Genomic DNA, 144,179 nt, shown 5'->3' on the forward strand with positions numbered 1-144,179 from the left:
TATTTTATTATTTTGAACAGAATTTTTTAATAGGTTTATACTTATAATATAAAATCATTTATATTTTGTTGTAGGAAAGAACAAACAAAGCTAATCCAAGAAAGCAAGAAATAAAATCAATTATTGGCACAAAACCAATTGTGCAAAAGGCATTTGAAATGGTAACATCTTTTAATATTTTATATTAATTTTCTTATATGCTATATAATAATAACTCATTTTTTATTTTGTGATTGTTTTTATATGATATATGAAAGGTTGGTGAAATTTATAAAGGCATCATGCATTAGATTATATTGTTTTTATATTATTTAATTTGTTTTTTACTATATTTAATTTTAATAGAAAGAAGATTCAATATCTGGTGAAGGGCCAGATGCTCGGAAAGTTTGAAAGGTCACACATATGAGATCTAATGAAAGACATTGAAGGTTGGTGAAACTTCTTTGTTATTGGTGCACTACCAACTTCTTTGTGAAGATTTTAATGTAATTATGAAAATTATACATATTTTTTGAACATTGCACATGAAGCTTTGTAGAATGTGGGTGATATATATTAAGGAAATTTCAAAAGCGTTTTCACACAAACAAATTATTCAAAATCAACTTAAAAATGCACAAAATCAAGTAAATAATTTGGAGTTGGAAGTGCAAAAGTTGACAAATATTACAAAAAAGCAAGAGGATGTCATTACCCAAGTTCATATTGAAGTACAATCCCAACGAGAGTTGATTGAAACTAATCGAGAACTGTAATTTTGGGATTGAAACTTATGAAGACTCATTATCCATTTTGACAAATTAGGCATGAACTAGGGTGAGACTTTGACCCGACACTTTAACTCAAAATCTTAAGACTCAATTTATGGGTTTTCTCCTCACTTATATGATGTTTAATTTTTTAACTTTTGTCTGATGTGAGACTTCATCTCACACTTGTAACCCAATAATATATATATATATATATATATAAATTTTGTGTCCAGCCAACACACATAATAATTAGTTAACTGGATAGATTTAATATATAGATAGATAAATGACCGAACAAAAGTGGTATAGAGTAAGCATCAATAACCAATAAAATTATTATATTTCAAAATTTTACTATAGGACAATTTAATTGTTGATACTATTAACTTTTTTCAAGAAAAGAAAGTTTGAAATCAAGTATAAAGTAGGTAATTTTTTTATAAAAAAAATTGATTTATCGATAATTGTTAGCTATTAGGTTCTGTTAATATGAAAGATTTGAACCTCAAATTCATGATCTTTTTCTCTATGTTTTTTCCTTCACTCATCGAGTCAACCTTTTAATTCAAAAAAGAAAAGTGAAATGTTAATTTAAAGTATTTTTTTGATGAACACATACACTCATTTATTATTTATTATTTGTTGAAGTTTATTAAAAATATAAATTTGAATGAGTCTCATTTCTTATTTAATCATTTTTTTTCCTAATTTTATACATTTTAACCAACAAAAACGTGTTGTTACTTCTCTTAAAAAACACTAATGCAACCGTCTATATTAAGAATTCTTTACTCTGTATATAGTGTATACAGTTACAACCAATCAACCATGTTGTGTAGCAAAGATTTCCCGAGTTTGGCTTAGTGGATTTCAAAGTGGTGCACGAAGTTCTATAAGCAAAACTTCGTGGAGACATGAATAGATATAGAAATAAAAATGAATGGTCCATCCCAGTATATTGTCAAACAATGCCTGCGTGTTAGGTTAGGTGCATGTGATTTGAGTTGAAAAATTATATATATATTTAAGAAGCTAGTGTACAGTACCCTATCATGTTAAACGAGATAACAAATTGGACCTTTTTTAACCCTCTTTCTGAGTTGAGAATAACTTTAACCGCAAATTAAGCTCTAGGTATGAAAGCAGAAAAGGGATTCTGTCTCGCGCATTAACCGGAAGTAAACTTAGTTGAATGATTGAAACTAGCTATAACTACATTTTGGAGAGTTTAAGATTTGTCGGGTGTGGATGTTTTATTGTGATGAAACACTTCGGAATTAAGTTTCCCCTTTCCACATTTAATATGGGTCTTGAAAGGTTGAAGTTCAAATCAATAGGGTCAATCCATGTGCCTGTGGGCACCAAAACAAGCCAATATACACATGGTGGTTCTGATTTTATATTTGAGGAGTAAGCTAGAGAATAAGTCATTCAACGCTTGCCCTACGTCAATGATAACATCATATATGTGTAATGTTCAAAATTATTCAGTCATACACCATAGGTGGTGTTAATTTGGAGAACTTTAGCTATTGATTCGATTTTGAGTTTGGGGGATTCGATGCTGAGTTTGGGGCGTAAAGCACTTCGAATTTAGGCCACACAATAATTATTTTGTTTTATCAATTACAGTTTTTTTTTATTTCTTGAAATTACACATGATTCCTTTTTTTTTTTAATATCTATAGCAATATCACTTATAATGATACATTAAAAAAATTAGTATAAATCACCGAGCCTGTTAATTTGATAAACGTTAGCCTACACTTGCAATTCTGATTATATATATATTTTGTTATTATGCGTTGATAACTGTAACAATGTACAAATAAGTTAGTATTTTAAAGCTGTGACATAAATTATATAGTTAGTTATATCCTGCGCGCATGACGTAGGTCGTCTCTATACAAACCTTTTTCTTAGAAAAGTGCAGAATTAGTGACAAAAAGTATTTATATTACAAAAGAGACGTAAATTTTTATAATTACAAAATAAAATAAAATAAAAAGTTGTTCTTATATATATTTTCAGATGCAAGGGGAACTGAAATAATTACTTGTTTATAAAATTGGACAGTGGATTTTTTTTTTTAGTGAATGATAGATATTTTTTATTCACTTTTAGATCAATCGAGACAAATTAAGTGTTTCCAATTAATAATGTCATTTATTAATTTAGAATCGAGAAATTCAGTATATAATATTTTATTAAAAACTATTGAAACACCCTTTTTTAAGTAATTCCTAAGGTTGGCAGATTATAATAAGTTAACTATAAAAAAAAGGGTTGATTGAAGGATATATATACAAGGTAAACACATGTTGGGTCAATGAGTCATGCATTTAGACTGATGACTAAGCTGAAAATCAGCTTTATAAAAGACTCATGAATTTTTGGAGCTCCTTTTTTGTGGCAAAGTAGCCTTTTCTTATTAATTAAATCATAAAATTGTGTACTTATGTAACCACATGACCTTTCACAATAATTATGCCAATCTAAAACAAAAGTCTAGGCAACAAATTAATAGGAGTATGAAAGATTATTTAGTGTGTCTACAATTAATGTACAATAAATACAAACATGCAAATCCCACGTTTTGTCCGACATGATTCGGCGTCATGTATCTATACAGTACTTTTTATTTATATTTTTACACTAGATATAAATTAAATTTTAGTCACATATTTATAACAGTATTCCAAAATGTTATTAGTTTCTTTTAAATGATATATTTACAAAATAAATAAATTAAATTTATAAAATTGATAATAAATAAATATTTTGGAATAATAAATTATATTTCAGTTTTACAGTAAATAGTTTATATTGTGATACATAGTTATTTTTAATTATTAATAATTTATTTCAAAAATTTATTGGCATTCAATTATAAAAAGGGTGACAACAATAGATAACAGAAATAAGTGACTAGAAAAATCAAGTATACAATTAAAATTAAAAGGAAAGTTATTTGAGATAGTTTAGAAATATTTTTTTTTTGGATTAGTTGTTAAATTATTTTTGAAATCAACATTACGCAATATTTTTAAAAGGAATAAAAATTAAAAATAGAACTAATGTGTTTATTAAATAACACATACAAATATTTAATATTTTAAAACTCAGAAGGTGATCGATTAAGCAATGGCACTGAGTCATTTTAGTCATTTGGTCGGATCAGTGAATTAAGGTTGAAACTTAAAACTATATAAATTAATATAATAGAATTATAAATATATATTAAATTTGTTGTATATATCATCTAATCAACCTAGCTTACTGGTTAAATTTGTTTGAGTCTAGTGTGGAGTAGGTTTGATTCTTGCCTATTGTATTTTTTTTATTTTTTTGAAATTGTAAGTAGCAAGTAAATATAGTAAGCAAGCTTTTAGGAATTTTGTGGCCGATTTGGATCAGTTTTGATCAAATTCAAGATTAAACTCAATTAAATTGATTGATTTAGTTTGGTTCGATTCAGTTTTTACATTTTTTTTAACTTAACTCATTTATGAACAATTTGATTTGGTTTGAAAAATTGATTTACCATTGAAATTTGATTTTTTTTCTTCCTTATAACTACTATTTTAAATCATAATTCATTCAAATATTCAATACAATTAACATAATATTATCAAAAAGGAGTAAAAATGATTCATTTAATATTATTAACATAATATTTTTAAACAAACTGATACAAATTAAAACAAAAATATTTTTCCAACAAGATTTAGTGTAATAGTCTGAATCACAACTACTTTTTACAAACTAATTTTTTGCCATAAGCTTTGTTGTAATTAGATATTTTACAATCAAATTTGTTACAACCAAATCTGATGAAAAAATAAACAAAATATGATCCATTAATATTATATATGATAAAAAAAATAAATATGAAAAAAGAATAAACAAATAACAATGTACTTGAAAATAATACCTTAAAGGAGTTAACCCTAGTAGTTTTAACATTTGCTGTTCCAAAACTTGGAGTCCCAATATTAGCATTATTTAAAGTTAAGTAAAATAATTTTAAATTTTTAACACAATCTCGTGTAATATTTTATGCAAATATAAAAATGAAGAGATTATATACTTAATTCAATCTTTTTTGCTTCATTGTCAAATTATTTTTTTTAGTTTCTAATATATGTATATATAATAAAATTTATATTTTAATTACAGGTTTACGCGTCGATTCAATTTTGATCAAAATACATCAATAATCAAACTTAAATTGTTTGGATCTATTTGGATCAATTCAAATTTTTTAAGTGATCCATACCATATAAACTTTGGAATAAGTATTTTTCACTCATGTGAACTGATTTAAGTCACATCAATCCGTCGGTTCACTAGTTTAATAGTAAAATTGATTGGTTTACACCAATGTTTTGATTCAATGAGTGACTTAGTAAATTAGTTATACAACGGATTTTTCGTCCGATTAATCGATTTTAGCTGATGCCAACACTATATATGAATTTTTCTTGTAATGTTAATTAGTGTGGGTCTACATATACATATATATTTAATTCTCCCATTAAAATACCGCAGAAATTGTGATTCAACAGACATGTAATCATCAGTAAAAATAAATAAAATAGGGTAAAGTATCAGTTATTAAATAATGAAAAAGAATGCCAATATTCCTTATAAAAATGCCAAAATTCGTCGGTGACAGAGTGTAACTCAACTCAAGCCATCAATGCACATAAGTCGATAAAAGAAAAACAAAACATAAAATAAATATAATATCCCGGTGATTAGCAGAGCATTACAGAAGATTGTCGTAGTGCTCATCTCAATATTTATGTCTTAGGTGTAGCTATATAAATAGGAAACGAAAATTGCTGGCCATACATAAAGTACCTTTATTCTTTGTGTACAGAAAACAAAACGTGGAAGGAGGAATGGTAATTTGGTTAAAGAAAGACGTCAACATTTGGATATTAAATTAAATCGAATCAATTGTTTGATATATAGACGAGACAAGAGGGGTACCACCAAAGACATGGTTTAGAGTAGAAAGTGAAACATCAACGTAAATAACGAAGCACCATTATTTGCGTTGTTAATTTAACTCTTTGCTGAGCTTACATTTTATCACTCATAATCCTTTTTCGTGATTTTTATTTGTTGTCGGTTTCGGGCTTTCAGCTGAAACTTCTTATCGTGGTCGATATCAATGACAACGATACCGTTTGCTTTGCACATGCCAGTGCAATTATATTGTGAGGGTTTGCTGCATAAACTATAAACGCCCTGATAAATTTGCGTGCCCTTTTGAAAATTTATTTGCATAAAAAACATAAATTAGAAGAGAACAAATATTTGAAAAAATTAGATAAAACTTTTAATTTAGTCTTTCAAATTTCTATGTTTCACTATTAATAGTGTCTCTATCAATTATGATTTGTTCCTTCCAAATCCACTTCTTAATTCGTCTCAAGTATCCCTTCTTTTAAGATCAAAACTTTACTTTAATTAATCTTTTACTTATTTATTTATTTAAGTTGAAGTTTTCCTTTTACTATATTAATTCTTCATTCTAAATTATAATTTAACATTAAAGTGACATGCCCATTTTTTTAAAGGTACTTTTGTTAACACTACTAATGATTACTTTGTCCCTAGGTAATATTATTGACATTTAACCATATAAGATAAGATAGTAACAGAGTTAACATAAAAGAAAAAAATGTTTCATTAATTTAATAACTTAAATAATTGATTTATATAAAATTTAGCTTAAATTACACTATAAATCCTTTTATTTTTATTAAATTTTAAATAAGTCCATAAAATTTAACACAAGTTAATAACAATTAGCCAGTAGGATTCAGCAAAAAAAGGCCCGTGGGGATTTAATTTATCATTTTAAAAATAAATTATAATTAAAGACTATATTAAAAAATTATCATAGAAATTCATTTAGAAACTAATAAATTGAACTATAAGGACCTACATATTAATATAATCTAAAAATTAATTATAAATTGAATTTAAATTTAAAAATAAATAAAAAGGAATGTGTTTTTAATTTGTTCTTTTCTATATATTCTAACTTTTAAATGTTGAAATTCAATTATAAGTTGACTGTTTGACCCATAATTGATTTGATTTAGTTTAACCATTACACGTCTCTAATATTTTTAATTAAAGATGTTTAATATTTTTTTATACCATAACATTGGTATAAAATATATACAAATTTTACTAATAATTAATTTTCATCAAAAAAATTATCTAACCATCTTTAATGAAGTAGTCTCTAATATCTTTGAATATAGTATATTAATTATTCTTGTTTTCTACACGTAGATCTCTGAGATCAAACTTCTCACTGCATATTTAAGACCACGTACAAAGATATTTGCGAACTAAGTTGGTTATTAATTGTGCTTTATAACTATATATGTATATTTTATTATTGAAAATTGGTGTCTAAACATTGAGCCATTGGTGATTCACATTAGGTTGACCCGTGCCGTGGTGAGAGGTTTCTTAATTATTCTTCTTCACCATGATTTGTGGTACATACAGGAGTTATTATCATGATAAGAATTATTATCAGCTCATGAAGATAGAACACAATAGATTTCCTATTGAGACCAAGGATGGTGATCAAGAAGCACAATTCAAATCCTCTTGTAAGACACTGGGACAAGGTGAAGCTGCACTAGTTGACATGCTTGCCATGGTGGATTCTGGTCGTTCAGGGCAGAAGGACGCATATCAAGCCTATATATAATCTTGGACTCTTTCAAGGAAAATTTCAAATAACTGCATGGACATTTAAAATTTTCAAAGAACAAAATAATAGATTAAGGATTCATTTGATTCGTTAAAAATAATGGTCTTAGACACAATAAATTTTTATTCCACACTTGATTTTAAAAAATTAGTGAATAACATACACAAAATTAATCAAGCATACGATGATAGAATAGAATCTCTAATTTTTGTTACTCGGAAAATCATGAACAATTTTTTTGTCCTAGTTACAACTTATTAAAAAGATACATATATTCCTATTTATATTTCTTTAATAACCAAAAAATAGTAACTAACTTATATAATCATTTTAAAAAGGAAAACACCAGATTTTTTCCTAATATCTTTTTTTTAACTCGTTAAATTTAATATCAATTATATTAAGATAATTAATACTAAATATTTTAATGAATTTATATTATTTTATTTGTATCTTATCATGATTCTTTTTGTCTTGTTCAGAACCATAATTTTAAGGGATCAAACCTACACTAACATAAATTGTTAAACAGTACAATGTTTTTTTTTTGGAAGGAATACATCACAATAGGGGATTGTTATTTGTTTATCAAAGTTAGCTTATACATTTACTTAAAACTAAAAAAACACATACATAGCTAAAAGTTCTTCAATTAATTATGACTTAGTTTATAAATAGAAAATATATAGTCATGAAATTATTTCCATAAATTTTATTTTTAAATAAATATGATTTTGAATTTTTGTTATTTCTTATTTGAAAAAGTAGATATTTAATTAAAAAATTGAACTAAATTAAAAATATAAAAATGAAAATTTATTATAAATTTAAATAACATAAAAATAGAAAAATGCTAGAGAGAGAAATGGATGCATACGTTTTAGATATATAGGGGTGTTCGTGACTTGTCCCATTCCACTAACATGGCTCCATTCAAAGATATTTTTGTGAAGTTCATATTTAAGAAATTAGAAGCGGTGTATTTTGAGGATGAATATGGGCTAATATATTTTGAATAGTTTCAAGCCAGTTCAATTTCATATACTACATATATTTTTTAACGTACAATTATATATTAATAATACAATTTTTTAACTCAATAAATAATATTTTTTCTAACATGATATTATATTATATTAATATATTAATCTTAAGAATATATATTGTAAAATATATCTCAAGTGTAGTTGTATATTTCTTTAATTATACGATTTAATTATGTAAAATATTAAGATTGTCTTATATTAATAAATTAGATTAACTCAATCTTATTTCATATATTGTTTTAGATTTTAAATGAGCCAAATTCGAATTAAAAAAATTAACGTTATATATCAAAATTTAAGTTAAATAGAAACACGTACATATAAATCGATCTCAGCTCATGTCTCGAACTCCTGAAAAGCTGAGGAACATTGCAGGCTTAGAGAGTGAGAAATGGAAAATGTAAAGGGAGGGTAGTTGAACCACCTCTATTCTTTATTATTTCCTTTTGAACATACTATTGAATTCTGCATTGTGGAGTGTGGCCAATCTTAATTTTAATTTCTTCCCTCTATTTTTAATTTAGGACTGTTTATATGCGACGAAAATAATATATGTATATATATATATATTATATTTTATTTAAATGATTAATATTAAAAATATATGCACAATTTTTTTAAATAATCATATGATATTGGTTAATTTTTATTTTTTATTTTGATAATATAATTATAATTTTTTTTAAAATGATGTTTTCACTATATGTATAGTTTAATTAGTTACATATTTAATTTTTCTTAAGTTAAATGCAGTAAATCCTTTTCTCTTCTTCTCTTTTGCATTAAATAACAAGAGACAATCCAATATAATATTAGAAAAAATCTTCTTAGAAAAAATTAATTCTGTGCAAAATGATGAATCATAATTGAAATCTCTGTTACCAGAGACATTTATTTTTTGTGACCGTACCTTAAACAGGGTAATTTGTTTGAAAGATAAATAAAAAAATTAGTAATTCTGTTTAATAAACATATTTTTTTAAAGTAAAATATTGCAAATGACTTTTCAACTATTTAAGAGAAAATGAATATATTAAAGGAATTAGAGAAAAAAATGTTTTTAAAAAAGATACTTCACTTTATATATTTAACAAAAATAATTTTTATACCAATCAACGTTTTCAAGGAAAAAAAAAGGAATCAATGAATATGATCAACTTTGAATTATCTGAGTTTAGTTTCGGAGTGCTTCTTTCACAAAGAGGAATTAAATTCATTACCTTCTATTTCTAACTTTGTTCTTTCCACTTTCTAACTCACCTAGCTAGCCCATCCAATTTCCCTTTTCATTCCTGATTTTCTCACTATGTTCTTTCCACTTTCTCTCTTTAGTCGAAAGTATAATGGTAGTGATTACTTAAGAGTCCAGTCAACAAACGGTTTGCTCATAAGTCAAAAGTTGTCTCATTTATTAATCAAGGCAAACTTAGTGTATATTTAGCACAAAATTGGTTTTTAATGAAATTAATTTTTTTAAATTAATGCTGGTTGTACTTAATTTTAAAGTGAAGTAATTTATATTTCAAAAAAATTATTTTAAAAATAAGTAAGTTTTAAAATATAATATTAAATTTTTATTTAAAATAAACTTACATAAAATGATTTCAATTAAAAGTTAATTTTAGACGTCAAATCAAATTTTGAATATGAAATTAAGTATATAAATATTTATTTAAAATCACATTCGCTAATATTTTAATGTCAGTTTTGATTATTCAACATGAATTCAAATACGGAATGAGATAATTTTGTACAAGTATTTTTGTTTGAATAAAAATATAGTAGAACGGAATGACACCTCTAAAACTTCAATGACATGTTTGGGAAATATTATTTCTCAAGATTTTAGTTTTTTTCTTTTTGTAAAAAAAGTTGTTTGCAAAATAAGTTGTATGTTTGGGGCAATAGTTTCAATTTGTAATAAAAAAAAATGAAAAATAAACTATTTTTATGAATATGAAATTTATAGTTTATGATTTTTTTTTTCCATTTCCACTGTTTTCATACTTTTATTATTTAAAACTTGTTTTCTTATTACATCCAAATAAAAATATATTAAATTTTTAATACCTAACTCACCTAAACGTCATCTAAAAAAATAATATACACAAATTATACTTGAAAAGACCCAAATATCTACACACATGTACTGAGTTTTGCTAGCAATATTTTCTTGTACATTTTAATGTAACTATTTTTTATTTAATATACTTTTGACTTGTATTCTCTTCTGTCTTCACATGATCGACACCTATCTTTAGTGAAAGAAATACGCGGAAAAGGAAAACTGTGTAATAAATACTATTTGACTTCCTCATTTATACATACATTTCATTCAAAAACTTTTTGTTTCTAGTATGACGACGTTTTAATGTACATGCATGCACTTAGTCTTAAACACTCACTATCATACAGAAACATTTAGGTTTCTTTTTAACGTGTAGCATCTTTTTTTCGATAAAGAACATGTAGCATCTTTTAGTCTTATAATAACGTAAAACTTCATATATACTTTACATAAGAGAGTCAATTATACAATTTTCTGTCAAATTTAAACATATATCATAATTTTCTGCATATATAAAAAAAGTTCCTACTCAATTAAGAAATGTTAATGAAAATTACATTTGACGATACAAAAATGAAACAAAAAAGTACTTTAATTTTTTTTTTTTTATCGTAGTTGTCTAGCTTTACAAGTTCCCTATCTTTCAAATTCATATAGTTACACTACAACTGTTTTTTTTTTTTTTTTTGTATACGTTCAAAAACTACATAGCATCTTATATTGTGACTTCAACGGTTGAACCCTAGTTAAGCTTGGCGGCGATGGGGAGTATTTGTTAACATTAATTTCAAAACCTTGAGGATGGGTCGTTAAACGTTACGTGACACAATCAATTAAAGCAACAAATATAACTAGTAATTGATTATTTGATTAGTCATGTGGACCATAGGATTTTAACCACCAGAAGGCCAAGGAATGGATTCGATTTAAATTTACAGACAATACTATAAAATTATGCAGAATTCGCTTTATTTGGTGCATGATCGCATAATGCTGCATATAAACAGACATGTTTATCTCTTATTCTTCTCAAAAACATTAAGAAACCCGTGGGGCCATTCAAGACTAATGCTTTGCCTTGCACATGACTAAAGGCTTATACCGCTCTCTTTAATGGGAAAGAAGCAAAGTCATTGTCACATTTTTTTTTTTTTTTTGATGTGAAAATGATCGTTGTTCACGTCAAGTGTGTGGATCAATTAGCATTAAATTATTTTAACTTAATTGATGGCTTGAGAATAAATATGTAGTTGTATTAAATATTTGAAGAAGATTTTTTATTACACATAATAATTTTATTTTACTCGATGTTATTAAAATCAAATTTAAATAAAAAAGTTTACGCTTCCACACTCATGATTAAAATAAGAACATTCACCCCAAATTAATGTCAATACTCTATCCATATGATGTATGTCTTAGCTCAAGAATCCCCATATTACAATAAGGGATGTGTAAAAATTAGTTCAATAAAAAATTTGAATTAAACTGGTTTTAATAGTTGAATTAATTTTAAACTTATTTTCGAACTATTTTTTTAAATAAAAATATGTTCAAGTAAAAATTAGTTCGAACTGGTTTTGTGAAAATAATTTGATTAATTGGTTTGTTTATATAAAACATTACATTTTTTTTCTTGAACTAATTTGAAAAAATACCAATTCAATTTAGGTTTGATTATAATCTAATTCAATTCCAATGATTTTTTTACCCACCCCTCAGCTATATGGCACCATAGCTCAATTATATATAGAACATTGGTGACACCCTTCTTGGCACAAAACAGAACACAAAAACCATGGTGTCACCAATCTCACACTTGCCACTTATAATAGTCCTCTTGTTATCATTTTCTTTAGCAAATTCAGCCTCACTACAAGAAAGTTTTGTCCAATGTCTCAACCTGAATTCGGACAGAACATTTCCATTTTACTCATCAATTTACACTCCAAGCAACCCTTCCTTCACCAGCATCCTTGACTCCTCCGCACAGAATCTAAGGCTTTTGGTGCCTTCAGCGCCAAAACCCGAGTTCATATTCACACCCTCCCGTGATTCCCATGTTCAAGCAGCAGTGATTTGCTCCAAGAAACTTGGGATTCACATTAGAGTGCGAAGTGGTGGTCATGACTATGAAGGAATATCCTACGTCTCTGAAATTGAAACCCCCTTCATAGTTGTGGATTTGGTCAAGCTCCGAGGCATCAATGTGGATGTAAAAAGCAACACTGCTTGGGTTCAAGCTGGTGCCACAACTGGTGAGGTGTACTACAGAATATATGAGAAGAGTTCAGTTCATGGTTTCCCTGCAGGCCTTTGCACAAGCTTAGGCATTGGAGGGCACATCACTGGAGGAGCATATGGAACCATGATGAGAAAATATGGCCTTGGAGTTGATAATGTCCTAGATGCTCAAATTGTTGATGCCAATGGAAGAGTTCTTGATAGGGAAGCCATGGGGGAAGACCTATTTTGGGCTATAAGAGGAGGTGGAGGTGGAAGCTTTGGTATCCTTCTTTGGTGGAAGATAAAGCTTGTTCCTGTGCCACCAACTGTGACAGTTTTTACAGTTACCAAGAGCCTTGAGCAAGGTGCAACCAAGATTCTTCACAGGTGGCAAGAAGTGGCACCTTATATTGATGAGAACCTCTTCATCAGAGTCATCATTCAGCCATCTAGTGATGGAAGAAACAAGACTCAGAGAACCATCACAACTTCTTACAATGCTCTCTTCCTTGGTGGGGCCAGAACACTCCTCCAAGTCATGAAGACAAGTTTCCCTGAATTGGGGTTGACAAGAAAGGATTGCTTGGAAACTAGCTGGATCAAATCTGTGCTCTATATTGCAGGCTTCCCGAGTGACACACCCCCAGAAGTTCTGCTCAAAGGAAAGTCAACATTCAAGAACTTCTTCAAGGCAAAATCAGATTTTGTGAGGGAACCAATACCGGAAACCGGGCTCGAGGGGTTGTGGCAAAGGTTGCTGGTTGAAGACAGCCCGTTGATGATTTGGAACCCATATGGTGGAAGGATGAGCCAATTTTCAGAATCTGAGACCCCATTTCCTCACAGAAATGGAACACTCTACAAAATTCAGTACTTGTCTTTGTGGCAAGAGGGAGACAAGAATGCTGCAAAGCACATAGATTGGATTAGGAAGCTCTACAACTACATGGGCCCTTATGTTTCTAGCTTGCCAAGGGAAGCATATGTGAATTACCGGGATCTTGACTTGGGAATAAACACCAAGAACAGCACAAGTTACATTCAAGCAAGTGCTTGGGGTTATAGGTATTACAAGAACAACTTCGACAGGTTGGTGAAGATTAAGACCAAAGTGGATCCTCAAAACGTGTTTAGGCATGAGCAAAGTATCCCACCACTTCCTCTCTGATTGCAAAAGGAAAGAAATGGGGAATAAGACACTGTGCTGCTACAATCATTAAGACTGGTATCTATAAATTTGTGAAAGGGTTAATATGCTAGTTTAGAGCAATAAGGATACAATACAAATATATTAGTTGCTTTGTTTTTTATCAAGTTAATGTTGTGAGATACAGATTATGTGGCTAATTGTTTGCTGTTTATGTGATTTGTGTATTTTACTAGACTATGTATGAGTGACTCAAGTGTTGTTTCTCAAGAAAAAAAAAGTGTGCTATATCACTAATGGTCTTATTCTTGGATCTGAATGTCTTAAACATAATTCTAAAATGTGTCGCTTGAAAGCACAAATAATAATGCTCAGCAGCCTTGTCCTATTTTCCCTGTTTGTCTATCTGTCAAATAAAGTATTGGATAGGGAAAACTTTTTTTTTTTGTTTCAATTATTATGTCGATTATATCGATCAATTGTAAAACCAATGGGATCTCAAAGTTTAGGAAGCATAATTATTTACAGGTAGCAATGAAAATTTATTTGGGTTTGATTTGTACATTAAGTAGAACATTTAAAACCAACAATTCCACTATGAAACTAAAGATAACCCGTAACTTAAAAACATCATTGAAAATAATTCTTCTTCTTCTTCTTCTTTTTTAAAAAGGACATCATTGAAAATTCTTATAAACTTGCTTATCATGATTTTGGCATAAAAAAGAAAGCTAATGATCAACTTCCAAGCCGCGAAGACTTCACAAATGAGCTCAAAGTCACGGCATTTTTAAAAAAATATTTTCTAAAACAGTTATACAGTCAGTATTTAGCAATCGATTTCTCATCTAAAACCAAAAGATAGAAACTACTAGAAGATGTTTTCCCATCCTTAATTTTCTTCTGTTTTCTTATAGTTCTTAAGAAACAAACTTTTTTAAAAGAAAAATATATTCAGGAAACAAACACCAAAGGCCATTAGTGGATAAACAAATTTTAGTAAACATAAACTGATTTCGAAAACAGTAGAAGTCAATATCCTAGTGTTTTTTTTTTCTCTTCATTTTCTGAAAGTCACATATCACCTTTTTATTATACTTGAAAAAAAAAAAAACCTTATATGCTCAAAAGTCACACAACCGGGGAACTTATGCGAAATGGCTACTTAAAATCTCATTTCATTGAAAAGATTTGGCACGAATTTAATAAGTTTAATATTCTAGTGAGAACTTATTATACATTAGAATTTCTTATAATATTTTTTCTCTCTCTTTTCATTACACTACCTAACAGTAACATCTCGCACTACTCTTTCTTATTTTCCTGTTTTTCTCACTGTTAAGAAAAAAATGTAATATTTTGTTGTATGAAAAACTCTATTTTAGAAAAATTTAGTAGTTTAAAGAAAACTTTAATTGTCATCCACTAAACTGGAAAATGAGTATATTACTATACGGTTTGTAAAAATTTACACTTAGATTTTTCACATTAATTAATCTAACCCTGGAAATAAAGACATTCTTAATTATATTAATCATGAATCTAAAAATAATTTTCATTATTTATTTTAGTAATGTATTATTGTTTTAAAATTGATTTTCAAATAAATATTTGCAAACAATCAATTATCTCAAACCTATTTTAAACCAAAACTAAATCAAGTTTCTAAACTCTCATAGAAAAAAAGTTTCCAAGCTATCATAAAAAAGAAGTTTCCAAACTCTAATACAAATACACATTCCTTCATCTTTTTCTTATACTATTTGTTACATTTATATATTGTTGGGCTCTCAAAGTAAGCTGTGGCTAACAGGCTCATCAGAGCCAGAAAAAAAATAAAAACAAAGGGAGTTACTACTATTAACCCGATTGCCATTGCTAATGGCCCCTGTTAAGGGGCTGGCACCAATTTTATTTTTCTTTTTCTGAAAATGACATTTTTCTGGGAGCACCATTCCACTATACAGCTGCACAACGGAATCTTGCTTCCGTTATGTGATGGGGGTGCGCATAAAAAATATATAATGGAAACATGATTTTGTTGTATAGTTGTATAACGAAATTGTGTTTTCGTTGTATTAAAGGGGTGAAAAAAATTAACAACGAAATATGATTCCATTGTACAACTGTACAATTGAATCATGTTTCCGTTATATTAAAGGGGTTGAATAGAAATTAACAACAAAAATATGATTCTATTGAAATAGTACAACATAATTATATTTTTGTTGTTCATTAGAAGGGGTGTTAAAAAAATAACAACGAAAATATGATTTTGTTATACAACTGTACAACAGAATCATGTTTCGATAAAAAAAAAAAATTAACCACAAAAATATGATTTCATTGAAACAGTACAATGAAATTGTATTTCCATTGTTCATTAGAAGGGGTGTTAAAAAAATAACAACAGAAATACAATTTCATTGTACTATTTCAAAAAAATTGTATTTTTGTTGTTATTTCAACAACAATAGTGTGCGGTGCAGATGGAGTTGCAAAGGTGGCTTTATGGCGAGGCAGACGAAGTTGTAGAGGTAGCTTTGTAGTGACACGATGATGACTGAACCATGGTAGAGGGGGGTGCACGCGGGGAAGAGGAAGGGGAAGGAGGCCGCACACAGGGAAAGGGAAGGGGAAGGAGGGTTGGGGGTGCAACGCAAGGGAAGGGGGAGGAGGGTTGGTGGCACAAGGGAAAAAGAAAGGTTTGCAGGGTAAGGAGGTCCTTTCCTAGAATTGTAGAGCCCAACAACAAAGAAGGTAGGGACCAATAGTAGTTCCCCAAAAACAAAAAAGCTTATGGGGTTGACTTTATCGGTGGGTCTGATTGGGCTTTTCGTTAAGCTGTGTAGTTTTCTGTCTTTTTGAGGATAAATGGATTTAAAAAAAAAGGAAAAAAATATATTTTTAATCCCTATTTTTTCCTGAAGTATTAATTTTAGTTGTTGTAGTTTCAAATTATCAAATTTAGTCATTGTACTTTATAGAAAATTTGTTTTTAGTTCCTTCTCACAAATGATGATGATATTATTTCCTACATGACAAATAAATCAAGATAAACAATGTTCAAGAAACAAGGAATTCCAAGTTCAAATAAATAAAAAATGATGGTGATGCCATTTCCAAGTTCAAATAACATTTCATGGATGCTCGGTTCGGATCGTTCCGGATGCAAATTCAAGAATCACCATTGTTGACCTTCTAAGAACTCAAGAACAGAAAAACAAAAAATATGGATGAGATGAAGAAGATGAATAGAACAACACCATGATCCACGGAGAATCGATAAGCCGAATGAGGATTCACCATAAAGGAATAGCTTCCTTGATAAGAATCAATTTGGTTTTCAATCAAAAAAACATAGAAGAGGCTAAGCTCTCTCTAAGCACAAGCTTAATTTCAATTATGTCAAAATTCCCTACAATTAAGAGTTTCTGTGTATTTATAGACTAGCCTAAAATGATAACAGCCTTAAATAAGGCCTATTTACATCAAGCTTAAGTCCATTACACAAATAAACAAAAATTAAGAATTTTCGTAAATTCACGCTGAAGGTGTACGCTAAGCCAGACAACTTGTGCTAAGCTAAATTTCTTCTTGAGTTAAAATTGGGCTAAGCCAGACAGCTCGCGCTAAGTCACTGAAGGTGTGCGCTAAGCCAGACAGCTCGCGCTAAGCCAATTGAAGGTGTGCGCTAAGCCAGATAGCTCGCGCTAAGCTCAATTTCTTCTCGGGTTGGAATTAGGCTAAGCCACCAGACAGCTCGCGCTAAGATAGACAACGCACGCTAAGCCCAAGCGTGTTGTTTAGCAATCTTCAACGTGCTCCAATTCAACTCCTTGTGATTTTCTCCTTCCATTTCTTTGATGAGTAGTCCATCCTTGATCCTCTTGGGCATCTCTTCTTGTAGAAGCTTGACTCTAGACCTTGTCATTGGCCCCTTCAACTCATGAAGTGTTTTTAGGTCCTTGTGCTTTTTAGATAACCCTCTATCAAGACCTCCCACAATTAAAAAATCTGAAAGTTTTTGGTTGTTTGTGTTTTACTAATGTACCACAGGTTAAGCGAGACAAGTTGGACAAAAGAAAGGAGCCTAACATATTTATCGGGTATAGCCTAACATCTAAAGCTTATAGAAATTTTCAACCTGACACAAGAAAAATTCTAATAAGTAGGAATGTAAGCTTCATGGAGAATGAGAGGTGGAACTGGAACGATGAAACAAATCAGCAGACTGATGATTTGAATCAAGAAGAGTTAGTTGATCATCCTCCTGTCTGCGGCACTGGATTACTTGCTGACATATATCAGAAGTGCAATGTTGTTGTGCTTGAACTAACAGGATATTAAGAAGCAGAAAAAGATCCTAAATGGAGAGATGTTATGCAGAAGACCTCGCTATGATAAAAAAATCAGACCTGGGAATTGGTTGAAAGACCTCAACATCAGAAGGTGATTGGAGTAAAGTGGGTGTTCAGAAAAAAGGAGAATGCAGATGACTCAATTAACACATATAAAACAAGGTTAGTGGTAAAAGGGTATGCTCAAGTTTTTGGAGTAGATTATTTTGATACTTTTGCTCCAATTACAAGGCTAGATACATTTAGAATGTTACTAGCTATTGCAACACAAAAGCAATGGAAGATTTATCAGCTTGATGTCAAGTCAGCCTTCTTAAATGGCTTCTTGAAGGAAGAAATTATGTTGAGCAACCTAAAGGCTTTGCTACAAAAGGAGATGAAGACAAGGTGAATCTATTAAAGAAGGCGTTGTACGGCTTGAAGCAGGCTCCAAGAGCTTGGTATAGCTGAATTGATGAATACCTGCTGAAACTAGGCTATGTTAAAAGCTTTACTGAGTCTACTTTATATGTTAAAGGTGACATTGATAATTTTTTTGTGGTATCCTTATATGTGGATGATCTCTTAGTCACTATAAAAAACATTGAGCTTATTCAACAATTCAAAGAAGACATGATGCGAGTCTTTGAGACGACTGATCTTGGAGAAATGTCTAATTTCCTTGGAATAGAAATCAAGCAAAGACAAAATGAAATATTCATCTATCAACAAAAGTATGCAAAGGAGATTCTAAAGAAGTTCTACATGGATAACTGTAAGAGTATGAGCACTCCTATGTGTCAAAAAGAGAAGTTGTGCAAGGATGATGAAATAGCTAAAGTGAATAAGTCCGAATATAGAAGCTTGGTTGGCTGCTTGATGTATCTAACAGCAACAAGGCCAGATATTATGTATGCTGTAAGTGTTCTTTCAAGATTTATGAATTGTGCTAATGAGTCTCATCCTAGAGCTGCAAAAAGAGTTCTCAGATATGTCAAGGGAGCTGTAAGCTTTGGTGTTAAGTTTTGTTTGACACCAAGCTTCGAGTTGCAAGGTTATTCTAATAGTGATTGGGTCGGGTCTTTAAATGACATGAAAAATACTTCTGGCTTCTGTTCGGATTAGGAATATTTACTTGGAGTTCAAAGAAGCAAGAAATTGTGGTTCAATCAACAGCCGAAAGAGAGTTCATGCTGCAACAGTATCTGTTTATCATGCTTTATGGCTGAGAAAAAAATTAAATGATATGCACTTGGAGCAAAAAAACGATTACCAAAGTCATGGTTGATAATCAAGCGGCTATAGTTATCTCAAACAATCTAGTTTTTCATGGCAAGACCAAGCATTTCAACATCAAACTATTTTTTGTCAGAGATGTTCAGAAAAATGGTGCAGTTAGACTGAAATATTGCAACGCTGAAGATCAATTGACACACATATTCACAAAGCCTCTTGCAAAAAGCAGGTTTGAAGATTTAAGAGAAAGACTTGGAATTCGCACCTACTAATGCAAGGAGGAGTCTTTGATTTTTTTTGATAGGTTGGTAAAGATTAAGACCAACGTGGATCCTGAAAACGTCTTTAGACATGGCCAGAGTATCCCACCACTTCCCGTGTGAACAGAAAAGAAATGGAAAATAAGGTACTGTGCTGTTACGATCATTTGACTTTGGTATCCATAAATTTTTCAAATGGTTGGTTTGCTAGTTTAGAGGAATAAGGATACACCATGGGTCTAACTCTGGAGTAACATGTGTAAGTTATAAATTTCTAGGTATTGGAGTTCAACTCCTAACAATGAATGAAAGTAAAAAAAAAATGCAATAAAGATACTATTAGATTTGTTACTTTGCTTTTTTCTTATTTAATGTTGTAAGATACAGATTGTGTACCTAATTGTAAGCTGTCGTTGGGATTTGAGTTTTTCAGTAAATTATGTATGAGTAACTGAAGTGTTGTTTCTCAAGCAAAAACTGTGGTACCACTAATTGTCTTATTCTTAGATCTGAATCTCTTAGACATGGTTCTCAAGTGTGTATCAATTGAAAGCACAAATAATAATGTACAGCAGCATTATATGGGTCCCCACTCCCCAATTGGTTTGTTTCTCACTTCCAATTTTTCCTTCATCAATGTTTTATTCTGTGTTTTAACATGTTAGTGTTCTGTTGGATTTGGTTGGGTCTGGTTATCAGTTAGCAGGTGGCCTTTCACATGTACGACTGGCCACTAAAGAAAAATGTTAGCCTTTTGCAACGAGTCTCCAGCTAAATCCATGGTTGCACTTGTACCGATGAATATATGCATTGAAAAACTTTGCTAAATCCAGGGTCATCCCAATATCATACTGTGCTCTTGAATATAAGTTCGATAAAATGGTGCTTGAAAGTAGTTACAAAACTTGTTCACAAAACCACTCCACTTGTTAGATAAAGAAAAATGTGAGCTTAAGGAGTATAAAAGAGAGCACAAAAGATTTGTCCTTCTTCACTCTCAGACCATTGAGATCTTCATGTAGTATCTGACATAAAAATAAAAAATTTCGCATTATAACCAGTTACAAAATGCAGCAAGTATACAAGTATTCTTTACACAATAATCTTCTTACTCTATTCCCCCAAGGTATTTCTCACAAGTCTTTTTGATATCTAATTAAACTAAGTGTTTTTTTTTTTTTACATAAAACTAATAGTGTTTAAGATACAAAGAAATTGAACTTTTAATACTATTTAAAAAATTTACACATAAGAACAATAATAACTAATAAAATCATTTACATAAAAAAGTAATATTAAAATAATAATGTTCTTCAAAATTGAACAAATTGTTCAAAACTATCACAATAAGCATAGAGCAGTGAATGAAGAGAGAAAAATTCTGGCAGAACTTGGTTTATTTCAACCAATAAGAATTTTTACGTAATAAGATTATGTAGAATTTTTATTGACAAATATATATTAAAGAAGTACTGTAATGTAATTTTTACGCACTGTAATCTTTTTTCCATAAAAAAAAAGCAATGTAATTTTTAATATATTCATCCTAACACAATTTTATTATTAATTAAAAAAAACTATAAAATCATGAAAGAGATTTAATATTAACCAAGTGAAACCAACGTAACTTTGTAATTTCAACAAACTTTAGTTAATAGTAAAAATATATATAAAAAAACATGTATTATAGAATGTGTCGCCAAACTATCGATTATTACATAGGAAAATATTAAAATTTCTTAATATTTATGAAAAATAAACAAAAATGTTTTACATAACTTTATTATAAAATTAATAATGGTCAATAAAATAATATATTTTCCTAATTTAATAAAACTTTGGAATCCATCATTGTGAAATACTTTTATAAAGTTGGTAGATTTTTATTTAAAATAGTGGTGGTCATATAGTGGTGATCATATGTATTGTGTAGTGTGTACATTTATTATTAACTCTACCGAACATGCTGTCTATCGCGTTGACGGCACATAAGAGCGTGGTTTCACTCATTGATTATTTTGAACTTTCTGGATAAATGATTTTTATTTGCTGGGACTGAAAAATCATGAATAATTTTAAATTTTATTTAAATATTTTTAAAAAAATGTTATGGAAAGAAGCTCGTGATTGTAACATCTAACATATTGATTGATTAATTATTAAAAAGAGTAGATGGACACCATGCTTTCTGTCAGACATTATCCACTAGCATACCCCTCCGTTTGCTTCTTTTTGTCTTCACTCCTACCAAAAAGCTGTTGCAAGATATATAAAACTCTTAAATCTTACTTGTTACACATCATTGAAGTCATATCATTTAATGATTAAAAATGGAATTTTATGGTAAATAAATTAATATGGATTAATTATACGTTTGAAAAAATTGAATAAGAAATTTTCGTGAAAATTAGTCGAAATTTTACATTTGAAAAAATATATAAAAACAATTACATTTGACAGATCGATTTGAAGGTTAACAAATTATACCTGAAAGAAGTACAAGAAAATTCTTTGGTTGTTAGAGGGCATCTTTTCTGCTTTTTGCCTTTTTTATTTTCTTAATTGTCGATTTAATAAATTCATTATAATATTTGTATATGTTACACGATCACATGGTATTAAAAAAAATCTCTCTTTCAAAAAGGTTAGGTTGAATCAATATTGAAAGGATGTGATAGATGAGAATATTTTTATGCTCCATTACTTGAATTGGTAAAATAAAGATAAAATATAATGGAAATTAGTAAAACTTATTTTATTATTTAGCTTTATTTTTCCTTTTTTTCAAGAGAAGACAATCAAATAAAAATTTTCATATATGTAAAAAATTATTTAATTGGAGAATTATGTTTAATTTTTTGTTTATGCAAAATTTTCTTAGACATATGTTAATTAATCAGGTACTACAAGTGGGGTGCGTATATAATTCAGTGGGTTGGAGTTTTATTTCATTACATTCCCACTTCATTTCATTTTATTTTAATTAATTCGTTCTACATCATTTCATCTCCTTTAGTCAATACAATCATACCCCAAGGGCTATACTGTGTCATAGAATTGCGGTACACATGGTAGTGGGAAGAAAAAATGTGCACATAGGAAAAAAGAAAAACGAGATTATGTCACATAGTAATCTCGGATGTGAAATGTATTGAGTTCAATAATGAACATTAATTCCGAGTTGTGATTGTCATGATTTTCCATTACACGAACCAAATAGAAATGAAATACCCATTCATATATAATTTCACATGACGTTTGTCTTAGCTCAAATACACGTATATTGCTACAATAAACTAGCATTACCAAGTAGCAACCACTGTATATATATACAAGCAAAACATCCCATTTATCTGAACACAAGAGAAACCTGAAACCATAGAACCATGCAGTCTGTGAGGTCCATCTTAGCAAGTTTTGTGGTTCTTCTATTATCAATTTCATTCACCGCTTCACTTCCAATTGAAGAAGCTTTCAACCATTGTCTCACACAACACTCTCAAACTCCAAACCAATTTTCCTCATCAATCTACACTTCCACCAATGGTTCCTTCACTTCTATCCTTGAGTCCACAGCTCAAAATCTAAGGTACTTGTTGCCCTCAGTGCCAAAACCTGATTTCATATTCACCCCACTTGATGACTCTCAAGTCCAAGCAGCAGTGATTTGTGCAAAAAAGCTTGGAATTCACATGAGAGTGCGCAGTGGAGGACATGACTATGAAGGGCTCTCTTATGTTTCCCTTATTGAGAAGCCATTCATGATCCTAGACTTGGCCAAACTTCGTGCAGTGAATGTTGATATTGCGCGAAACACGGCTTGGATCCAAGCCGGTGCCACTATTGGTGAAGTTTACTACAGAATTTCAGAGAAAAGTGCAGTTCATGGCTTCCCTGCAGGCCTTTGCACAACCTTGGGGATTGGAGGGCACATCACAGGAGGTGCATATGGTTCCATGATGAGAAAGTATGGCCTTGGTGCTGACAATGTTCGAGATGCTAGAATTGTTGATGCTAAAGGGAGGGTTCTTGATAGAAAAGCCATGGGAGAGGATCTATTTTGGGCTATAAGAGGAGGTGGTGGAGGCAGCTTTGGAGTTATTCTGTGGTGGAAGATCAAGCTGGTTCCTGTGCCACAAACTGTGACTGTTTTCACAGTAACCAAGACCTTAGAACAAGGAGGGAACAAGCTTCTCCAAAGATGGCAGCAAGTGGCTCCAAAAATTGATGAGAATCTCTTCATTAGAGTCATTATTCAACCAGGGAATGGCACAGTTCCTGGTAAGAGAACATTAACCACTTCCTACAATGCTCTCTTTCTTGGTGGTGCTGATAGGCTTCTCCAAGTTATGAAGCATGGTTTTCCTGAGTTAGGTTTGACAATAAAGGATTGTGTGGAGACTAGTTGGATCAAATCTGTGCTTTATATTGCCGGCTACCCTGATGGAACAGCCCCAGAAGTTTTGCTCCAAGGGAAGTCCACAACAAAGGCCTACTTCAAAGCCAAATCAGACTTTGTGAGGGAAGTAATCCCAGAAAAGTCCCTCGATGCACTATGGAAAATTTTTGTGCAGGATGATGGTCCTCTAATGATATGGAACCCTTATGGAGGCAAGATGAGTAGGATTGCAGAATCTGCCACCCCTTTCCCTCATAGAAAGGGAGTTCTCTACAAAATTCAGTATGTGACTGGATGGCTTGATGGAGAGAAGAGTATGGCAAAGCACATGAATTGGATGAGGAAATTTTATTTCTACATGGCTCCCTATGTTTCTAAGTATCCAAGAGAAACTTATGTGAATTATAGAGACTTGGATATAGGGATGAACCAGAAGAATAACACAAGTTTATTGAAGGCTTGGTCATGGGGCTACAGGTATTTCAAGGGTAACTTCAACAGGTTAGTGAAGGTGAAAACTAAAGTTGATCCATCGAATTTCTTTAGGCATGAGCAGAGTATCCCTTTATTGCCAACTGGTAAGAAAGGGTAGAAGGAAAGAACAGAAGAAGCTAAAGCAAAGGGTTACAGCATTGTATTATGGCTAGAATGCTAGATCAATATGACAACTATGGTTAAATCTTTTTACAAGTTTGATTATTAGTTGAAGAATAAAGATTCTCATACATATACTTGTGTTCTTTATTTTCAACTTCTAGAAACAATGTGAAGTATTCACAATTTAGTTCATTTGCCATTAGTTTCTTTTTTTGTGTGTACTCGTGGCACTAAGCTGGGAATAGCATGGGAAATTCTTGAGTTTGGTATTGAAGTGACTTCTGATATGATATATCATGTTACTTTTCAAAATATGTTGTGCAGATTTGAGCATTTAAGACTTTTCTAGAGTGATTCCAAATAAATATCAACATAAATGGCTAGCTAATGAGTCTTGAACAAATTACTTGTTTCTGTTAGGCAGTCTGAACTACTATAGCACACTCATGCCATAAAGGGTGATCTCAAAATATAGTCTTTGAGCATATAAAGGAACCTAGTACTTTCAACAATAATAAACACAACTTTTCATACATTATTTTCACATGGATTAATGATATAAAAGTTTGTAATTAACGTCTTATGTAATTAAAATATTAATAATTAGCTATTAACATGTTAACTAGACAAATATACTTATTAAATACTAGAAAATGTTTCTTTGACACCCTATACATCCATATACTAATATACATCCTAAGAGAGAAAGAAATAACAGATAAAATTAATAGATATAATAATATTTGAGGTGACAAGAAAAGAGAAATAAACACAAAAGAAATACATGTCTAGAATGTTGAAAAGCTCAAGTATCACTGCTCTAAATATAAAATTGTATAAAAAATTAGTACTTTATCATCCAATGTAAAATAATCTAGGATAAGGGGTGTTTGTGTACATAAGCAAATATATGTATAAAAAAATATTATATTCTTTTGCATTATTTGTATTTCAAAATAATTTATACTTCTTGAAAAAATATTAATTATACAAATATAATAATAAAGTTTTTTTTTACAAAGATACCCTTTTGTTAAAAAGGTGAAAACATGTTTGATTTGGTGAAAACATGTTTGATTTCTCATTTGATAGGTTGTAACCTACAAAATGGGAAAGCTCATGATTTCTCATGTACTTTAAGTTGGAAGCAAGTTTTTCTCTATTTAGTGCAACATGGTTTGAGAAGGTTCCAACGTTAGCATAAACAAGTACTTAGAATATAGTTGTGAAAGTGATATCATAATAAATGTGAATATTTTTAAAATAAACTAAAACACTTAAAGGGACATATAATATAAAAAATAAAAAAGTGACCTTTTTTTTTAAACCAAACTTCGATATTTTCAGTTCTCATGTAATACATATTCTTTTGCTTAAAATAATAATCCCACATTTACACAGATATTTCTTTTCCTATTTTTATATTAAAATAATAAAATATCAAATAAAAAATAATTGCAAAAAATAATATTACAATATTAAATGCTGCATTCCCATTTTTTCTTCCAATTATTAATTCTACTTTAGGGAAAGCATACATTTGACAAATTATTTCAGTTATTTTAAAATTTATTTAATTATAATTTTATTTAGTTAAAATAAAATTATTTAATATAAAAATTTATTTTACTATTTTATAGGAGTAGTATTTTTAACTTGATATTTTAATTTTTAATTTACAACCTTATCATTTTTTTATATTGTTATCCACAATATTTAATGAAATTTTTTATTAATTACTAGCTCATTTAATATTATAATATTTTTTTAATATTTTCTTCTTTCACATAAATTTATTTATTTTAATTATTAAACTCTTTAGCTGTAAATATATATATATATATATATATATATATATATATATATATATATAAACCTTTAGCTGTTCTTAACATTATAATAATCGTATCATCTTTAAATAAAAAAATAATAAGAGTTTACTGTCATTTTACTTATAAAATTCATTAACTAGTTTAACAATTTAGTTTACAAAACACTTCACTTTCAATAAATTAATTTAAAACTTCCAACTAACATTTTTTTAGTTAAAAAAAAAAATTGAACTTTCAAATTAATTTATCATTTATTTTACCAAACATAACCTTCATGTGTACTGTAATCTTAGTAGTGCGACCTATCTTAGTTTGACGTGGACATGTAATTTGAAGGATGGTAAGAGTCTAACTTTGAATTGACAGTAGTTTAATACTAAAATATTCTTCTTGACTATAATCAATCGAAAATCATTCAATCATTTTTTAACTATAATCAATCATTTCATTTTCTATTAATAGTTTACTTAATTACAGATAGACAAATTTGTTTGACTTAAAAGTCAAAATTTTAAACTCACAATTATTCTGCTTCTTTCGGTAGATATTATTTTGACATCTTTGTTTGAAGTTTTATATAACATGTTAAAGATGGCTTGAAAATGAACTATATTGTGAGAAAATTATTTAATATTGTAGTAGGAATAAAAATAATTATATTTGATAAATAAAAATATAAATAATTAAGGTAATTGAATATCTTGATTTCTTTGAAGATAGAAGTTAACCTACACGAAGGATTCCGATGCTACAAGGATTCCTGCGGAAAGCCAAGTTACAACATAAATAAAAGAACTGTGCACAGGGAGGCAAGTTTTATACTATAAATTTGATAAATGTATGAAATTTTACAGGATGTTTGACACAAGATGGTGGCACGTTAACCCTCAGAAACATCAATTGGGGAGCAAAATAATTAGACAATCAAGACATGAATAATGAATTATCAACATATCTCGTTTGAAGCTCCTGAATGAACTATGCTTAACCAATGAACAAATGCAACCTTGACAGTAACTTATCTACGTTTGGCATCCCCCTTTGATTGAGGAGGAGGAACCGTTCCAAAAACTTTATCCCACAGTGGTGATGTGATCCCAAAGCCATAGTTCTGGAGCCGATAATGATGATTCAAGTGATATTTCTGCAAAATGACGAAGTTGTTATTTTTCTTTTCCTGGCTTACAAAATTTTAGATAGTTGTCAATATACCATATACAGAAAGATGCAACACAAGAACTAAGAAGAATATGTCAATGCCATGATCAAAAACGAAAAGCAAACACCATCATCTTCGGAACAGGAGTTGTCTGTCTTTCTCTGAGAAAGAACACTCTTGTTCCAAAAGAAAATGACGCAATCGAAATCTCTAGAACAGTGGAGAGGAGAATGATATCATGTTTTATGGCCAGTGTAAGAGACTCATAAGTGTAACAAAAATGAAAAGGAAAGCATATTCACTGTATATGAAATTAATGTCCTTCAACTTCTAATTAAATCAAATGCTGAAAGACCATTTTTTTATCAACTAATGCATCTGGTAAATTACACAACTTTTATTCATTGACAAGATGATTCTGATAACACATTGGAGTGAGGAACTGTAATTTAATTATCATCCAGCTAAACAAGGGGAAGCGCTTTTACCTTGAGACTTTTGGGCACATCAGACTTTGGTTGACCATGGTGTAAGTAGTAATGGGTGCAATCATACATCACATAGCCCAACAAAATACCTCCAAACACCGCAGGAGCAACTGAAGGGGTGCATATCAGCTTCACCAAGTTCCAGATCTGAAAACAGCAGAGAAAAACACCAACATCAATTCATGGAACCTCTTATCAAGTTAAACTAGAAAAGTATGGCAATAGAATAGAGGTATCTCTAAATTTCACCAACATATTCATACTAATCAATCATTTTATAAAATGCTAAAAGGTTTTTCTGGCCGTTTTCAGAGGAAATCTGCAAACTATGTTACAGATAGTGAGGTACTTAGGTTCTCTTGTGACATCAACAAAGCCATTCCAGAAGCAGCCATTTTTGGAAGCTCCAACCATAGAATGATCACAGGTATAAAGACGTCTTTCCAGAAACTACAAACTATTTGCTTGATAAGACTCATGAGTTTTCCTTTCATGAGGGGAATAATTCTATATCCTTCCACAAAATTCTCCCACTAATTCTCCTATTTTCTTACAAAAGTAATGAATACCTTTTATGTTCTCAAGATATTAAATTTGATCCGGACATTCATTTTTCTTCTCTAACAACATTTCCTTTCATGAATAAATTTTTTTCAATAACAGACTTCAAATATAACCCATAAGCAAGTAAAATTTTTCATAATATGTAAAGTTGTAAGAGACTAAAACATTTCACAGTATTAACCAAAGACTTCAAAATCAGCATTAATGAATTGACTTGCGTTGCATCTATAACAAATTCCTACAGTTGCTCTGCGACATCCCTTCATAACCAAATCAAAGTTTTTGAAGCCATAATAATAATTCCGGAGCTATGACGAACTAAATTGGTGACTTTTTATATGAACCAAAATAGAGTTACTCATTAACAATAATTTTATCCAGATAATAGGATTTACCTCTTCTAACATGAGTAATCTTAGTTGTTAATGAAAAGAATAAACTGATAGTATTCCAATTTCCAATGCATTTGCAATTTGTTGTGCATACAATATCAACCATTAATCTTCTCATTAATGTCTGAAATTATGAGGGGTAGGGGCTATAATTCAATTCTCATATGAGGAAACACAATAACTAATAAAGGTATGGAAATGTATAATTTTTTGTTTATAAAGGTAAGAAGAGAAATACCGGGAGGGCTAATATAGCTGCTGCTACAGGGGGGAAAACAAGTCTATAGCTATCCATGGGGTGCTTGTGGTGGCAGCCATGGAGAAGATAATGCAAGGTATTTCCCCTGATGCAACATTTAAAAAACAAGTAGTCAATATCATGCATGTAAATTTGATTCATCACAAGTCCATGGTTCCAACTAATCTCTACACGACATGTATTCAAGTTGCTCAATTTACCAGTAGCTCTTGGTTTTAACATGGAAGAGGAAACGGTGCAAGGTGTATTCAGCCAAAGTCCAAACAAAGATGCCGAGAAAGACGAGCAGAGCTACATCAAGAGAAGGGAGGCCTGATTTGACAGAGTTGGAAATGAACCAACTCGCAACCGGCACCCAAACGGTTGGAATCACCCACCATGCAGTGCGTGTGAACAACTGTTTGTCCCAATCCAACCACAAATGTTAGTTAACAATTGATTCAAATCAATGTAATCTCATAATTATTACTTCCTCCATCACAAGATAATTTTTGTCTTAGGTTATTTTACACAAATCAAGAAAAATAAATAAATAGAAGAAAAAGAATAATAAATTTACAAAATTAACATTATATCATCATTAATTCATTTAGATCGTGTTTGTTTTGAAGGATGGAAATAATATAAAGAGAAGTTTTGTATTTTTTAGGTTGGGTTCACACATCTTACCCTCTACTTTAATTCAAAAAGAAATTCTTCTATTTTTATCCTCTAAACAAACACATTTAAAGATTTTGTTGTTGTGAAAAAAGTAATTATTACATTAAAAAAAATTCTTACATGATAATTATAATGCGACGGAAGAGTATAATGTACGTACCTCGAGGAAACCGCTTTGGAAAAACCGAGGACCTTCTTTGCTTACGATAGGATCGTGAACCCAATCATCGTAGGCTTCCCCAAGATGCCCAACCTGCAATGCGACCGAAACAACAAATAAACGCCAATTCAAGTAATGTAAGAGGTGCGAGCTTGGTTGAAATTGAAACAAGACAAGACGTTATTATTGGGATGGGGCATTTTACCTGGAATACAAGGGGCTTGTTCAAGTCGACAACGAATTTCTGAGCAACCATCTTGCGACTGAAGGAACAAAAAAAAAAAAAATTAGGATCGGGAAATGTGAAAAAGTGAAGCAGATCTGGAAAATGGAGGGAAAAGGAGGGTACGAAAACGAACATTCGCAGAAAGAGGGGGTGAGATTCCGAAGCGGGACTCCCTCGTCGCGTGCGAGAGGGAGATGGAGTCTCTGATATGATGTGATGTGTGTGTTAGTGAAATGGGAGGGCAAATTGAACCTCCATTTTATGTTACTGATTCCTTGGCTTCTAGCCGTTAACACCCTGTCTTATAATAGAAAACGTTACAGATTTTCCGTCCTTGGTTTCCACCACTGCCAACGCATCATCATCATTATGGATCCATGCTTCTTTTATTTACCCCCTCTTTTCATGTTTTTTTTTTTTTCTTAACCCCAATTCATCTTAACACTTTTTTTGGTATTTTTTTTTTTATTATAAAAAAATCAGGTATCCCTTGCTCCAATGCCACCGATGGGTGTTTGTAGTTCCATTTGGCTTGATTTTTAGAAGAAAAAAATTTAATTAAACATAAAATAAAATAAAGGTATGATTTGGTTTTAATATAATATTAAATTTAAATCAAATCAATTATTTATAATTTGATTCCGTTTGACTTGATGATTTTTTATATTTTAATATATTATCATAATTTAAAATATATTAATTAAATTTACATAATTATTATATAATATTATTTTAAAAATGAATTTTCATATTAAATTTTATTTAACATATTTGAAATTAAAATATGATATTATCAACTTTTATTTAAAAATAGTATTATATAATACTATTTTTTTTAACACTGTTAGTATTTTTTTTAACTTTTTTAAATTATGAAAGTAAAATATGTATCTTAATTATAAAATAAAATATAGTAATAGATTATTTAATATTTATTATTAATTATAATAATAAAAAATAATATAATTATAATATGAGGCTTGTTTGATTTGAAAGGTCGTGGTTCCTTTTATTTTGTGATTTTGTATGTTGTTTTCATTCGGGATAGAGTGAGTGGTTCATAATTAATTTGCATAGAGCTAGTGAGTGAGTGAGTTCCTGTATTGCATTTTGAATTATTAAGGACAACAAAATTTGGTTTTAAGGGAGAGTAACTAGAGAGCTCTTTCGTATCACTATTCTGTTTTTCATTTGCTTTGCTTTGTTCTTTGTTGTTTTTTCCCTTCTTTTCCCAAAGAGCTGATAACTCTTTTATATCAATATTTTCTTTTTCATTAGCAAATCATGTTTTAAAAAATTTAACTTTAGAAAATGTTGAAAACTGAAAACTATGAATGATAGGCCCTCAAATTTTCTGTTTCATACTTCTTATTCACATTGCCTTTTGAGCTGAAATAGAGATTGAACAATGACTGGAAACCATGATTGGTAATTTTTTACTTATTTTGAGCACTAATTTGGTCATTGTATTTAGTGTGAAAGTAATTTGGGAAAGATCCAGCAATAAAATTTTGTAGAAGACACTTGAACCAAACCACTTGAAGGCTAATTTTCATGCAGAAGTTAGGAAAGGAGTTGGGACAGGACCTGGACTCATATTCAGATATCATGAAGGCTAATATATACTCAGGAAGTTGAGGCCCTAGCACTGAGATGGAGCATTGAGATAATTGCTACTTTGTATTTCATTAATGTTATTTATGAGAGAGACTGTCAAGAGGTTTCACAGGCTTGGAAAAAAGGGTTGCAGATAATCTTACTTAGTTTGATGTGACTATATGTGACTTTCAATAACTAAATTATGCAGTAAAATGGCTCACTGAGGATAACAAAGATTGATGCCTTGGCTTCTTTAACCTTTTTGTCTAAAGATAATTATTGGATATAATTAAGAGGTTGTTTCTCAAGTGTCAAATATTGTCCATGTTGATATAAAAAACTATTAAGAAAGAGAATTTTTCACATAAGTCATCAGCTTATATCCCCATTGTTTAGGAGTGGTAGAACACTTCTTTATTGGTTGTTCGGTAGGAAATTAAGGATACTGAATTTTAAATATGTTTTAATTTTAATCTCTCAAGTATGATATATAATTTTTTTAGTTTCTATTTAAAATTATTATTTTTTAGTCCTTAGAAATCATTCAAGGATTAGAAAAAATAATCATGTTAATGACATATGCGACAAAGGACTAGAAAAAATAATGATAGATTTGTAAGAACTAAAAAAATTAATTTTAAATTTAAAAGATTAAAAAAATCATATATCATATTTAAATAATTAAATATATATTTAAACCTTTTTATTCTTTAACTCGTTAATTGCGGTAACATTAGTGTGTTTAATAAGGTTGAGCTTGCCTATGATAAAAAAAAATCCAATTACATAGATTATAAACTAAGACGAGTGGCTGTTGAAGCCATCCAAATTCAGTTATAATAATCCATTATCGGTACTTTTTTTTCCCACTTCGATGCACTTGGATCACATGGATTATTTTTTTAAAATAAAGAAAAAAAATTATTTAGAATACTATACCAATGAGTATGACTCACAAAATGAATCTATTTGAAGTAAACAAAAAGGATGTGTTACACAGCAAATTGTGGTAGCCACATTCCTAAAGTATTTAGTTATTTATTTATTATTTAAATATGAATCAATATTATTAATTAAATTACAAAGACAAGAAATGAACATCTTTTGCTCTCACAATTTTGCTATTAGAAATGCATTCAGATTCATTTGTTGTTTGGTGCATGCGTTGTTAACATTTAAGCATGACATTTACTTGTTGTATGAAACAAATATCAAAATTCAATAATAACGTATAATAAAACGAAAGTAATTGTATGTTACATATATTTAAGGTTTAATATTATTTCATCCATTAATTTAAATTTTTAAGTTTAATTTAATCCTTTTATTATTAAAAGGTTTAATTAGGATCTATAATTTTTAAAAGGATAATATTATTTAGTATGAAGTTGATTTCGTGTAAATAGCACAAATGCTTCTTTTTTTTTTTTTTTTAACAAACCCACTTTATATTTGTATGTTTCTTCTTCCAATAAGCGCAATACATATAAGAGAATATTTTCAAATTTTTTATGAAAATAGGTAAAAATAAAAAAGAAATTATTTACGTAAAAGGTGTAGTATTTTTTTTTACAAACTAGAGTATTTTTAGATCGAAAATTAAGAACTAATCTTCTCAAGTATTAAGATCTATTTAAGGGATTAACATATTCTAATAAATGTTTTTCTATATCCATAAATCAGGAATTAAACCCATGATTACATGCTTGAGAAATAATGTCATGGACCAACTATGTCACACGGTATAGTATGAAAATTATTCACATGGGATGTGTGATTTTGCTTTTTTATATTGGTTGCAGTCATAGCTGATATAAAAAAAAGTAACTTTTTACTCATATTATAACTATAAATTAATGTATGTAACAGAGATGAAAAAAAGTTACTTTTTATATAGGTGATTTTATATAGGTGATGACTATATTTGTTGGTTTTTCATATCGATTATAATCATGATCGATATACAAAGTCATTTTTTTATCTCGATTGAAAATATTATCAATGTAAAAAAAATAAAATCACATATATATAAGTACTTTCCATATTACATTTTTACATAAATAATTTGTACTATTTTGTACTGCATTTGTTCATATTGAATAATCATACTTTTTAAAAAAAATATTGAATTAAATCCTTTTAGTTTCAAAAGTTCCAATTAGATTCCATAGATTTTATAAATTTCTATTTTATTTTTTATTATTAATTATTATTATTATTTTATTAATTATTAAAAAAATTATTTTTTAAATCAAATTGGATCTATTTTTTTGAAATTTTCAGAACAAAGGAAATAAAAAATAGAATCGAACTAATTTAAGAAAATAATGGAACTAATGGAATCTTTTAACTAATTAAGTATTCACATGGAATTACTGTTTGCTATAATCTGCATTTGCACACGTGTTAATAAGAAAAACAAGCTTTGTGAATGCTTACAATAGTATTTATTTAGTATGAAAAAGTGGCTAAAATTTTATATATTTTCTTCTTTATAGTTGCTTCAGCCACGTTGCCAACGCTTCCATTGGTAGTTGACCCAATTCTCTCTTTCAATAATTGGACTAAACTTGGCGCCAAATGTCAGGTTCTCCTATTTGCCTTTCCCCACCCAAACCTCTGTCACATTTACTGTTTTATCATGGCATAATCCTTCATCATTCTCCAAACACAACAATCATCCACAATTAAACCAAATAATGAAGATCCAAACGAAGAAATAATGCGAATAATAACGAAAGACAATGAGATAGATTATTACAAAAATTCCTAGTATAAGCCTTTGGTAGGAAATAGTCTCATCTCTAGTCATTGGCATAATTTCAACCTTCCTACCCTATAATTTGGGTTAATTTTATTTTCTTTAATGTAACTTTCTAAGAAGCTACTGAATGTTTGGTCTGATAAATTTGGTTACTTAAGCTTTAAATCATTCATGATATCTCTTTTTTTTGTTACATCATCATTCATGTTATCTAATATGCAATCTTATTTATTTTTAAGAGAAATAATTATAAATATAAATCATCAACCAACACGATCCATGCACACACGGTTTACCGACTAGTTAATCATCAATGGCAATAACAATGACACCTCCCGCTCTGATTTTCTTCTCCGAGCGACATGCTAAATTAGAATTTAAATAATAATGGGAATCGGATGCATTCTTGTTTGATTCAATGCCGACCAAACATAATCAACATATCGACAGAAAAAGGGTAAATGGAATATAAATACGAGAACTGCCATCGTCGATGTATATATTCATCTACCTGTAGAACATTCGACGACTTAAAAATAAGCATTCTCAACAGAACCCAGGTTAAACAATGACCCTCATCAATTCATACAGCAAACACATGAACAAGTCAATGTTTTTTTACTGCTCCACATTTTAAACTCGCTGAAAGCCATCCATCCACGTTACAATTCGATACAACCTTGGCAACTCAGATGCCTTAAGCCTCCTCCTCTTCATCCTCATACTCTTCCTCATCAGCAGTAGCATCCTGATATTGCTGGTACTCTGCCACCAGATCGTTCATGTTACTCTCGGCCTCGGTGAACTCCATTTCGTCCATTCCCTCACCAGTGTACCAATGCAAGAAAGCCTTGCGCCTGAACATCGCCGTGAACTGCTCACTAACTCTCCTGAACATCTCCTGAATTGATGTTGAATTCCCAATGAAAGTGGATGACATCTTAAGACCCTTTGGTGGGATATCACACACGCTAGACTTGACATTGTTGGGAATCCACTCAACAAAGTAGGAAGAGTTCTTGTTCTGCACATTGATCATCTGCTCATCCACTTCCTTGGTGCTCATCTTACCACGGAACATCGCAGATGCGGTCAAATAACGACCGTGGCGAGGATCTGCCGCACACATCATGTTCTTAGAATCCCACATCTGCTGAGTCAGTTCTGGCACAGTCAGGTTGCGGTACTGCTGGGATCCTCTAGATGTCAATGGTGCAAATCCAACCATGAAGAAATGGAGACGAGGGAATGGGATCAGATTCACGGCAAGCTTCCTAAGATCAGAGTTCAGCTGCCCAGGGAAACGTAGACAACAAGTAACTCCACTCATGGTAGCAGAAATGAGGTGGTTAAGGTCCCCAACTGCAACAAACAAGAAAAAACAAATGAAAAATTGAACTCACAACTAAATGAGAATAAAATAAAATTTAATACAACTTATATTCCATTTAGAAAAGGGGACCAAGAACCACAATGATTGAATAAATTCAAGTATTTCAACAACCATGACCACCAGCTATATGACCACTAAAACTCACTAGAATCCTCCCACAAATATAATGATATCGGTTAAATATAATTTTTTGTCCTTGCAAATATTGCTGCTTTTGTTTTTAATCCTTGTAGTTTTTTTTTTTTTCACTTTTTATCCCAGCAATATTCGCTGTCATTTGTTTGGGTTACAGTAGGAACTAGGAACTAAAAACAAAAATAGTCATATTTGAAAGAAAATAACAACAGAGTCTAAAAACAAAAACCACTATATTTGTAGGAACTAAAAATAAAATTCCTATATTTTGTCAGGGACGAAAAATAACACGAGTGTTTTTTTTTAAGAGGGATGTAAAACATGTAGTTAACTGTTAAGTTTAAGGCAAGGACCAAAACAGGTGATGAAGAAAATTGCAGGAATCAGAAACAAAAGAGATGTCAAGTATATGTGGGGACCCTAAACATATACAGTACTATTTATTCCTAATGATATGGCAAATTGAAATGTCAACGACATCACTATACTAATCATTGCTTAACAGTTAATCTACAGAAAAATCAAGCACAGCAGCATGACCACCTACAGTAGCAGAACAACAATTATAACAACAACAATAACAGAAGAAATCCGAAACTTACAAGTTGGTGTAGCAAGCTTCAATGTACGGAAACAGATATCATAGAGAGCCTCATTGTCCAAGACCATGCACTCATCCGCGTTTTCAACAAGCTGGTGCACAGAAAGCGTGGCATTGTACGGCTCCACAACAGTGTCCGACACCTTAGGGGAAGGAAAAACGGAAAACGTCAACATCATACGATCAGGGTACTCTTCCCGAATCTTAGAGATGAGAAGCGTTCCCATGCCCGAGCCAGTTCCACCTCCCAAAGAGTGGCACACTTGAAACCCTGTAATAGCCAACACAATGAAATTCAAATGATCACAGTTGAACACAATAATCATGTACAAAATAAACACAAAATTGTTGGAGATCCCACGTAGAACAGTGATACGATGAAAATAATGTATACAAGTGAGAGCATCCCTGAAAATGAAATGAATGGAATTGTGGAGACCTTGTAAGCAATCGCAATTCTCGGCCTCCTTCCTCACGACATCCAAGACGGAATCGATGAGCTCGGCACCTTCCGTGTAGTGACCCTTGGCCCAGTTGTTGCCGGCGCCGGACTGCCCGAACACAAAATTATCGGGGCGGAATATCTGCCCGAAAGGCCCGGATCTGACCGAGTCCATCGTGCCAGGCTCCAGATCCATGAGGACGGCGCGAGGAACGTACCTTCCGCCGCTGGCCTCGTTGTAGTAGACATTGATGCGTTCCAATTGGAGTTCGGAGTCGCCGCTGTACTTTCCGGTGTGGTCGATGCCGTGCTCGTCGCAGATTACTTCCCAGAACTTGGCTCCGATCTGGTTGCCGCATTGGCCGCCCTGGATGTGGAGGATTTCTCTCATTTTCTCGCCGGGCGGAGGAAAGGGGGAAATGGAACGAGGGACTTTTGGCTTCTTTATCTTTTTTCCTTTTTTTCCTTCTGCGGAGAATTTAAAGGTGTGGTTGTGCGTGTAATTTGGGTGTCGCTTTGAGCGGGTATGTTCACTAATTCCATCTACAACCTTCTAATATTGGCATTTTCTCTCCCCTCTCCTCCCTTCCCTTTTCTTGCTATTCTTCTAAAAATATAAAAACTCAGTTTTTGGGGCCAAATGAAATATGATACATTATTGTATTCATAGGGATTTAGGGACTTTGATACTAAAATGCCACTGTGGTTAGAATTAACCTGCCTATAGTTGGCTCTACTTAGAGCTGGTTTTGGTGGATGCCAAAATGTCTTGGCTTTCAAGTTCTAAAATTTTTTGTTATGCCAGAAAAAACAAATACAGTAAAATGTAAAACTATTTTTTCCCCTCAATTTTAATTCCTAACTTCTAGTAGCTTGGTAACTAAATAATTTGAGTTATATTAGAAATGTGTAAAGTTCAATTGATTTAAACTGGCTTGATTTAACTCGATAAGCATTGATTCAATTTGAAATTTGATTTTAGTCAATTTAAATTCGTAAAGAATTTAGTTCAACTTCTTGGCTCAATTCAATTTAAAATATAATTATTTTATATATTATTTACTTCTTATAAAAAAATTAAAGTATATGAAATTATTTTTTAAAAATATTTATATAAATTTAAGAATATGAAATACATTGTTAATATATATAATTCATGAATTAATATAGTTGAACAATACATAGCTCAAATTTAGTTTCATTATTAAGCAAGTTCAATTTTTAATTCACTTGATTTATAAACTAGTTCAACCTAAGGTAAGTTAATTCATTTTGTTTTTAATAATTTTTAAATTTTCTTAACATTTTTATCAATAAATCTTAATTTGGTTAACAAAGGGATTTTGTAATCTTCTTCTCTTCTCCCTTAACCATTCAACCCACCATATTTTTTTAACATTATAGTATCCTTTATTAGTTAAAAATATTTTATATATCTAAGATATTAAATATTTTATTTTATAAGGTAGTAATGTGTTACATGATTAGTGTAATCACATTTGAGGTAGCCCGGGCGGTTTAAGGGGTGGGTGGTTATAAATTACTCTTAGCCTTCCTTTCTAAGTACTTTCCTTAAAAAATGTTTTGATAGGTTAAGAAAAAATGTGTTTATAAACTATCCCATGTGAGATATTATATGTTTTGATAATAGTTTAAATCTCATAAGTGACCCATTTATTCTTAAAAAAACATCTTAATAAATTAAGAAAGAAATGTGTTTATAAATTATTCTTCATCTTAATTTTTAAGAGGTGTGAAAGTATTTTGATATATCGAAACACGCACCATCATAATACAATTCATAATTATCACGAATTTAGATGACTTAGGGCAACAATTAATTCCCACTCCCAACGACAATAAGCTACCTATGTAGCAAATTATCTTCATGATTATGAAAAATTGATTTTGATTATCATCATCATATATTAAAATGAAACCCGGCCCTCTACATAAATTAAAAGCGTGCACACTCCTGGGATGAATTCCATATGTCATGTTCGGATTGATGTTAGTAATATATATTGATACATGCAAGCGTATAAAATATCTGGATCATAGGCAGCCGGCACGTACATATATTTATAATCTGCACTACCTGCATGAACAAAAATAACTAAAACCATCATGATGACTATTTCAAGCCTCTTTTGAGCGGCAAAAATTGTTTTCTTCTATTTAATTATGCATGTCCCCCCTATATAAATATGGCAAACAATCCCTGATTCTTGCAATGCATCATATATCAGAATTCAGAAAGAAAACATCAACGATATATCTTCGATCGAGTTCCTTCCCATTACGGTTGTCTATTAGAGAAAACCCCTAAAATCATCAATATGGTAACTCGTGTACACTTCTTTTGCCTCTTGGCTCTCACCTTCACTCTAGCCTTGGAAGCTGATCACAGTCCACTTCAGGATTTCTGTGTGGCAGACACCAAAAGTCAAGGTATAAGTTTACAATATGCATCAGACACTTGAGTGTTGGATTTTAAACACATTTTTTTACATGTGTGATTTACTAAATAATAAATGGACCTAGCTAGTTATTCGGTAAATATCACATGAACCATAGACCATGTATGATTAAGGGTATGTTTTAAAAAATATATTGCTGAAATCATAAGTATTCAAGTTCATAATTCTTACTGGTTATTTTATTTGTGTATGTCATTCAACCGTGGCAGTACTAGTAAATGGATTCTCTTGCAAAGACCCTACACTAGTAGAGGCTAATGACTTCTTCTTCAGAGGACTTGACATAGAGGGAAACACATCAAACCCAGTAGGATCCAAGGTGACTCCAGTTACAGTTTCACAGCTACCAGGACTAAACACTTTAGGCATTTCACTTGCCCGCATTGACTATGCACCGTGGGGCACAAACCCTCCTCACACTCACCCTCGTGCCACCGAAATCCTCAACGTGATCCAAGGCACACTTGAAGTTGGTTTTGTGACATCAAATCCTGGAAACCGTCATGTTACCAAAGTGCTGCAAAAGGGTGATGTGTTTGTCTTCCCTGTGGGACTTGTGCACTACCAGAGAAATGTGGGTTATGGCAATGCGGTTGCCGTTGCAGCTCTCAGCAGCCAAAACCCTGGGGTTATAACTATCGCTAATGCTATATTCGGGGCCACGCCAGACATTGCCAGTGATGTTCTTGTCAAGGCTTTTCAAGTGGACAAAGATGTTGTTGCTAATTTAAAGTCCAAGTTCTAGGATATTATATGGAACATGTTGAGTTTGTGTGTTTTCTTTTTTTGAATTGCTGCATTTGATCAATAGTTGTTGTGGTTTGTCGTTTGGATTGGTTTATTCATTTGTATTATTATAATGTTCTACGGTCAACTTTTACTTTATTTTATATTTCTCTTCATTTATTTATTGATTATGACTTATTCACGTTTCATTGTCACAATTCTTGTCCTACCATATATATAAATTGTCCCACCAATTAAAAAATTACACAGATTTCTCATTCATCTCTCGTAGTCTTTATTATTATAATCTTCCTTTCCTTTCGATGGAAGTTATTCGCTCAAAATTAGATTTTTTTTTTATGTTATCTTTTGTGTCTTCAATCAACATCTATTATTGTCATTTTACTTATACGAATCTGTCATCAAGTTAGACTTGACTCTGATATCAATTATTGGGAAATTAAGGAGAGCAAATATTAAGAAAATTTACACTAACAAGTCATGAGTAATCACATAAGAAAATTTAATATAATATTTTAATTTAAAATCTTAAGACTCAGGTTTATGAGTTTTCTCCTCATTTATATGGTGATTAACTTTTTTATTTCTACTTTACCTCATATTTATAATTCAACAATCTCTCTCTCAAATGTGAATCTCTTCCACATGATAGTCTCCTACTCGAGTGAAAGTCATTATCATTCATGAATATTTCATGGTAGTCATTAGAGTTCACATGTTCTAGGTACTTACACCGTCGTTTCACTAATGGGACACGTCACCTGGATGTACCACCCAGAAAATTTTTGATACAAGAGATCAGAGGGATTAGGATCCATTGCCACCATCTTACTCATCTAAACCAATTACCAAGTCAAATGAGACTCCAATACCATTCTCATAGGAAAAATATGTCAACACAATAACAAAACTCCATAGTAGAATAATAGGCAATAGGAAACGGAAATAAATTTCCTTAAACTTACAAAAATATGTGAGAAGTATCAATAAAATATAGAATGTAAAATAGAAATCAAGAGCACACAAGAGACACAATTTGTTTAATATAAAAAATTCTTTAATACAAGGATAAAAACCACGAATAATCCATATTAAAGAATCCGTAGGTAAAATTTGAAAAATGCTCTTTAATGAATATGTGAAAATCACAATAATTTTTTCTCTTTTCTCTCTCAATGTTTTATAAATGTTTTTTCTCACAAATGAGTCTCTCTCACCCTAATTTATCTATTTTCTACTTAAATAAGTGAGATAAATCATATTTTTTTAATTGAGTCTTTACTTCACGGAGGAAAAAAAACCAACTCTTCCCTTATGCAAGAGTTTATTAAATCATATTGGACCATTTTCCCTTTTCTAAATTGGACATTGTTGAGTCTGTGTGTTTCTTTGTTTAAATTGCTGCATTTGGTCAATAGTTTTTATGTTTCTTGGTTTGGATTTATTAAATGATTTGTATCATTTTAAGAATCTTGTTAATAAGTAGTATCTGCATTGTGTCTTTAGAATATTAATTAAAAAAATTAAAAAGAAAAAATATTTATTATATAATCATAAGAAAATGTAGAAAAATATTAAACAACATAATTTTTCACCTCTCAAAATATTTATACTACCGATTAATCCTTTTATTTTAATTTCGTTTCTAGACAAAATTATTTGTTCTTTAATATTTGCGCGTGAGTGTGAGCCCGAGGATTTATGTACGGGGCGCCTACATCATTTACCCCATCTTACAAGTCAGGAAAAGCCGAAGCAATCAAAACAAACTTTTTTTGCTTAATATAGGATCCGATGAGTGGTCACAGTCTGGATTAAATTTTGATACCTATACATATATGAATTATTCACAATTTATTAACGTTACACTTACAAAACGTGAGTTTTACTTATTTAAATAAAAACTATAACTTTTAATTTTTAACTTGGTTATTAGGTTAAAATATTTTAGTGAAATTAAACGAGTTCTACTTTTGCATCGTTAGATGTAATAAGAGGTTGAAACACATGATTTAGGCCTTATCAGAGTCTTTTAAGGTTTGTTACCGTAAATATTTCCCATTCTTTTTTTCGATAACGGAGCCACGCATATTTTCCATTCTAGACTTTGAGATAAAAATAGTGGAGAGTTACTACGATCAGCTTTTGCATTTTTTTTAAAAGACCTTTATGCATTTGACAAGCTAAAAATAGTTGTTTTCCATGCAATTTCTTTCATGTGCATTTAGATGTATTTGTAGAATTGGTTTTAAATCAAATAATTTTCATATAATGGGTTTTAAGTAAATATGAGTTGCAGTAAAAAAAGAAGTAAATATGAGTTTAAAATAGTATAATTTATGTTTGGATAATAGATATTAGAAAAATAATTTTCACAAAAATGTTATATGAAAATTTATAATTAAAATTAATTTTGGATGTGTGGTGAATAAAATAAATTATATAGTATTTTTAAATAATCATTTTATCAGAATGAAATATCTATTAATTTGTTGATAATTAATAATTTAAAATAAACAATTAAGTTTGTAATAATTTTTTACTGTAATATAAATTAAAATATTTACAAATAAACCCGTATGAACATAATAACACTTAAGATTTTTTTTTTATCACAACACAACTTAAGATTGATACTACATAATTGTCGCCCATACACAATAAACATAAAAAATCAAAAAGGACATTACATTAGTAATTGGCAGCAAAAAGTCGAATCAAACAAAACAAAAAGGACAACTGAGTTCTCAATAATTGAGCAACAAAGGAAGGGGGGAGAGAGAGAGAGAATGACATTATTAAAAAAAGAGAGAAAATAAAATTAAAGGCGTTAAAAGAAAAAGAAAAAAAAAAGGAGGAAGGAAAGTAGTAGAAATTGAAAATAAAATAATGAAAAAATCATAGTAATTAAGCCTTTACATAATAATAAGAAGAAGAAGAAAATAACAGCAACTGAATTTACCAGGGAGGAGGCCAGATATTCTATTGTTGTATTACTTGCAAGACAGAACAAATAGTTTGAACTAAAGAGAGAATAAGGAGAACAATTCCAGCAATGGTAGCAGCAGTTTGCCAAGGAGTTTTGCAATAATCACGCCTTAAAGTCGACTTCAAATTATGCCAAGGATTTCTACACAAAGCATTCAAGTCTTGGCAGATTTCAGAGTAATGGGAATTAAATCTTGAATGAATATTGTTTTTCAAAAGACCGTTAAACATGTTAGCCACAGAATCAGTATCTCCTAGCCAATTAACCAGTACTTTCTTTCGAACCAGTATATCCACATCTTTGCTCGTGTTTATCAGGAAATCCAAGATACTCACATAGTCTGTTATGTAAGCTTCGTAAGGATAGTGACACAACTCTAAAGCCATCATATTGCAAAACATGAATTCGGTGGAATCAGACACCAGCAACTGGGGGATTTCAAGATCCTGTCCTGAAAATGACAAGTCTAGTAAGCAGTTACTCGTGGTGCTTACCTTAAGCCTCACTCCTGCATCTAATAACTCAGCAGCACTAGGAAGATGTTCCACCAATCCAGCAGTCCTAGGTGGTCGTCTTTCTCGAGGATGTTGTAAGTTAAAAGTTCTAATCGGATCGGTGAAGTGATTTATGCTAATATTATCAAAACTCAAACCGCATCCATTGTAATAGCCAAAATAGCAAAACGTAAGCCTTGCAAATGGAGGGATATTAGATGAGCCAGTGAAGGACATATTGTAGAGATCCTCAAGAACGAAAAAAAGGTTTTTTCTCATATTATTGGACAACCAAGGTGTTGAAAGAAACGTGTCCTCTGGCGACCATTCAGAACAAGATCTCCAAAAGAGCTCGAGTATAAAACCGGAATCCACAAAGATGATCTTGACCAGTTCTTTCTTCCTGAACTCAAGGGTTTCTGAATAACAGCGACGAAATTTGGGCTCCACCCCTTCTATGTAGCTCATCCAGCTGTCCGAACTTGTTTTGGTTCGTTTAAGAAATGCCTTGCAGTACATGAGTTTGTGTTTTTCCATGTTTTGGAGGTGAACATGGCGGTTGTGGTTGAAAGGGCCTATAGAAACAACCTTTGGAGTGTAGGCATCTTCTCTGAGTCTGCGAATATGAAAGGGCACTTTGTAGATGCAACACTCTTTTGTTACGTGCGGCTCTGTCCCCTCCAGTATCGCCTCAATATCGATCACAACATCATCGTCGTGGTTCATGACTCTTGTTATCTAAATAACTAAAACCCAAAAAAGTTCAAGTAAAAAAGAGTCCAAAAACAGAAAATTCTGAACATGAAGATGGTGATGATGACCGTACTTAGATGGAGTGACGAAGGTGGTGAGTTGGGTAAAAGTCAAAACTATCGAAGGACACAAAACGCAATGTTTTTGGTTATATTGGGGAGATCGATACTCAACATGAGTGTTTTTATTTATGTTTATTATGCGATATTCTCTATTTCATGTATACATGTATTAATAATAAAAATATAAAAATATAAAATTTAAATAACAATATTTCAAAATAATAAAATCTTCATATTCATTTTTCTAACATTATGAATGTGTTCAAATAAATAATAAAATAATTTTGATTCAAAGCAATGTTATTCAAGACTTTGTGTAAAATTAATATATAAACTTATGTTTCAATGTCACATCTTATTATAATATTGTGTTTTAACAAACTCTTCTCTTACATAGTTTCCGTAATTCACCTAATCATTACTTTCACTAATACGAGGTTTGAGATGATCATACGATTCAAATATAAAAAACACATAAAGAGTGAATTATCACATTTCTAAAAAAATACAAATAAATAAAAACACAATCAAAATATATTAGGAAAATATTTATAACATAACTTAATACAATCCACGTCATTTCACTACTTTATAATTTAAAATTTATTTTTGTGAGCGTACTCTATGAGCATTTGGGTCGCAAAATTTCCCGCCAGAAATACAATTGAGTCCCCACACGCATTGAACGCTGGTGTGTTGATTTTAGTTTTACACGAATATTGGTATTAACAAAGTACTCATGAGTTGAAATTTGAAAAACCACAACCACTCGTAGCCAATAATGGATGTCTTAGTCATGGTATCAGTTCAGTCCACGCTCAATTGGGTATTGAATTCACATTTCCACGATAAACGCGTTCTGATTATGCTATATTTATATTATTTCCGAAAGCTAGTGGGTATAGTTTGGGTATTGGACAGCAACAGTGTAATACTCTAACTAGTAGTAATCACTTTTGAAAAGTTTAGTGAGTCTAGTCTACTACCTCTTCATTGAACTTGACTTATTGCTTGCTCCACCTCCTTATACAGTCCAAAAAGTAACTACAGTAGAAATTTTTGTTAAAGTGACAGCAACTTTCCATACAGCATGTAAACTCAGTGCTCGTCTCATTGGAAAAAATGGAGGCACTGCTTACCTCGTATGGGCTTTGTGATACCCAACATGCACTATGGAACAACGACTTAACAGGCACATGCCAACCCCTTTCTTGATTTTTTGTGGAGCACGGTATCCTCTAATGAATGTGACTGGATGAAAGACAATAATGGATGAGCTAAACTACACATAATAATTTAAGTCTAATTAACTCATTTAATTTATAAACCAAATTCAACAAATAAAATACCAAAATCTAGTTTCAAACTAATTTTAAATTGATTTGGAAAATACTCTTACTCTATACAAATTACAAATAGTGAAATACTGATGTGATTTTTCCTTCAAACATGGAAGCATGAGCTGTTAATCTGTTGTCTTGTCTTTGGATAGATTGTCATTAAAATCATTTTGAACATTAATATTTTTTTCACAAATCTAATTATGTATATTAAATTTGTAGATTTAAATACATCATTAAATACATGAATTAATTAATATAAAATTATTTTAACTTAATTAAAATGCTTTGAGTTTGAATTTTAAATATACGATTGTGTTAAATTTTTTATAGCAAAATTTTGCCAACTAGTGATACCATCCAATATATCAATTTATTTTGTATTTATAGATTAAAACTCATTTATCTTGTATAACAACTTAGAGTACAAAAACTACATAATAAAGTATTCTACGGAGTTAAAATACTAGGCATTTAAGTCCCATCAAATCTTTCTGAAAAATTCTTAATCTTGAATTTGAAATTCATTCATATATGCACTTTCCTTGAACTTGCCTTTCAACCTTTTCACACGAATTCATGTATGGATGCCGAAAATTATTGACTTGATTCTAATCAAGATTGATATAAAAGTACTCTTCCTTTAGGGCCGTTCTGAGATGCATCCAACTTCAAAACATGGAGAAGCTACTTTGCTTCAGCTTCAGGGTTTTCACATTTTCATTCCAGTGCTTAATGGCCTTAACATTAGCCCTTAGTGGAACCAACTTCACCACAGATAAACTTGCACTTCTTGCTCTCAAATCTTCAATCACTAGAGACCCTCACAATTTCCTCACTCATAATTGGTCTGCCACCACTTCTGTATGCAATTGGGTTGGTGTCACTTGTGATGCTTACCATGGAAGGGTAAGGACATTGAATCTTGGCGACATGTCTCTTAGTGGCATCATGCCCTCTCACTTGGGAAACCTTACCTTCCTTAATAAACTTGACCTTGGCGGAAACAAATTCCATGGTCAGTTGCCAGAGGAATTAGTCCAATTGCATAGGTTGAAGTTTCTCAACTTGAGCTACAATGAATTTAGTGGAAATGTTTCAGAATGGATTGGAGGATTATCTACACTCAGATATTTAAACCTTGGAAATAATGACTTTGGTGGTTTTATTCCAAAATCTATTTCCAATCTTACAATGCTAGAGATCATGGATTGGGGCAACAATTTCATTCAAGGAACCATTCCACCTGAAGTAGGCAAAATGACCCAATTGAGGGTTTTATCAATGTATTCAAACCGTCTTTCAGGGACCATTCCTAGAACTGTTTCTAACCTCTCTTCCCTCGAAGGAATAAGTTTATCCTATAACTCTCTTTCAGGTAATGTATTTAAACATTTTTTATGGGGCATCTACAAATAATGACTGTAGTTTTCACTTCATTCTTTGTCCATTCTGTATTGGTTCCTCAAACATTGCAACTTGCAACTTGCAACATGCATGCTAGGTTAGTGGATGAATTTTAGTTCCAAGATCCTCCAAAAGCCAGCAGATGACAGCTCTGTCCTTACTTAGTATATTATCTTATTGCTCTCTCAAAAATGGCTTTTTACACCAATAGCAACAAATTTTCAATCTCTAATATTATAGGTTATTTTTGCATATTATTTTTTTTCTTCTATTTCTTTTTTATTTTTTTCATTTTTGTATCATCTCATTTATCACTTTTTATTATTTGTTTATTTAAATTTTCTTTGTATTTCTAAGTTCGTTTGACCCATACACTCTAAAAAAGAAAAAAAAAATAGACACTTATGGTCATCATTAATATTTATATAACATATAAATAAGTATTATTAATTTTTTCTTATATATTAAAAAATTAAAATTCATGCTGTATAAAAATAATAAAAATTAATTGAAATCATGAACACATAATAATCATGAACTACCCAATAATTTATCCTTAAAAATGAGATGTATGTTTACCATTTTCCTATTATTTATTCATGGTGAGTCTAGCCTCCAAAATGACGGATCTTATTAATGACAGAGTTTCATAGGAGTGGAGGCAGCCCTAGCCTCCAAAAATTTTGTCTTTTGCCTTCAATATAACAACAAAACCTTATATCTTATTAGATAAAGCTAGTTACATATTAATCACACAACATCATTCATGATGGTTAAAAATTTTTTGGACAAGATCCGCCACTAATCTCGATCATGGTGCTTCCTTGCAACATGAAGTCATGGGTTCAATTTTTAAAAGAAAAAAATTATTTGATTGCGATTTGCGAAGTAACATTGCATGGTACATTCATCTACTCTGCCTAGACCCTATTAAATGGAAGGTCTTGGTCCCATAATTTGGTTTGGTTTTGTTTTCGCACGTTCTCTCTACCCTTGTTTTTTATCCAAGAGTCAATTGCTTTAACAATTTATAGTATATGGAACTTTCTCTCTACATGCATCAATGACTTTTTTTTTCTCACTCGTTTTGTTTGCGAAAATAAAGGAGGCATTCCAAGTGAGATTGGTGAACTTCCACAATTAGAAATAATGTATCTTGGAGATAATCCACTTGGTGGCTCCATACCATCAACAATCTTCAATAACTCAATGCTGCAAGATATTGAACTTGGCTCCAGCAATTTATCTGGAAGTCTTCCATCAAATTTGTGCCAAGGACTTCCAAATATCCAAATACTTTACTTAGGTTTCAACCAGTTATCGGGTAAATTGCCATATATGTGGAATGAGTGCAAAGTGTTGACAGATGTGGAATTATCACAGAACAGGTTCGGCAGAGGAAGCATACCTGCTGACATTGGAAACTTACCTGTGCTAAACTCCATTTATCTTGATGAGAACAACTTGGAAGGTATGGGGATCCTTGTATATATCTTCATTTAATTCTTTGCTTTACAATTATATATAATAGAAGACATATGCATTCAATATTATTAAGTTTCAATCCTGTTAATAAAAATCCCACATATTGAATGGTAAAAGTCTCACTCTTTATTATTAACTAAAAATTTATTAGAAATTATAAAATTGTAGAAATGTTACTTTAATTTTTCTTAATGAATCTCACTAATAGCTTTATAGTTTTAATAATTTTAGTCAATAGTGCGACAGAAATAATTAATTAAAAATGTTACTAATACTCCTCTTTTATTCAATCTAATAATTATATTTTCCCTATTTTTTCTTTGTAATTTTACATTTTCAGATAAATTAAAGAGTAGATATATTTTTTATTTTCTAAAAAATATCAAACATGTGAGCAGAGGCGAAGCTTCTTACAAAAATATTTTATATATGCATATATAATTATTAAAAAATATATAAATAATTTTAGTTGATATTAATAATATTTTTTATAATTTTTTTAAAATATTCTTTAAATTTATTTATTATTCAATTATTTATAATATTTTAAGTATTTTAAAAACATATATAAATACTAATAAAGTTGTTTATTTTTCAATTATCAATGATTTTAAGTCATTGAAAGATCATGAAGACTTTTGATTTGCAAATTTTTAGTCATTGAATGATCACACAATTTTAATTTTCAACTTAACTTTTAGTTATTGAAAGAGCATAAAGAAGATAATCTTAAGCTATTTCCTTTATTATAATTATTATTATGATCCATGTAGTCGACCCCACCTAGTGGGATAAGGCGTTGTTGTATTATTATTATCATAGATAATTTTATGTTTCTTTTACGGTTAGATAATTTTATGTTAATATTACACTTTTAAGTTTTTGTTTTTTTATAACTTCAACTCTTGTTGGTTTATTAACACATATACATTAACTATTTCACTAATTAATTGATTTTTTTATAATATTAAACTATTTTTTTCAATTTTCAAACATATTTTTCTATGACTTTTATATCCTCATGTTGGTATAATATGAACCTGAAGATTTTTCTTGTGAACTTTTATGCAATTTTTTTTTAAAAAAAAATGTGATTCTTTTAGAAAAATTTCCACAAATTTTGCTATAACCGTCCACTTTATTTGAACCAGCCAATCCTAAAAGATAATGCATTTTGAAATTTATTATGACATATAAAAATCAAGACAAATTTGTTCAATAAGACGTCAACAATTATTTAACAGAATACTATTTCTATCAAGCATTCTAATTTGATCCATATAATTTTATAGGAGAAATCCCATTATCTCTTTTTAACATATCTTCCATGAGAGTACTCAGCCTGCAAAAAAACAAGTTAAACGGTAGCCTAACAGAAGAGATGTTTAATCAGCTTCCATTCCTACAAATATTGTCTTTGGATAATAATCAATTTAAGGGAAGCATTCCAAGATCTATTGGCAATTGTACATTGCTTGAAGAATTATACTTGGGTGATAACTGCTTCACAGGTATACCATTCTTTCCATATATCTAGTAGTATATCTTAATAATTTTGTCTTTTGAATTTCATTAAAATACTTAAAGTGCTACGTAGGTTTGAAATAATATCGACCATCTCATGTTTTGTTTATTAATATGATCTATGTTATTGAAATAATGCATCTCACACACACACACATGTGTGATCTATGTTATTGTTCGTTGATGAAAATTTACGTTCTTTCAGGCTCTATACCCAAGGAGATTGGTGATCTTCCTATGCTTGCGAATTTAACTTTGGGAAGTAACCATTTAAATGGATCTATTCCCTCAAATATCTTTAACATGTCATCATTAACTTACTTGTCTTTGGAACATAATTCTCTCTCAGGATTTCTTCCATTACACATTGGCCTAGAAAACTTACAAGAACTATACTTGCTTGAAAACAAACTTTGTGGAAATATTCCAAGTAGCTTATCCAATGCTTCTAAGCTTAACTATGTGGATTTGAAGTTTAATAAGTTCGATGGAGTCATACCTTGTTCACTTGGGAATTTGAGATACCTTCAGTGTTTGGATGTGGCATTCAATAATTTAACTACTGATGCTTCCACTATTGAATTAAGCTTCCTTAGTTCTTTGAATTATCTTCAAATATCAGGGAATCCAATGCATGGAAGCCTTCCCATATCAATTGGAAACATGTCGAATTTGGAACAGTTCATGGCAGATGAGTGCAAAATTGATGGCAAAATTCCATCGGAAATTGGAAATTTAAGCAACTTGTTCGCACTAAGTTTGTACCACAATGATTTGAGCGGAACAATTCCAACTACAATAAGTAATTTGCAGTCTCTTCAATATCTGAGACTTGGAAACAACCAACTACAAGGAACCATCATTGATGAGCTTTGTGCAATCAACCGGCTGAGTGAGTTGGTCATAACTGAAAATAAGCAAATTTCAGGAATGATCCCAACATGCTTTGGTAATCTTACTTCTCTAAGAAAGCTCTACTTGAACTCAAATAGACTGAATAAAGTTTCCTCTTCTCTTTGGAGTCTCAGAGACATTTTGGAACTAAACTTATCTGACAATGCTTTAACTGGATTTCTTCCTCTTGATGTTGGGAATTTAAAGGCTGTTATATTTTTGGATCTATCAAAGAATCAGATTTCAGGAAGCATTCCACGGGCCATGACAGGATTGCAAAATTTGCAAATTCTCAACTTAGCACATAATAAATTGGAGGGGAGCATTCCTGATTCATTTGGTAGTTTGATAAGTTTGACATACTTGGACTTATCCCAAAACTATTTGGTTGACATGATTCCAAAATCCTTGGAGTCAATTCGTGATCTCAAATTTATCAATCTTTCTTATAACATGTTAGAAGGTGAGATTCCCAACGGTGGAGCTTTCAAAAATTTCACAGCTCAATCTTTCATATTCAATAAAGCACTTTGTGGAAATGCACGGTTACAAGTCCCCCCATGCAGTGAATTAATGAAGAGAAAAAGGTCAAATGCACATATGTTTTTCATCAAATGCATATTGCCTGTAATGTTGTCAACCATTTTGGTTGTTTTATGTGTGTTCCTTCTGAAAAAGAGTCGAAGAAAAAAGCATGGTGGTGGTGATCCTGCTGAAGTCAGTTCATCAACTGTATTAGCAACAAGAACAATTTCCTACAATGAACTTTCACGGGCAACCAATGGATTTGATGAGAGTAATTTGCTTGGTAAGGGTAGTTTTGGCTCTGTGTTCAAAGGTATACTTCCAAATAGGATGGTTGTTGCAGTCAAATTATTTAATTTGGACCTTGAATTGGGATCAAGGAGCTTTAGTGTAGAATGTGAAGTAATGCGGAATCTGCGACACCGAAATCTCATCAAGATCATTTGTAGTTGCTCAAATTCTGATTACAAGCTTTTAGTAATGGAATTCATGTCCAATGGCAACCTTGAAAGATGGTTGTATTCTCATAACTATTATTTAGACTTCTTGCAAAGGCTAAATATAATGATAGATGTGGCTTCTGCATTGGAATATATGCATCATGGTGCTTCGCCAACTGTGGTTCATTGTGATGTAAAGCCTAGTAATGTCTTATTGGATGAAGATATGGTTGCACATGTTAGTGACTTAGGCATTGCCAAACTTCTTGATGAAGGACAATCCCAAGAGTATACCAAGACCATGGCTACATTTGGCTACATTGCACCAGGTAATTATCCTACATCAGTACATAATTTTCTATTAACTTTCTGTCCTTTTATTAAAAGTGGTTTTTATTTAAAGTTTCATTTTCTCTAAAATACGTTTTTAATTTATCAACGTTGGATTGGCATGCAGAGTTTGGATCCAAGGGGACTATTTCTACAAAAGGAGATGTGTACAGTTTTGGGATTTTGTTGATGGAAACATTCTCAAGAAAGAAGCCAACAGATGAAATGTTTGTTGAAGGATTGAGCATAAAAGGTTGGATTAGTGAATCATTACCCCATGCCAATACTCAAGTTGTGGATTCCAATTTGTTAGAGGATGAAGAACACAGTGCTGATGACATAATATCATCTATATCATCTATTTATAGAATAGCCCTGAATTGTTGTGCAGATTTGCCTGAAGAAAGAATGAATATGACGGATGTTGCTGCATCACTAAACAAAATCAAGGTCATGTTTCAGAAAAATAACAAGTACATGCGAGCACAAGTCCATGCAACCTAAGTTTATATAGACATCAAATCAATTTATAATTTGGCATTAAAATAATGTACTTTTTGAATTGCTAAGAAAATCCTACTTGACATTATGAATGCACTATAACGATGCTTTGTGAAGACCTGGTTAATACATCCTGTTGGATTGTTTGCAGGGATCCTTCTTATGTTGAGCCTTGTATAGGAGTATGTGTTTTGGGTTTGTTTTTATAGATTACAAAGCATATATGTTGGGTCCTCTACAACATCTTTTTTATGACAAAAACTAGCCTGGATTACAAACCTTGCCGTATTTAGAGAAAAATAAATTACAGGTTCAGATTTATTAAAACAAAATCAATGAGAACTCACTCAACTGTAAGATCTTCTCATAAAAAGTTCAAATTCATGCTTCCTGTATGTAACCTTGCAAAGGTAGAAGTTCCATAAATTTTTTAGTTGTTGAATAAAGTGAAATTAAGTTTTATTATAGGAATCAAAATTTTGGAGAGAAGGGGAGGGTTAAAATCTATCCACACAAAATTTGACTTTTCCCAGAATTAGAAACTTGTATATTAATTGGACTAAATTATTCTGAAGTATACAATAAGAAATATTTTTATTTTCCCTCTTACATTCTCTTAGAAATTATTAGATAATTTGAGATCATTATGATCTCAACTAATTTCTTCATGACATGTAACATAGTGTGTTATTAATGGTTTTTGGTAATTATAAAAAAATTGATGCTTTTTGATAAATTGAAAATTTTAAATACATATCACAAAAAGATCACTAGATTAGCTAGGACCATTAACACTTGGACTTTGGACTGAGATTACCTAATAATTTTTCCTACTTTCCCCTTGTGAACTAAAGAAGTTATTTCTCCCTTTCATTAAAATTTCTTTCTATGTCTCTTTTGAATCAAACCTTACGTTCGAGTAATATATTAAATTAGTCTCTAAAATTTTAAGTACCAATTGATTTAATACCGAGTTAAAAATATCATTTTAACTCATGAAATTATCAATCATTTTAATTCTTAGTTTTTAATTTTGAAAAACATGATTGACTAAAATAACTGATAAGATATATTATTGAATTAAAAGTGCTTGACAAAATTATTTTTAAACTAGTCTATAAATATACAAATAACCTAAAAACATGTTTTTATAATTTTTTTTATATTAATCTCCATTATGTATTTATGTACTTTTGTTATAATTTTAAGATATTTTTAGTAATTTTGAACTCTTATAATTTCTGTTAAAAAAATTTATATTAAAAATAAAAAAATGTAATATTAAAAGAATAAATAAATGAAGAATTTATTAATATTAATGATAAAAATAAAATAGTAATAATAAGTAACAAACTAAAAGAGCAAATGTTACTTCAAGTAAAACCAGCATCCTTTATAGCTTAACTTAGTTTGAGTTTATTTAACCAAAATACAAGTGTTTTATAATCGAGTGTAAATCCTTTAATATCTAAGTTTGATTCCTACAGATAAAGGAAAAAAAGTTTTAGCCCGTGGGTAATTCAAGATTGATAGTAGAAAGAAGTAATGCGGGATTCAAGGCTATTTGCTAGTACGTCGGTAGTAAAGAATATTTGTTTTATCAATACAAAAAATTGAAAATTTAGTAAACAAAATCTGACAAACATAGACCAGACCAATGATATTCACCTAGGATAATTGGAAGAAAATTAGCAGTGATTCCGTTCAATCATGTCATGAGAAAGTGAAAGGCTGCTTGAGCCACAGGGTACAATCCACACAACGTATTAGCTTGAACCCGGAAGCCAGTTGATAGATACAGAGCAGGAGCAGGATTGCAACAAATGAAAGCTGATCTCTCAAGCAACACAACTCCTTCAGCACTGCAACTTTATTATTTATACCTTTCTAAGAGTGTTCATATAGGTATAACTGGACAAGGCTACAAAAAGCTTGCGGAACCTGCAGAAATGAATTTAGATGGAGAAAAAACGATGTGCTGTTGTGCAATGCCTCTTCAGATAATTTCAGTTGAAGCTTCTAAATATATATATCACATAGATGTCCCGTGTGATGGATTGCAATATTGACACAAGAAGGGCAAAGATTAAAGGAAGGAAAAACATTGAAAGAAATAAAATCCAAACTAAAAAACATTTGCAGATTTCAAGGAAAGATATTTAGTCTATAGTTTTATAATAAAAGGTAAAGCATGCATACCACACCCACTGGCTTGAATGTTGGGCCATTGCAATAACGCTCCTACGAGAATGTTCATTTACCAAGCACTGCATTGTTCCATTTGTGTGCAGCATGGCCAAAAATATGGACAACCAGATATCAACTGGACCACTATATTTGCGCAAAATATTGGTGCTAACCTAAGAATAATGAAGACAACCCAAGAGAATAGAACAATTTGGATGAGTTATAATAAAATAATTGGTCAAATACGATGAGAAAATAAAACTAAGAAAGCAAATTCATACAAGCTCCCAAACTTCAATATCCCTTTGTAAAGTATCATGTAGTAGCTTGCTGTTTACAACATGGAAAAAATTTCAATGTAAGAGACAGTAGCATAAGAATGAGAGAACATAATGCAATTAGTCTACTTAGACAAATCATGGATAGTGAGTGTCCTGAATCCTCATGCACTTAACTCCCATAATCTTTCTTTTTCTTGAATACTGTACTAGAGATCACATATATGAGGGCAAAGAGAGCTGTTAAAGAATCCACAAGGAAAATTCTAAAAATCTGAAAAGCAAAATACTACAACAAAAGTCTTATTCCACTTGGTAAGGTTGACTATATGGATCGATGACACCATTGGGCTCAGTTAAAAAATCAAATTTTCAGGGATGCAATCTGTTATAAGTGATCCATGTTTGAGATACCAACAAGTTTTGCATGGATTGTCAAGAGCCTAACAGAACCCCTATCCTTTATTTGAGATATGGACAAAGTTGTTCAAGGTTATTTGAGTATTGAAGTGTTTTTAAGCAAACAAACTAAGCTGCTCCTAACAGTAACAAGAACAAAATAACACCGCAGCTGAAAATGGCTATTGTTATTTGTAATAACAAGATAAAGGGTGGGGGACAATGGGCTTAGAGTATACAGTGTGTGCCATTATGATTCATTTATTGTTATTTCAATTTTAAAATTATATTGCATGAAATAATTCTCAAAATGTGCAAATGTTGGTGCATTTTTTGTACAACTTATTTTGAATAAATAACACTTGTTTTTCAGCTTTTTGAGAGCATTTAAAAAACGAACCATTATTTCCCTTGAACTAAGCCTATCCAATCATGCTACTATATCCCCTGATTTTTCCAGTTATAGTTCTTTGATAGATCAATACTAATGTTCAACTTACCATACTCCATAATGCACATCACGATGATTACAGTGACCTGAGACACCATGGCTGTCAAAGGTAATAATCTGTGGAGAAAGGGATAAGTGAGAAGGAGCATTACAAGACTTAATTTACACAGGAAGTAAGTACTAGTCTGCCAAAACATGCCTAAGGTAGCACAGTCTTACCATATCAATGCAACATCTGGTTATTTCTTCCTCAATAATCTTTGCCAATAAGTTATGGCTCCAAACTTTACCAAAACCATCCTAGGTATGACAAAAAGTTAAACAACGGCAATATAAGGAACTAACAGTAATATTCAGAATAGTAAATATTATAACTTCCAGAGACCTATTGGATCAAAACCTGCAGATCTGGATGATTGACAATCTTCACTTGTTGCATCGGAACCTGCGTACACAATTTTCAATGTCAAACAAACAATACCCCTCTTAAATTTTGGTCAGATACTGTCATCTTTAACTTATGTCTAGAACATTATCAAGGAAAGTCTACCTAGGTTTCTCTAGAAATTTATGTTCTAAGATTGGAAAGGTATGACCACTAAGTGATCTAAGGAAAAATAAAATAAAAAATTAAACACTTCCCCAACAGGAGCCATGTTTAATATGTATAGAGAAGCTCTGATATTATGTTTGAAACCACAACTATTTTATGCCATTTTGTAAATCACCTTGAGGGCTACACAAGCCTGAAAAAGCTCTTGTTTTCTGATATTTCCTTTGCCATCTGCATCACCTACAGAAAAATAATAAAAATTAAAAACTATCCAATGGACTGAAACACAAACTTCGAAGCTTTGGTTTTGTGACATTGAAAATCTTATAGCTAACATTCTAAGATAGATTTCTTGCCCTAAATCTCTAAAATTAAAAATAAATATTCCATTTAAAGATCGTTAAGGACTGCAATACATATATAATAATAATGCAAAATGGAGAATTGCTAAAAAGGAACTCAAAGGTAATCCTCTGAATTTATGAGAAACAAGGAATACAGAGATGTACAAGAAAACAGAAACAGAGTAATAATGGGGTCCCAGACACCAGGAAACTCCCCCCAGCCAACCCTCATAATTTTCTCTCAATTCTTAATACCAACCTCCCCCATAACAGACTCCTCACAATCTTTCGATCCCCCCTCCTTACTATTTCTCAGTCATTCTGTCTTATTCTCCCAATCACAGAATCTTCCTTCTCCTTCTCACCCATTCCCCAAAGTGATCCCTCTACTCTGCTAGGTCCATTCTTCCCCAGTCTATATTTCTTTCTTCTATATACATGAATAGAATTATAGGAAAGAAAAAGAAAATTCCTATTAAATGTAAACAATGAAAGCTGATAGCATGAAATAACCTGAGTTGTGTAGCCCAAGCTAGTGGTTTGATTATAACATTAAGTCAATTATCATCTGAGCAATAATATTGAACTTCTTTTTACATATTATCTATTTTAACTTAATAGCATTGCCAATGTGTGAATGTATATGAAGTGGCGACATTATTCAATAATAATGTAATAATCTATACACTGAAAATAGCTAAAAATTAAATTCTTTTTCAAGACAGTAACTGAACTAGCTTAATTTAGAAAGATGCCAACTTAAAAAGAAAATTCAGCTACAGAATGGGAATAAAGAAAACTACAATTAAAATTAATAAAAAAAAAATGAGACTAAACTAACATACAAAAAGCTGAAAAGATGAACATAAACACATATATACCAAAACTTCTATAATTTATAAGACAAAAACAGATTGTGCAAAGCTATTCACCAATAGATAAGCAAAGTATTTGAACATTATGCCCCTTTGAAGTCAGAAAATTTATAGTTGGAGTAAAGAACCTGCAGAAATGAAACAAAACTTCAAGATGGTATGAAATCATAATGCAGGAAATATATGCTAGAAACTTAAAAAGCCTTCACTATACCATATAGCTATAACACCCAAAAAAACACAAAAACAAAAGAACAGATAATATTTCCTGAAATGTCCTGAAGTTAACAAAGATGCACTTTTGTACAATTTAGAATAGTAACTTAGGTCTAGTTTGTTTACTTTTTTCAAAAACAGTTTTATATTTTCTAAAAAAATTTTGTCACCCAAGTGCATTTCAGTTTTCTAAAAGTTTGTCCTTCGATTGAGCACTTAAACAAAACAAAAAGAAGAGGATGAGAAAACATGTCTCAGCTGTTTCGATTTTTGGTCTTTAAAACACTTGTTTTGGTAACAATTTTCAAACTTTGATAGATTTTGTATGAGAGATTGATTTTTGAATAAAGTGAGATTGTATTGGAAAACAATTTTAAAGACAAAAAAGCGAGAAGAGAATCAAACACAAAGACCCTCTTAGTCGTGACGAAACGCAGCGTTTTGGGAGAGGATCCAAATCGTAGGAATTTAACATTAGAAATGAGAAAACTGTGGTTGGGAACTTACATGGATTCGTCATCAGGATGAGCAATAACCAACAAGGCATTTCTCTTCCGAAATGCTCTGCCTGAAAAAACGAGGGAAATGAGGAAAAGAAGAAATTGGGGCGAAACGAAGAAAGAGGCATTACCGTTGTTATGCGTAAAATGGTTGCCGAAAGGGATGCGGGGGAGAAGAAGAACTTTGCAAAGAGAAACAATCCACAGAAAAACAAGAGAAGCAATTATGAGAATGAAGGCCATCAATAATAATTGTTGAATGAATCAACTTTGACACAAAAGAAACGCAGTAAAGTCTAAGTGCTTTAAGATGCCTAAATACTCTTCTTTCCTTTTATTTAATCATGCTTTCTTGTAATATTATCATTTTTAATTAATTATAATGTCTTGGAAGGATTTTTTTCTTAATCATTCCATTCATCATGAAAAAGAAACCTAAATAATTCAAAATTTAATTAAGAGATAAATAAAACATGACCTAGAATTATTTTTATGAAAGATGGAATATTTTATTTTTAGAGTATCTTATTGTACACTTGTGTATAACCGAAAAGGTAACTAACAATGGTATGAAAAGTCATGTGATTTGTGAAACTTGAAAAGTTAGATTAGCTCAAAGTTATTACTTGACATGACATTTATATAAAAAAAAAAAAAGTTCTTACTTATAAATATAAAATAATTGAGTAATAAAAAAAATTGAAATAGATATGATATTTTTATATAAATTTTAATTTTAGTTTTTTTAATTAATTTTAAATTCTTATATTTTTATTTAAAGATTAATCATTTTAACTATGTATTTAATTTCAATTTTTTATTGTAAATTATACTGTAAATTCTATATTATATTTAAAAATATTTCAATCAAGTTTAAAACAAAATAAAAATAAAAAAAATTTAAATGATATGTTAATATCATTGTGCTTTTAAAGATTATTTCTTATTATTATTGTCATACTAATTTATTATTAATATTTTAAAATACGATATAATGTTAAAATAATAAAATAATGTAATGATAACAGGAAAAGGATGATAAAACCTACTTGAGTAGGAAAAGGGACAAAAGATAAATTCAAAAAAAAATTAAAAATATAAAAAGTTAAAAACTAAAAGCTTTACACCAGTTAAAAAAGCATTTCACAAAACACTTCGTTTGTCAAATACTATTACTGTTTTTTTGAGAGATCAGATGCTATTACTAATTACTAATGTAACCAAACAAATTTTTCACCATGCTAAAAACTATTTTAAAATACTTGCAAAACATATAGAAGTCCGAAAAAAATCACTATGCCAACAACACTTTGATAAAAAAAAAAAAAATATATATATATATATATATATATATATATATATAATGAATCATAAAAACGACTCTTGGATGCAGTAAGTGTTTGCGTTATGGACCTGAAATAATCCATAACTACGAGACAAGTCCTTGGGCGCTCCTGCGTGCATCCGGCAAAATTGTCAATACATTTAATAATTTAATAATTTTTTTATTTTGTCTTTCCATGAAAAGATATGGATGAATTAATCTGTAAGCTTTCATATAGATTAACTGATATATATGAGGCCCAATCCGAAATTCTTTTTTTTAAAAAAATATGTGTTACAAATTAATTCAAACTTATAACTTTCAGTTATTAGTACAACACTCTAATCAACTTAACTAATAGATCAATTATCTTTTAAAATAAAAGTTAAATTACTCATTTAATTCTTATAATTTCATGATTATTACTTTTTTAGTTCATATAGTTTGAAAATAATTTTTTAATCCTTATAGTTTACATTTTAATTCTCTTTTAGGTCCTGTAGTTTAAAAGTGTTCTTTTTAATTCTTATAGGTTGTATTTTAATTCTCTTTTAGTCCGTATAGTTTAAAAGTGATATTTTTAGTCCCTATGAGTTGTATTTTAATTATCTTTTAGTCCTTACTACAAATAAAATATAAAAATAATTAGCTACAAATTAGTTATAAATTATTAATTATTTTTTGTTATAAATTATCTTACGATAAATTAATTATAAATTACTTGTTAATATTTTTATAGTTAATTACAATAGATAATATTACTCTTATTTAGATGATAAGGAATAAAATAGAATTAAAATATAAAGTATAAGACTAAAAAATATCATTTTCAAACTATATGAGAATTAAAATACAAACTATAAGGACTAAAAAAAATTACTTTCAAAACTAAAGGGACTAAAATATAATTAAAATGTAAATTATAGAAACTAAAAAAATCACTTTCAAATTATAGGAATCAAATGAGTAATTTAACCTAAAACAAATAATGTTATTATACATAACACTAAAATTTCTAATAAGCTCATCTAACTCAAGGGGTAAAGGTTATATTTCTTATATATTCTAATTTGAATTTATTTTTAATGGATATGGAATTTGGGTTTTTCTGAACACATGGTTCACACACTAACAAATATGTTTTATAGTTCACCATGCTTTCATTTCTTTCTCAAAGTTTCCAAACTCTTTTGTTTGTCATATCCTCAGAACTCAACCAAGACAAAGTCATGCATCAAACAAATATGATGAAGGTACGTACCCACGCTGCTTAATATGTGTGTGACACCCCATCTAAGTTTTTTTGTTATCATTTTATTGGAAAAGGAGAACGTATGCATGTGTATATATGCCGCATGGTTACTTATTTACTAATCATGTATTAAGTGAACCGCAGTTATATATACGCTAGCGTCAAAGTGAGAATTTGGAGATGTTCCGAGCACATCGAAAAACACTTTAATGAGTGTTTGGCAACATGTTTAAAAGCCAGGAAATCGCGTCAAAGTTGTCTAAGACAAGTTGAAGCTTCTGTGTAGTCTGTAGACGTGAAAAAACCACATCAAATGATTGAAAGCAAAACTAAACATGTAACGGAGGGAAACGAAGAAGAGGAACGATTTTAATAGAAGGAAAGAGAGAAGAAAAACACTTACTTGAAAGAGAAGAAAATAATTTATTAGTATTATTTATATTTGGAAGAGAAGGAAGGGATTTTAGTTTTATCCATTCAAAATATTTGAAATTTATTTTTCAAAAAGAATCCCTTTCCTCTCCTCCATTTGTTTCCAAACAAAAATTATGTAAAGAAATTCTAGTTAGCGTAATCCAAATAAATAGTTTGTTGATATCAAGTGATGACTTTGTGCACCATCATAATTGAATATGACGCTTACATCTTGTTTTCACTCTTTAAGTATTTCGCGCTTGATATGTATTTTGGTTTTGTCTTGGGCAGGCCAATTCTAACTTGAATTAAAGAAAGTCAACCTTGATTAGTGATGGACATCCTTCTGAATTCAAGGTATTTGCATGCAACTTTTATGTGTCCAAGGGTTTGTTTGGACAGAGGATTTTGAAGCAGAAGAATATTATTCTCAAAACGGAAAATTGCTCCTCCTTACATTGCTTTCCAAATTCTTCCATCCAAACATAGCCTTAGGCTTCTCACAAAACAAACCGTGGCAATTGAATTCATATACTCGAATTTGTTTTTCTGGCTGAAGAAAACTGTCACATCTACGAACTAGATTGTATTAGTGCCATTTAGCAACATTTGTTTGTTGAGAAATGCTAGGGTCATATTCTCCAACACACTCTTTTGAATACTCTCTTTTTCATTGGTTGAAATTTATTAGAAATAAAAAAGAATTCCGTTGGTTCTGTATCTTATTTAATGACTTTTTTTTATTTTAAAATTTTCATTACATTTTAACCAATGAGTGAGAGTATGTGTTGTTAGGACTCCTCTTTGTTTGTTATAGCACCTTTATTATACTTCTGCTTGATCAGAATCGTAAAAGAACTTGAATAAATTGGTAACACATTCCTAAAATTTAGTAAGATCCAGCAGTAAATTAACACAAGACAGTGGTTGTGGTTTTCTGTCCTCTCTCTGCTGATATTATCAGCTTATATGGAATGATGTTCTAATATACTTCCTTTTATATTCAAAGAGGAGGATATCAAGTAGGGAAAGCTATGTGGACTCTCTTGAAAGAAAGGTTATTCTCTGCCATTTTTCTAAGCATTATCATTGCAATTAATGAAAGTATGATGCTAATATTACATGTTAAAGAACGGTTGTTATGTGCGTGTGTGTAGTTGAAAATAGTGCTAATATTACATGTTGAGTAACTACAACAATGGAGTGGCAGGGGTTCTTTCACTTCTTGTGAGATCTGAATCAGAATATGACATTAAAGTTACTAAAAGAATTGTTCTAAAGTCAAAGAAATAAAGCATTTTGTCTTATGACTCATCATCAGACATTCTTTCAAAAGTTTCTACCACGTTTTCAGAACATTGTCCCATATTTTGTCTCCTGTATTTGTCTCCTACCTGTCCAGTACTTGTTTGGTTGATTTCATGGAATAAATTATTATGCATATCCTTATCGCCAAAGTATTCAGTTTGATTAATTTCTTGGTAGTGCACCTTCCTCATTGTCTTAGACAGCAAATCTTTAATTTCCAGTTAACAGCAGCCAGAGGATAACTTTACTATAGAAGAGAATTATAATGAGAATAAGGATAAGAATGATGTTGGTGACAACACGGATGCAGAAAAAGCAAATGATGATGATGATGATGTAGTGGATGACCATCAAGAGGAAGCAAAGTACTTACCAGAGGATGATGGTCCAACGGCTACAGAGGTATCCTATCTTTCTCTAACGAAGTCTTGTCATTATATGCATTCTTACTAATATTCATGTACATTTTTTATGGGGGAAATAAGCCAACACAAAAATAAACTCTATAACAGAATAATAGACAGTGAAAATAAATTTTCCTATTGCAAGAACGTGTGAGAACCACCAATAAAGTATAAAGTGTAAAATAGAAATTTAAAAAAAAAAATAGACACAATCTGTTTAACATGGAAACCCCTCAATGCAAGGATAAAAATTATAGATCACCTAGACCAAAGAAATAATTCTACTATAATCAATGAAGATACAAGAAAAACCTCCAATAAGTGCACTAAAACGTGTTACAAACAGTTAAATCAAAACAGACCCCTAATTGGTACAATGGAGACTAGAAGATAAAATTCTAAAATATAGAGCAGAATGCGAAACACTTATCTTTTTCCACATATCTTTTTTCAAGATCCAACCTAACAATTTGAAATATCATGTGTTTAGAACCTACTGTTCAAAAATCATCCCGATCCAACGGTGAACGAATCTGCAGTTATAATCTGAAAAATGCTCTTGGATGGGTATGTGAAAAATACAATCAATGATTTGTAACTGTTTTTTCCTCTCAAATGATCTATGTATCTCAGTCTCTAATCTGACCATTTCCACTTAAATAAGTGAGACATACTAACCTTCTCATTTGGACATTTACTCCACAGGGAGTACAAGCCATTTACCTATGATTCTTAGTCTCTATCATTCCTTCCAGCTTCTGTTACATAAGCAAGCTATTTACCTCTTGCCCTTATACAATCAAGTATAGATTTTAGCATTGCTTTTAAGTGCAATAATTAAACAGATTATCCACATGATTTTTCTCAGTCTACGATTATGAGAAATAGCTTTGCAGCTTGACACTTCTTTCTTGATTAAATAAACATTTTAGCTTTTCATTCTCTACAAAACTTCATTTCCATGCATGTTCTAACCAAAATCAAATGATCGTCTAATAAAGGAAAGCTTGAAGTTCACAAAGTAACTTTTGCTAAACACAGGAACAACACTACAAAGGTCCAGTCACAAAAGATGCAGATGAAAAGAATAAGCCTCCTACACGACATTTCATCCATGGATATCACTTGATCCAAGGACAGATGAATCAACACAGGAATCTCGATGGTTATGACTTAGGGTTGTATGCAATATTTGAAGGTCACTCCGGTCATGAAGTTGCAAAATACTTGCAAAGTCATCTATTCGAAAATATACTGAGGTATATCCTGTAGTAACTGTTTTATTTCAGTCTACACCATTACTATTCTCACTAATATTTGATTTCTTAACTATGCATGGATAGCCTGAATTCTGGGAAAATCCAGTGCATGCTGTTAAGAAAGCATGTAAAGCCATGGATGATGAGATTTTAGAAAGCATAGCTGATTCTCGTGGAGGATCAACAGCTGTTGCAGCAATACTAATTAATGGAGTAAAGCTACTGGTAGTCAATGTTGGTGATTCTCGAGCAATATCATGCAAAAATGGTCGAGCAAAACCACATACTGTGGATCATGAACCAGAGAAGGAAAAAGATCTTATTGAGAGTAGAGGAGGTTTTGTGTCTAAGAAACCAGGTAATGAGTAATTAAAGTTGGTTGAAAGTGGGTCATTAATGAGGCTTAACCAAGTCCAGTACTGAATTTGCAAAAATATATGATTTAGTTAGGGAATGTTCCCAGAGTGGATGGCCAATTAGCAATGGCATGAGCATTTGGAGATGGAAAACTGAAGGAGCACATTACGGCAGAACCATTCGGAAGATCGATGAAGACACTGAATTCATCATTTTGGCAAGTGATGGCCTATGGAAGGTACGAGGATATTGCATGTATCTTATGATTACTGATGAGGACACTTTGGCTGAAGTAGAGCACTAATTTTAAATTTTAAAGAAAGATACAGGAAATGCAATGCAAAGCCATAAATGTAAATGCTAAGAAAATTTGAAAGGAAGAGGAATAATTTCAATTTTTTAATCAATTCCTAACTTATTGCAGAATAACTAAGAACAGTTTTGAGTGATATTTAAGCAACTATATGTCAATTTTTTAATCAATTCCTAACTTATTGCAGAATAACTTAGTCACATATTTTTTAATATCAAAAGATTTTTTATAACTTATAAAAAAAAATCTTAATAAAATACCATCAAATTTGTATATATTTATATTATTTAAAGAGTTTAGTGATGATACACAAACAAAATTTATAATTAAATAATAATATAAATTATTTTATATGATCAGTACATAATAATTTTTCTTATTTAAAAGTCCTGATGAAATATTAGAAAACTTTTTTATATTAAAAAGAGCCTTTTTATAATCCCTTCAAATCTTAATCCAATATACCTCATTATTCTTATTGTCATGTTACAGAATCAATTTAAATTATAGATTATCCATAAAATTAAAGAATCAAAATATTATTGAAAATATGATTGATAATTTGCTTGACATAATATACTCTTTGGAAGTTAATTTTAAATCATATATTCTTTATTGAACCGATAAGGTAGATGTAATATGCTAATAATATTGAGAAATGCAACGAATGGCAATATTATTATCAACTATTTCCTTTTTCTCTAATCAGTGCCCTGCCTAAACCTGTAAATTCTCTTTCTCTTCTCTCCTAGCATCCACAATCTATCCTGCTTGTCTGCTTTCAAAAACACCGGCAATCCGATTACCTAAAAGAACTGTACGAGTCTCACTGTATAGTTTTCAAAGAATTTATTCTTTTTTACTATTCCATTCCCATATTATACTATAATGGTGTTCATCAGCATGCTTCAGTACATCATCTTCAAGTTTCCAATCCCTTTTAAACACGGCAATCTGTGAAGCATAGCCGGGTTCAACATCAGCAGAACCACCAACCCCACTAAACTCCACATTGTAATTGTGCCGAGCAGCCAAGTCGCATGCCCATTGGGTGAACTGCTCTCTTGTCCACTCAAATTTGTGATCATGATTACGAAATTTACATGACTGTAAGAGGGTTTTCTCGTCTGATTCCTCTTGTTCTTGGGTTGGAGGATTCGACTTCTGGAGTACTACATTGTATTCAAAATTTGGCGTTGAAACAATGAGAATCCTTGGACGAAAAGAACTTAATGCCACATCCCCAAATAGACAAGCTTGATCTTCATCCATATGTTCAATCACCTAAATTGTATAAGCGATTCATATCAAAGGATTCATAGGTGTAAATAGTGTTGCACAAGGAAAAAATTATGTTATCACAGGGCACAGGAACATGACAGTGATAACATAATACAAGAACAATTCAAATATTTAATATAAACTATGAAGTATATTTCCAGTGAATTGGTGCAGAAAGTAACGAGAGGTATACATATGCAATTCCTAGTTATAACAATGCAGAAGTATTTAACTGTTCGTTCATGCATTGGCTAAAGAATGATAATGGCCACGCTAAGCAGCATTACATAGTTAATAAGACTAAGGTGCTTGAAATAGAATGTGTAGATGAATGAATGCTTGCAAACATGAGCATACTACTATGAAACCAGTTACTGGCAGTCACTGCAGAGAAATAAGAAAATTTGAAATCATCATAAATGTTCATCTTCCTCACCTGCTCTACCAACTAATTTCATCCCATGTAGCTATTCCCATGATTGCAAATTTCCATTGTTCACAGTCTAACTCTTTTTTTCACTTCCAATTTCACATGAAGATAATTTAATTCCAGTTTATATTAGATTGGTGTAAAAGCATTGCCTGGTCATACAGAAATCATGACACAATGCAATTTAATAGATCAAACCCAAGTTATTGACGGCAAACTCTTTTGTTAGATACTAAACATATTCTAAACTCAACAATAATCAAATCATGTATCATTATATATGATTTACTTGTAGAAAGAATAGATATGAAATAAGTCTTACATTATGACAGCCATATCAAAATGAAGTGAACAATGGCAGAACATATAAAGGATTATGAAATTTACCTCTAAACAAGTGCCGATATCAAATCCATGCAATTGAGAGCCAAAATTTGTAATCGAACCTTCATAAAGAATTACTGATTTGATGCTTGTCAATTGCCCACCAGCATCTGAATTTGTGACTAGTTTTGAATTAAGTACCTGCAGAACTCGTGCACACAAAACCAAGCAGTTTTACTAACAGAAATATATACACACAACAAAAACCAAGCGTTTTTCGACTAAGTGAGCTAGCCTGTCACTTGGATCAAACAATTTCATGATGAAATTTCACATTTATACCCAAGAATAAAATTATGATGTGGGTTTCCCACACAAAGAACTAGGTCCTCCAAGACCATGATCTCCAAGATCAAATGTGCATACTTACTAAATGTGAGCCAGATGCTACTTTAATCAAAGATATCATCCTCGAATATTAAATTAATTCCCTCAACTAAAAAGAGCTCATCCGTGTTAGGTGTTATTGATCAAAAAATAATAAAATAGTATGACCTATTACTTTGATATTTTCAAAAGTTACGGACACTATTATGCGCATAGCAACAATTTGCTAACTTCAGGTGATGAACAAACAAGACTTACACACAGAATGGACAAAATAACAGCCTTCTCAAACTAAGCAAAAAATTTGGGACATGTAACTAAGTCTATAACATTCATCACTTTGACATGTTTTTAAGATCTATCTTGTTCTGACAAGACTACCCCAACATTATATGTTTTGAAAAACTGAATCAAACTTGGTATTGTACAACTAAGCATACACCCTGAGTACTCTAAAAAAACAAAAATGAAAACTGTTATATGAAAGTGAATGTAAGATGCAACCTTTGCAGCACGGCTAAGACCCTTCTGTGAAATATCAACACCAGCCATTTTCTTTAAAGACGTTGGATAATTTAACAATGCTTCCAACAAGCTTCCAGAACCACATCCAAAATCAATCTGTGATGAAAGAGAACATCAAATTCACAATTCAGAATAACCAAAGAAAACCAAAGATGAAAATATTTTGTATACCAACGTAGTAGCATGGGATTCTAGAATTTGTTGCACTGCAAATTCCACTCGTTGCTTTGAAAGTGGAGGGCTAAAAAGAGCCTGCTCCATTCTTTCCTCAGGAGGTTCAGCAACCCTGATCAAACTTATTTCATATTCCATACAACAGTCTTCTGAAAAATAAAAATATAAAGGCATTGACACAGTCAGCAATTTAACCCACACTGAACCAGGGGGGGAAGTTGAGAGAAGGCAACTCACTAGAAGATAACGAGGCCAGCATTTTGACTGAATCACCAGCTGAAGCAAAAATCAACTCAGTAGTAAGTAAGTTTGAAGAGAAATAAGCGCACTGACCAACAGACATCTGCATCACAACATCTTCAACATAGGAAACCACAGCACCAATTCCCACTTCAAACTCAAACTCATCACAAACTTCAATAACTTCTTTCAGATTCTCACCCTCTACAGCCAAAGAAACTGAATACCTTATACAAGGTAAAGATCCATTGGATGGACAGACACCAGAATATGGACCTTCAATCTTTAACGAGTGCACTATATTTCCCAGCATGTCACATGAAGAATTCATATAGATTGATTCAACTAAATTATTGCATTGAATTCCATTAAGCTGACCATTGTGAGTTGATTGGCCTGCTAAAATATCTCTGATAATGTTTTTGAAATAGATCTGAATATTAAAGTTGTCTGCAGTCTCATAAAGCTGCTCAAAAGGGAGAATCATACTCCTAAAACACATGTTCAGCCATGATAGAACTTTCAATGAAGCATTCTGAATAGCATCATTCTGCTTCTTATAACAATCCTTTGGGGAACACGAAAGTATTAAATCTCCACACCTAGAAAGTAATTTTATTTCACATTTAAACAACTCAGAATCTGAATGCTTTGGACTTGTTACAGAGACCCCATTGACACATTCAATCACATTCTCATCAGATTCTGCAACCTTCAAACATGATCCTGATAATCCAGATGTTGTTTTGATAGGATGAAATGAAAAGAGAGGTTCAGACAGACGGTGCTGGCGGCAAAACATACAAAGTATATCCCTGGGAAGAGAACCCCTCCAGTTTGCTCTTGAGGTGAATCTTGATGGCAACTCAGATGCGAGCATTGCCTCTCTAGACAATTTATAAATCCCACCTGGGGTCTTCCCTAGAAGCATCCTGTATTGCAATCTGATAGTCATTAAATGATGCAAACTTGCACAATTTTGCAGAGATAGATATTGACAAATCCTTATTGCCCAAAAAAGACAAAATTGTAAATGATGTTCACCAAAGAAAATGTTTGGCAAATGTACAATTCAAGGGACAAAATTTGACTATGTCAGACTCAAAAAGGGTAAGGCATATGAGAAACCAAAGTCTGAAGATGTTGGGTACCCATAGCCCTTAGTTAGTTAGTTAGTAGGCTGGAATAATTTAAATAAGGCATGTTGCCTATAAACAAGAGGAGCTTGAGAGAAATATCTATCATCCGAGTAAGGATTGTACTGTTAGAGAGTGGGGAGAAAACAAGGTCTATCGAATATCCTGATTATTCAATAAAATCCACTTAGTTTCTGATCCAGTTTCTATCAGAAGAACAGGTAAACTTCTGAGTTTAAGAATAAAAGGCTCCTACCTATTGTAAACATTCAGTTTGGAGAGACAGCAGGATTTTTTTTTTTTTGTCATCACATTATGTATTTTTTAAAAGCTTGTGATATTTTTCTTCCATAAAAATAGTATTATTATTTTTTGCCCCCACTAAGAAAAAATTCTGGATTTGCCACTGGTTACAGCCTAATTACTTTATCTGTTCCTTGTTTCTCTTCCTCTACTATCATTTTTTTATCTCTATAAACTTCAGTAATCATGGTGGTGCCTAGGAAACACCTGGAGAAATTATTGTTTAGATAGATTGATCATTGATAGTAAGTTTGTCAGAATAGAAAGAGCAGAATAAGGCAGATAAAATAATCAGCATTACTTTAGTTCAGATAACAAAGGAGTAAAGATGAAGTTTTCTACAATCAAAGCACCAACAAAAACATTTTAGAAGTTGTTCTGCAAAAGCAAAAAAAATACTTTGGTTGGCCACTATGATACAGCAAAAGTGCATGACATGATAACAGTAACACCTTTATTTATATCAAGTATTACTAGTAAGTTTAACCTTGAAGGCAATACAAGGTTGACAATTATGCAATAAACAATTCAATGAATCATTTGAATTTAAAGAGACCTGTAATATAACCGAACCGTAACATCCTCATAGAAAAGATCTCTAGATTTCCGTGTATATCCAATGGATGCTAATATTGCATCACCAGTTATATCTTGCCCCGCGAAGTAACTTGCCCTTACATTCAGAGATCCCTTTAAATAAAGGGTTTCTTTTCCATTTGGAAATTTAGAAGATAGATCCAGTAGATATGATTTTGAAGCAGTAAAGAACAGCCTTGTCTCAGAAGAAGCTTTTCCCAAATTCCTGTAGAGCCCCAGTAGACAAGAATAAGTTAGAAAGCAATCATCAAAACTAGGAAACTTTTCTGTAATGTCATCAGTCATCATACCTTGAAATCAGAACATTGGAGGCATCTTCAAAACCAAGTTCATATGCAATGATATCAAGGTAATATTCTCTTGAAGAAATATGAAGAGTCACTGCTTCAATAGATTGTTCCACTGAACTAGGAATGTGTACGGCAGTAACCTGAATGCATTCTTGAGAACCATTTTCTTTCATCAATGACTCTATAATATCTTGTGGATATGGACTCAGCCTTCTAATCCAGAGATGTCGTTCAGAAGTAGCAAGAAACTGGTGTAAGTTTGCAGTGGCATTCATTATGTATGAAATAACTAAAAATGGGTTTGACTCCACCTCAGGATTAATACATTTACACAAGCTGAAAAGCTTTGCATCATAGAAAGCAATGACAGAAATAGGAATGGAACCACAAAGATCACCTTTCCTCAACAAAGTTGCTCGAATGTGACCACTGAGTGGATGATCACATACAACAAACTGTAGAAGTATCAAATGGCAAAGAAAAATGGATATCAGACTGATTTAAAATTCACTAACAGACAATACTGGAACAACATGGCATCTAAAGTTAAATTTCCTTTTGACTAATTTGTCACTGTGATATAGCTATCCAAGATAATTGTAAATTCTTTACTAAAATTAAAGTATAGAAGGAAGAGACAAAAACCGCAAATGAAGTAGATATAAAGAATTCATAGAATTTAATGTCTCCCAACTAGAAATGTCCAACAGATTTTAGGGATCAGACCAGTGCTAAAAGAATTATTTGCTTGCCACTAAACAATTTGGTAAAGACTAAAGAACCAAAAGAATATAGCACTTTTATCCAATCCTCCGTCATTTTATCTTTAAAATTTATACAGGATGTGTGTCCTAGCTTCATGGCCTAATATACAAGGTTAAAACAAATTACCTACCTTTTCAGAAAATATGTAGGCAATTCGAGATACTAAACTTTCTTGTGCTTCCTGTGGAGTGGGATCAATGGCCTCTGTACAAATGCCAAGCTGCAGGAGACTAATTAATAGTTGTATCACGGTGAAAGTTAAAATGTCATAATCCTCAAGACAATAAACACTTGAATAAAAGATATAACAATATAAAGCCAGTTCCTATGTAGCAGAAAAAATTTATAAGAAAACATCACATTACCATTGAAATAGGATGCATACATATAAAACAAATTGTAGCAGTAGAATCAATATCAGAAAAAAAAATTATATGCCTATCCATAACATTTTTGAGAGATTATATATATGTTTGAAACAATGAGACAATGAGTCCGGATAAATACGATCAAGCCCACATAAAAAATCCCCTCCAATACAGGGAAATGGCCAAAAAAAAAACATCCATAAAAAATTCCGGCAATTTAAGTTCCAGACTTCCGGTTAAATGAATAACACATTACACAAGCATGATTATTACTGAAAATACTTCCTTAGCTATCCTAGAAGACACAAAAGAGTAATATTCACATAAGTGGCAATACCAGAGTGTCTGGCATTGACATTCTCAAATGCAAGAAAACAAACCCATCCTACCCACTTGACCATGATCGTCTTCAAAGTAGGACTAAAACTAAATATAATCATTAATAGCCATTCATAAGGCATGTGAGATAACACTTGTTAGAACAAATTGATAAAAAAATTCAAAAGGCAGGTGAGATAAGGCTGTAGCTAGATTCAACATAATTGTGACTGAAGAAAATTAAATGCTGTCCATATCACAAGTTCACAACAACCATAAACAGAATGATGACATAATAAGAATTAATAATTTACACAATGATTGGAACTGAGTGATACCTTCTCTATAGCAATCTCTGCTGCAGATTGCTCTGCATCCTTCTTTTTCTTAAAGGTCCCTGAAACAACAGAAAGTTCTGGAAGCTGCAATGTGCAACGATAAAGGCAAGGACCCATTTGTGGAATACTCAATCCTGGACATTCAGTTTGAGGAAGCTCCTTCACTTCCTCCACCACATAGCAAGCCCTATTGCCAAAATTTTGGTGTATTATAGCCTTAGGTGTAAGGGTTGGTTTTTTTGGTGCAACAACATGTTCTCTTGTTTCCATGGCAAAAAGCTCAGATCATCCCACTATCCTAGAAAACAAAAAAAAAGGGGGGGTAAACAAGAACTTGTCAATCTCCTACATACTGGAATGAATATCATCAAATCAACAATAAAATAGTACTTTTTAAGTGGTAACTAGCATATAATCTAGATTGTACAGAATAAATAACACATACATTAGCAATTTATCATTCAAATTTTCTTGAAGGCATAGTAAAATATTTAACTTAAGGATTGGCGGAATGCATTAGATTAAAACCTAATTTATTCTTCAACCAGTATTTGTAAGGAAAACAAAATCAAACCCTCAAACCTCAATCATAAGCATTTCAAAAAGTTATAACCTCGGTAATATCTGTTAATCCAAGCTAAACATTCCAGAAATTTCCCAAACCAAACCTAACTTATTCTTCAATCAGTACTTTTTTTTTGGGGGGGGGGGGGGGGGGGGGGGGGGTCAAACCCCCCAAGCAAAAGTGTAACCGCGGTAACATTTGTTAATCCAAACAAATCATTCCACACAAATTTCCTAAATATATTTTCACCAACACACACAGAGAGAGAATTTAATTTATAAACAAAAGGCAAGTAATTAGCAGTTGCCTAATGCATAAAGAACTATATTACTCTTAACCAAGAATGTTTTACTTATTTTCGGATAATAACTAGAAGAAAAAAAAATTGAAGAGTTCCATTTCGTAGCCGATTACCAGCACAGGGAACAATGCTTGTGCTGGCGTCAAAATTGAAACCAAATATTAAAAAAAGTAAAACAGTTTTGCTCCCACACTATTGAAACGGTGAAGAGGAAGCCCAAGCAAAGCTTTCACAATGATCGTAATAAAACAAAAGGACATGAATGGAATTAAGCGCGGAATATCGAAGCGAATGTGGAGGGGAGTATCAGAATTCAGAACCAAGTTGAGGATAGAAAAGCGCTTCAAAGCATTTACATTTAAACATTCGAAAAAAGAAAGAAAAAGAAGTGATGAGAACCTTGGTTGAGTTGAGTGCGGGAGGAGCAATGGGGTTTGGAATGAAGAGTGAGTGTGAGGGAAGAGGAGAGGGAAAGGTTTTTTCATTTCAAGTGCTTTTGGCTTTGCCTTCATTCTGCTGCCAGGTGCTAACTTCCTCGTTAAGTCTTTTTTTATTTTTTTCAAACTAACTTATATGACACTTGACATCGAAATAACTAGTTATTAAGATGGTTTACCAGTCACGGAGCCTCAATTAAAATTTTGGGGGAACGAAAATAAATTTCATGAATATTTTTAATATGCAATATCACACTAAATTGCAATATAAATACAAAGTTATGAAGAAAAATAATCAATTACATAAAAAATGATAAATTGTTTATATAATTATTATAAATAAAAATAGATAAAATCTATACTCATCTACTTGAAAATGCATAAAAAAATTTAGCATTAAGATAGGAAAAATACATTATATGCTAAGCATTACATATATTTAGAAGGAAATGATTATTTTATCTAAGTATAGCTTGCACAACAATAATATCAAGATAAAAAAGTACACATTAGGTGTTCAGAGAATAAAAAGTGAGAAAGAAAGAGAAACAACTAATATGTATGTTTGTGTTAAGAAAAAAGTATCAAAAATTCTTAAAAATGTTAAAATTATAATTGACCAAAAGAGAAGCAACAAATGATGAGCTTTTTATTTTCGCGGAAAAGAAATAACTTTTATCCTAAATTGTAAGTTAATTGAGTTAAGATAAAAGAAACTAAGCATTAGAAATAATTATTTTTTTATAAATCATATTATTATTATTATAGATATATATGTTTATAATTTTGAAAAACTATTTTTGATGGGGGAGGGGGGGGGCCATGGCTCCCCGTCCCTATATGGCTCCGTCAGTGTGGTTTACCAAATGAAATTTTATTGGTTATTACACGAACCATACATGTCATATTTTGATTAGGTTAATTTATTACTTTTACTTGTATTTTTAGTTGAATTTAAAGGTGGTAAAACAGTTTTAATCATACGGTTAAAATTTTATATTATTATTCAATCATAAATTATAAATATTATAAATCGTCAGTCTTTTAAGATAGGAAAAATTAATAAGTTTATTATAAATAATGCTATGTAATTAAAATAATAGTATAAAATTATAATATTTTACATTGCTACTCTATGTTAACACTAACTTGTTTTCTTTCTTTTTTTTTTTTATTTTGGTCTCTTAAGAGCATGTTTAAAGCGAGTGCTTAAATGAATTGTTTAAAGTTAAGCTGTTATTTAACAATTTTTTCATTAGAGTTGATGATTTGATAGTGTATTGTTTAAGTTCATTGTTTATACAATCGTTCCTTAATTAATTATTATAAAAAAAATATTTTTAATCCAAAATTTAATGTGACTTAAGTTAAATACTTAATCTATCAACTTTAGTATTAAAATAATTTTTTTAATAAAGTTCTTAAATTTTTGTAGTATTGCAGGTCTCACAAGTTCAAGATAAATAACTTACATAATACATGTTCTAATAATACATTATTCGAGTTTATTGTCATTGAAATTTTCTATTAATGATTGCTAACTTGAAATTTTAAATTGCTATCTCCGCTTAAAATATTTACAAAATACATTTATTAAACCATTCTAAAAGTCTTTTTATCTCAAAATGCACTGATTTTTAATATTAAAATTTATCTGACACGCAATATTTCATGAATGTTCTATTTGGCACAAAGAAAAAAAAATAATAGATGGATGAAAATAAGGAAGGGAAAGATAAATCATAAGCGAAAAAAGAGATTTTATTATTACTAAATGTGTTATATATTTATTAGTAATAATGTTATTATTAATATAATTAGATTGATATTATTATTAGCATATATTAATAATATAAATTAATGAATTAATATATATTAATATAATTCTATATAAATTTAAATATACTTATACAAATAGTAGTATACTAACAACAATTATCATTAATTTGTTAGCATACAAATACTTTTTTTAAATAAAAAAAACTTTTTATTTAATAGATATTTTTTATATCATGATACTATATTTATAATAATATCATTTTAATAAAAATTATAAAATATAAGTTAATTTGAGTTTTATATTTTTTTTTTGTTTTACGATTAAACAATACATAATATTAAAATCGATATAATGTACTAATCTTGATCAAATTGTATTCGAGTTTAAATAAATGACCCAGTCAAATTTTATGTTGGACAATGATGATAAAAATAAATTCATCCCTTACTAAGCTCCTAGTGTATTAAGTTGTACCAAGTAATAAATCTTTAAAAGGTAAGAGATCCAGTGTTGTCTCAGGGTTGAAGGTCGATTTACAATTTTGCCAACACAAATCTAATAGAAATCAGAAAAAATATTTATATTTGATTTGATTGAAGAAATCCTTAAGTTGCATCCAAATTTACCTAACCCCAATAAAAAGAGGTTTAGTTAGACATGAAAAAGAAAAAATAACAATAAACATAGAAAAGGAAAATAGAACTCCATACACGCCTCAAGAGATTTGAGCTTTCATTCTAGTCGAGTAGTCGTTCACTTGTATCCGTAGATCGAGCTCCTAGAGAGTTAGAGACACAAAGAAGAAAAACCTAGATGATGGCTCCAAAATTAGAGAATGGATTCAATGGTAGTCTTCTTTTTTTTTTATCTATTAGAACTCTAATTCTCATTCTTTATTATGAAAAATAAACACATAAGAGAATAAATAAGAATCCTAATTAAAATTTTAAAATAAAATAATAATATCTTTCATTCTTATATTCTAAAATTATTTATTTAAAATAAACAAATATAATTTAGAATAAATATAGTGTATAATCTCCTAAAAACTTAAAAAAGTGAAATAATTCAATAGATTATCACCTATCAAATGCTGCCTTTATTTCTTTTGATCGTCATAGATATTTAGATACCATAGATGGCACTACTTATATTAGCAATTTAGCATGTCACTATGCACCTATCGATCAAATATATTATTTAGGTAAAGAATGAAGAACGAGGAGAATATTTGAAGTGTTGGCGTGGAAGTTGTTCTGCCACCAATAGGTAGAAAATCCCCATTACGCCTGTGTGCCCAGGGCTGCTACTGTAGTTGGATTCCATAGTGAAAGTTTTACCATCAATTATCTTCACAGAACCTGGTGGAGGATAACATGTGCTCATTCCTACAATGTAATTTGTAATTTGCCTCATTTCCTGCTTCTTTTCCATTTCCATATCTTGGTATTGAAGAGCATATAACCCTTCCATCCTGAAAACAAGTTACATTACAATATATAAATTTTAAATCAAAATTTATTAGTAATTGCAATTTTTCATCTTTTGTTTTTCATTGTATACCAAATGTAAGCAAAAAGATGCAATTACTAATATATTGTCAGCAAACAATTCACTGCTCTGAGCTCTCACCATTTTCTTGTAAAATAAACTTGTGATAATCAACTGAAAACTATTAAATGGAAAGACTAAAAGAAAAAAGAGGTACAAATCTACAATCCCTTTTAATTTAAGGGGCAGGGCTATTTTTCATTACCTTGTTGAATGATTAGTTTTTATATAATGTCATGCCACAAAAGACTAAAAACGCTATACCCAAATATTTAAGAAAGACAAATATTGAAAATCACATATAGGGTTCATCCAATGGCACCTGAACGCTGATGAGCAACACCATAGATGACATAACCACCCTTTTTCATTGGGAGACTTGTTCTCTTCACATCAAGACATCCATTACCATCCTTGTGGTCAGTGCTGCAAGATTCAACCTGATAATCAATCAGCAACCAAGAAACTATCACTGTTGGTCACTTATATTGTACCAAACCATCTGTTTTGGAATTATGTTTAGAAATTAAATTGAAATTGAGATAATCTGTTATTCTGTTCACATGTTTCTTGATGAATTCACTTATCCGGGAATCATGCTCAGGATTAATCATTCCTCTAGAATCATGTGATGGTTTTATAGTATCCGTAACATGAAGAATATAAATCTTAACATGAACCATGAACTTGTCCCAGTCATTACCGTGTATCTTAGGTAGAGGCTCCTCTTTGTTCCGTCAAAGCCTTCCCTCAACCTGCATTGCATTTGATCATAGCAGCAAAACATACCTCCTTTATAGTCTGGTCTTAGAGGCTCTCCATTTTCATCCTTTGTAACATTATAAAGATCACACTTACACTCAGTGCACCCCATTTTATCCACCAAACCGCGTGTATCAATGGCATGGACCTTGATCATCCACTTCTCCACATACCCCTTGTGGAATTTCTGCAGGATTACCAACAACTATCCCAAAAGGATCCGGAACGTCCGTGTCTGTTCGTCGTGTTTCGGATCCAAGGCCATAGTATTGTGGAAGAATATCTCTCTGGCATGTGCCACTGTTCCTCACCAAAATATAATCAGAGTGGTTAAGTGTCCAAGGCCATCATCATACCTTGTGTGTGTCACATCTTTACGTTGTTGATAGTATATCTCACAACAATCCAGTGGTGGAGATAAGTTTCATGGAGAGGCACAGGGTTCCCTGCTTCATCAACTACTTCACCACTGAAACTCTTGAGTGCAACGTGACCTCTTGGAAACTCAATGTCATAATAATGCCTTGTGGTAGCTGATCCTGGTCCAAGTTCAAACTTGGGGGACAGAAAAACAGTTGATTTCACTTTCATATTACTTTCTGTCTTCCCAAAATCTTCGAAGTAACCACAAGTATTGCCAATGAAAATAACAAGCCTCGAGATACAAAACCCATGTTGATCTGTCAACAATATCTTTATTAGTATAGTATCTAATCTAACTAGTCATTGATTTTACAAATAAATAAAGAATACTTTAATTATTATTATAGTCTATTGAGATATGTTTTTTTCCCTAAAATTTAAAAATATTTTTTTATCCTTGAATTTTGAAAAATTATTTTTTATCCTTTAAGATAATAAAATGACACTTTATAATGATTTTTAAGTATTTTGTGACAATTTTTAAATACAAATTTAAATGGTTAAAAATAATAATTAATTTAAGATAGTTAAAAATTATTATGTCAATTCATTATTACTAAAAATATAATTTTTAAAATTTAGAGACTAAAAAAATATTTAAATTTCAAAGAATAAAAAAAATTCATACCCAAATTCAGGACTAAAGCATTAATTTTGCAATAAAAAATATATCAAACAGAATGAAAATTGTAAGGAAAATTCACTTATGGACAAGACAGTAAAAGGGAATTAATTCTGCAATTAGAAATGATCAAAAAGGGAAATCTAGATGTAGACAAACATTGCACGTTGTCCTCACTAAGAATCCAAACAGAGGTTTAAACTGCAAAACTCAAAAGGGAAAGAGCATATACTTTGAATTTTTATCAATTTAAGATCAAAAGGGAAAACAGACAAACATTATTTTTTTAATTATTCTATTTATCCTGCACTGATTTTCCTTACGTATTCTTTATGAAAATTGTTACTAACTTGCATGGAAAATTTAATTAATATTATTTAAATATTTCTCATTAAAATTAATTTAACTTATAAATAAATTAAAATATTAATTAATTATATTTATTTTTATACTTTGAATTTTATTAATTTATGATCAATATAAGCAATAAAGCGTATTTTCTATAATATATGCTGAATTAATGTACTTTTATATGTTATTTATCTTACCAATTTTGAAAAGAATAATTATAAAAATAAAATTTGTAAATCTAAAATTATAAATAAATTTTTTTATATTTAGGATTATATATATAATAAAACATGTATTTATTTTCTAATTTATTAAAAATAATATATTTTTATTACTATTTCTTTCAAAATTTTAAATAATTATCAAAATGTAAAAGACAAGAAAGTTAAGATGTGAAAAAATATGAATAAAGTTAAGAAAAAAAATCATAACATAATAAGAAATCGTAAAAAATTTAGAGAAAATATCACATGACAATTGTATTGAAAGAACCTTCATATTGAAGTTTTCAAGAAATAGATAATTTTATTTGTGTATACAATGTAGGAAAATTGGATCTTGTATAAACCACCACTAAATTGTCCGGTGAATTTAGATTATGTTAGGTAAAATTAGTTGAAAAATTAATTAAAAAATAATAAAATTAGTTGATAATTGAAAGTTGAAAATTAATAATTAGAATTTATTATAGCATAAATGTTTGATAAAACTAACCGTAACTAAAAAGTATAAAATAAAAAAATAATAAAATTATTATTTATTTAAAAATAATAACTTGAAAATTTGATAAATATAAATAGTAAAAATAAAATAAAATATAAAAAGAAATGTTAAAAATTAATGTTTTAAAAACATTAAAAAATAATAATAATAAATTTATTTATCCGACAGTCAAATAAATTTTTCAACTAATAAAAAAAAGTTAAATCACCTAAAATATGTTCGAACATAGTCTTAATTTAAAATTTATTTAATTCTTAATAAATTGTTTTATTTTAATGTATAATATGCTATTTACAATAAGCAATACTATTAAATTACATATTTATGATTTATGAATCCCTGGGTTATTTAAAATTTAATATGCATAATCATAAAATTTAAATAACATGTTTTTTTCTTCTGAATAACAAGTTTAAATAACATTATTCAATTGTTAGGTTGATAAAACTTAGTAAAATATATGAAAAATGATTAAATATGTCACTTTAACATGCGGTACAACAAAATATACCATTCTGACACATGGTATTAATTAATATTTTGCGCACACGCTCTCGAAATATTCCAAAGCTTGTTATTTGGTATTTACAAAAACATCATTTTTCAAAGCTTGATATTTACATCTTAAAAAAAAGCTTCATATTTACAATTTTTTGGTAAATAGCTAAACTCGACCACAAAAGTGCGACATAATCAGTGACGGATCAAACAAAAAATTTAGTGGGACAAGAAATAATTTATAATACTGTCATACAAAAAATCACCGGGTACCACAACATATGTAATGTCATGACAAAAAAAATTCAAAATACTTATACTTTTATAAATTATAATTATCTTTTATGTATTTTTATACATTAAAAATGTTTTATAATTTTTTATTATCAATACTATAAAAAAAAATTAAAAGAATAAAAAAGTAAGATTAGTAACATTTTATTTTCTCTTTTTTATTTCTTATATTTTCTTACATTCATTTTAAAACAATTCATCTTATGGGACAATATCTATTTTTCTATGGGATAATTTTTTTTATTACACATATATAAATAAAAAAAAATCTTGTGGTGGCAATTACCCCTATATCCTATAACCTAGATCCGTCAGTGGATACAATGACAAATTGATCCTTAAAATATGAAAAATACAAATTTAATTATTGAATATACAAAAAATGTGATAAATTAGTCTTATCGTTAAATTTGTTAGATTATTTTGTCATTAAGTTATAATGTTTAAGAATCAATTTTAATAAGTTGTATTTTTATGAACAGTTTGACATTAAATTGTAAAATTTAGGAATTAATTTGTCACTAAATTGCCTGTAAAATTAATTATCGCATTTTTTGCATATTCAAGTATTAAATTTGAATTTTTCATCTTTTAAAAACTAATTTATTTGCACTACACACTTTCAAGGACAAGTTTGGTATTTACTCTTTTTTGTCATTATTGTTGGCCCACTAAAATTTTGCACATGATAGGAATCACCACTTCATAGATCATTTCCACATAAGTATGCAACAAGACTTTAAATCGTTGAATTAATCAACCCTTATGAGAGAAAAGTATCTTATATGAGATTGAGAGGATTAAATCCAGATTGTATAACCAAATATGAACACTCAAGATTTAATCTTAAGAAGCGATGTAAGTTTTTTAAAAAATTATTTGATTTTTTAAGTAGTCACATTACATTAAATTTTAATCCTCCACGTATGATCATATAGTTTAAATTTAATCACCTCACTAAAATGTCTCCTCTCATAAGATATGTCATCTAGGCATACATATATAATTTTTTCAAAGCTTTGATATTTGGGGTAAATTAATTTATACTAAATATAAATGTATAACTATAGTCAAATTGTCTAAGGTAGTGCCATATGTCAATTTATCATAAATTCTTTTCTCCTAAAAATAGAGCATGTTTGAATTAAAATATGTAAACTTAAATTTACAAACTGAATTTACTAAGTCTTATTTTTCTAAATTTGAGTTTTAAAGCAAAATTTCACTCAAATATATTTTTGTAAGTAACCAAAATGACCTTAAACTGATTTTATTTTTAGACATACTTCTGAAACGGTCTTACCAGAAATCAAAGCATACCCTTAATTACATTATTATAGTTTCACTCCAAAAAATTTCCCAAAAAAATCATAGCAAATCTAATGACATTTTAGACCCCCTCCCTCTGCCACTGCTAAGAAAAATTTCGCATAGAAAGATAGTTAGAGATATAAGATTTAAGAAAGAAAAGAAAGAGAAAAAAATCATGAATTTAATTCTTCTATTAATAAAAAATTAAGAAAACTAACAATTAATATTTGATGATAAAAAAATATAGAGAAACAACGCCCATGATAATTGTTATGCATACTTAAGTTGTGCACTTAAATTATATAGCAATTATCTAATTTATTCTCTTTTGATACTTCTTTTAACTTAAAAGGATAAGAATTTGTATTTTTTTGAGTTTTTATCTTAAAAATGTTAAAGAATGATAGTGTTTTGTTATATTTTGTAGACTTTTTGAATACATGAACAGGAGAATAGAAGTTGCATAAAAGCACGCTCAATGCTCCATTGCCCACTTAGCGCAAGCCAAACTCAAAGCCCGTTAATTATATTGAGCATGGGTACTAAGCAAGTTTGTAGGCTTAAGGCATGGTCACTTAAGTCAATTGTGAGCGCACATAGAGGCTTTTTAGCACACATAATTTTCAGACATCATGATTGTGCATCAAGAGTAATTTTAGTAGGTTAAACACCTAACATTTTCACAAAAAATTGCACTAAACATCACCATCCACAGCCAAGTCTTTGTTTTCCATTCGATTTTAGTATTTTAAGAGAGTTAGTTAAGAGTATCCTCTTGCGGCATGTGCATCCTCTCATGTATTGAAAGTTTCGAATAAGAGAGATATGCACAAAGGGATTAAATGAGAAAAAAAATCGTAGAACTATATATTTTCCGTGTGTACCTCTCTTATAGTCTTCTGCTATAAAAAAATCCAGTACCGGAGAGGATCCGCAAACCCTGTTAAGAGCCGAGAAATAGACTTTCAAACGCGATTGAATGATGTAGCAGCTGCAAACGATGCTTTCAAAGAGTGGCAAAACTTTCAAAAACCTCATTAATCATGGAAGCAACACAACCCGTGTGGAACTCTCCATGCAGTGTTGTTCTGTTTTACGTTTCTTCAATCTTCCCTATACCCGTGGCGGGACCCCTTTGCTTGAGTTGTTTTGCTGTAGCCCGTAACCGTACACATGCGCATGCAACACGGCAACAGAAACAACAAAGATGATCACAAAATTTAGAAACGTGTCTTACATGAACATATACTAAGCAATACACATGACATTCTATTTTATTTAAAAATTATATATTGAATCAATTTTATAAGTTTAGAAAAGACCTATGCAACGGTTTGGTTGAGGAGAGAAGAAGCTGTTTGAAAGCAACTTTTAGATATATACAAAAGTTATGCGTTATTAAAAACATTCATTGTTTCTCATCCTTCTATCGTATGGCTCAGCACATTTTTTAATATGATTAAAATTTATTATTAATCATTAAATATAGAGTGAAATTCACATAAATTTATGTTTTTTAATATTTGGTTAAAAAAATATGGTCTTAGATTATTTTATATAAATTAAAAAATTTAATAAATAAATGAAAGAATAATAATTTTATAAAATTAATTTTATTAAATAAATGAAATAAAGTAGTATTAGTATATCTTGAAAAACTAAAATAAAGCTTATTAGGAATATTATTGAAAAAATAATTAATATTTTGTTGAAAAATTAACATAAAATTTATTTTATGACAAACTTTTTTATCTGAATACACTTATTAATGAAATAAATTTAAAAAATTGTGCATTAAAAGATATGATACAGACACTTAGAAAAAAAAAATTGTCTTACTAGCATTCTTGTTGCAGATAAAGTCAAAATTTGATTTGGACAATAAGGAATTTTTCCTCAAATACACCTTCTCTCTCCGATATTTTTCCAATATATACTAGTTTCAAAATTAATTCAAGAAATGCACCTCTTTTTGTGCGGGTGGTGAGAAGTCCGGTTGGGGAACCCCACTTCTCTATTGGTTTTGTTTTCTTTTTTAAAAATTTAAAAAATAATTAAAATTATAATTTCTTTAAAGAAATTATTGACTTGTTTTTTTAATATTATTTTTTGCATTAAAATAATTAAAACTTAATATTATTATTTTATTAAATATAATTTTTTTGCTTATGTCATTGTTAGTCGTTATTTACGACTAACTTTTGTATTGAATAATTTCATTAAATTAGCATATTTCCTCTTATTTATGGTTCTTTTTGTAGGAGTTGTATATATTTTTATGTTTAGTTTGATTTTACTCAGTAGATACTCTCATTTTGTGAATTAATGTTGATATCACTTCAGTTTCAGATCAAAAGAAGAAAAGGTCTAGCAGCTGCTGTTTCGCTAAGCGAGGGACTCAGTTCGCTTAGCGCGTTGGGAAACCCTAGAAGAGGATCGGTCATAGATGCCCGCGCCCAGCGTGCTGCAAGCTCACCCAACGAGTCGTTTGTCCCTTCTCGTGCTCAGCGCGCCTAGCTCGTTAAACCAGAATTCACTAACTCGCGCTTAACGAACCATGCTCGCAAGAGTCATCAAACTTTAAAGATGACTAGTTTTAAAGAAATTGCCAAGAGTCACAAACTTTAACTCGAGTCATCAAGAGATTATAAATATGTGACCATGGCATAAATTTCAAAACATCTTTCAATATCTTTTCATCATCTTTCAACAAGTTTCACAACAAATTTTTACATAACTTTCTGATTCATTTCTCTTCATCTTTCTAAGAGTTTTTCTTCAATACTTTCTCTTTCAAGAAAAGTTCATCAACCAAAAACTTGTGTTACTCTTCTTCTTCATTCACTTCTCCCTTTGCCAAAAGAATAGAAGGACTAACCGCTTAAATTCTTTTGTGTCTCTCTTCTCCCTTTGCCAAAAGAATAAAAGGACTAACCACTTGAATTCTTTTGTGTCTCTCTTCTCTCTTCCAAGAGATTCAAAGGACTAACCGCCTGAGAATTCTTTTGATTCTTCTCTTCCCCTTCAGCAAAAGATTTCAAAGGACTAACCGCTTGAGATATCTTTTGTTTCCCCTTACAAAGATTCAAAGGACTAACTGCCTGAGAATTCTTTGTCCCAACACATTGGAGGGTACATCCTTTGTGGTACAAGTAGAGGGTACATCTACTTGGAGATTGTTATACTGAGAATAAGAGAGTGTACATTTCTTGTGGATCAGTTCAAGTGGAGGGTACATCCACTTGGTTTTTCAAAGAGAACAAGGGGGGGTACATCCCTTGTGGATCTTTGGCTTGTAAAGGATTTTACAAGATTGAAAGAAATCTCAAGAACAGCAGGTTGCTTGGGAACTGGATGTAGGCACGGTTTGTGGCCGAATCAGTATAAATCTTGTGTTTGTCTTCGTCTTCCCTACACTCTTTAATTTCCACTGTGTATTTTTAATTGTTGCTTTTACTTTTGGTTAAGTTTCTATTTTTGTTCTTTACTTTCTTAACTTTGTAGTAAAAGCCTAATTGAATCTTGTAACATTAAGAAGGATAGATTTTTAATTAGTGAAGACACGTTCATAATTAATTCAACTCCCCCTTCTTAAATTATTCCGAGGTCACTTGATCCAACAACTAATCATATTCAATCTCAATACTATGACATTCTTGGGAGAAACAAACACCTAGACCATTTTTAACTCGAGATTAGCATTCATTTTTCTAAATGGATCAATCATTCACAACCAAATTGGTGTTTATTTTTAATGTCCTACCCCAATACCAATGCGAGTTCCTGATGACTGTTCTTTTGAGATTCTTAACAGTAGAATGCACAACACCCTTCGGCTAACCAATGATAAATTTATGAATGAAATCTACTACCGACAACCATCCGTAGATGCAGGTTGACAATCTTTTTTTCATTCTCTACAATTGAAAAATGATGATGATGTTTGTATAATGTTAATGTGCAACGAGCAATACCATGTGTTGGCCCTATAGAATTATTATGTACGATCAACAGAACAACCGATGGTATACTCAACATACTTCGATCCATCATCACTCTTACTCATGATGCAATGTTGTATTATAACAGCAAGTGAAAGATACCACGACAAGACGATTTTTGGGTTACTCCTTCCCTAGAACAAACCCAATAAGATTTGAAATTCTCGTTGGATGTAGCATTGAAAAATTCAAGGATGTCATCAAGCAAGTTGCACCTATAAGGGTTTTCCTTATGAAATTCACAAATCAAAACTGGTCAAACGATTATTCTTTAGACAGTTAGGTCATACAAAATATTCAAAAAAATTAATTGAATATCAAATAATAGAGTTGAAAAACAATAAAGACATATTAAAGGTATTAACAGAATCCAACTACTGAAAGCGTTTTTGTCCAATAGAAATTTTAACTATTTTTAACAAAACAATAAACCAACTACGGGAAGAAAACATGTTTGTTGCACAACATTTTTCAAACTATGATTAGTTTCGTCATTTTCATATTTGAATTGTTATTATTAGTACATTCCATTATTTTCATTTTATTATGTTTTGTTTATTTTGTTTCAATTTTATTTTATTATTTTCAATTGTTATTGATAGTATTTTTAGTTATTTGAGTGTTTTAATTTCTTCATATAATATAACTAATATTTGATAACTATTTATTCATTCTGTTCTTTATAAAAAATATTTAAAAAAATAAAATGTTCCAAAGTCTTGTGTAAATTAATTGTTATTAAAACAAAAATATTATCAATTTTTTAAAATTAAATAATATAATAAAAAAATATTTAATAACATCATTTTCTTAAAAAATAAATATTATTTTAAAAAAAAAATATTTTTTTTATAAAAATAATATTTTAAATAAATAAAGTTGGGAAGTCGGGTAGTGAATTCCCGACTTCTTAACTTCCTTAAAAAACATTTTTTTTTCAAAATAAATTTAAAACAGATTAAAATTATACAAAAATAACACAGGTTGTTGAAATTAAAAAAAAAAAACACAATTTATGTTTTTATATTATAATTTTAACTAAAAAAAACGAAACCAACCGAGAAGTCGGATTCTCGAACTCCCCATCACCACTATCATAAAGAGGTGCATTTCAGAATTAAGTTTGAAAGGGATGCATATTGGAAAAATATAAAAGAGAAGGTGTAATTGAGGAAAATATTTGACCAATGGGCATGTATTCTGCATTTGTTGTCCCATCATATTACAGGTGTCTCAAATCCCAATAAATCCAAGGAAGAACAAAACACGAAATGAGAGGCCAGAGCCTGAAGTATTCTCTTGTCTTGTGATGGTCTTTTGTCTATAAATAAATCCACTTTGAACCTGTTACTATGTGCCTCCTCAAACACAGCCTTGAACTTGAACTATCGTGTCTTCTTGGCTTTCTCTGTTCAGGGTACGCAATTCCATCTTCCACTACCATGTCACCTTTTCCTCCATACTCTCTTTGCCTTCGTCATAGTTTGCAATTTGCATGCTAAATTCCTCATCATTCTCATAGCCTTTTCTTTTTCTTTCTTGTTTTTGTTTGGTTGTAACTCTTTTTAAGTTTATATCATAATTTGATTTTTCATAAGTGTAGAGTAGCTGAGTTGTTGAATTCTTATATTATGTTTGGAAACTCATTGAGAATGAAAGAATCAAACATGCAGTTAGAGGACTAAGTTCACATGTTTGTGCACACCTAGATTTCCCTTCTGATTGCATAATTCCCTTTGTACTGTCTTGTCTGTGAAATATCTTTTTAAATCAATAACTAGTTAGATACTGATAAAGATTTTGTTGACAGATCAACATGGATATTGTATCACGAGCTTTGCTATTTCCGTTGGCTATACTTGTGCTCATATTAAGCACACCTTGCTCAGGTGCTTTTGGGAAGAGTGGAACTAATGTGAAAACAGCTATTTTTCTGTCCCCCAAGTTTGAACTTGGACCAGGATCGGTAGCCAATAAATATGATTATGACGCTGATTTTCCAAGAGGTCATATAGCACTTAAGAGTTTCAATGCTGAAGTAGTTGATGAAGCAGGGAACCCTGTGCCTCTTCATGAAACTTATCTCCACCACTGGGTTGTTGTAAGATACTATCAACCTAAATATGTGACGACACACACAAACTATGATGGACATAGGATACTTCACAACTCTGACCATATATTTGTGAGGAACAGCGGCTTATGCCAGAGAGATACTCTAGGACAATACTATGGCCTTGGATCTGAAACACGAGGAACAGCTACGGATGTTCCTGATCCTTTTGGGATAGTTGTAGGTGATCCTGCAGAAATTCCAGAGGGATATGAGGAGAAGTGGATGGTTAATATCCACGCCATTGATACGCGCGGCGTGGTGGATAGGATGGGGTGCACTGAGTGTAGGTGTGACCTTTACAATGTTACAAAGAAAGAACATGGGGAGCCTCTAAGTTCAGACTATAAAGGAGGTTATTATTGTTGTTATGATCAAACCCAGTGCAGGTTGAGGGAAGGCTTTGAGGGCCCAAAGAGGAGCCTCTACCTAAGATACACAGTGAAGTGGGTTGAATGGAACAAGTTCATTGTGCCTGTAAAGATTTATATACTTGATGTCACTGATACTTTAAAAATATCAGATGATTCTAGTGGAATGATCCCTGAGCATGATTGCAAGGTAAGTTAATTCATCAAGAAACATGTAGATTGTCCCAATTTCAATTTAATTCCAAAACATATTTCTAGTCCATTACTTTGTTGGGTACGTATGTATAACTGATTAACAGAGAATTCTTTGTTATAGACCGAGTATGAAGTTGAATCTTGCAGCACTGGCCAAAAGAATGGTAATGGCTGTCTTGATGTGAAGAGAACAAGCCTCCCAATGCAAAAGGGTGGTTATGTCATATATGGTGTTGCTCATCAGCATTCAGGTGCCACTGGATCAACTCTCTATGCACAGGTGATGTTCAATATTACAGCCATTCTTAAATATTTTGTGGCATGATCGAATTTATATAAAACCTTTTCATGCAAGAGGGTAATGAATAATGACCCTGCCCCTCAAATTAAAAGAGATTACAAGTTGGCACCTATTTTTTTTCAGTCTTTCTATTTAATAGTTTTCAATTGAGGACCACAAGTTTAATTTACATGAATATGCTGAAGCTGAACGGAGGCAATTTATTAGTTTTTTTTATTGATAAATGCTAGTTGTTAGTTGTTAATTTTTTGCTAGTGGAGGGATTCAAACTCACGACCTCTCTCCACTTCTCTTCTCCCTTCACCACCAAGTTAACCTTCTAACTCCCGTGACAATTATTGGTAGTTGCATGATTGTATATTTTTGCTTTCATTAGTATACTATGAAAAGAAAAGATAAAAATTTGCAATAACTAATAAACATTGTAGGGTAACTTGTTTTCTGAATTGTTTTGCATGACATTTTCAGGATGGAAGGGTTATATGTTCTTCAATACCAAGGTATGGAAAGGGAAAGGAAGCAGGAAACGAAGTAGACTACATTGTAGGAATGAGCACATGTTATCCTCAACCAGGTTCTGTAAAGATAATTGATGGTGAAACTATAACTCTAGAGTCTAACTACAGCAGCAGCCGTGGCCACACTGGAGTAATGGGGCTTTTCTACCTATTGGTGGCAGAACAGCTTCCACACCAACACTTCAGATATTCTTCTCGTTCTTCATTTTTTATGAATATAAATAGTATAATTCATTGATAGATAAGTTGTGAGATGCAAATATAAGTTGAGTGTCATATCGATGGTATCACAGTATGTATCACGGTTAAAAGAAATACAGAAATACATATCGATGGAACATATACTTCTCATATTCGGCAGCAATAGGACAACACACGCAAGAACCGGCAAAGAGCATATTTTCAAGTTTAAGGATTGTAGTAATGTGATTATCAATTATTTGTATTGGTGAGGGTTTGTAATGTTTGTCTTAAACCAGTCTTGCTTATTATGGTTGTGTGATATGTAATACTATATATATCATGTTTGTTGTAAATAAAGTGGTCTTATATAACTAGAAGAGAGAATAAATCAAGCTGTTCGACAGGGACATATGTTCTATCCTACGTCAGGCCAAACGAGGTTTTTTTTGGAAAATAAATCAAACCATACTTTAACAAAAGTCTATTTGGTTAAAAAGGTTAGATTTTAAGTCACTTAAAAACTTTTTAGGCCTCACAAACTTACTTAATTAAATAAATATAAGTTATATTTTTTGTTAGTATTACTATTATTATATTAAAATTGTTATAATGTATCAAAATCTTATATTTATTTATCTTATTAACATGTTAAGTTTGTTGAGTGTTGACCTATGTAAAGTGTCAAGTATATAGGCATATTGAGTTATAACTTCATGCTCTATCTAGACAGCTTATAAAAAAGGATTTTTTTTTAAACTAAGTTTTAACGAAGATTATAAACTTATATCGTGTTACACTCAATTTTTATAAAAGTTAAATATTTTCATCTTTGTCTCATGTTTTGAGTAATAATGATTTTGATAGATTATAATTTATTTTACATAGATTTTTTTTTTCTCTCAATGATCTTTAAGCTTAATGGATCAGGTAAAAAAAGTTAAACTTATATAAAAACTTTAATATGAAATACGCATTTAAAATAGATTAGATCAAACCTAAAAATAAAACATAACACGTAACCTATTCAAGTTTTAAATTTTTTAAACAGACCACATTTTGAAAAACTAATTTAAATTTATGTAAGTAGCTTATATTCTTTATATAAGTTATTTTTTATTTCAATAAATTATATTGATAAAGTTATCAAAATATAGTCTTAATTTATTTCGGTAAGATTCATGGTCAAACAAGGCATTTAGTCTCCTCGTACATGGTGAATAATAATAAAATTCTAATTGAACAATATAATTAGGAGAATTATGAATCAAATCATCCATATAATATAAAAAAGGAACTTCAAAGATATAAAATTACTTTATGTACAACAAACATATTACATAACACATGGCCAAATAAGAAATGCATTTAAAGAACATGGGACTAGTTGAAGTAACGATCCCTCCATATTGTGGGTTCATTACTTCAATTAAGATGATAAAATGATATAAGACTGGTTTAAGACAACAGTACAAACTCTCACCAAGACAAATGACTTATGACCCCATTTCAACAATCCTCAAACTTGGAAATATGCTCTTCGCCGGCTTTTACCTTTGTTGTCTATTGCCGCCGACAAGAGAAGTATATTTTTCCAATTATACTTCTAAGTTCTGTCATTATATTTCTTTTGACCGTCATACATACTTTGATACCATCGATGACACTCCAAATATATTAGCATTTCACTAGTTATCTATCAATGAAATATACTATTTATATTCATAAAGAATGAAGAACGAGAGGTATGTCTGAAGTGTTGGTCTGGAAGCTGTTCTGCCACCAATAGATAGAAAAGCCCCATCACTCCAGTGTGCTCACGGCTGCTGCTATAGTTAGATTCTAGAGTTAAAGTCTCACCATCAATTATCTTTACAGAACCTGGTCGAGGATAACATGTGCTCATTCCTACAATGTAGTCTGCTTCATTTCCTGCTTCCTTTCCCTTTCCATAACTCGGTATTGAGGAACATATAACCCTTCCATCCTGAAAAAGGTCATGCAAAGTTTCAGATATTCAAATTCTGAATTAATTTTTATTAGTAACTGCAAATTTTCATTTTTTTTCCTTTTATGAAAGGAAAAAAAGATGTAATCATGCAAGTGCAACTACTAATAAATTGCAATTTTCAGCATATTCTTGTAAATTAAACTTGTGATCCTCAATTTTCAGCATAGTTTTTTTTTATAAAGTCATAACCCAAAAGATTGAAAATGTAATACTCATACCAAAATATTTAAGAATGGCTGTTATATTAAACATCACCTGTCCATATAGAGTTGATCCAGTGCCACCTGAATGCTGATGAGCAACCCCATATATGACATAACCACCCTTTTGTATTGGGAGGCTTGTTCTCTTCCCATCAAGACAGCCATTACCATTCTTTTGGCCAGTGCTGCAATATTCAACTTCATACTCAACCTATAACAAAGAATTCTCTGTTAGTCAGTTATACATACGTACCCAACAAAGTAATGGACTAGAAATATGTTTTGGAGTTAAATTGAAATTGGGACAATCTACATGTTTCTTGATGAATTCACTTACCCGGCAATCATGCTCAGGGATCATTTCACCAGAATCATCTGATATTTTTAAAGTATCAGTGACATCAAGTATATAAATCTTTACAGGCACTATAAACTTGTCCCACTCAACCCACTTTACAGTGTATCTTAGGTAGAGGCTCCTCTTAGGGCCCTCAAAGCCTTCCCTCAGCCTGCACTGTGTTTGATCATAGCAACATTTCAAACCTCCTTTATAATCTGGCCTTAGAAACTCCCCATATTCATCCTTTGTAACATTGTAAAGGTCACACCTACACTCAGTGCACCCCATCTTATCCACTACACCGCGTGTATCAATGGCGTGGATATTAACCAGCCACTTCTCCTCATACCCTTCAGGAATTTCTGCATGATCACCTACAACTATCCCAAAAGGATCAGGAACATCCGTAGCTGTTCCTCGTGTTTCAGATCCAAGGCCATAGTATTGTCCTAGAATATCTCTCTGGCATATGCCGCTGTTCCTCACAAATATATGGTCAGAGTTGTGAAGTATCCTATGTCCATCATAGTTTGTGTGTGTCGTCACATATTTAGGTTGATAGTATCTTCCAACAACCCAGTGGTGGAGATAAGTTTCATGAAGAGGCACAGGGTTCCCTGCTTCATCAACTACCTCTGCATTGAAACTCTTAAGTGCTATATGACCTCTTGGAAAATCAATATCATAATCATATTTATTTGCAACCGATCCCGGTCCAAGTTCAAACTTAGGAGACAGAAAAACAGCTGTTTTCACATTACTTTCACTCTTTCCAGAAGCACTAGAGTATGGTGTGCCTAATATCATCACAAGTATTGCCAATGGAAAAAAGAAATCCATGTCGATCTGTCAACAAAATCTTTATCATAACTAGCCATTGACTATAAAACACATCAAACAGATGCAGATTGTAAAGAAAATTCACATACAAGACAGTATAATTATGCAATAAAAAATTATCTAAATAAAAAATCAGATGTAGAGAAAAACTGCTCATAGTCCTCTAAGAATCCAACAACTCTGACACTATAATTAAGCCAAACATAGTTTGCACAACAAAATTCATTATTACGAGAACATAAACGGAGATTCCCTTTCAACCAAACAAACTATGTATACAAACTTGATGAAAAAGTATGAAAAGTCAACGTATGAACACAATTATGATATAAAGTTCAAACAAAAGCAATTAAGGGAAAAAGAGAGTATGGAGGAAAAGGAGACATGGGTAGGTTCGTACCCTAAACAGAGAGCCAAGAAGACACGATAATTGAAATGCCTTGTTTAACGAGAGACATGGTACAGGTTCAAAGTGGATTTAATCATTTATAGCCAAAAACACCTTCACGAGAGAGAATTTTCAGGCTCAGGCTTTTCACACTTTGGATTCATTTCGTGTTTTTGTTCGTCATTGAAATTGTTTGGATTTGAGACACGTGTAAATGATGTAACAGCGAATCGAAAGTACAAATGCTCATTGTTCAAACGAAATCCTAAGTTTGGACTTTATCTATATAATAATCACACATGTATATTTTTCTGTTTATTTTTCTCTATAAAGTGTATTGGAATTTCAAGTCATGCATGACGTGTTATAGAGATACGATGAAACAGCGTTTTCCATCTGTCTTAAAATATTGATCGTTTTACTTTTTACAGATCATAGCGAATGGAAAGTACACATGCTCATTGTTCAAACGAAATCCTAAGTTTGGACTTTATCTATATAATAATCACACTTGTATATTTTTTTGTTTATTTTTCTCTATAACGTGTATTGGAATTTCAAGTCATGCATGACGTGTTATAGAGATACGACGAAACAGCGTTTTCCATCTGTCTTAAAATATTTATCGTTTTACTTTTTACAGATCATAGTAGATATCTTCTATAATATGATAGATATGTTGAAATAATTGAATGTTCTTAAAATTGTAAATAATTTAAAGATTCAACAAAAGGTTTCTCGTAATGAATGAATAAATAAACGCACATTGTTTTTAGAAGGGCTGTAGCAAATATTATTCAGAAAGTGGAAATAATGTTTTACGCAAGTTTTTTTTTTTGGAAAGACAAACATAAGATAATATATATTAATGAAAGGATATACAAAAGTCGTGTAAAAGCTATACATAGTATCACTATACTCATCACAAAAAAAAAAAAAAAAGAGTATCACTATACCAAAAAAACAAAAGAGCCTTTCAAAGTTCAAACCAATAGGGAATCATGTCCATTTGCTTGTAGTGACACCCAATAAAATCTAATTTCAACTTCAGCAGTGCTATATATACAACGATCAATGTGGAAAATAGGAATCCTTAAGAGAGGCGACAATGATTAACAAGCACGTAAAAAAGAAAGAGGCGGAACAAAGGGAAAGGTACCTACGAGAAAAGAAAGGAAGAAAGAGGTAGAGGAAAGGCAAGGGTACTATAAGAAGATAAGTGTTGACTTAGAAAGAAGATTGCTAGCTAGGAAGAACGTGTATGGGAAAAACAAACAATGATCCAGAAAACGGCACATTAACAGTGATAATTCTCTGTTAAACCTAATGAAAAAGTGATATGAATTATTTAATTGATGTGGCAATTTGTATTTAGGGAACATGGATTGATCGGGGAAAAAGTATTTTGATCCATATTTAATACAAACACTAACTAGTCAATGATCTTTTAACGACGAAGGTAAGTTTAAAGTTCAAACTTGAGGTTTTTCTGTCCCCCAAATTTGAACTTGGAAAAGATCAGTTGCCAATAAATTTAATTATTATATTAATTTTTCAAATTGGTGCAAACAATCAAAGAGAAAAAGGAAATGTAGATACAATATTTGATAAACCGATATATAATCTGTTAAGAAGAGAAATGATAAATGTTGATGGAGTTTTTGTTGTCCTTATGTTTTTTATGTAAAATATCAAATGGGTTTTACTAATTTTTCCAAAATTATAATTTTTTAATTTAAAAAGAAAACTTACTTAAAAAAATTCAAATATGGTTCCACTCATACCCATGAGGGAATGTGTGATATGAAAAGGTATCCACATATTTCCATTATTTTCAAAAATATTATTTCATCAATGAAGAGTTTTTCGTTCCCACAAAGTCTTTCCTATCCCCATGACGGGACCCTTTGCTGGTTTTGTTTTGCTGTAGCCCATAACAGCACACATGCGCAACTCAGCAACAAAAAAAAACATCACAAAAAATATAGAACGTATCTTCCAACTTTTTTTTTTTTACTGCATATACCAACTTTACTCACCATTTATATTTGGCCAAATGTTCAATTTCATTTTTATCTTTTTTTTTCAATTTAATCTTTTATCTTTCAAAGTTTTTTTATCATTTATCTTTTTAATTTAATTCAAAATAATCATTTCATTATTTAAAACTCACGTCATTAATGAGATAAAAAAAAATATTGAGGATATATAAGTGTATGCATCTTCTTCCTCATCCTCTTCTACTTCCACTTCCTCTACTCCTCCACGTAACACCATTAAACCTTACCACACAATTATCAAAGTTGTTGATGAGCGAAAATCATCAAAGCAATCCAAAAGTTCACCTTCCCACATCCTCAAAACCCCACCTTGTTGTTCGTCATCCCCACCCCAAGCTTTCCCCAACTCTCGTATACACCTTGTTGTTCCTCTCACATCCACCCCCAATTTTGCGATCCCAAACCCCCACTGCCATTTCCCTCAAACCCTAACCTTAAACCTATTGAAGATGCAGATCCACGAACCTGTGTGACGGCCAAGGATTGCAAAGGAAAGGATGGAAAACTCCATATCTGTAATTCGTTGCCCGTTGCGCTTCGCGAACGCCCATGCTGATGAGATCTGGATCGATACCGCCACCGACGAGATCTGAATCGACCCCCCCCAACAACGAGATTGGGGGTTTTTGGCTTTGACCCTAGACCTAGATTTATTATGAATGTGTTTTGTGTTTTTAATAATTTTTTTATTTTTTTTGTTGGTTCAAGTTGAAACTGAGTTTTATTTTGGATGAATTTGTGGTGGCTTTATGCATAGGTTATGCAATGAAAACAAGTGGGACGATGATGTTTTGTTCCGACGCGAAGTAAAGGGAACAGGGGAGAAGAGGAGGAAGAAGCAGCTTACACTTATGGTTTTTAATCGTCAAAATTTTTATCATGGAAACTAATTGATTATTTTGAATCAATTTCAGAAATTTTTATCTCATTAACCGCTTCAACTTTAAGAGGAAGAAGTAGCTTATAATAAGTTATTTTTAATTCATTTCACTAAATTTTATTAACTGTCTTATGAAAATAAACTTAATTTATTTCTGAAATATTCATTGCCAAACAGTCTCTTGGACAAAGACTATTTTATGTATAACAATCATACTTCAGATATAAGATTCAATTATTTAATTTATCAAAATTAACAAAAATTAAATAATTTAGTTAATAACAATAAATTTTTCTTAAATTTATATTTTTTTTAAATTATTCTTATAATTAATATTTCTCTCTCTTCTAATTATTTACCAATACTTTCTTCTTCTTAAATTAAAATATTTGTACCCTAAAAATAATTAATACAAACAACATTGTATATTCGGTCAAAAAAAATAAACATCATTTCAAATTATCTTTATTTCTTTTAACCCTCACGATACCATTAATGTGACTATCCACTTGTATTAGCATTTCATTAGTTATCGAATCAATGAAATATACTATTTATATCCATAGAGAATGAAGAACGAGGGGTATGTCTGAAGTGTTGGTGTGGAAGCTGTTCTGCCACCAATAGATAGAAAAGTCCCATCACTCCAGTGTGTTCACGGCTGCTGCTGTAGTTAGACTCTAGAGTTAAAGTTTCACCATCAATTATCTTTACAGAACCTGGTTGAGGATAACATCTATTGAAGAACATATAACTCTTCCATCCTGAAGATGTCATGCAAAAAGTTTCAGAAAACAAGTTACACTGTAATATTTAAATTCAGAATCAATATTTATAACTAATTGCAAATTAGCATCTATTCTTTTCCTTTCATTGTATAACAATGAAAACAAAAAGATGCAATCATGCAACTCCTAATAAATTGCCAATGATGAATCATGTGATAATTTTAAAGTATCAGTGACATCAAGTATATAAATCTTAACAGGCACAATGAACTTGTCCCAATCAACCCACTTTACTGTGTATCTAAGATAGAGGCTCCTCTTTTGGCCCACAAACATGTGCATGCAGTCCTGTTAGAATTTAACAATTCAGCCACTATAATTAAGCCAATATGATTTTGCACAAAAAAAAAAAAAAAGGCTAGAGCATACATTACACGTTGTCGGTGGTATGAAAAGTCAAAGTACAAACACAATTATGAAATAAACTTAAGACCAAACAAAAACAATTTAAGAAAAACAAAAGGCTACCACTAGCAATTCAGCATGTAAACAATATAGAAAAGGGCATGCAAGTTCATCAAACAGACAACTGTTGCAAGAGGATAAATTGATGAACAGTTAGTATATATGTGCAAGAATTTGAGATAGAAAATGGAATTGTGTACCTCAAAACAAAGAGCAACAAGACACGACAATTCCTAGCTTTCTTTGACGAGACTGCATAAACAGATAGATAGAATGTAGATTTATAAAGACAAACAAAACACTAGACACCTTCTCAAAAGATAACTATATTTCAGGTTTGGTTTTTTAGCTTTCAATACACTTGGTGTGTGTTTGGAGTTTTGGATGTTCATAATGAAGCAAATCTCTATCACGTGCTTTCGGTTTTTTTCACGTATTTTATGTGATTTTTGCCAACCACGAAGGCACAATCAAGCATGCTGTTAGTGTTTTTCGGTTGTCGGCATGCAAGACACGGTGACGGTGTTGCTACAGGGAAGTCAATTCCAGTGGCGAGTTTATTTACAAAGAAAGAGAAAGAAAAATCAACCAGCGTGCCACGTGTTCTTATTGATTGCATGACACGAGAAAGTACCCAAATAAAAAAATTTATTTTCTTTTAAAAATTTATTTTCTTTTAAAAATTTATTTTCTTTTTCTACATAAATATCTACCATCACATTATTTATCACCTCTCAATCTCATTATATTTTATTTTCTATTTTTATATATTTATTTATCACAATTGCAAACTCAGCCCTACCTCATATTTTACTTTGCTGTTATTTATTTATGATAGTATTTTTTTATTTACTCATCGTGGCAAACTTATTTTTTATATCACTTATTTTCTAACCTCTTGGTTCTTCTAAGCAGCCCACTCCAGTGTGGCTTGCTGTTAATAAGTTACGAAGTGGAAATAACTTGGATCGTAGTTGTTTGTTTTTCTTGTTGAACTCATATTCATGCAAAAGTTTTGCAACAATCGTAAATGAATTATCAAATGAAACAGGACGATCCACCAAAATAAATGGCAAGCGCTGCAAGAACTATATGAAAACCAACCAGGCAATGGCGTTTCTTAAATTTATTTCAAAACAATTAACTGGAATAACATAATTTAATCAAATAGGATACAAAAAACGATCACCAAAAACTATTTTCCTCCACCAGTTTCCCCAAGTCCCCATGGATATACACCTGACATTGACTTCCTCCTATCTTTGTTTCAACGAGTTGATTCTATGATCCATCAAAGTGGGCATGAAAATTGCTTCATTACGCACCCCATAAACACCTATGAGCAAGGAAATCAGGATACACCGACCTGCTTATTGTCCTTATAGCATATATCAAACTGCAAAGTGCAAAATAGTGCGGAAAAAAAACAGATCAGAGACAGAAGGGGGGTTTGCAGAATGCAGAGTAATAGAACTATGTAACTTGAAAGTAACATAATATTTACTAACCGAAATAATTGAGAAAATTTTAACACATTAAAAAGAGAGAAATGATCTCCTAAATTTACTAGTTTCATTTAAATCAAGCCATAGCACACTCTACTTACTAACATTTAAACCCATTTAAGTTTATTTTACAGAACATTAGACAACTTTTGATGCCACCTGTATTAGAATCAGTGATCAATATACTTTGCCCTCGCAGTCATTTACAGATCCCTACTATCCTGTCCCCCACACATGGCTGTAGACACCCTATTGTAACTCGGTCATTTCATCCAAGTTTAGTTTTTCATGATATTTCAACTGTTAGCAGCTTCCCACTCAGGGACACAACGTCACAGGTAACAATAAAAGATCTCTATGCATGAGGATAATTCACCAATCTCATTCCTTAAGTGTAAGCCAGCTACCACTCTATGCAGATTGCAGAATAGTTTCATCTTTGCAATAGGATTCCCTACTGAGAATATAAACTTGGAGAGATCAAGTGTCTCCTCATCTATAAAATACTAAGATTTTGTGTTGGACACATTCATTATATTCCAAGTGTCATTTAGTTGGCCTTGTCCTGCATTATATATGACCTAAACTTTTAGTGAAAATATATTCTCTCTGAAAGTCAGACTAATTTATAAAAGGATCCGTTTTTGTATTAATTGGAGCTTAAATCTTCTGTAATAGTGAGCTCATAGTAAATGGTTCAAGTGTAAAAGTTGATTATTCAAGATACTTGAAATTCTGAAACAACCACTGTGTCAACTCTTCTGATGCCATAAGGACAAGAGCAAGTTTATAGAAAGGCAACTACCTAAAAAATCCCTTCATCTGAAAGACAGAACCTGGAACTTGTTTTTTGTTCATAAGCCAACTCTTGATAGCTCATGCTCATCAACAATATAAGACAGCTACCTCTCAGAAGTATAAAAACCTATCAGATTGGAAGTACTACCCACCACAAAAAATAATGTGCACTCAAATTGTGTTCAACTGGTCGACTTTAGTTCAAATAAATTTTTCATTTTGCAATCAAAATCCAATGTTTCTAAAATGCAATGCAATCTATGGCATGGCTGCAATAAAGCTAGCAAGCAAATTAGACAAAACAAGGCAGATCCCAAGTATTGTTCCATGTTTAAGGTAGAATGACCCACCAAACACATAAAAGAAGAGAAGATCAATTGGTGCTTCCACCAACCAGGACCAACCTTAAACATTATTAAAGGCACAATACATGAATTTAACTATTACAGTCACAAATATTATTAGGATTTGTTAAGATGTCCAACATTAACTAGAAATATAGCCAAAGTACTCTTTCTAAACTTGGACAATCCTCTCCTCTTAGAGCAAGCTTTGAGGTGGAGCTAATTCTATAGTCCATTTATAATAGGACACAAGTTTGATACATTGTAAACATCAACACATTAATAATACGTGGCATCCCAAAATCCCCTTTCCACAAACAGTACATCATATTAATAACCTCAGATTAAATTCAACTAAACTAATATTCAAACAATGAACTTTAGATTAAATTAGGAGTCAAAAAATTCACTCCAACCTTGTTTAGACCGAGACTTATCCAATCACAAACATTCATCTAAGCACGAAGTGGAAGATCAAAACTTTTTAATTTTAAAGACATAACACCAAAAAAATCACAATTATTCTATTCATTAATCTATTTACTCAATTTTCATACATTGTAAATGTAAACAAATTTAAATTATCAACCAATTAAAAACCATCCAATACATATGGTTATTTATGATTACAAAAACCGATTACATCAAAAAGTACATTCTATTTGTAGAGTCATTTTATACTGTTATTGTTATTCAGTCACACAAAAATCGCGATGTATAACAAGTTCATTGACTATTTACACTATCTACCTTATCAGTCATACCAACGATAATTCCCGATTCAATGATAATGCATAGAAATTAAACTATTCTAATTAACTTCCTAATTAAGTTGCAAATTCTCTACCTTTTTTGCGTGTAAGCACCTTCATCTGGACACAGGCTTCTGCAGCAACGCAGTCAAGTAAACTTCTCCATTCTTGACGCCACTGGCATCGGTCTTATTCCCCGTCGCCCACTTCACCTTCTTGTACCCTAATTTCCCAATCAACGGCGCATACACCTTCTCAAGGTCCACCACTTTGCTGAAAAAATGGTCCACCCAAAGGTACCCTCCGCCCCTCAGCACCCTGTCCACATCCAGCAGCAGAAACTCCATCACCGTCAAAGGAATCCACCGGTTCACGGCGCGCCCGCACCGCACCAGATCCACGACGCCGTCGAACAGCGGCAGCCGCTGCTGCAGGGGCACGTGCAGCGGCACGAGCCCCCGCAGTGCGACGGCCTCGCTGTTCGGCACCGCCACGTTCATGGTCGTGGTCACCACGGTCACGTTGCGGAGCCTCATCGAGGCGGCAAAGGAGCCGGTGCCGCCGCCGACGTCGAGGCCGAGGCGCAGCGCCGACTTCGCGGCCGCCGCGATCTGTAACAACTGCTGGATCGGGAGATCCAAATCGGTCTTATACGAATTGAACCTCGAAATATCCCGAGAAGGTTCAAAACCGAGGTTGGGGTTTTGTTTGTTCAAGCAATCGAAGGATTTGCAAGAGTAATGGTCCCAAATTACGGCGTTGTCAGGGAGGGAGGAGGGGAAGGGGTTTTCAGGAAGGGAAACGGGGGGTTTTTGCGGGGTTTTGGAGAAGCAGCGGCGGCGGGGGAGGGGGTGACAACCGCGTAGGATTAGGGATTCGGCGAGGTCAGAATCGGAGGGGCAGAGAGAGAAGGGAATGTAAGTCATGTACTTGTGGAGGAGTTCGGGGTGGTTGTGGCAAGAAGAGGCTATTGGGGAGAGGTGGGAGTATAAGAGTAGATCTGAGGGGATGGTGGATTTTTGTGCTGGGTTGTGGGTGTTCTGGAGGCGAGTGAGGTGACTGATGGTGGCGCGTATGGTGTGGAGCTGGTGGAGGAGTTGGTCGGGGACTGGTGGGGGTGGTTTGGGGGATTTGGGGGATTGGAGGGTGGAGGAGAGGTGGTAGAGGGAGAGGATGTTGGTGGCAACCATGGCCATTAGGAGGACCAGGTTGAGGGTCATGGTGCTGAAGGTGAAACCCATTTGGAAATGGGGAGCTAGAATAGAATTGCTGGTTTTAAGATTCAGAAGTGGGGTTTGGGGGGTTGACCATTGGGAGTCAGTGAAGTAACATAGTGTATGTAGTCTAGTGTGCACTCTGAGGGGATTGATCCACATACTATCCAAACCTTATGCTAGTCATTGGGATCTGTAGTCTGTGGGACCAGGGAATCTATCTAGATTTACTTAAATCTAGAATCTATATCTGTGCCTCTGCTATGCAAAATCAAGACAAATTTTGGTTTAGGTCGTTGGTATGGCAAGTGATTTTCTTTTTTTAAAGTGGAAATAGTAGTAATTTACTAGAAAAATTATAGTGCTAAATAGACCGCTGGATTGGGATTGTTTTTAGACTGGTTAGACTCTCATTCAGTGTGACATTCTATCGCTAAATAAAATGCTAAAATATTGAGGTGACATCGTGTTGGTAAAAGTAAATAGTTTAAGGTTCGTATTTTTATTTTCACTGACAAGTAACGGTGTGTTTGGAAAATCATTCCAACAAATTTTTACACACTTTCTCATTGAAAACAAACAAGTGACGGGAGGGTTTGCTTTACGTGAATACAAAAATGCACTAATACTATTTTAAGGTTAATATTTTTACTTTTATTTTTTTCATCTCTTTTATTTTACTACTATCAGTTATAAAAATCTTAAAAGTCATATGAAATGGAATTTCTTGTTACTTTTAATCATCCTTTTAAACTGACATCCAATTATAAATAATTGTTATGTATGTTAAATTTATTAATTCTTATAATAATTATTTCTTTTTTACAAATATTATAATTATTTTAAAAATCATATAAAACGTTATCTCTAGTTACTTGATAATATAGAAATTAAAACACAGATGATACACACTCATTAAACTTAAAATTATTTGAAATTTGGGACTAATTGGGAAATCTTGGAAATAAAGTAAAGTGTTACATGTATTGAAGGGTGAGTTGTAAGTAACTATCAAATACTAAAAGTTAGTATTAATTTTGTTTAATTAGGGGCATCAATGCCTTGGGAAGGAGATAGGGGTCACATAGTTGCTGGCGAATAAGGACGAGCCTCACAAGTAGCGGGAGTATTGAATCTTGGCCTAACGTGCCAGGGTCCTTACAGACGAAAATATGGGCATGATTATCCCTTTCCATTTTATCCTTATGCTCTTTGTTCCAATAGGTAAGTGACAATGGCATAAAGATAAACAGATCAGACACATTTGTTGCCTTACTTGTCACGTTTTGGCTCCTTGGAGAGAGTTCAGAATTGGAGTATAACGCACTCTAGTTACCTCAGTATTATCAACTTTCATTAAATCTTTATCCACTCTTCATATCCATTTTTATAAGGGTAACTTTTGACGCAAAAGAGGGGAAGGTATCTTCATAAATGGCAACGAGTGAATATTTCTTTTATGTCACGGGTAAATAGTTGTAATACTATTATTAAAGTGTAATTTATTTTTCAATCAAATTAAATTAAAAGTCAGCACCAATTGTTGAGAACAATATTTTATTTTAATTAAACAAAATAAAACCTAAAGTGCATAACTTATTACACTTAAATCTATCATTTAAAATGAAATAGTTCACTTTTTGTTTGGCCAAACAAACTCATAATTATTTCATACAAGTTCCACAATCAAGGAGTAACTTAATAAAGAAATGGAATTAGAAAATTATAGATGAAGAAACTACTAGCGTGTTTGGATTTGCATCCACACAACTCAAACGTGGATCAAGAAGCAACTTTTAGTTATTTTTCGGTACATCTTGACATGAAAATTTGATCAGAAGTGGATCACAGATGCTAATTTAAACATGTGCTACATCAACTACGAATTAAACTTAATGTATTGCGAATCTGGAATTTATTAGAGAAAGGGGTAATTCTGTCTATCAGTATAAGTAAGGGAATAAGTGTAATTTCACACTATAGGGGAGCATTTGTTATGAGATAAACACTTTTCCGTTTCCGCAAAATACGTAATTTTCGTTATTCTGTTTTTCCTCCATTTCTTCCTTGCTCATCTTCTCCATTTTTCTTGGTGAGTTTGTGTATGTGATTCAAGTTTCCTGATGTGTGCTAGATTAATGTTCTAGATCCAACAGAATTAAGGAAAGCTAAACACCCAAAGCCAAATCTATGAATCTATGATCTATCACGAGAATAGCAAGAAACCAAAAATCCACAATATACACTTCAATGAAGTCATTGCTCAAGAGTGAACCAGAGCAACAAATAAATATTTTTACCGCTCTTTTGCACATCACCTATGCTCTAAGCACAAGAAAAGCCTAACGCTCTTATTCCAACAGCAGATACTTTAACGTCGTAATGGTACCCAAACACAAGGGTTCACAACATTAAAAAATTTCAAGCAGATCCCGAACCTTCCCAGTTTTCCTAATATTTAGTTACTACATAAAAAGATTGGCGGTAAATTTTAGAAAAACAATAGGCGCCAGCCAAGCAAACCACACTTCTAGATTTCAAAGGTGGTCGTTAACCAAATAAATAAAAAATTGGGCGATCAAATTTTATATCCCCGTAATTTGATATGAACCAATGTTGTCGCGGATAGCGGAAAATTGAAAAAAGCTGAAAACATGTTTTATATATATATATATATATATATATGCAAATAAAAATAAGCTGGACAAACATTAACATTAACATGATATTATCTCAAAAGTTAAATTGTAGACAAAATATGTCTACTCTCCTCTGCCCCTTCCCTGGTATAACAGTAAAAAAAGCTAAAAACAACTAAAAGATAATTAGCTTAGCAAGTCCTAGTAAGGCACATAATCAAAATAAGCAAAAAGCTAGTTAGCTAAACAAGTCTCAATAAGACATAAAAAAAAAAACTAAAGCATCAAGAAAACATCTATTTATTCTCCTCTGTCCCTTCCTCAATATAATCATAATCCTCGTTGTCTAGTAATTCCACCTTTTGTAACCTTGCCACAAAAATTGCACACAAAACTATTTCCTTGTCCTTGAGTATAATATTTCCATCCAAGATGAATACTAGGAGGATTTGATGATCCCTCATTTGCCATATAGTAATTTTTGAAAAAAAAATAGAATAAGGTCAAGTATAAGACATACCACATGGACAAAGAAGAAGGGGGAGTATTAAACAAAAGAAAGAAAAAAAAAAGTTATTACCTACAAAAAAACGAAGGCACATGACAAAGAAGACGGGAAAGTTTGGGCAAGGAACGGTTTAATCAGAGAAGGGAATGGTTGAAGGGTTTACATTGTGACTAAGAATCAAAGGAGGAAAGGATTTCCATGGTAACTATAGAATGATCCTCAAAACTAAAAAGTTACATAAAGTAGAAGTGGAAATGCTACGAGGTTCTAGAATGATATGAAAAACTGAAAAGTTACTTGAAGAAGTCAAAATGCTATTGTTGGACCTATTAGAAGAAAACTCAAATCCATAAATAAAAAGTAAAAAGAATAGAGTAAAATCATACCCCAAGTCTATTAGTAAAAAGTAAAAAAAAAAAAAGAGTAAAAACATAAAATTTGACTCTACTGTTTTAAAAACCAATAGAGTAAAATTTTAAAAACCCATGTGACTTCTGCCCATGAGTCAATGAACCCTACACGCCATCAATGCAATTTCTCTCCAAATTCAACCTTGTCAAAAACCAACAACACAACAGCTGCGACACAATGAGATTTCACGACACAAAGGCGCCCGCGATTGCAATTTTCACAGAGTCCACAACACGACGCTATCGCAATTTCCCTAAAAACCACTATGCTATAGCATGATAGCCGCTATTTGGCAACACTGATATCAACCAACCTTTCTATGGGTTTGAAATTTAGACTACAGCTTCATGAATCATATAATCCTCAACATAAAAAAGTGGAAAACCCAGAGCACAAGTTAAAAAAAAAAAGTAACCATACTGCCACCTAAATGATCAAAATACAGAGGTGAACAATTTTATAGTTTCACATTGAATCAGAAATGAACAATTTCAAAAGACAGTATTAGCAACTATTATCCAGACACCTAGAAATTTTGGGAACAGAAGCCGCCATTGCATTTCTTCTCAGACAATCCTCTCCAACTCCCTAGCATAACTAAGCGTCTGGTTGATGAGCTGCAGAGAGGGTATTTCTTTGCAAGGTGCAGATTCTTTTGCCTTTTGGAAAAAGACACTACCATTCTTAATCTCCCACTCAGGATGCTCCTGCAATGAAAGATAATAACTTAATCACATGGGAACAAAATGAAATTCTGCAAGGTGAGATGAATGATTTCCCATGTTGTAAACAGAATTATAGCTTAAACGATTCTGTCAGAATTGGAATTGCCTCAAAATATATATTTGGTTTTACAAATAATTACAACATAGAATTATCATTCTAAGTTGAACTTCAATTTCAATTTCATTTTGACACCTCTAATCAGTCGTCATTGGTTGAGTTACGTTGGGTTTGAATAGGAAAAAAATCGATTTGCAAGTGGCAGTGGTGAAAATGGTCACAGTAGGGATGGTGGAGGCTGTGGTTGTAATGGCAATAATCAGTGGCAGTGGTTTGGGAGGTGGGGCAAGGAGGTGGAAGCAACAGTGGAATCGGTGATGATAGTGGAAGTGATTGGTGGTGGCAATGGTAGCCCTTACAATGGGAGAGGTGGTGGTGGAGGTCACCATGATAGCAGCAAGAGTTAAAAAAAACAGGGAGGGTAGTTGCACAGTGTGGAGTGGGGTTGGAAACTGTGATGTAAAGGTAGAGGTTAGGAGTTGTTAAAGGTTGGTTTTAGTTATATTACCATGAAATTATTATGCCTTTGGAATTATGATTCCAATTCTAAAAGGACTTCCAAGCATCGTTATTACAAATCTACGGTTCAATTGCTAGTCTCTAACTCATGTCCATTCTCATGCGCTAAACAATTGCTTAGTGTTTTTACATTTTACCAACAACCTCCCAACATGCAAATATTAAGGGGTCATAACAATGCTCACCTCTTTAATATATTCAAGGAGTTCCTGGTCAGAGGAGAACAGCAACATTTGCTTAGCATCCTTAATTGAAAGATAGTCATAGGCCTTCTCACTGCAACCAGCTATTTCATCTCTGAATGTTTGAAGATAGATATAAACTAATTAGAAAAAAATATAGATGCACAAATGGTAAAATAATAGAACCACTAGAGGGGCAGGTATTTGAACTTTAACATTGTAATAAAGTTTGTGCTTCCACCCAATTGCCATTACAGATAGCAGAGAGAATAGAATTACAATATAAATAACTTGCAGAATTTAATAATAAAATTATAGAAACCAGTTTGGAGGAGAAAAATCCAAAACAGTCTAAACTATAAGTCCAACTTCTGAAGAAATCAAGCAGTAGTTCCAGTTTCCTCTAGTTTATCACTAGAGTTCAACCATCCACTGGGCTATTAAAATAAAACAACAATAACAATTATTACCTGACAGTCTTTGCCAAAAGATCCATAAAATAAACGTATGTATCATGTGGCACTGTCTGTCGTGCACTCAAGACACGATTGTAAGCCCCTTCCATAAAAGATTGTTCCAACTCCACAGCATGCTTAATGCAAGGATTCTCAAGAGCAGCAGATGAAAGCAATTCCAACTCAGTATGGAATTCAGCAATCCTATTCTGCACAAGTAATCTCAACAGGTTGAGACCCAGAATTGGGTACTCCTGAGGAGATGGTGGAAGTCGATTGCTGCAACAAAGGAAATGTACCCATAAAATACAAAAACCCAACAAGGAAGAAAAAGAAACAAAAATTTGCACATAACATCATGCTTCAATATTAATAAAGTTTCTAGGCATACTCTATACAGGTTTATGTTAAGTGAACAATCAGAGGATGTCCATTGTTTGCTTTGGTTGCAGATTCAGCTGTCTTCAGAGTGAAAAAAAAGGGACAAGAAAAGTTACCAGGCATCTGTATAATAAGGCTTCAACTGGAAGAAATCCCTTTCAAAAGCATCTTGATCCTCATTTTTCACACTAAGGACAACAGCATGCTCGTATATATCCCCTGGAAGTTTAAAAAACCAACAGGAAAAAATAAACTTGATATCTTAACATTTTTTACTTTTTCATTTAATAAGTAGCTATAATCTTATTGATACTAAATAGCTAATATGATTCATTCATGCAAAAATGTTTTAGTAATTTGTTTGATTTAATTAATACAGCTCATCTTTCCATTGCCTTCAAGAAGCTAACACTTTTCAAATTCAAATAAACAAATATTCATTATACTCTTGTCTTTTGCTTCTAATAAAATTCTCTTAGTAACAAAGACAACAGGATTGTTTAGTTTTGGCTTTATTTGCCACTGCCTACAAAGATAGAAGGTATAGAAGAGAAAAATCCATTTTCAATCACAAAGAGCTTATAGACAAGCCAATGTATAAAAATTTCCTTTATGATATCAAGAAAATTTAGGATTTACTAAGAGGATCTGCTTTTATTCTTAAAACAAGTAGGATAAGCAATGCCTGTAGGAATATAAGCACATAAAAAAATATTTTTTTTTGGGGGGGGGGCACTGTACTGATTGGAGGAAGAATGTTACTTGCTATTGTTAATTCATGAACTGCATTAGGTGTATCTGCAAACAACGGTGGAAGGCTTCTGAAACCTGTAAGTAACACCTGAAAGTAAAAGCAACATCATAACTAAACAAAATAACATCAGCTGTATATGCATACCCAAAAAAGAAGGAAGCTAAGACCTTGAGATCTTTCATCTTATAAAGACTATATAGAACAGAGCTATGAATTCAAGCTGTTTGCAGTAATCATACAAGTCCTATAAATACTAAGGCATCATATTTCCAAGTAAAACCATCCCTTCTATCATTGAGCTAGGGTGGGTAACTAGTAAATCAATCATCCAACTTCCAGCTGTAATATGTTCCATTATAGATTTTACCTATCCAACAAACCACACTTGACTTATAGCATGTTTATTATGTGTGTTTATTCATCTTTTCACGTCCAATTCTAAGTTTACATGGAAGCTATAAATCTACAATAGATTGCTTTGAGGTTGATGTGAATTCATTCTCGACTAATACTAGACCAAACAGTGGCTTAATCGCTACACCGCAGAAATGAAATTAAACTGACAACAATCAAAGGTAAGGATTTGACTCCTTTAAAGTGAGTAAGTATACTTAATTAGATGATAAAGTGCACTTCCAACCATTGATTAAGAAAAAACTATTAAGAATTGTGATAGCATCAGGTGCATACATAACGAACTCTGAAGTTAGTTAGTTATAATCTCAACCATTGCGATTATTAGTATTAGTATAAAGTACACTCCATTCACTTTAGAGAGTCAAATCCAACGGTAAAAAGTAAAAACCCAGTTTCTCACTACCCAGCATAAACGGTGTCCATATAATTACTGGGTAAAATGCTTAAATCTAAAATAACATTCAGAACACCCCATTGTTATAATGATCTCGAACTGAAGCAACCTACCCCAACCCACACTTTTCTTACTTCGCACAAGGCCAAATTCAAATTCAAATTTTTCATTCCAAAAAAAAAAAGTAATTAAAACAACAGAACCGATCTTCAACGAACGAGAAGCAAAAAAGAAATTTAGTGTAACAAGTAAATTAGGGTTTGGTTGGGTGGGAAATACCTTTAGCTGAGAAAGGAGATTGGAACAGGTATCAAAGTCGTTCCTGATAAACGAAGCCTTAAAGCGATCGAAGAGCTGAGAAACCTCTTTTAGCTTCGGATCCATCGCTTGCGAATTTTCTTGTGATGTGCTTTCACAACTTGAATAGTTTAGGTTGAGTGCTCCCAATGACAACCTCAACAGAGAAAAAGAAAAACCACAGCGATGATGAAATGAACGGTGCTATGCTTTCACGTTCCTAAACAATTATGCTCGCACGGGCTTGGGCTTAACCATCTATATCGGCCCAGCCCACTTTTTATAATATAACTTTTGTTAATGGAATTGAACTCCGTTTTGTTATACTTTGCTTTGTTCGGACAGGAAAAAAAAATAAGAAAGGAGTAAAACGAAATAAAATAAAAGGATATATCACCATCTAATTATTAATATTAAGTTTTGTATAACTCCTCTGCTAAGTATGACTACATACTTCTTAATTTTCTTTTAATCTTAAAGGGTAATTTGAAGTTTTAAGTTTTATATTATAGTCTAATAAGAGTTGATATATTTTTATAATTATCATAAAAGTCAATAAATATGTGATTATATTAATGTATAAAATTATTTTACAAAAAGTGTGAGAGAGTAATGATATTCATACAACCGTTTTTACAACTAGTGTGCAAATATAATGAGGAAAAAAAAAACAAAATCCCTCCCTTTCAAGGTCAGCTAAAAAATCAAATTTTAATGAAAAAAATAAGATAAATCCAGAAAAAAAAGATTAAATTTGATTAAAAAGGAAACAAATCTTGTTCCATCCGTGTGTTTATTTTCATTCATCGACACAATCTTGTCACTTTATCTCCGTCTCCTTCAATGGTTTTTATATTCTTTCTTTGTTTGTTTTGTCATACACCTTTAAATTCCATCCATCTCTCCCATTACAAGCAACATCACTTTTTCACTAAGAGTTTCATAATTGGAATTCATTGATCCTATGCAACTAATTGTCAATATTGTCGACCATCAATCACTAAGAATACTAGTGTGACGATGAACTAGTTGGCGGAAAAAAAAGTCAAAGGTAGCATGAGCGATCAATACACGTTGAATATGTTTCTTTTGTTGGTGGTTTCATCGGATTTCTCCTTGGATTAGTCGTCTTCTTTGTTGGAACCAATATTTTTTTATATTATTTAACGTACAATAATTTGTATATGTCTATTATAAATGTAAATTCTTTGAGATTGATAAATTTTTTATATTTTATTAACTAAACAAATACGACTTTACAGTATTGTTAGTTAGTTCAGTACCAATCAAGAATCCCTAAGGAATGTTAAGAATTTTTATTATAAATCTATTTCAAGTATTAAGTCTTTTTTCTAAGTTTATCGATATTGAATTAATCAAACAAGTTTCTAATACATATTATACTTTTGGAAGACCTTATGATATATCACCTTATCTCGATTTTTCATGAGATTGTAAATAAACGAATGTATATAACATTTGGCCGTAAAGCTTATTAGATCCCATTAAAACTCTAGTATTATTTTTGTTACTCTTTCTTAAGAATTATGATTCAACCAATTCAATTGTTACTTGGCTAATTAGATTATCTTCATTTTAATTTCTTTTTTTTTATGTTTTCTCTTTTTTGAAACAATTAATCTCTGTGATGCACCTTTTAACTCGTATTTTCAATTTATGATATACTCTCCCTTATCTTATGAATTAGAACCTATAAGTTTGTAATTTGTTATATGCATCAATCCATGAGAAGATTGGTGATTTTGGGTGGTAGCTTCAGATGTTTGTAACCAAGTGGAATAACTATTTGTAACCAAAGATAATTATTTTGGCTTGCCTAAATAGATTCAAAGGTGAATAATAGCAAATGACATAAGAAAATAATACCATTGCAAGTACAAAAATTGAAGCTATATGTCTGACTTAACATCAATAATCCATTATTAGAAGATGAAACAACTTCTCGATCCAAAGAGGGCACGTCATACATATTTGTGTTGTAATTCAATGAATTTTACTATAAGTATTCTTATCAACAAGGGTTTCATTTTGTGACAATAAGCTCAAGAAAGAATTTCCTGGGAGAAGTTTGTAACTTTGTAAGGGTCATGTATTCCTTTTCTCAATTGATCACAATGACACAATTAGATATTTTTCTCCCTTCCTCACCAAGCACAAACCAGATTCATTTAGATTTTTTCTCTATGGATATCTTGTGCAAAGATAATCATGTTTGAGGTATTCTCAAGCATTAAATGTGAGCATTTCTTTCTCACAATAAAAATCCAAATGTTAGTTTGATATGTTATTGAAAATTAATCCTTCCAAAACTCAAATCTTTGTTAGTCGTTTTGTTTAGATTTATTCATTGCATCCATACCATTTGGTTTGTCTTGGGAAGTGATTTATGCCTCATTAGATGAAGTCGAATTGAAAAGTTATCATGCACTTGAATAGTAATATGTTGGGGATTATTTTTACCTTTAGGTCAATGTTAGACATCATCTTGGCTTTGCTTAACCATAACCACAACAAGCCCCTTGAACAATGCCTTTCAATGAATTTTCTTTTTAGAACTCCACGTTTTTGCCCAGTCAAGAATTATGGGACAACGGTTTTTATCGTACATGTAAATATACTTTTCTCACCTTATCATATTTGTGTATTTGAATATTATAAGTGTATTAACTTTATGTATTCATTTATCGATTATTATGCATAATAACTAGATAAATGAAAGCACAAATTCCAATAATATAATCTTCTAATAAGGAGAAAAATAAAAATATGAATGCATAAGAACCAATAGATGAATATATGAATTCAAATACACTTATCATATTCTAAGATAAATATGATTGAGGAAAGTACATTTACATGGCTGATAGACCGTTTTCTAAGAATTCTTGACTAGGCAAGAACATTGAGTTCTGAAAGGAAAACTCATTGAAAGATATCGTGGAAAGGGCTTATTGTGGTTGTGGCTGGGCAAAGCAAAGTTGACGTTTAACATTGACCTTAACGTTAAAATAATCCCCAACATATTTTTGTTCAAGGGCATGATAATTTTCCAATTCGACTTCATCTAACGCGACACATATCACTTCCCAAGAAAATCAAATGGCATGGATGACGTGATTAAATCTAAACGAAATGACTAACAAAGATTGGATCCAGGGGAAGGATTAGTTTTCCATAACACGATGAGCTAAAGTTCAAATTATTGTTGAAAGAGTATCAATGATTATACTTGAAAAAGATGTCCATAGAAAAAAAAATCAAAATAGGACTAGTTTGCACTTGGTGAGGAAGAGAGAAAATCAAATTGCGAGTCGTTGTGATCAATTGAAAAAAGGAATACATGACCTTTGATATAAGTGAAGAATATCAAATCATAAATAATTTTATGAGAAACATAAATAAAAACATTCATAAATGATAATATCATTGGGATATTATTTTTAAGAATAAATTAAATATGAAAAATAAACAATCATAACTTCATTTCCTAAAAAAACTATTTTTTTTTAACAAACGCTCCCTAAAAATTAAGCATTTAACGCATAAGATAAATCTTCTAAGAGCTTTTTATTCGTTAGATAAATTGATAAAATACAATTTTTAACCAATTAGATTTTTTTTTTTTGAAAATGATCGAAATGAGTATTTTTTTTTTTAAAAAAACAGGATATGGGTAGGCCATGCTTTAAAATACAATTTCATGTAAAAAAAAAAGTTATATTTTCAAATACGACTTTGATTTCGACTTTTTTTTTTTAATAGAAGTCATGTTTTGTACTGACTTTCTTCTTTTTTTTAAAATTTAAAAAGTGAAGTCCTGCTTGCAATGATATCTTCTATGTTGTTTCACTTTTTGTCAACTTTTTGTATATAGATTTTTTAAGTTTTATAAAATTCCGTCTTTATTTTTGAGGGAGTGTAATTGATGTTATTACTTTGACACAATAAACATTTGTTAAACTTAGATGAAACTGGCTCATTCATTTTATTATGTCCATTGTAACTTTGTAAGTCTTAACCTTCTTGATTTTTTTTCATTGCAGGTCAGAATAAAAACAAAATTTGGACCTTTATATTAAGACATATTATTTTCATGAGAGTGAATCTGATGTTGATAAATCTTATAAATGTTTTGGACTATAAATCAATATTTTAGATTGCGAAATATGTAGACAATGAACACAGATTTGAGAATTTCTAAAACTAACAAAGTCTAAAAAAAGTGACAAAAAGTAAAACAACATAAATATTTTAAAAATATACCCATTTTGATAATTAAAAAAAAGACGTAATATTAATTTTGGTCCATTAAATTTTTTGATTGTTTTATTTTGATATATTAAGTTAAAAAAAGTTAAACTTTGTTAAATTCTAAAATTTTAAATTATTAATTTAAAATAACTAGCACTAAAAACTGTTACTATATATATTTTTTAGGTTTAATTATTTATTTAGTTTTTATCATTTTTAAATTTATCTCTTTGTTTTTACAGTTAATGAGTGAATGTTTTACTTCCTAGAGCTTAATAAGTAAATTTTTGAATACATGGTATTTACATTTTAATTCTCAACCACTTAGATGCCAACAACGACAGCAAGATCTTCGCCGATGAGCTCAACAGCGCAGTCCAAACGACGCTTGGATCTGTCGTCTTGCCGGAGGAGCTTCGCTGTGTCATGGACCACCTCGAAATCGACCGCGACGGCCTCATCAACCTCTTGCCACCGTGAGTGTTTGTGAAGTTCTAGATCTCATGGGTTGCTTGGCGTTGTTGTTTGGGTGGAGGTGCGCACAACAATGCGGTGTTCTCATCCAAGGCATTTTTCTGTTACTGGAGAAGCAACAATGTTTGAAAGGGATAACTTTTAATATACCATAATGAAATAAAATTAAAATTTAATGGCCAAAAAATGATATTAACTAAAAGAAAGAAAGAGCCATAAAATACTTTGATTAAATAAAACCGTGAAGAGCTAGTATTGGCTTAATAGCAGTCCTCAAACAACCGCTTATTGCTAACGCGACCTCTTCCTCTTCCTGCTGCATCAGCATCAGAGCACCCGCTAGGGTTTCTTCTGCACACCCAACCAAATGGTACGTTCCCATTCCCATTCTCATTCTCGTTAGCCAATTAACGAAATTTTCGAGTGACTAGTTTCTTCTGGCTTTGCTATTTTCTTTTTCTTCCAACGAAAGCACTCAATGGAATCTCTCATAAAACTAGCTTCTTTGCAACTCCTTTGGGTTTCATAATTGTTAATTGATTATCATTGTCTGGTTCAGGCTGATCCTGAGTTGGAAGCAATCAGACAGAGAAGGTTGCAGGAGCTTATGGCTGGCCATGGTGGCGTGGTTAGAGAATCAGAGATCATTCGTTTTACTTCTTTTTTTTTTTCACCCTAGAGAGTGATAGTTTGCTTGTAATTATGTTTGGATTTGCTGATTTACAGGGAAATCAACAGAACTCTGAACAGGAGAAAGCTCAGGATGATGCAAAGAGGTTAGTTAGTTTATGAGTCTATGACTACAGATTTCTTGTTCTGTTAAGCTAATTATTTTACCTCAGAAACTTGTTTATAACTGTAATCATCTTTCATATGTATTTTTTTCCTTGCCCTTGGAGTGAAACCAATTATTGATATGAATGGAAAAACAATTAATTTAGGGAGGCTGAGGAACGGAGACAGATGATGCTTAGTCAGATATTGTCTGCTGAAGCGCGAGAAAGGCGTAAGTTTATAAAGCAATTTTGCTGTCTTTAGAATGACTCTCTTTTTTCCTTTAAAACTTGGTATGGTTAATGTTTGTCTTAAAAGTACATGAATGTGTATTGTGCTGTATTGCTTGTTGAAGATAAAAGTGAATCTTTTGTGGTTTGTGATGGCATAAGTTAAAAATTCAATTCTTCTTTTAGTCATGCATGCAACAATGAATGTAGCGATACAAATTGGGGACATAGTTGTTATTGTTAATGATATATATATTATAGGTTTATGGTTTTCTTAAACTTTTTGTGTTTTGTATTTGTACCATATCTGGTATGGGTTGATATTTTGACAAAACACAAACGATGTACATAGTTGATGCACAATCATAAAACATGCATTAAAACATAAGAATATATAAGATATTATTACTAGATGTTATATTTCCATTTATAATCTTGTTGTGACTAAAGTCTTCAAAATTTATACCAAAATGCACACTATTGAAGAAGATATTACTATTTAGATAATGTGCCTAAATAAGTTTCCATCCAAGATATGCTTTTAAGTATTGGAAAACTTTAAAAAATGAAATTTCAAATTCACTGATGGATTTTGACACCCCCCACCCCAAAAGAAAAAGTATCTTTGAAGACTGTTCTGGTACTGGTAGCATGTTAAGTAGAAATTTCTTGCATTTTTCTCTATCCCTTTGCTTTCAGTTCTCCTTTTGCCCATATTTGCGTACTCTGTGTTCTAGGTAGGTATCCTCTGAGGATGTCATAGGGTGATAGTAGTTGCTTCAGTGCAACTTTATTTTTCCACTCTGTACATTTAAGATTTTAACACTGCATTTTGGACTGCTGTTTTATTTTTTTGGATATTGTAGTTGAATATTTAGTCTTAGTGAAACATGTAATAATGAATAATTATGGGGTGTGGAATAGAAATACTTGTGTGGTATGCATTAGGTATAAATAATAAGATTTATTTGCATTAAATGGCTTTTGATTGTTGTTTTGGACTTCATTAGCATGTGGATATTATTAAGGTGTTTTTAGTAAATCAATTGGCTACAAATAATTGGCTTTCTTACATAATTTCAAATTTCTGCTATCATTATATGCAGTTGCTCGAATAGCTTTGGTGAAACCTGAGAAAGCAAGGGGTGTTGAAGATTTTATATTGAGAGCTGCTCAGATGGGTCAGATAACTGAAAAGGTATAATATTAGATCTTGTTTTCTGCTGAAGCTTTCTCATTCTGGTCACCAATTGTTGGTAATATTCTTAATATAAACTTAATGAATTTTTTTGTGTGATATATTTTTGTAGATTGGTGAAGTTCTAGTTGTACCATTTATTTGTTCGAAGTTAGAACATCAATAAAGGTCCTCAATCTATAATTGCATGCTATGCATTCACGTGACGGCTTTCTATTAGGATTTATGAAAAAGTTGGTGACATATCCTCAAATAGTCTAATATAGTTTTTCAATATTAGAGGTTTAGTGTTCTCATCTTCATGTGTAACTTGCATGGAATATCAGTGTTGCATAATAGTCACTTTGCTAAGTATAATAAGTGTATAAAGGGATGACCAATACAAGAGGATCCCACTTGGTGGGGTTTGGTGAGGGGTAGATGCTTGCCCCTGCAAATGGAGAGGCTGTTTTCGAGATCTGAACCCTGTTTCCAAGGCTCACCTGGCTAGAAGTTAGAATTTATTTGACAGTTCCAATTGTGTTGTTATGTGCATTATCTGTGGGATGATGGTTTTGCCTTTGGTAGTTGCGGCTAGTAATGTTAATCTTCTATTTCCCTTTGAATAATGAAAGCAAATAAATCCCTTTCAAAAAGTGAGAGTGAGAAATACCAGGTGAAAATTTTTGCTTATATACGGCGAGTTTCATTGGAACGTTAAAGTAATTTTTCATATGATGCATTATTGTATCAAATATGAGTTCATCTACCATGCCTCTAATCTAATAATGGCATATTTAGGTTTCTGAGGAAAGGCTCATATCACTGCTGGAACAGATAAACAACCAAACAACAAGGCAGACAAAAGTTACAGTAAGTTGTAGAATATTTGTTACATTTTCTATTCTTATTTTCTGAAGTATTTATTTACTTGCCATTTTTTGCCATTTCAGATACAGAGGCGTCGAAGTGTTCTCGAGGATGATGATTAACTTTCACTGCCTCTTTAAACGGCGTGCCTTAAGTATTTGATTTCATGCTTTAGTATGTGTATTTTACTGTCAAATCAAAGTATTGCATAAGTGGATTGTGAAATATCTGTTTCAGCTTGAAATTTTGGCTGTCTTGCCAGGCCTCCTAATGAATTAAACTACACAATACTTGAAAGCTTATTATTTTGACACATTCATTTGTAAAACAATTTCTAGCATGTGGATGGCATTTCAAAGAATACATGTTGTAATTTTCCACTAAAAAAATTTAACTTTTTGTTTTCATTTTCCTTACACAAGACACCCTTAGAGGGCGTTTGCTAGATGAAAATTTTACTTTCTCATAATCTTAAAGTGAGAATCTATGATTTTTATGATTGATTTGCAATTAATAAAAATAGATTGTCAGGAAATTATGATTTTCGAAAATTAATTTTAGTTCACTTTTTTGCAAAAACATTCCCAAGCAAAGGGGGTAGAAATTTAACTTTTCTTAGTGGTGAAAACTTTTTAATTACATGTTTTACATGAATTTCTAATTTTCAGGAAACATATTAAAACTAATTAAACATATTTTATACCTTCTCAAGAATCATGATTCTAAGAAATTGATTTTCTCATGAATCATGTTTTTTGGTATGAAAAAATTTCTTCTCCGCCAAATGTCCTCATAGTGTTGCGTTCAACTAGACATGGTAGAAGATCATTGTGATTGTTTTAACGCTCAAGTTGGTTTAAATTGATCTTTTTAATTCCAGCTTTGGTGTTTGTGGCAGTTTTGATATAGCTAGTATAAAGATTTTTATGGATTTGACTTTTATAAAATGAGGGAAATGCATTTTAGAATAAGTGAGGGAAGTGCATTTTAGAGAATAAAGGACAATGATAACTATTGATTAGAAATTAACAGTTAAGATTGTAATTAATTTTAGATTTTTATTATACATGTATTTGATTTTATTATAATTTTCAACTATTAATTTTTTAATTAAATATTGTGAATATTTTATTCTTTAGAGGGCATCTATAAAACTTTTACAAGATCCAAATCTGGTACTTTTTGTACCAAAAGGGTGAGTAGAAATTGAGTTGTCGGTTTATGGAGGGACGGTGTCGGTGCTCGTGCTCTAAAACTGAGTTCAACGCATTTAGCTATCAGAAATATTCTCTCTATGGAAATTAATTTCGACATCAACTTGTTTCTAAATACGGGAAGTGAAATGGTACACATAAGAATCACCGAAATGCTAAGTTTTATGATTTGGAGGTCAAATTGATGCTTTGTTTAGGCTTAATTAAGATTTTTGGTCTGAGAGATTGCTTTTTTTTTATTTGATTTATCATTTTTAGTCTTTTAAAATCAAGTATTTCATTAGACATTTTTTATATAAGATTGTGGTTTTGTTTGTGATCTGTTTGTTTTCTCCATAGCGGTCATTTTGTTTGTTTTTTTTTTCTCCAGTATTTTATATAATAACGTGAATTTTTTATTCTTGATATTATATGAGAAATTGTGATAATGGATTAAAAGTAAGTAAAAATGATACTTAATGAAAAAAGTGGAAATTTATAGAGATTATTGGATAAAAAGTATTTTATAAAGGATTCATTTGAAAATAAAAAATAAAATTGAATGAAAATGGTTGTGAAATTTTGAGGAATAAAAAGCTTAAATAAACTTGTTAAGATTAAAGATTGCATTGATATTAACTTTATTCAACATAGTGTTGAATAGGGGGAAATAGAGGGAAGAGAAGGGGAGTGGAGAATTTTTTTTATTAACTTGTATTATTTGGTTCAATTTTTCGAAGGAAAGGAGAATGGATGGGAAGCAAAAATTTTCTGATGTTCTCTTCCAATGTTGGAGAGATTTGGAGGAGAGGGGAGAAGATTTAAAACATTTTAAGCGTAATGACAAAAAATATTTTTACTTATATTTTGAAAAATAAAACTATAAGAATATAAAAATAAATTACTTTTAAAAATTTCTTCTCCGTGTGAACCAAATAAGAAAAGGGTTACTTTCCTTTCCCTTCATTCCTCTCAACCAAATAAAATGTCCAATCAAAACCTCTCATCTTCGTAAAATTCCTTTCCTTTTTTCCTCTTAACAAAACAAAATGTCTAATAAAAACTCTTCTCCTCCTTTTCCCTGCATTAAAATTCTTTTCTTTTCCTCCCATCCTTTTAATTAAAGAGACCCTACAAGATAAAATTATGTCACCTGTATTTTTCAAAGAATAAAGTGATTATTTTGTAGATGTAGGCGAGAAACATAAAGAGTGTCATATTAGAAGAGGGAGAAATAATGTAATCAACCTTTTAGGCCAGACATTCTACAATGAAATAATAGATAACATATTCTTATGTGTATAAATATTTTAAAATGAAACTATATATTACATAAAAATGTAAACATGTAATTTTCATAAAAATGATATGTTTTATTACATTGAATAAGATAGTTTTAATAAATTTTTAAAAAATATATCTTATTTATTATTACATAATATTTTTTTAAATTAAGTTTTGTTTAAATATATTTTTGTCCTCACAATTTAGAATTTTTTATTTTTTGTCCTTGTAAAATTATTATTTTTTATTTTTATTTTTAGTTCTTAAAACACTTTAAATAATATTTTAAACAATAAAATATGTTATCTAAAACGTTATAAAAACAAAATAAACATATTTTATAAGGACTAAATAAAAATTTAATTTTACAAGCATTAACTAAAAATATATTTAAGCCTTAAGTTTTTATATATTTTATTCTTTATTAATTTACTAAGTTTAGATTTTAATTCCTTTATAATGAGGTTTGGTTTGTATTTCAGATCATGTTAAAAAAACAGTCACTTTAAATGCATGATATGTAGTTAAAATTACTGTGATCCGCATTTCAATAAAAGCAAAAACAAAAGTCCTTATCTTTTTGTAAAAATATTTTTATGTCAAAAGTAATTTTTCATCATCTGATTTTCAACACATGCTCTAAGTTTGTGTATTATCATAGTTGCATTGCATGTTGATATACCACAATGAGTTGAGAATTCAACTAAGATTGAATTGGATTAATAATTTTATTAAGTTCAACTTAATCTAACTCATTTTTTTGGCATGGTAAGGATAAGTTAAATAGGCTTAGCTTATTTTTATATCTCTTTAACATAAAATAATATAAAAAAACGGTTAATTGTTTTATGACTATATAGATCTTTTCTTAAACTTTTAGGTCCTTCCAGCCCTAGGACTTTGATCATCGCCCCTCCAGTGCTGTCATAATCAGTTAGAATTAAATTGTTGGTTTTTGTCATGGATAAGGGGAAATTATTATTTTGACTATTGAAATATTAGGTTGACGTTAATTTTAATAATAAATAACAACACATTTTTTTTTAGTTATAGTAAATTGACAATAATACAGTCTCGTAATAGCCGTAAGAAACATTAATTAATTTAATCTATTAATTTCACGGTTTATGCCCATGATTAGTGTTACATTTTATGACTAGAAGATTAAATGTGTCTTTAGATGAATGTTTACTAAATTAATTTTGAACGAAATTAATTTTAGTTACAAAACATATACATGTATTTTTTTTTCTTATCTTGAAAGCAAGTTTGCTAAATTTAGTATATATTTTTTTAATTCAACACAAAAACCATTTTTTTTTATCACTTTTAGTCAAATCGAAGTTTAGAAACAAAATCAATTTTATTTTTCAATAACCAAACATCTATATTTTTATAAAATCAAATTGGACTACAGTTAAAATCAAGTCGCATTATCTCTATACTATGAAACCAAATACACTCCAAAATAATTTCACAATTTTTTTAGACCAAACGAATATTGGTGCTATCTGACCTAAATGAACGTTTATTTTATTTGATGTATATGCTATGAGAGATTTTATCAGTTTGTGACTTGTGAGGTTCAGCTCTCCGCAGACTTATTCATACTCAAATATTTAAGTCAGATGTATACGTATAACAACAATTAGCATCCTATCTATATAACGCTAAGAGACAAGTGTGTTTGCATCATTGAATAATATGTATATATAACTTTATTTTATCGTTTGACAAGTTTTGTGGATTTCCGTAAAAGAAGAAATCTAATGAAAGGTTCTTTTCCCAGTCAAGAAAGGCAAATCACGCGACTTATGGTTTTTAATTAAGAGGAATAGAATAGATAGTTTATACAATACGACCAAGAGTTATTTAAAAATCTTACTTATTTTGTATGGTTTTACAAATTAAATACTATAGTTTAGTCTGATAAAATACGACAAAGAGTTTATCACTCTTGATCTACAAGGATTTAGTTGTACATCGCGTTTTTTGGTATAACAATAGGTCAATATCTAGATTTGTGGGTCTAACTAATTTCTCTTTGCATCCAACTAGTCCACTAATTAAGCAGTAAAGTATTCCCAAACGACACTACTTTTCGTTTTTTTTTTTATAAAGAAAAACGACACTACTTCTCGAACATTACAATAAGGAAAAAATAAATAAATATAACATTTTCATTATATAATCCATAAATCTAGAATACGATGAGTATATTTTATGCATTTTCCTTGGGCTATAATCATGATATACGTAGTGTATATTTAAGGAAAGTTTTTTTTTTTTGGAGTTAAGTGAATTATATGACTTTTACGTAATTGACATAATTATAGTTCAAAATTTAATCATACGCTTAACCAAATATCGCATATTCATCACTCCGAAATCAACTCCATTTTTTATGCGTATAGACAGAACTTTGAAAAATGATTAACAATAAGAAATAACACTTAAAATAAATGGTTTAATTATATTGTTAACTGAAGAAAATTGTTCGAATCATATTCATTCTAAATGATCGATGTGTATATGAGATTTACATCAATTTACACACTTTAATTAGGGATAGATCCTCATCAGGTGTTCAAAGAAAATTTCGTTGTCTGACTATACCAATTATAGTCTACTGCATCTGATACCATCATATTCATTCTAAATGATTGATATGTATATGAGATTTACATCAATTTACACACTTTAATTAGGGACAGATTCATATCCGATGTTTAAAGAAAATTTCGTTGTCTGACTATACCAATTACAGTCTACTGCATATGGCTAGGAACAAGTTGATTTTTGAAGATTATCAATTTTCTGTAATAGAGATTATTAGCAAGATTAAGTTTCTTATGTATAGACAAACGCACCTGTTGCATTTGTTTTAACATCTTGATACAGGTCTTCTTGCATTAAGAATTTTTTTATTTTCTCTAGCGGTGGGATATGTCCCGTTTATTGTTGTATGATTTTGGGTTTAATATAATTTAAATTTTTTCAAAAAAAAAACCTTAACCGTGTTAAACTACTTGATTAACACAAGCTAATCTAAATCCGCGTTAAATATGTTGATGGTGTCAGAATATATTCCTTCATTTTTGTCTCGTCAATCATCATGCAGACAGGCATGGCCACTAATGCAGCGTCCATCATGATCATTTCAACATAACGACGGTGCCCTTCTTCTCTCGCTAATGACCAAACCAACTAATAATAGATAAATTCTCTTCCTATGTTGCAATCAGATCATAAAGTTTGCGACCTTTTTCTCCCCCTTCCGTTTCACATTCACATGACCATGACTCAGGGTAGCATTACTTTTATAGCTGCCTTATCCCCATATCTCACCTTTTTTTTTATCATTTTGGACCACCACACAAATAATAGTTTCTTTTACTTTTTTCTGATTTAGAGAGAATCTTATTTGAGGGCCAGTGGAGATTCAAGTCTTAGATTTACTAAATTATGGGATGCTAACTCTTTTCATTTTACTTTTTTTAAGAACTCTTTTCATTAGACTTAATTCTTTTAATTTTGACAAATGAAAGTTGAGTATTACATAAGGAGCTATTTTCTTTTTTTTGCAATACAGTGAACTAAGGTTCAAATTGTTATTCAATATAATAGAAGAGATTATTTTGTTTCTTATAATATAACGAACTAAGTTCGAATTTCTATTAGTATAAGTATTGCATTTAATATTTGATAGTGTCTAAAATAAGATGAATTATTAGATAATTTAAAAGTATCTTGTTTACGCTTGATAAATAAACCTTTACTTATGGGATAGTGTAACACTTCAATTGAATCTCATAAGAATGAGAAATATCAATAGTTGTGCAAGTATGCATGACACTATATAATATAAAATAACTTTAAAAAATTAATTAGTATTATTTATATCACTAATAAGAGCATCTACTTTTTTTTAGCTTGTCACTTAAGAATTACACATTTAAATATGTTTAACTTGAAATAATTATGAGATAAGTGAATTTTTAGAAATTTTTTTAAAAAATATGTGAGTAGGAATAAAGCATGCTGAAAAGTTGAATGTTGATTTATAAAGATAATTAACTAAAAATACATATTTCGACTAAGTATAAATACATGTATTACCTAAACTTTTTAAGCATGGATGGAGATGTGGATGAGTATTATACTCGTACTCATACCTGCCATCATAACCATTTTTTGTCACAACATATATATACATAATATATATTAAATATTTTATTATTATAATTTTTAAAAATATAAATCAATTAGATTAATAGTTAAATAATTAAATAAAAAACTAAAAATATAATTGAATTTTTAATTTTTTATCTTTATTTTTTTGTTATTCGTTATATTAATATTATTTGAATTAAAATATAATAAAAAACTTAATATTTAAAAATATATAGGTAAATTAAAATTACAAAAAAGAGTGTAGTAAGTTACCGCATGTATATCTAAACCCAAATAAACACGACAAAGATAAAAATAGGTATTAAAATTTTAAATCCAATTTTTTTATACCCGAACCCGTATTCACCTCACCTTTTGTGGGGACAGAAAGAGCGAAACTCATCCCCACCCAGTTGGTTGCCATCACTAATCATATTTCTATAATCTCAACCAATTTATTTATTTTTGTCTAAAATAAGATGAGTTATTAGATAATTTAAAACTATCATGTTTATACAATCTCAGCCAGTTTTTTCATATTACATATGGCTCACAATTGGATAATATATGGATATCCGATTTTGGCATACTTATGCAACAATTCACAACAAGATTAAGTCTCTGGCTACTCAGCAATGACAAATTTCTTTTGGCAAAATTGCAAAACATGGCTCTGCCAATTCAGATCCTTTCACAACTTGGAATAGCTGCCGCCGGCATATGCAACTTTCTGTTTTGGCAGATGCGTCTAGTTTAAACTCGTTCTTATTTTTTATTTTTTTCCTTTTGGTTGTTTGTTTCTTGTTTTCTTTGGTTGTTTGTTTCTTGTTTTCTTCGTTGACAAAAAAAAAGGAATCACTATTACATTAAGTATAAACCCAAACACTTAATTGATAAGATCTAATTCACTTAATTAAATAAAATGTATAAATTATTTGAATCTCGATTACGTATATTTAATCCCTACTAATAAAAAAAACACAAACACTTGGATTAGCACCTTATGTTGGAACAAGCTAATTTTTAAAAGATTATAAATTTTCTGTAATAGAAGTTATTAGTAAGATTAAATTTTCTATGTATAGATAAGCATATTTATTATATTTATTTTAGTATCTTAATTTAGACCTTATTATATTAAGGAGACTTTTATTTTTCTCTAACGACAAATATACCCCATTTATTGGTGTATCATTTATAGTTTAATATAATTTAAATTTTTCTAAGAAAAAAACACAAACACTTGGACTAACACCTTTTTGCTAATAATAATTACCTTCAATCATGTCCAGTTGATTCTAAAAGAAGACACACGGGAGAATTAAAAAGAAAAAAAATTTGGGCCACTTGCCACCCAGAAGCGCGTGAGTGTAGCATCTACCTCCGAATGAGTGGTACCCAAATCATAGTTAACATTGTCACCCCCCACGTCAACACCGTCCTCTTTCCTGTACCCATGTACTGCAAATCTCTCTCTCTTCTCTATCTGTTTTAACTTCCACCCCCACTTTGCTCTCTTAACACAAACCACTCTCTTCTGCATTTCCACAAACAATTTCCCTCCATTCCGAAACCGACCCATATCACCAAAACTGTTCTATCTTCCAAAGCCACCGCCTTTGCTTCCGTTAAATCTGTGTTTGGTTACCCTTATGGAAAAGGAGCCTCTGCTCCCATACTTCAGCCCCAGAAAGAAGCCTCAACTATGTCCCTTGCCAGAGCACGACGAAATCGTTCTTCCAATGACCCCTTCAGAATTCAAGGACCGTCTCATCTTTGGTCCTTCTCCTTCCTCTGCTTCCCCAAGGGACCCTTCACCTCTTGCTGATGCCTTAACACTTTCTCACAATTCCCCAAAATGTTCCTCTTCTAACTCACAGGACTATGCATCATCACCACTATTTGATTCCCAACAAAAACAACAACAACTCAACTCTTGGCTCCTTGACCCCAATTACGAGTCGTGGCGGAAAACGAACCTTCATCGGTCGAAAACCGCGCCGGCCATGGCCGTGATCAGCGATTTCAATCCCCACTCCACCGTGCAAAGACCCAAATTTGCCAGCCAGAGTATTGTGTGCCAGGGTGTTATTCTTCTTGCTCTTTATTTGGCATTAGGGGTTGTCATTTATTGGTTCAATCGTCATAATTTTACAGCTACTGAGACTCATCCTATAGTTGATGCATTGTATTTTTGTATAGTGACAATGTGCACAATAGGGTACGGTGATATCACTCCCAATAGTACAGCCACTAAGCTTTTCTCTATATTGTTTGTGTTGGTGGGGTTTGGATTTATAGACATATTGTTGAGTGGGATGGTTAGCTATGTGCTTGATTTGCAGGAGAATCATATGTTGACGGCAGTGAAGGGAAGGAGGGGTGAGAAGGATGGGAAGTCTTATATAATTGATGTGAAGAAAGGGAGGATGAGGATTCGGTTGAAGGTGGCGCTGGCGTTGGGGGTTGTGGTGATTTGTATTGGGGTAGGTGTGGGGGTTATGCATTTTGTGGAGAAGCTTGGATGGTTGGATTCGTTTTATCTTTCGGTTATGTCTGTTACGACGGTTGGGTATGGAGACCACGCGTTCAAGACCATGCACGGTCGGATCTTTGCTGCGATTTGGTTGCTTGTGTCGACGCTTGCTGTGGCCCGGGCGTTCCTCTATTTGGCTGAGGCGAGAGTGGATAAGCGGCATAGGAGGATGGCAAAGTGGATTCTTGGTCAGGATATGACTGTTTCTGAGTTTCTTGCAGCAGACATAGACAATAATGGCTTTGTGAGGTATGGACTGATGCATTTCAATTGCATAGAAATTGAGTGATTTTTTACATCAATTGATATTTTTGTTCATGAAAGTAGTGCACTGAAATGTATTTCCTACTCAGATACTTAGATTTACAAGACCTCCCCCCCACCCCCATGCACCATGGACCACTTTTTGAAGGATGAACTTAGTATCCGATTAAATACCTCGAGATAATAGCTATAATTTACCCAACTAATTTTAAATTCTTGGATTCGCTTTGTTTCTCTTTTTCTCACTGTTTTGTTGCATTGATTGTAGAATTGAGCATCAACAAGTAATGATAAACTGGTTCTTTTTTTATTTTCTTTAATTGATATCAGATAAACATGTGTACCCAAAACCCATCAGTTGACCTAAAGCTGTATATGGTGTCTTTGGTAAAGTGGACAACTTGCATGCCATCAGAAACTTTGTTTGAAAAAGTGCAACTTGAAACGGTAAATAGTGGATTAAACCATAAGCATGAAAAAAGGAAAAAAAATCGGATGTTGATGGAGTTGATCAAACATATGCTTTGCTTATACTTGGCTACCAAATATTGAATAATTCTTGGTGTTAGGATATATGGAAATATACAAAAATATCTTATCATATCTAAGATAATACTCTAGAATTAGTTTCCCTATTACCTCTTTTTCTTTTCAGATTACCATATTCTCTTCTTTTATCAGAATTTGTTTTCATAATTAGTTAGGGTTATGATATATAATGAGGGTTAATGCTATAAGTTTTATGAATATATCAAATACATGAATACACTGTAATACATCATTATTTAGTCTCAACATAGGATCAGAGTGGTACCATCTTCCATGATCTGTTTTGTCACTAATTTGCTACTGAGCGCCCTAAAATTCAGAGTTATTTTCATTCATGATTGTCCTTGCGAATTAATCGTCTTTCATGTCATGTTAACCCTTTGACATCTTTTGACGTTTTAACTCCCTTGCACTATGTTATTCCATCCTACGCGTCCAAGCTTCTTCCGATTGTGTTTCATTCTGATGGTCTCCTTCTCCATCTTAGCTTTCGACATGCATTTTGTCGGTGTTTCAGGAAATTTTCTGCCTACCGTGTCCTCCTTCTAGTAGTTATTGGTTGTGTTCTTTATTCTGGTCATCTCTTTCATTGGTTTCTTCCATCGCCATGACATCTCCGGATTTTTATCTCCTCAACTACACGTTTTTTTTTAGTTTGGTTGTATTCTTGATTCTGGTCATTTTTCTTTCATTGGTTTCTTCTACTGCTGTGTTATATCTGGCATGCCATCCCTATTTCTCTTCAGGTTCTTGTCTCCTTTGACGTGAATTTTTCCGATGTGTTTCACATAATTTCTGGTCATTGTTGCCAGTCCTCCAATGTCATGTCATCATTCCAACAAGTTCAGATCTCTAGTTTGCCATTTATGATTTTTTCAGCATTTTTTGTGATTGTTTGGTTCAAATTATAACTTATTAAATGCATCATGGACCACCTTTTGAAGTAAGAATTATTAAATGCCTAGATATATCAACTAAACTTTTGGCATCTTCTTCAGTAATATAAAATATGATCTGAGAAGTAAAAACAGAAAAAAAAAAGTTTAACTTAAACAAAAATTATATTCCTTCTTTTACGGATTTGATAATATCTTAAACTCTTGTTATTCAATTAAGGGCAAATATTTGTAGTTGAATGTCAGTTTTTTGTGTAAGACATATTGTAACCATGGAGTATAGCAGAATTGCTGCATGATGTTGACAAGGAAATTTAGTGTTTTTGGAGCAAGGCATGTCATGATGGAAATTTAGGCATCTATTGAAAAAATTAAGAACTTTATTTGTCACACATTTGGTAAATTTTTGGAGTTCTTTGATTTCCTTTTATTTTGTTTACTGGCAAGACATTGAAAAATCACATATATGGATGTTGATTGTTCTGATCATATTTACCTGTCCAATCTTATCCTTTGAGGTATCCATTTATGGAGGCAATTGCCTTGTTATCCGATGTAGTTTTTACCATTTTATTCACCAAGTTGTAGTCAATCATTATTTAATGTGTAGAATATGCATTTTAAATTTTTTATATTATTTAGTGTTAGTGTAATTGCTTGGTATATGGTTTTACTTCTTAGGCCTCTTCTGTTGTAGATATGAAATCAGAAAACTAGATGATAAAATTCTTAACCAATAAGTGTATTTTTGGTTGGGCTATTATATTACAGTAGTTTTCACGCTTTACTTGCTCAACATGGTTTTCCACATTAGTGTTACTGTTTGTTTCTATGTGATATTTTCTTCATTATGTTGGATGTTGTGAGTTTAAGCTTAGAACCAGATAGCTATACATTATACACTGCAGGTTCCTGTATTACTTTGGAAAGGAAATAGAACATTATCATGTTCTATTATATTGTCTCATAATATTGGAACTGCATCATTCTGACTCCAGTTACATCTTGATCCAACTAATCCAAAGAAAAATGATATATTTAGTTGTAGACGACAATGAGGACTCCATTGGAGGAAAAATCCCAAGAATTGTACTGTATTTTAAGCTTTCTTAGGGTGTGGTGCAGGAGTAGTCTCCACTTGGGTATTAGCGGCTAGGATCTGACCATAAGGTGCTTCTAGTGGGTTTTGAACCCCTGCCCTTCAGTAATGTCCACCCACATGGAGTTAAGGGACCATTGGTTTGAGAAAACACATTTTGTTTTCGTTTTCTATTTTCACAACATTTCTTGTTTCAAAAGCTTGTATATGAAACAGTTAAAATAAAAAAGGAAAACAAAAAACAATAAAAAAGTTATTTCCTATATAAACTTTTGAAAATAGAAAACAAAATTAAAACTAGGTGACAATTATGCAATTAAAGGTGAAAAGAAAACTGTTTCTCAAACCAAACGACCCTTGTGGTTTACTATATTTGAAACACATCCATTCTATTCACCTATCTCCATCATTGATACCTGCATGTTATGTATCAAGACCTGAAAGATTTCATGTTAATAATGAGAATTTAACTGATGTTAGTTACAGGACAAAAGATAATGATAACATAAAAAATATGGGCAGAAACTATATGCTGATCCACCTTCTTGTTGTCTGTTAAAGTAGTATTCAATGATCTCATGACAGAAATAGCAAGAAAGGTCTGGACTACTCCTCACAACTTTCTAATTTTGAAAAAGTTCCCTAGCTGTATCCCATTATTCCCCCTTTATAGTAAGTAAATGGTTTACAATTTAAAACAGAAAAACTATCCCTAAATGTGCCCATCCAGCTAAGGACCAACTACTTCCTCTTAAAATACACTTGCTTAATCATGGACCTGTTATCGATACTCCCCCCAAAGCTTTCACCTTGTTCTCAAGGGGAAATGAAGGGAAACTGTTCTAAATGGCTGCAAATTGTTCCCATGAATGCTCACAAGGAGGAAGATGCTCCCACTGGATGATGGCTTCTGCTGCTCACTGATCCCCATAACTAACAGCTAACACATCTTCTGGTTTGGTTGTAATTCCCATTCCTCGCTTAAAACTAGTGGTAGAGGTTGTGCCACTGATAATGCTGGCAGTGCCTTCTTCAGTAGGCATACATGGAAAACAGGATGGATGTGAGCATGCTCTGGGAATGCTAGCTTTGTATGCGACCGAACCAATTCTCTGGAGAATTTTGCAGGGACCATAGTAATGCAGTGATGACTTCTCATTCCTCTAACTTGCTAAAGATTTCAATCGGTAAGGTTGAACCTTAAGATATACCCTGTCACCCACACTGAACTCTAGTTCCCTTCTTTTCTTGTCTGTATAACACTTCATCCTTTGTTGAACATGGTCCAGGTTTTGTTTAAGTTGCTGCAACATATTATCTCTTTCCATTTTAAGTCGAATAACACCTTCTATCTTCGAGGGAAAAGTATCTCCTGGAGTGGTGTGACCATATAGAATTTGAAAAGGAGATATCTTGGCTGAACTAGGGTATGTGGTATTAAACGAATACTCCATCCAAGATAGCCAGTTAGGCCATTGTTTTGGATTCTCCCCTGAAAAACAACGTAAATATGTCTCTAAGCACCTATTGACCACTTCTATTTGGCCGTTTGAGGGTGGTATGCAGTGCTGTACTTGAGTTTTTGTGCCCGCCTGTTTGAACAATTCTGAAGATCTCCCTATGGCTGTGTTTGGTATAGAAAAGAGAAATAGAGTAGATGGAAATAAAAAGAGAGAGAAGCAATAAATGACAAATAATGTGAAAAGTTTGATTGAAGAGAAATAGAGAAAAGATGAGGAGAGAGATCAAGAGAAGAGAGGAAATAGGTAAGAAATAGTACAAGTAGGTCCCACTTTAAAATTATTTCTCAGCTATATCAATCTATAACAAACTACTTTCACTCATTTCCATCTTCACAAATTATTTCTCTCTCTCAAAACAAACGCAACCTATGAGAACGTTTCACACTCCAGATATTTTGAGAGGTTTGGACCACTCCTCACAACTTTCTCATTCTGAAGAAGTTCCCAAACAGTATCCCATTATTCACCTTTTACAGTAACTAGTTAGTAAATGGTTTATAGATGATAACCAAAAAACTATCCCTAAATTGGCCCATCCTGCTGAGGCCCAACTACTTCATCTTAAAATACACTGGCTTAATCACAGGCACCTATTAGACTATGTGAATTTCCAACTTGGAGGAAGCAATTTTCCTCAGGTGTGCATGTCTGCTACATTCCTACTCATATCCCATGGAAATAAATTTCCATTTAAATAAACTTTATATATAGCACTTGTATCTAGTGAAGTAAATCACATAAGCACCATATTCCGAATATAGCCATTAAGTGACAGAAAAATGATATTCCCTGGATTCACATTAGTTTTTTGTATGTGTATTGATATCAAATGCCATATACAACATCTATACTTTGCCGTTTTTGGAGTATCTTCACAACAACATCAACAAAGAATTTTATTTGATGAATTATGTCTTTATACAAACCACCAACCTCTAAATCCTTTCTAAATTCTAATGGTTTTGCTTATAGTTTTTCTCAATCTCCCTCTATCTGTAGTGATAGATCTAAATCCAAGGTGAAAAGATAGGGGCTTAAAATTGACCTTTGAGGCTGACTTAGAGGACAATTTGTTATGAACTCACCTTATATTCTCACACTTGTCATGATAGGCATTCCTCATAACCTCTCTTGGAACCCTATATATGCCCTTTTCCAAATAAATGAAAATCATATATATGTTTTTGATTCCTTTGACATCACTTCATCAACTGCTGTACTAAGTATATTGCTTCCATGGATGACCTCCTCAAGATGTTCAATAATGTGAGTCTTTTGCATTAATCTTTGCACAATTACCCTCTCCCATAGCTTCATAGTATGGTAGTATGTTCATGATCGTAATTCCCCCTTTAATTCACACAAATTTGTATATCTCCTTTGTTCATATATATATATATATATAGGGATTAAAGTGGTTCTTCACTCATCTAGCATTTTATTAGACGTCGTAGTCTTGCCAAAAAACTTTGGGAGCCAACTAATGCCTTTCTTTCCTACACCCTTCTATCCAGGCTTCACAAGATAATGCATTTTTTATTAATTAATTTCTTTTTACAATGGAAAATCTGATGTTGTGCTTTGCTTTTCTTGACTGCTCATCATCTATGGGTATTCTTCTGATGTTTTTTTGTTTCCCATAGTGGTTGAGATAAACATATAATTTTGAATTGTCTGCATTCCTCTTCATGATATTTTCATTATTATTTTGTCTTTCTTATTGTGGATTGTTGACAAACATGCACTTACTGTAATGTAATGTCCTAACAGTAGTTAGGTCTCATTTCTTTAACTCCAAATATCAAATTCATTTTTGCTTTTTTCTTTTCTTCAGGTCCCATCATTATTTTCTCTTTAGTGGTTTGAATTATGTTCTTTGTTTTTTATCCTAGCTAGAAAACTGTGCTAATTTATTTTGATAAGCTTTTGCTGAATATACGGAGTTTTGGACATGCAGTAAATCGGAATATGTTATATACAAGCTCAAGGAGATGGGAAAAGTATCTGAGAAGGACATCATGCAGGTTAGTGAGAAGTTTGATAGACTAGATGCTGGCAACTGCGGAAAAATAACGCTTGCTGATCTTATGGGGAATCATAATTGATGAGTTCAGTGTTGCCAATTTGAGAAGGGAGTGTCAGATTCTCAAGTTGATGGGAACTTTCTTCTTCTGGGGATTGGGAGGGATATCAGGTTGTCAAAGACGCAAGCTGGTGATTTTCCCCTTACCCTCTTGTCATGATCATTAACTCATGACATAAAGTTGATGCTGCTGAATTGCTGGGTTCTTGTGCCTGAATTTCACAAATTATTTGGAGGATGGTAAGGTGCAAGACACCTTGCTGAAATTCGGGTATGACCAATCACATATTGTCAGATTGATGAGATGGCTTGTGATAATGGAAGGGATAATTTTGATTGGTTAAATAATTAATCTGTACATATTCTTTTTGGAAAATGAATTGCATTGATTCTTTAGCATATTATTTCTAGTGAGCTTCCCTGGGTTAGCCGTATTACACAATCAATGTGTTCGTCTTGGTGACTTTCGTGTATTGTTTTTGCCAAGATGATTCGATTAGCTCAGGCGTAATTAAATATGTTTCTTATTTAAGTTCTTTCATAATTCAATTCTTTGTTGAGTAAAGATACTGCACTTGCTTATATTCACGTATATGCCATTGGACAATACTTCCAGTTGTAGACTTCTTGTTTTTAGATGTTTCAGACTGTGCAGTGTGAATTGCACATCCTTAACATATTACGTGCAACGTTTATATTCCTTTTGGTTTGTGGCTTGATTTCAGATCCGTTTGCTTAAGTTTATATAAAAAAATGTTTTATTTTTTAAATTTAAATAAATTTTTAGTCATGTGTTTTTCATTCTAACAAAATTATTTTTTGTTTTAAGTCCTTATAAATTATGTTTATTTTGTTTTTCATTTTTTAACATTTTACAATGAGTACAAAAAGTACTATCTAAAATGTGGAAACGAAAAATAAAGATTAAAAATAAAAAAATTTAGAAGGACAAAGAACAAAAAATACTAAATTTGACTAAAAGGATATTTAAGCTTTTTTAAAAAAATGAAATGAGCCGCTTTTTGCTTTTTTATGTGTTTATTTAAATTGTTTTTTTAAATGTAGTTTTCTATTTTTTAAGAAGCAAATCTTTTCTATTTCTTTAAAAAATCACTTTTTAAAAAAACATTTTTCTTAAAAATCACTTTTTTAAGTCTATAACATAGCACGTGTTTCCTTTTTCATTAGCTTTAACAGTTTTTCTTTCTTTTTTTTTTTTTTTTGGGAGGGGGGGTGTATTATTTATTATTGCATTTTTACTATTCTGGCAAACTGTTCCTCATAGGCTTTTAGTCTTACTGCAAACTGCAAGTTCATCCTCATATTATCGAATGTTCGTTATAAATATGTAATAATATTAAAAATTCACTTCAAATGAATCAAGAGAAGTGATCATTAACACCATATTTTTTAACATCTTCAAATGAATCTCATATTATATTTATTTTTATTCATAATTGTGGTTTTTAACAAGTTTTAAGCAATACTAGAGTTTTTTTTTTTTTGGGTATAACACTAGATAATATGTTAAAAAGAGTAGGTTGTTTACTCCTCTTCATTCAAGAACTTGACTAAAAAAAAAAGCCTGATATCAAAATCTAATATCTTTAAAAATGACAAATTCTGCAATCTCATACAAGGGCAACCATATTAGCAGTTTTCGCGAATTATTGTAAACCTAAACCTCTTGATATGGCATTGATTTATACAGATAAAAAAAATATTAATGTAACTCAATTACAACGGTTACCAAAATATGTCCACTGCTATTGCGATTTGGCATCAGACTGTCGAAAAAGACAAACCACAACACAGTAAAACCTGCAAAAATGTGTCAAGATTTTGCCTTGTTCTATAGAAAATTGGTCTTGAAATTTCCATAGGGGAGTTATCATTTGTCTAAACTGTTAAAATGTTCATGAACTAACAAATCTTGTCCTCTTCTATATTGCCATTGCCCATTCACCTATGTCTACACACTGAAACATGCATTATTGAGCTGAGAAGGACAGTTATATTTATAGGCATATAAGCCGCAACAAAAACTTAACATATAGACTCATTTTCTATTATCCCTGACACTGAGCCTATATGGTAATTAGGTGCTCCTCTAATAATAATATTCATTTGTGGCGAGACTCCAAACCTGCTCTTAAAAGCCTGACATCTTTGACAAAGATTTATAGTTTCCTAATTAATTTCAAACTTTTGACTTTGTCCAACCCTTTTCTTTTGCGCAACCTGATTGTCCTTCCACAAGATACTAAGTTCTGAATGCATTTGTGGTGTTTTTGATGGAAGAAGTAAGCCACAAAACAAAAAAGAAAATGACAGCAAACAAATAGTGTCGGTCAAAGATAACCTTTATTTGAGGCTTGTGCAGTTCTTTGACTACTGAGAAATAAAAGCGTTTACACAAAGGTAAACTCACCCTTGTAGTTGTAGCATTCTTGATAGCCGAACTCTCCATGTAAAATGTTTGACAAATTAAAGTTCTCTTTGGCAATTGGAAGAGGTTGAGTGAGATTAAGTAGAGAAGTCAGAGATTATACATTCTTAATTAACTGATGTAAACTGCATGTGAATGTAACTGTTTGTTTGCATAAAATCATGGCCACTTGGAATTAGGTGAGCATATATAGTCACGAATCATATGGATTTTGGAATATCATATAGGTGATAGACTATGCTCTTTTGATTTTCATAATATGAAAAGGGATTCATTCAGTACTATATACCTGATAAAAAAGAAAGATTTAGGTATGTGGGGGGATTGATATTTTGTTCTTAAAAGTTTGCTTCCATTATGTTTTCTTTTACCCTTTTGTGTTTCTTTTTCTACCTCATTTTACTACTCTTAGGCATAATCATTATTATTTATTTCTTTATCCTGGAATAACAAACAAAAGACTAATGATAGCGTGTGATGGAGTGAGAATCAGTCAAACACATTTTCTAGAAGTAGTCTAATTCAGAGTCCGGTCTCTAGTGTTTGCTTCCCTTTTGTTAATCATATATGTCGAGGCTACCCTTTTTGTGGTCTAGAGGAGGAATATTCAACAATTTTCATTGTTGAATGTAAAGTTTATATAATTATTATGTTAGATATCTCAGACTTGGTAAAAGATTGCAAATTCCAAGGCTTCTTTTGGGTTTTGGAAGGAATCAAACCAATTTAAATTGCCATAATCATGCTTTGTCACTGTGCACTCAAAGTTTGCTACTCCAAGTTTGAAAACTGTTCAATTCAAGCTTGCTCTACTTAAGGTTAAAACCAATAGGTTCTTTTGGTGGAATAAAGAAAAAAAATTAAATTAAAAATGGGAATATCATAAATTCATAATTAGTGTGCATGATGACTAAAAAGTATAGAATCCAACGCCTTTTCTTTCTCTCATTAATGACAAATAAAAATTGATATCGATACTATCAACATAAAAGAGAACACCGAAAGTGTATTGTGGTTAATTAATTTCTTAGTGTCTCTTCAATGGATTGATCTAATCCTTCCATAATCTACTGAAGCAAACTGTGCTAAACATGATTAGGTGAATGAAAGAATCTGTCAAAGTGAGTGTAAGTAGAACATTTACTCGGACAGAAAACAAAACAAAAGTTGGCAATTATTTTCAAGAGAAGGGAGAAAGACAAGGTAAAAATTCGAGGCAGAAACATTAACGAAAGGCCATGACCTCGTCAAATTACCCTTAATTATTGTATTTTTGACAATCAAAGAGAGAAGTATTAATTTAGTGAAGAAGGCTACTTTTCCGTACCTTTATGTTTACTAGTAAGCAAGTTGGTGGGTCACGGTAGCATCAATTCATGTTTTAAATTATTCTCATAAAGTGGAAAGGAGGAAAGTGCTAGTAGTTAGAACAGCTAGTCAAATTAATCCTTGATTTCTGAAAGAATCAAATAAAAAGATGGGAACCTTTCACATTAAAAGGACTCAACTTACCTTCAAATAACTCTACTATGGTGTGGAGACGGGGCATTGGGAAGTCGTGCTGCCATATATAAATATTACAACTCTAACTTAAATTATATATTATGTGACATACGATTATAGATAAAAATAAAAAAGAGATATTGAAAAATTAGACCAAGTTGGAACATTCCATGTGGCGAGATGATTGGTGAAATGCTGACTTTGGTTTTCAAGTCAATAGAAATAAATAATTCATTAAGGAAATGCAAATTGGGTTCTAGGCCGAAAAGTGTTTAGTGATGTAGACTTGTGCTAGCTCACGTTAAACTTATGCTGCAAGACAAGGCAACACTAATTAGACTTGTGTTTGTCAAGGAATTGGTGGAAGTGGAATTAATTAAGAAAACTTGTAATGCAATTTAAATTTAGTGCATTATGCACTAGGAGGAGAGGCTTTCCTCTTGCAAAAATTAGACTTTTCATCTATTCATGTTAGTCCTTAATATTACAATGTTATGTTAGAAATAAAAAGACATAAAAGAAATTAATAAACTCAATAGAAATAGTAACGAATCCTACTATTATTTTGTATTTTTTTCTCATATAATATGATGTTGCCATGTTAGTTACTTATATGAGAAGTTCTTAATTTGAATCAGTAAATATATATATATATATATATATATATATATATATATATATATATATTTGTTTCTAAGGAATCTATAAATTAAAAATATAATATGGGATTTTCATTAAAATTGGTAGCTTGTCCCAGCTTTTGAATAGATAAAAAAAATTCTTCCTCCCAAATTTTTTAGAAAAGAAAAGTTACTAACATAACTAATATAATAAAGATTTGGTTTAAATAACTTTAGTCCCTATACTGTAGTGTTTCTTCAGTTATGATCCTTCTTTTTTTGGTTTACATTTTTTTTCACTTGATGTCAGGATTCCTTTTAAGTGATAAACATTACTAACAAAAATTAGAAACTAAGTTTGATATTTCTTAAATAATAGAGACTAAAATTTAAATCTTCCAATTTATTATAAGGGACTGAAATGATAACTTTTCAAGATAATCTATATGAAAAAATTTACAATTTTATAAAGATTGAAATAGTAAACTTGTAAACTAAAATGAGACAAAAATACTTTATAAAAATGAAAAAACCTGTATTTGGAAGACCAAAATGTCATTTAAGTATAATATATATATTCTTTCAAAATCATTTCGTGCAAGGGCAACAATATCATCTATATAAAGTTCACTTATATTTTTATCTCAATTTTAATCTTAAATCAATTACTTTTTACTTTTTTTTAAAGGTCATTGTTCCCATGTCAATTTTTATTTTACTTTCTAATTCTATATTCACATGACAATGTTAATTGTGACAATAATTGGTGACCAATGAATACAACATAGTGAAAATTAAGATGATATTGTTAGCCATAGTTATGATTATAATTGTGATGGTGTTTGCAACCATGGATATCTTGTGATTGCAACAACAATAACTAGTTGTGATACTAACCATGCTAATTAACAAAAATAATAAGAATAATAATATCGATAATGGAGATAGTATTTTATTCCACAAAAGAATGAATCCTAGGAAAGAAAGATTAGTGAGATTTGAAATAAGAAACCTTAAATATCTCATGATTTCTTTAATCAACCAATGTTATGTCCCATTTAGGGTGGTTTTTGGTTTGGGAATATTTGAAAATCAAACCCTTTTCTGCTTTCTTGTGTTTCCAATTGTAAAACGTTGTTGTGAAGCAAAGAGGGGTAGGTGGAGGGTGACTTCGTGAACGAGAAACAGTTGGACAAGTTCGGGATTTCCCTGGATCCCACAAACAAACACGTCAACGATAATAACGATGTAGCCGTTCAGGCCGAGGCGGCAAAAAAGCTTATCTGATCTCAGCGTGAAGATGATGAGAACTAGGGTAAACCTAACCACAAAACCCAACAAACCAATTTATTTCAAATCTGTAGAAAACTCTGGATTACTTCAAACATAGACCTTACTTGTTAATGGTTAGTTTTTGTTTGTAAAAAAAATTTGAATCCATCATCTCTTTCTTTTTCATTTTCCCTTCATCATTAAATTAACTTAACCTTATCATCCCTCCAAATACTTCCCTGTTAAACCAAACAATACTGACAACTTTTTTTTTTTTATGAAAATAACATAGATAATGATAGTGATATTAATCATAATTATTATTATTTTTAGAATGAACACATTTAGATTAAAGTTTATGAATTCATGCATTGACCTAGCGGGTTATATAATAATGATATAACCATGGTAATAATGAAAATATTAGTTAACTCGTGACAATACAAGCGATAACTATGACAATAGGAATAACTATAATTAAAATAAAAATTTAAAATTACTTTTTTAATATTAAAAATTAAATTAAAGATATCTTTTATTCATCGAAATTAAAGTCAAATATAAGAAAATTTATCATAATTTATACATCTTGCCCGGTTAAATCCGTTATAATTAAGGGTGTTTTGAAATGATATTATATAAATAGAATAGAATACGTTTTGTTTAAAAATAATATATATATATATATATATATATATATATATATATATATATATATATATATATATATATATAAAGAAAGAACTAAAAACACACTACGTATCCCAACAGAGCCTTAAATCCATAATTAATTTGATTTGAATTTGTCAGTTTAACGGGTGATTCAAATCAATAAATACCCTTCAAACGGCATCTAGAAGTTAATTGTCCCTATTGTCCGAAAGGGAAATGTTATAGTAAATTCTATTGCTTCAAACACATTATTCTTATTGTATTTTTTTCACTCTTCAGCATCAATCTACTCATAGACCACATGATACAAATTTGATTGGACTAAATTTTCCATTTTTATGATTAATGATTGATTTTACTTTCCACCAAGAAGGGTGTTAAGCTAGCCTTTTCAAATTGTTTTCAGTTAATGTGATCAGCATAATATTTGGGGTGAAAATCACTTCTTCCTACTTGTTCATGTAAACGTTATAAATGCAAATTAATTATTGTAGTAGTTGGTTCAATGACCTAGCTTTAGATGATTTGCAGGAAAAAAAAAGAAGAAAACTTTAGATGGTTAATTATCAGCGGAAATGAAATCTTGAAATATATTCAGGTAAATGTGGTAGTTGTCATAGCTAGCTTTTTTTTATTCATATGTTAAATAAATCATAGAATAAATTCTTAATTTTAACAATATATACAAGAATTAATAAATAATAAAGAACTTAAAAAACATTTAAGAATTAAATTATATATATAAGTGAGTTTTTCTCATGCCTACTGTGTATCATATGATTTTGTATAGCATAAAATTGGATTCTATATATAATTGTAAATTAGTAAATAGTGTATACAATAATAATATAAAAAATTTACAGTAACATTGAACCATAAATAATTATGAATGATAAGTTTATTATTTTTTATTATAATTTTATTAAAAATTATATCAACAATAATTTTTAATTGATTATGTAACCTTTTTTTTTGCACATTCATAAATTTTATATATATATATATATATATATATATATATATATATATAAATTTAAATATAATGTACATATATGGCAATATGTTATTTAGGTCTACGTCACCCTTTGAGAGTGTTATTCTCTTTATATTGAAGAACTTTCTAGATTAATGAAATTGTCACATTCCCCTCTTAGGTAAAATTCGTTTCATATATGAGTTACAATCTGATTTCATATTACTGCCTTGGGATTTCAGTGGTCACTTTACACTCAACTATTTCAAAGTAGACAACGAAGTTGATGAGCTTACACTAATTTACTTAGATTGTATGGTTTTTAATAATTTAATTAAGTTCAGGTGGCATCTACCGTGAACCATTTTTATGAGTGGTCCATGGAGTACCACTTTTGTTATCCACTAGATTAATCTTGTGCCTATGACACTATACTTTTGTTGTCATCGGCAACACCAACCCTTTGATTTCAGCATTGAATGCGACCTCGACACTGATTATTCATCTTCCTGTTGCTACTGCCACACCCTCTAATCCCTTCCAAATCTTTAAGCGTTGTGATTCACAGAAACGGTTAGCATAGGCATCGTTGTAATCTCTCTGTTTGAACAAAGCGAAGAATCAAGACCAAGAAGGAAACCACGAAGAAACTAGTCACCGCCAAGGGTTTCGAATTTGTCATCGACAAAGTTTCAAAACATTGAAGCCACGCGTCTGTGTATGGCATTTTGATTTTGATTTTACGGTATTTGCTCTTGATTAATGTTTGTTCGCAGTTGCTTTTCAAACACATAATGAAAACCTTGTACTGAAATTTCAGATGGATGTCTTAAAATTTCTGAACTTGTCGTGTAATGGGTATCTGTTGGTTCTTCAAATAAATTTGGTTTATTTTACGGTATTTTGAACAACTTGGTACTCCATTAATGCCCAAGCTTCATGCGCTTTGAAATTTATTATCTTCCATTTGTTATCATGCATTATGGAGAGTTGTTGGTTTGGTGAGTTTAGCAATGTCACCATGCTTTTGTGTTACCTTTGTTTTTGGACGGAGGAGGAAGGAGGAGGGTATGGTGGTGGTGGTTGGGGATTACCCGTGCCAGAGGTGTTGCCAAAGTCACCGTTGGAAGATGGAGGGACAGAAAAGAAGACATGTTTTGATGAGGCAGGGTCCATGATATTATTACATATGCGCCTTTATAAATCTAATGACTCTTAAAAGTTATTGATGATGGTCCACCCTAAACACAGTGTTTCCACCAGCATGTGTCAAATGATGGGCATGCTTATTAAGAACACGAGGAAGTAAGAACCCTTAAGTAATCGGTAACATTCCCTAAATTTGAGCACACAATGTCCTAAACATGTGACCTATCTTCTTTTTTCCCCTCTTCATTCCATTAATTTGGACCGTTTTGACTTGAGGCACGTCATTTGTCCAATTCCAATCATCTCGAATCTTTACCATGTTATTCTTCTATTAATGTAGATTCTTCTACCAACATTCCATTCTGTCTTCGCATATTTTGTTGCAGTATTATTTTACACTATGCATATATTCTAGGCAAATGATATTCTATATCCGTAGGTTATTGATTAAACAATTAAAATGAGAAATATTTTTCTTAAAATATGTAAAATTTTATTATTTATAACTTTTTTTATGTTTTCTTATAATTTTTACAATAAATATTTTTTTTAATTCTTTAATTAATGTCTTAAAAATATTGATTAACAAGATCTTATATTCTATTAGGCACAACATAAAATACTCATCCATTGATATTTGTTCCACCTCCTTGTGACTTTGATGGTAAAAGTTTAATTTGACTAGGTTTTGAGTCAAATTCAATTATTTTATATATAAATGGGAGAAGTAAAACTTAATCATGCATATAAAAGCAAAATTTATTTTGATGATTTTTATGCTTTAATGGTTAGTTTCATTTCTTTTGACCATGAGAATAACTTATTTTCAGAAATAAAGAAAAAAAAATAGGGAAAGCATGATGAATTGAACAATTAGATACCAAATTTCAGTCCAAGATCGATAGAAAATTATGTTTGGATACATAAATGTATATTTACTTCATGTTTAACCATGACATAACTATTAATTTTGTGAGTTCATACCAAACCGAGTCAGCTTGATATATCTTTTTCATCCCATATTTTTGCTTTCAAATGGAAGCCTAGCCACATACGAAATCAATTTTAAGAATGTAAATATAATATTAGCCAAAGCAATAATGCGTGGACCATGAAAGTGACTTCTTTATGTCTTAAGTTGAGGGCGTCTACATCCATAAAGATTCTTTATCTCTATGAGTGCTCAATACACCTAACAA

General features: G+C 31.2%; 16 protein-coding genes, 2 long non-coding RNA genes and 2 pseudogenes across 24 annotated transcripts; 11 read left to right on the plus strand and 9 right to left on the minus strand.

The window, feature by feature from the left end:
• Positions 1–12,390: 12,390 nt before the first annotated feature.
• On the plus strand, positions 12,391–14,381 carry LOC100782093 (berberine bridge enzyme-like 13). The gene has a single exon (XM_003524732.5). The coding sequence runs from the start codon at positions 12,419–12,421 to the stop codon at positions 14,012–14,014; it is 1,596 nt and encodes a 531-aa protein (XP_003524780.1). The 5' UTR covers positions 12,391–12,418; the 3' UTR covers positions 14,015–14,381.
• Positions 14,382–18,966: 4,585 nt separating this feature from the next.
• LOC106798861 (uncharacterized mitochondrial protein AtMg00810-like) lies at positions 18,967–19,458 on the plus strand. The gene has a single exon (XM_014776041.1). The coding sequence runs from the start codon at positions 18,967–18,969 to the stop codon at positions 19,456–19,458; it is 492 nt and encodes a 163-aa protein (XP_014631527.1).
• Positions 19,459–22,997: 3,539 nt separating this feature from the next.
• Positions 22,998–25,017, plus strand: LOC100782631 (berberine bridge enzyme-like 13). Its single transcript, XM_003524733.5, has one exon. The coding sequence runs from the start codon at positions 23,216–23,218 to the stop codon at positions 24,818–24,820; it is 1,605 nt and encodes a 534-aa protein (XP_003524781.1). The 5' UTR covers positions 22,998–23,215; the 3' UTR covers positions 24,821–25,017.
• Positions 25,018–27,471: 2,454 nt separating this feature from the next.
• On the minus strand, positions 27,472–31,094 carry LOC100783704 (dihydroceramide fatty acyl 2-hydroxylase FAH2). Its single transcript, XM_003524735.5, has 7 exons — positions 30,699–31,094; positions 30,545–30,602; positions 30,340–30,432; positions 29,720–29,916; positions 29,499–29,604; positions 28,305–28,451; positions 27,472–27,801 (listed from the first exon to the last, which is right to left on the minus strand). Exons 2-7 carry the CDS (start codon positions 30,593–30,595, stop codon positions 27,676–27,678), a joined length of 720 nt encoding a protein of 239 aa, XP_003524783.1. The 5' UTR covers positions 30,596–30,602; positions 30,699–31,094; the 3' UTR covers positions 27,472–27,675.
• A 4,219-nt stretch (positions 31,095–35,313) lies between these two features.
• On the minus strand, positions 35,314–38,151 carry LOC100784236 (tubulin beta chain). The gene is made up of 3 exons (XM_014775633.2): positions 37,497–38,151; positions 37,059–37,328; positions 35,314–36,290 (listed from the first exon to the last, which is right to left on the minus strand). The coding sequence occupies exons 1-3, from the start codon at positions 37,888–37,890 to the stop codon at positions 35,626–35,628; spliced, it is 1,329 nt and encodes a 442-aa protein (XP_014631119.1). The 5' UTR covers positions 37,891–38,151; the 3' UTR covers positions 35,314–35,625.
• Positions 38,152–39,577: 1,426 nt separating this feature from the next.
• Positions 39,578–40,864, plus strand: LOC100783871 (putative germin-like protein 2-1). The gene is made up of 2 exons (XM_006579971.4): positions 39,578–39,950; positions 40,189–40,864. The coding sequence occupies exons 1-2, from the start codon at positions 39,839–39,841 to the stop codon at positions 40,722–40,724; spliced, it is 648 nt and encodes a 215-aa protein (XP_006580034.1). The 5' UTR covers positions 39,578–39,838; the 3' UTR covers positions 40,725–40,864.
• A 2,749-nt stretch (positions 40,865–43,613) lies between these two features.
• Positions 43,614–45,246, minus strand: LOC102668861 (UPF0481 protein At3g47200). The gene has a single exon (XM_041015451.1). It carries the CDS (start codon positions 44,933–44,935, stop codon positions 43,709–43,711), a length of 1,227 nt encoding a protein of 408 aa, XP_040871385.1. The 5' UTR covers positions 44,936–45,246; the 3' UTR covers positions 43,614–43,708.
• Positions 45,247–46,875: 1,629 nt separating this feature from the next.
• LOC100784397 (probable LRR receptor-like serine/threonine-protein kinase At3g47570) lies at positions 46,876–53,865 on the plus strand. The gene is made up of 5 exons (XM_003524058.5): positions 46,876–47,742; positions 48,877–49,242; positions 50,549–50,767; positions 50,986–52,968; positions 53,097–53,865. The coding sequence occupies exons 1-5, from the start codon at positions 47,043–47,045 to the stop codon at positions 53,471–53,473; spliced, it is 3,645 nt and encodes a 1,214-aa protein (XP_003524106.1). The 5' UTR covers positions 46,876–47,042; the 3' UTR covers positions 53,474–53,865.
• A 1,117-nt stretch (positions 53,866–54,982) lies between these two features.
• LOC100527883 (GlcNAc-PI de-N-acetylase domain-containing protein) lies at positions 54,983–59,840 on the minus strand. Of its 5 annotated transcripts, NM_001248199.2 has the most exons (10): positions 59,405–59,737; positions 59,281–59,341; positions 58,615–58,685; positions 57,514–57,578; positions 57,186–57,230; positions 57,005–57,085; positions 56,835–56,902; positions 55,939–55,987; positions 55,670–55,830; positions 54,983–55,411 (listed from the first exon to the last, which is right to left on the minus strand). In NM_001248199.2, the coding sequence occupies exons 1-10, from the start codon at positions 59,514–59,516 to the stop codon at positions 55,348–55,350; spliced, it is 777 nt and encodes a 258-aa protein (NP_001235128.2). In that variant the 5' UTR covers positions 59,517–59,737; the 3' UTR covers positions 54,983–55,347. The 5 variants fall into 5 exon arrangements, 4 of the variants coding, with proteins under 4 accessions (NP_001235128.2, XP_014630803.1, XP_014630802.1 ...); XM_014775317.3 differs by having other exon boundaries at positions 55,024–55,489; positions 59,281–59,832; XM_014775316.3 differs by having other exon boundaries at positions 55,024–55,411; positions 59,281–59,820.
• Positions 59,841–61,555: 1,715 nt separating this feature from the next.
• On the plus strand, positions 61,556–63,320 carry LOC121174896 (uncharacterized). The gene is made up of 2 exons (XR_005891501.1): positions 61,556–61,850; positions 62,555–63,320. It is a non-coding gene; the product is annotated as an uncharacterized lncRNA (long non-coding RNA).
• Positions 63,321–63,442: 122 nt separating this feature from the next.
• On the plus strand, positions 63,443–67,422 carry LOC100784930 (probable protein phosphatase 2C 28; annotated as a pseudogene).
• HEN1B (protein Hua enhancer 1b) lies at positions 66,556–74,802 on the minus strand. 2 transcript variants are annotated; one of them, XM_014775634.3, is made up of 10 exons: positions 74,646–74,802; positions 73,381–73,678; positions 72,487–72,576; positions 71,592–72,046; positions 71,261–71,506; positions 69,263–70,197; positions 69,023–69,171; positions 68,831–68,947; positions 68,003–68,140; positions 66,556–67,188 (listed from the first exon to the last, which is right to left on the minus strand). In XM_014775634.3, exons 2-10 carry the CDS (start codon positions 73,648–73,650, stop codon positions 66,754–66,756), a joined length of 2,835 nt encoding a protein of 944 aa, XP_014631120.1. In that variant the 5' UTR covers positions 73,651–73,678; positions 74,646–74,802; the 3' UTR covers positions 66,556–66,753. The 2 variants fall into 2 exon arrangements, with proteins under 2 accessions (XP_014631120.1, XP_003524107.1); XM_003524059.5 differs by having other exon boundaries at positions 69,023–69,174.
• Positions 74,803–77,663: 2,861 nt separating this feature from the next.
• Positions 77,664–79,450, minus strand: LOC102668074 (uncharacterized; annotated as a pseudogene).
• An 8,901-nt stretch (positions 79,451–88,351) lies between these two features.
• On the plus strand, positions 88,352–91,033 carry LOC100784767 (uncharacterized). The gene is made up of 4 exons (NM_001253973.2): positions 88,352–88,416; positions 88,810–89,673; positions 89,800–89,958; positions 90,448–91,033. The coding sequence occupies exons 2-4, from the start codon at positions 88,816–88,818 to the stop codon at positions 90,733–90,735; spliced, it is 1,305 nt and encodes a 434-aa protein (NP_001240902.1). The 5' UTR covers positions 88,352–88,416; positions 88,810–88,815; the 3' UTR covers positions 90,736–91,033.
• A 930-nt stretch (positions 91,034–91,963) lies between these two features.
• On the minus strand, positions 91,964–94,702 carry LOC100785991 (uncharacterized). 2 transcript variants are annotated; one of them, XM_003524060.5, is made up of 4 exons: positions 94,472–94,702; positions 93,229–94,077; positions 92,944–93,102; positions 91,964–92,664 (listed from the first exon to the last, which is right to left on the minus strand). In XM_003524060.5, exons 2-4 carry the CDS (start codon positions 94,069–94,071, stop codon positions 92,377–92,379), a joined length of 1,290 nt encoding a protein of 429 aa, XP_003524108.1. In that variant the 5' UTR covers positions 94,072–94,077; positions 94,472–94,702; the 3' UTR covers positions 91,964–92,376. The 2 variants fall into 2 exon arrangements, with proteins under 2 accessions (XP_003524108.1, XP_040871386.1); XM_041015452.1 differs by having other exon boundaries at positions 93,229–94,529.
• A 528-nt stretch (positions 94,703–95,230) lies between these two features.
• Positions 95,231–97,447, plus strand: LOC102669526 (uncharacterized). The gene is made up of 2 exons (XR_414387.4): positions 95,231–97,141; positions 97,277–97,447. It is a non-coding gene; the product is annotated as an uncharacterized lncRNA (long non-coding RNA).
• A 2,238-nt stretch (positions 97,448–99,685) lies between these two features.
• On the minus strand, positions 99,686–103,350 carry LOC100785300 (probable methyltransferase At1g29790). Its single transcript, XM_003524738.5, has 2 exons — positions 102,087–103,350; positions 99,686–99,988 (listed from the first exon to the last, which is right to left on the minus strand). Exon 1 carries the CDS (start codon positions 103,230–103,232, stop codon positions 102,108–102,110), a length of 1,125 nt encoding a protein of 374 aa, XP_003524786.3. The 5' UTR covers positions 103,233–103,350; the 3' UTR covers positions 99,686–99,988; positions 102,087–102,107.
• Positions 103,351–107,067: 3,717 nt separating this feature from the next.
• LOC100785835 (26S proteasome non-ATPase regulatory subunit RPN12A-like) lies at positions 107,068–111,062 on the minus strand. Its single transcript, NM_001254242.2, has 6 exons — positions 110,928–111,062; positions 109,846–109,924; positions 109,200–109,302; positions 108,718–108,981; positions 108,251–108,362; positions 107,068–107,470 (listed from the first exon to the last, which is right to left on the minus strand). The coding sequence occupies exons 1-6, from the start codon at positions 111,030–111,032 to the stop codon at positions 107,330–107,332; spliced, it is 804 nt and encodes a 267-aa protein (NP_001241171.1). The 5' UTR covers positions 111,033–111,062; the 3' UTR covers positions 107,068–107,329.
• A 4,455-nt stretch (positions 111,063–115,517) lies between these two features.
• LOC100786356 (DNA-binding protein DDB_G0278111) lies at positions 115,518–118,986 on the plus strand. Its single transcript, XM_003524740.4, has 7 exons — positions 115,518–116,061; positions 116,251–116,319; positions 116,418–116,467; positions 116,633–116,697; positions 117,802–117,893; positions 118,674–118,745; positions 118,826–118,986. The coding sequence occupies exons 1-7, from the start codon at positions 116,059–116,061 to the stop codon at positions 118,862–118,864; spliced, it is 390 nt and encodes a 129-aa protein (XP_003524788.1). The 5' UTR covers positions 115,518–116,058; the 3' UTR covers positions 118,865–118,986.
• Positions 118,987–126,801: 7,815 nt separating this feature from the next.
• On the plus strand, positions 126,802–134,907 carry LOC100787238 (two-pore potassium channel 3). The gene is made up of 2 exons (XM_041015453.1): positions 126,802–128,177; positions 134,217–134,907. The coding sequence occupies exons 1-2, from the start codon at positions 127,045–127,047 to the stop codon at positions 134,362–134,364; spliced, it is 1,281 nt and encodes a 426-aa protein (XP_040871387.1). The 5' UTR covers positions 126,802–127,044; the 3' UTR covers positions 134,365–134,907.
• The last annotated feature ends 9,272 nt before the right edge of the window (positions 134,908–144,179 follow it).

Source organism: Glycine max, chromosome 5 (assembly GCF_000004515.6).
Source record: "Glycine max cultivar Williams 82 chromosome 5, Glycine_max_v4.0, whole genome shotgun sequence".
Taxonomy (NCBI): domain Eukaryota; kingdom Viridiplantae; phylum Streptophyta; class Magnoliopsida; order Fabales; family Fabaceae; genus Glycine; species Glycine max.

Bases quoted from the DNA above. Each gene is read 5' to 3' on its own strand.
- LOC100787238 (XM_041015453.1), top strand. From the start codon at position 127,045: ATGGAAAAGGAGCCTCTGCTCCCATACTTCAGCCCCAGAAAGAAGCCT. The intron at 128,178-134,216 runs GTATGGACTGAT...TTGGACATGCAG, and splicing joins GACAATAATGGCTTTGTGAG to TAAATCGGAATATGTTATAT.
- LOC100783704 (XM_003524735.5), bottom strand. From the start codon at position 30,595: ATGGTTGCTCAGAAATTCGTTGTCGACTTGAACAAGCCCCTTGTATTC. The intron at 29,605-29,719 runs GTAAATTGAGCA...ATGTTGCATCAG, and splicing joins GTTAAAACCAAGAGCTACTG to GGGAAATACCTTGCATTATC. The intron at 28,452-29,498 runs GTATTTCTCTTC...TGCTGTTTTCAG, and splicing joins CAGCTATATTAGCCCTCCCG to ATCTGGAACTTGGTGAAGCT.
- LOC100785991 (XM_003524060.5), bottom strand. From the start codon at position 94,071: ATGGATTTCTTTTTTCCATTGGCAATACTTGTGATGATATTAGGCACA. The intron at 93,103-93,228 runs GTAAGTGAATTC...TCTTTGTTATAG, and splicing joins TCCCTGAGCATGATTGCCGG to GTTGAGTATGAAGTTGAATA. The intron at 92,665-92,943 runs GTGATGTTTAAT...GACCTTTTTCAG, and splicing joins GATCAACTCTATATGGACAG to GATGGAAGGGTTATATGTTC.
- LOC100784397 (XM_003524058.5), top strand. From the start codon at position 47,043: ATGGAGAAGCTACTTTGCTTCAGCTTCAGGGTTTTCACATTTTCATTC. The intron at 49,243-50,548 runs GTATGGGGATCC...ATAATTTTATAG, and splicing joins TGATGAGAACAACTTGGAAG to GAGAAATCCCATTATCTCTT. The intron at 52,969-53,096 runs GTAATTATCCTA...ATTGGCATGCAG, and splicing joins ATTTGGCTACATTGCACCAG to AGTTTGGATCCAAGGGGACT.
- LOC106798861 (XM_014776041.1), top strand. From the start codon at position 18,967: ATGATGCGAGTCTTTGAGACGACTGATCTTGGAGAAATGTCTAATTTC.
- LOC100784767 (NM_001253973.2), top strand. From the start codon at position 88,816: ATGGATATTGTATCACGAGCTTTGCTATTTCCGTTGGCTATACTTGTG. The intron at 89,674-89,799 runs GTAAGTTAATTC...TCTTTGTTATAG, and splicing joins TCCCTGAGCATGATTGCAAG to ACCGAGTATGAAGTTGAATC. The intron at 89,959-90,447 runs GTGATGTTCAAT...TGACATTTTCAG, and splicing joins GATCAACTCTCTATGCACAG to GATGGAAGGGTTATATGTTC.
- LOC102668861 (XM_041015451.1), bottom strand. From the start codon at position 44,935: ATGAACCACGACGATGATGTTGTGATCGATATTGAGGCGATACTGGAG.
- LOC100784236 (XM_014775633.2), bottom strand. From the start codon at position 37,890: ATGAGAGAAATCCTCCACATCCAGGGCGGCCAATGCGGCAACCAGATC. The intron at 37,329-37,496 runs GTCTCCACAATT...TGGCTATTACAG, and splicing joins GAATTGCGATTGCTTACAAG to GGTTTCAAGTGTGCCACTCT. The intron at 36,291-37,058 runs GTAAGTTTCGGA...TGTTTGTTGCAG, and splicing joins GAAGCTTGCTACACCAACTT to TTGGGGACCTTAACCACCTC.
- LOC100785835 (NM_001254242.2), bottom strand. From the start codon at position 111,032: ATGGATCCGAAGCTAAAAGAGGTTTCTCAGCTCTTCGATCGCTTTAAG. The intron at 109,925-110,927 runs GTATTTCCCACC...TTTTACTTTCAG, and splicing joins ATCTCCTTTCTCAGCTAAAG to GTGTTACTTACAGGTTTCAG. The intron at 108,982-109,199 runs GTAACTTTTCTT...CCTTTGTTGCAG, and splicing joins CCTTATTATACAGATGCCTG to CAATCGACTTCCACCATCTC.
- LOC100782093 (XM_003524732.5), top strand. From the start codon at position 12,419: ATGGTGTCACCAATCTCACACTTGCCACTTATAATAGTCCTCTTGTTA.
- LOC100783871 (XM_006579971.4), top strand. From the start codon at position 39,839: ATGGTAACTCGTGTACACTTCTTTTGCCTCTTGGCTCTCACCTTCACT. The intron at 39,951-40,188 runs GTATAAGTTTAC...CAACCGTGGCAG, and splicing joins GGCAGACACCAAAAGTCAAG to TACTAGTAAATGGATTCTCT.
- LOC100786356 (XM_003524740.4), top strand. The intron at 116,698-117,801 runs GTAAGTTTATAA...CATTATATGCAG, and splicing joins TGCTGAAGCGCGAGAAAGGC to TTGCTCGAATAGCTTTGGTG. The intron at 117,894-118,673 runs GTATAATATTAG...TGGCATATTTAG, and splicing joins TGGGTCAGATAACTGAAAAG to GTTTCTGAGGAAAGGCTCAT.
- HEN1B (XM_003524059.5), bottom strand. From the start codon at position 73,650: ATGGAAACAAGAGAACATGTTGTTGCACCAAAAAAACCAACCCTTACA. The intron at 70,198-71,260 runs GTCTCTTTAAAT...ATTGCAATACAG, and splicing joins ACGGTTCGGTTATATTACAG to GATGCTTCTAGGGAAGACCC. The intron at 68,141-68,830 runs GTTGCATCTTAC...CGAGTTCTGCAG, and splicing joins GTCTTAGCCGTGCTGCAAAG to GTACTTAATTCAAAACTAGT.
- LOC100785300 (XM_003524738.5), bottom strand. From the start codon at position 103,232: ATGGGTTTCACCTTCAGCACCATGACCCTCAACCTGGTCCTCCTAATG.
- LOC100527883 (XM_014775316.3), bottom strand. From the start codon at position 59,516: ATGGCCTTCATTCTCATAATTGCTTCTCTTGTTTTTCTGTGGATTGTT. The intron at 57,086-57,185 runs GTTTTGATCCAA...TGTCATACCTAG, and splicing joins TCAATCATCCAGATCTGCAG to GATGGTTTTGGTAAAGTTTG. The intron at 55,988-56,834 runs GTAAGTTGAACA...TGTTGTAAACAG, and splicing joins GATGTGCATTATGGAGTATG to CAAGCTACTACATGATACTT.
- LOC100782631 (XM_003524733.5), top strand. From the start codon at position 23,216: ATGCAGTCTGTGAGGTCCATCTTAGCAAGTTTTGTGGTTCTTCTATTA.